This window comes from Odontesthes bonariensis, chromosome 4 (assembly GCF_027942865.1).
Source record: "Odontesthes bonariensis isolate fOdoBon6 chromosome 4, fOdoBon6.hap1, whole genome shotgun sequence".
Classification (NCBI taxonomy): domain Eukaryota; kingdom Metazoa; phylum Chordata; class Actinopteri; order Atheriniformes; family Atherinopsidae; genus Odontesthes; species Odontesthes bonariensis.
The window spans coordinates 35223776-35348118 of record NC_134509.1 but is presented as its reverse complement, the minus strand read 5'-3'; the positions used below and the strand labels follow the sequence as shown (position 1 = coordinate 35348118).

At 40.4% G+C, this 124343-nt stretch overlaps 1 protein-coding gene across 1 annotated transcript; it reads right to left on the bottom strand.

The window, feature by feature from the left end:
- Positions 1 to 54971: 54971 nt before the first annotated feature.
- On the bottom strand, positions 54972 to 123235 carry LOC142379032 (voltage-gated delayed rectifier potassium channel KCNH1-like). The gene is made up of 11 exons (XM_075464102.1): positions 123006 to 123235; positions 117933 to 118056; positions 117718 to 117824; positions 117395 to 117523; positions 116243 to 116361; positions 112470 to 112862; positions 98652 to 99081; positions 83187 to 83386; positions 81115 to 81367; positions 76421 to 76617; positions 54972 to 60176 (listed from the first exon to the last, which is right to left on the bottom strand). The coding sequence occupies exons 1-11, from the start codon at positions 123076 to 123078 to the stop codon at positions 59331 to 59333; spliced, it is 2871 nt and encodes a 956-aa protein (XP_075320217.1). The 5' UTR covers positions 123079 to 123235; the 3' UTR covers positions 54972 to 59330.
- Between the last annotated feature and the right edge of the window lie 1108 nt (positions 123236 to 124343).

Sequence of the window (124343 nt, the reverse complement as noted above, 5' to 3'; positions counted from 1 at the left end):
ATTATCAGAGCATTTAAGCACGCATTAAAGAGCTATATTATGGAAAATAATCCTTTTTTTCCCTGTTTCCCGGAGCACATATTTGGGCATCTGAAATCACCAGCTCTGGCATTTTCTATGGTGTACCTTGGTTTGAAAGTTCCTCATTTAACTAGCCATTCAAATTTTCTTTCAAAGTTGCATCACTTGTCAAGTTCACTCCACCTCCTCTGCTAAGCCTTGATCCCTGAACCATACCTGCTGGCACCCAACCTGCAAACGGATAAAGCCAGCTTCGTTTGGAAATAGTCAGTTGTCAGCGATACTGAGGTGAATGCACAGAGCTCTCAAGTCTGACACACTCAGCATGAGGCACATGCATTTCAACGGGTTCACTTGGTCACAGGCCATACATAAAATTTGTCATGCTGAAAAATAATAAAGCTCACTGCCCAGCTTCTGGCCAAATCTGTCCTCACATTCATTAAGATTTCATCGTTTTTATCAAATACATTTAGTAAATGCAACATGAAAGCACAATCACACAGAAAATAGACACATCTCTGAAGTTAATAAAACGCCCTGCTTGGGGAAATAGCAACAGGAATAAAAAAGGATTTTATTCTTTTCTCCTCAGAACAATGAGCCTTTCTATAAAGGCGGAGCAGCTTTCTACTGGTTTGAACAGGAATTTACAGTCTGAACTGTCACATCCAGCTGAAGCCTGAAGCCTACAGGTGTCCTAATTGGTTAGTTGTTGCTCGCTGCGCTCTGATTGCCTTGTAGAGAAGCAAGTTTAATGTTACATTGTGTAGTGTTTGAAGAGAATATTTCTTACAGATGTGCATGGTGTCTGCAATTCTGTGGCACAGTTTAAGTTATTTTCCAAAATAATTAATGATGTCACCTAGAAACACAACATACCTTGGGCAAATTGTGTCAGTCAACTGACAATGCCCCTGTTGCCTCTCAGATTTGAATGAAAATCTCAACGTCTATGCCCATGGGTCTCCCTGCCACATATAGATTGTTATGAAGTAGTGTAATGAATCTGTGAATGAAACGTAGTGTGATTATGAAACACCATGTATTGCAGCTGACTGGATATAACATGCAGAAGACTTTCATTACATTTAATCTTATTACAAAAGATTTTGTCCATCCATCCATCCATTTTCATCTGATTATCTGAGGTCGAGTCGCGGAGGCAACAGGTCCAGGAGAGAAACTCAGACAACTCTTTTCCCAGTCCAGCTCCTCTTGGGGAATCCCTGGGTCTGCCCGAGGCGTCCTCCCAGTAGGACATGCCCGGAAAACCTCCAAAGGGAGGCGACCAGGAGGCATCCTGACCAGATGCCCGAACCACCTCAGCCGACTCCTTTCAATGCAGATAAGTAGCGGCTCAGCTCCGAGCTCCCTCCGGATGGCTGAGCTCCTCACTCAATCTCTAAGGCTGAGGCCACCCTCCAAATTAAACCCATTTCAGTAACTTTAATTCTCGATCTCAATCTTTCGTTCACTATCCAGATCTCATGTTGAGAATTGGTGCTAAGATGCACCAGTAAATTGAAAGCTTTGCCTTCCAGTGCAGCTCCTTCTTCACCACAACAGAACGGAGGAGCGCCCTTATTACCACTGACTAAGCCCCAATCCATCTGTCCATATCTCGCTCCAACCTGCCACTGGGTGGCAACACTACTTAAACTCCTCTGCCAGAGGCAAGGAGTCATACCCAACCCGGAGAGAGAGAATTACACCTTTTTCCGGTTGAGAACCATTGCCTTGGATTTGGAAGAGCTGACCTTCATCCTGGCCGCTTCAGAGTCAGTAAGAGCGGGGGGAGAGGGGGAAGAGGGGGAGACAAGAGGTGTGACATATGCTTGCGCTGGTTGAATAACAGTTAAGCCTGATTCATGGTCGGTGACGCAAGACGCAACGCAAGACGCAACGCAAGACACAACGCAAGACGCAACGCAAGACGCAACGCAAGCCTTTGTGCGGTTGAAAGCCCCCCCTTGCGTGCTTGCGTGTGTCACCTCAATTTTCTAAACTTCACGCAAGACGCAAGACCTGTCCACAACGCCCTACAGACTTCATTCACGATACCAGACACCGTGCAGGACGCGAGTTTGTAGCTCGCCGCCAGGCCCGCCGCTCCGCATACGCAGAGTACGCAGAGCGCGTAGGGCCCCAAGTACCTGGCGGGGGCCCCCAAAATTAAGGTTGTTAAAAAAATTTCATGATAGTTATTATATTAATACATTAAAGAAATTATATAAATTAGTCATGAACAGGCCCAGCGTTGTTTTTCTTAATTGTGTGCCCTATTACTCGATTCGGGCTAATTAGATGTGTTTACCTAGCCTGGGTGCCAGCCGAACTTAGCCCCGCCCATAAAAGTTTTGGTCGGGAAGTTCGGTCTGGCTCTGCTCAGTTGGGAAATCATTATGCCCGACCAAGAATTGGTCGGACCAATCAGATTGCCAGGGCGGGCTTTATACGATGATGGACAGATGATCAACAGGGACATTATCGACTACGTCACTAAAGAGCTGAACACGGCTGCCGCTGGAGATTCTGCCATCGAGTCTGTTCTACAGGATCTCCACATTGCATTCATTTTGAAAGACGAACAGAGGAACGCGATAAAGGCTTTTATCGATAGAAAAGATGTTTTTGCCGTCGTTCCAACAACAAGTGTGTGTTGCTTAATCTACGTCACATACTACGTTGCTCTGATTGGTTATAGGTCTATCCAATTGAGCGAAGAGGCATTTTTTCTCCTGGTTCGGTTGAAACACGCCCCATACTCAAATCTCTATTGAGCGGTATCAGACTCACATTCTGACTAGAATCGTGAGTATGACGTAGTCAGGCTAGTGTTTACCTTATCTATACCCCCCCTTCCTGAAATGGTACACTCTTCAAAGTTACCGCATCGGAGGTGGTGGAGCATCCTCCTACCTGACGTTTTCCGAGTTATGCCCATTAACAGTGAAGAAGATTTAGAATGTCAAGTAAAAGATTTTACTTTAGGCTCATTACCACATGATTCTGGCGCTGACAAAAGAAAGAAAAGAAAACGGAGAGATGATGCTCGTGCATCCCTTGCTGGTAAGTTTGTGTTTTTGGTGTAATTGTTTTGCTAACTTAACGTTCAGTGATATTGCTGCCAGCTAACGTCAGCAACCTAGGCTTGGTTAGCGATTGGATTTGACGAAAAGTTTGGAGTTACAAACAAAATCTACGAATGCTGGCGACCGTGTGTAGAGTTTGTGTAAAGTACAGCACTGTCACACGTTGAGTGGCGTAGCAGGCCGCCAACCGGTGTGACGGGAATGATTGACATCTACCCTTCATTCCCCTAAAAAGCGAGAAAAGTTAACAAGACAAACGCCGTAATGGCATCAAAAAGAAGTTATATTAGTGGCGCGGAAAAATGGAGGAAGAAAAAAGGCCTGAGGACAAAGGTAAGGCATGTGTTGGGTGATGTGGGCTGGATAGCTGGAGGTGGGACGTTTTTTTGTGTTTATTTGTCCTGCTAGCTAGTCTCGGATAAATGTTATGTAGCTGGCTGGGATTTGTTCGTCATAAACTCGGCTTCAGTGTTTGCCTCATGAAAGTTTGCTTATATAAGATGAGTATGTCACACGTGAATGAACAGTCAGTCCTGCCACGGGAATTACACTGGCTCCCTGTAGCTGCTCGCATCCAGTTTAAGACTCTGGTGCTGGCCTACAGGGCAGTGGAAGGAACAGCTCCTTCATACCTCCAGGCTATGGTCAAGCCCTACACCCCCGCCCGACCACTTCGCTCTGCGGCCACCAGGCGCCTCGCTGCCCCCTCACTCAGCGGTCCCTGCGCACGATCGACACGGTCACGGCTTTTCTCTGTTCTGGCACCCGGATGGTGGAACGATCTCCCGACTGATATCAGGACAGCTGAGTCGCTGCCCATCTTTCGCCGCAGGCTGAAAACCCATCTCTTCAGGAAACACTACCCTGATCCGCCCTCTTAGGACATCACCTGCTCCGTCCTAGTTCCTTACGCACTTATTGTTTCCTCCACCACTGGCACCCTCTATATTTTCATTACCCCCTACCCGAACCAGGGTTTGAATCCCATTCCTGCTTTTCTTACCTCTTTTATTTCTCCCCCTACCCAAACCAGGGTTTGCATCCCCACCCCGCTGTGACTCGTGTGTAGTTGGTGAGAGGCTGAGGTACCTGACTTATCGCACTTACTCTAGCACCAGTTTTGCTCTTAGCTGTTTGGTTTTGGAAGGAAATGCACTTATGATTTCTTGTGACCTGAAGTTCTTTTGCCTACCGATGTTGAACGCACTTATTGTAAGTCGCTTTGGTTAAAAGCGTCTGCAAAATGACCGTAATGTAATGTAATGTAATGAATGACTGACTGACTCCAGACCCGTTTATTAAGATTCTAGCAGGGAGGGAGGCATGTTGTTGTCCTGCTCTGTCATTGTTCAGTGGAAGTTGTCTCTCAGGTATTTGACACGATTTTGGCATTACTTAGGATTCATTTACTAAGTTTGGTGTGTTATTTATAGGCCTAATTAGAAGTGTTCTACTGTTAGTTTTTTAAGTGATATACAAATATTAGGCATCCTGTTGATTATTTTAGAATATTGTGGCAGTGGATCATTTTTCTTAGTTTTATTACTTTAACTAGTACAATGTGTAGATAAATGCAGAAACTTCTTAAAAGTGACAACTTCAAAAACTCTTTTGTTCCTCTGGCCATCAGGATGTACAACAGCTTTAAGTGATGGCGCTTCTGTATTTCACTGGTCACTTTATATTTCACTTTGGTCTTATTTCACTGGTCACTTTAGATTTTTGAATAGGTTTTTTAAATTCTTAGATTGTTTTTAAAGTGTTTATAATTGTTTAAACATTTTTTATTGCTTTATGTCTTGCTACTGGATGCTTGAATTTCCTTCTACTTTGTAATTGGGTGCAATCTTTAAAGGGACGCAGTACATTACAGTTTAATATTTAAAAAAAACTCAAAATCTTTTATTTATTGTTTTCTTTGTATTATATATTCTTATTAGTTTAACTTGCCTGAGTGGTTCAACTTAAGATGTTTAATTTAAACTCTAGCCTGTTTTGCTCATAAAGTGTAATAGATCTTAGTGTTCCATCTAAATGGTTAGGAATCTCATAATTGTAGTTTGACAAACTAGGGGCCCCCAAACGGTATCTTGCTTAGGGCCCCCATTCTCTGTGCGACATTGATAGGCATTCTGTGTGTGCCCCGATGCTGCATGTGTGGCTGAAGACGACGAACCAGGTCATCGAATCTGCCAGCCGACATTCTGAAGTATCTGAAGTGCATGTCTTCATCCATCTGCCTCAGAGAGAGATGCATATTCGTCCGTGCTCGGCCTTGATTGATACAGTGGACGTACAGACCACCTCCGTCTTTTATCTTGTTCTTGCCGTCTTCGTATTCTCCTTCGCAATACTATAATCTCCTCTTCAATTAGCAACATCTGCATCAGCCTCAAACGTTTGTCTCTTGCGCTTGGCATGGTTCACAATGTGTGTGTACAGAACAAGACTGGGTAAATAAACAAGCAAACTGCCACGCCCACAGATGTCAATGTAGTAGGCCGTCATTGAAAAAAAACATTGGTCCACCTACTGTCCTGGCGGAGAATTTCCTTTCATCGTAGTATGCTTCTCTAAAAAAAAAACGCTGCTCCACCTACTGTCCTGGCAGTGAATCGCCACGCAGCACACGCAATCGCAGACAAAGCAAAATTAAGCATAAACGTCTCTAGCCATTAACGCAAGCGCAAGACGCAAGACGCAAGACGCAAGCGCAAGGGCAGTTAAAAGAGGTATAAATCAGCCTTTAGCTTCGTGCATAGACCGCGGAAGCGGCCGGGCCAGGGGGGCCGTGGCCCGGGTAACTTTTTGAAATGATTATTAAAAAAATAAATAAATGTTGTCCTGCAAGTTTTTTTTCAACTCAGAACCTGTCGAAGATCACACTTAAACACAACCCATGCGGTAATAATTTAATCAAGCGTTTTCCTTAACCAATATTTTTCACGTCACACGTCAATGTTGCAAAATGTAAGCCTATAACAGCGCAGCACTGAAAATCGCGCGGCAGAAGTAGTGATTGTGGTAGACTGCAGAGATTGTTCGTGGCGTGGAATATACAACCAAAATGAAAAGGCACAAACCCATTTTTGAATATTTCAAAGCAAAACAAGTAAAACGCACAGCATCATCTGATGGGACAGCTGTGCCCCAACCTTCAACTGTGGACCAACCAAGCAACAGAGACGAATGTTCTTCAACTACTACGCTAACCGAACCAAACCTCGCTGAGGCTAGCCATGGGCACTTTTCAAGTGAGTGCTGCAGGGATCTTACAACGCCTCATCAACCAAGCAATCCCGATGTGCTAAAAAGAACCAAGAGGGTGCAAGGGACAGGTTCTTCACAACGAACCCGATCCGTGCAATACCAGTGGTTCAAGGATTTTGCTTGGCTGACTCTATGTGAGACCAGAGGGAAACCCTTCTGCATGCAATGTCGCTGCTGTGCTAAGAAAAACCTAGCGGTGAGTAAGAACGAGCCTGCTTTTGCCGTGAACGGTTTCTACAATTAGAAAAATGCTGTAGATACATTCAGGGAGCATACAAACAGCAAGCATCACAAAGACAGTGTTGCTCAATGCAATGAATGCTGTTCCTGTCGCAAAAGACCTGCTGCCCGAAGTACACAAATTTCTGAAACTTTTTTTCACCATCCCAGTCAGTACGGCATCAGCAGAGCGTTCGTTTTCCACACTTCGTCGACTGAAATCATACCTCCGATCCACAATGACACAAAAAAGACTGAATGACTTGATGAACTGCCATATTCACCGTGACATTCTGGAGGACATTGACATAACAGCCATCGCTAAGGAGCTCGTGCAGGCCAATGAGAGACGCAGGCAGGCCTTTGGGAAGTTTTAAGGGTAAGTCAATGGTTTTATTAGCACCGCCGTGTGCACTCTTCTTTCTTCAATGTTTTTATACTGAATTGTACTGATACAAGCGAGATTAAGTTGAGTTAACATCTTACTGAGGTGCTTTTGTTGTGTATTGTTGGCTGATTGAGCATTTTATTCTGCACAGTTATGTGCTGGCATGTTGTGGGCTTAAGTCATGACCATTGATTCATCTATGTAGAATAGCCTTCTGTGCTGTGTTGACTGTTTTGGCATATTTTGGACTTGGGTTATTAGTGTTGTTGGCTGTTTGGACATTTAAAATCATCCTGGCAAAGTGATGTGCATCCGCATTCTCTCTCTCTCTCTCATATACACACGCGCGCGCGCCCAGCTCTGATTAAACTGCAAGCATATTCCCATACATTCCTCTGACCAGTGGTGTAGTTTACGTTGAACGCAGGTATACGGCGTATACCCACCTCTTTTTTTGGGGGATTTCCGTATACCCACCTAAAATGCTCCGTATACCCACTTAAAATTCGTTTTTCAATATTTAGAATAGCCCAGCCACGTTTCATCAACTATATATATATATATCTATGGTTTCCATTGCGACCAACCAATCAGACGCGGTTTTTATGTCTCGCTGTCAGCCAAAACAAAAATCTAGCATGGGGTGCGTACGTAGGTGCTTAGTGGCTAAGGAAAGGACTTTGTAAAGTCGAGGCTTCTACGAAAAGTCATTGTACATCTGGAATGGGCTGATACGATATGTTCTCCATGTTCTCACCATTCTGATCGGATTATGGAATTATCATCTCAACCCGAGAGTTTGCATTTCCAGGGCACACTTTTCCATGGCTGTTGACAGGTATGGTAGTGATTTATTAACACGTTGTCTAACTTTCGTGAACATATATTATTATGATGATGATCATTATTATTTGAAAAGCCTCAATGCGTGATGAAAACATGCCAGTGAATTTCGCTAGGTGGCGGACCGCGAGCTGCCAGGTTAAACAAAGCCTAATGCATACGCTGCATGCAGACCATCCCTTGCAGTACTGCTGAATGTGAACGGGGCTTCAGCCTCATGAACAACATATGTACAGATAAGAGATCTACACTGTTGCTGTCAAATGTTAGTAACTTGATGATGATCAGCGTCAATGGGCTTCCTTTCACACTTTTTGAACCAAGGCAGTATGTCACAACATGGCTAACAAGCCACCACTCTGCTGCACATCCAAGGAGACGATGCACACCTCAAACACCAGAGTATAAGAACATCTGGAAAGCTCTGTAGGGCTGGAGGGCTGGAGGATTAACAAACTGACTGTTGAGGCTTTTCCTCCTTTCTTTAAAGCAATAAGTCTGTTTAGTTTAAGTTTACATTTTAAGTGTTCTGCATAATTGTTAATCATTTTACTTTTTCATTTATGAAATAAATTGACATGTCGAAGACACACAACCTGTCTCAAGATGTGATGGTGTTCTGCTGCTTTAAAACAATCACTCTGTAAAGCCTGATTTATGCTTCAGACGCAAAGCCTCTGACGCTCGGACGCAGAGCCTCTGCGAGCGTCAAAATCTTGACCACTCCCCCACGCAGAGGTTCTGCGCGCGTTGTCGTGCACCTCAGAAAAATCCTGACTACGCGACAGACGCACGCAGACCACCAAGGGAAGTGCGCAGACAAAAGCGGCTGTGATTGGTCCTCGGTGTGCCTTTCTGGTTGTCTGTGTGGCTTCCTCCTTTGCATTTTCGCCAACTGCAATAAAAGAAGCTGTTCTTCTTCGATGTCGAGCAACTCCAGATCCATATCTTGCATACACTTTTTTTTTTTTTTTTGAAAAATAAACACTTCCGCCGGCGCCGCCGAAGTTCTCGTCACCGCCCACCGAAATTCTCGCGAGGGGAAACTGCTGTGCGTCCCGAGAAATTCCACACCGAGGTTGCAGAACCATAACATGAAAAGTGGTTCGCGACCAGAGCAAAGCAACACGTCAAGACGATAGACGCAGAACTATAATCCGCCCTTTAGGCCTCGCTCTATGAGGGATGAGTACAAAGATTAAGTGCCACAGGGAGTCCCATTGCCACTGAGATACATAGCACACAGTCCACACAATCAAAGTGAGTTTATGCTGTCCCTCATGCATGCAATTCAATTCATTTTTATTTATATAGCGCCAAATACAACAAATGTCATCTCAAGGCACTTAGATAATAAAGTCCAATTCAAGCCAATTGGAATTCAATTAATTGTAATCATAATTAATCATAAAACAATCCAATTCGTTCATATAGAGCCAATTCAAAAACAATTTCCTAGCTAAGGAAACCAACAGATTGCACTGAAAACTATTTCTTTTTCGGTCCAATCTCCCGTCCTGAGCGTGCCTGAGGCGACTGTGGAGAGAAACGACTCCCTTTTAACAGGAAGAAACCTCTGGCAGAACCATACTCAGGAAGGGTGGCCATCCGCCTCGACCAGCTGGGGTTTGAGAAGACAGAAAGGGGGGAGGGGGCCGCGGCGGCACTGTAACACCATTCAAAGGATATCTGTTGGAACAGGGAAACACGAGTTAATGACCACAATAATGTCACATATACATAAAGAGAGTAAAGTGAGGAAAGGTGTGACAGATGAGGCCCCCCAGCAGTCTAGGCCTATAGCAGCTTAACTATGGGATGTTTCAGGCTCACCTGAGCCATCCCTAACTATAAGCTTTATAAAAAAGGAAAGTTTTAAGCCTGGTCTTAAAAGTGGAAAGGTTGTCTGTTTCCCGGACATTTACTGGCAGCTTATTCCACAAGAGAGGGGCCTGATAACTGAAGGCTCTGCCTCCCATTCTACTTTTAGAAACTCTGGGAACCTCAAGTAAACCTGCAGTTTGGGAACGAAGTGCTCTGTTAGGAAAATATCTTATAATGAGATCTTTAAGATATGATGGAGCTCGGTCATTAAGAGCTTTATATGTTAGGAGAAGAATCTTAAATTCTATTCTGAATTTAACAGGGAGCCAATGAAGAGAAGCTAAAACTGGAGAAATATGATCTCTCCTGTTAGTTCTCATCAAAACTCTGGCTGCAGCATTTTGGATCAACTGAAGGCTTTTCAGAGAATATGTGGGACAGCCCATAAATAAAGAATTACAGTAGTCCAATCTTGAAGTAACAAATGCATGGACTAGTTTTTCTGCATCACTCTGAGACAAGATGTTCCTGATTTTAACAATATTACGAAGATGAAAGAAGGCAGTCCTAGAAACCTGTTTTATATGCGAGTCAAATGATAAATTCTGGTCAAATATAACTCCAAGGTTCCTCACTGTAGAACTAGAAGCCAAGGAAATACCATCTAGAGTAACTATATAACTAGACAATTTCTCCCTGAAACGCTCAGGTCCAAAGATAACGACTTCAGTTTTGTCTGAATTTAGAAGCAGACAGTTCTGAGTCATCCAGGTCTTTATGTCTTTAAGACATGCTTGTAGTACGACCAACCTATTGGGTTCATCTGGTTTTATAGATAAGTACAGCTGAGTATCATCAGCATAGCAATGGAAATTTATGCCATGCTGTCTAATAATGTTACCTAATGCGAGCATGTACAAAGTGAAAAGAATCGGTCCAAGCACAGAACCCTGGGGAACTCCATGACTTACTCTGGTGTGTGAGGAAGATTCTTCATTTACAAGAACAAACTGAAATCTATCAGATAAATATGACTTAAACCAGCCTGCAAGGGGCAGGTAAGTGCAAAGCTGCGACCCCACAAACATGTTTGTCCCTTAACACGTTAAGACAGCATTATAAATGTGCTGTTACCAGAATGGCAATGACCAAGTCGTAGTGCATTATTAAAAAGCCCTGTGTTATCTCATAGTATTGTAGTACTATGGTACTTAACTTTTCAATGACTATTACAGCGCGCCACTGGAGGTACGGCGTGCATTAAAGCAATACTATGTAACATTTCTACCTTAAAATAACAGCTTGAAAAAAAATGTGCGGCTAGAATGAGTTTTAATATTACGATTGACCTGTCTCCTATGCCCTTCGGGGGTCTGAGTTGGAAAAACTGCGCTATGTAACTTTGCTGGACCGGCCCGGGAGCGGCCCGGTAGCTGAGCGGAAGTACTTCGACTTGCTTTCTGGCACACCTACCGCAAAAACAAATAGACCCCTCTCACGCTCCCAGGTACATTTGATTACTCTTACCTTCTCGGTCGACATAGCTTGCACCTTCTGACTCCTCGCCGGTTCGTCAACAAACGTGAAACGTGAAAGCGAAAGGGTGTTGTATTTGCGACAGTGTAACCGTACATTACCTCCAAGCCTGTAGGGGGAGCTCCATAGTGGGCTTTTTGAGAAGTTACATTGTATCGCTTTAAGGGGCTACTATTGGTCCCGAGTCCCGACCCCTAGTTTGGTACCACGGGCCTATGACTGGCCAACTATACAGTATACCCACCTCAAAAAGGTAGACTACACCACTGCCTCTGACCAAACACCACAGAACGTGCACTTCTCTGTGTTCAGTGTTTCTCATAGTGCTTTAATACTGGTACAAGCAAGCAGCTTCAGTTGCGTTACCACCGACCACCGAGGTACCTTTCTTGTGCATTTTATTCTGCGCTGTTCTGTGCTGGCTGACATGACTGCTATGCATCATGTCCGACCAAAAATTTTGGTGACCCTCTCTTGCGATTGTGGCCCCCCCTTGTTCAAACACGTTCCACGGTCTATGGCTTCGTGCCTACGATGTCAAAAAGACAACAAACTTTACTTAACTTTTTCAAAGTCAGTGACCAGTTGTTGATGTATATTGTGGAGGGGGCGTGGTGCATCAGCTGCAGGAGAGAGGTGTGGAAGGGGCTCAGGGAAGCAGCATCAGGTAAGTGATTAGTACACCAGAAACCAATTGTCTAATCACTCTCCCCTTTTAAAAACAGTAGCGAGCTGGACCTGGGAGGAGAGGAAGGAGACACTAGGAACGCATGTGGAGTCGGACACAGGAGCTGGGAGACTCCACATGAGAAGTGTAATCGTGTAAAAATAATAATACTTGAAACTGCCAAGAAGGGCTCACTGGATTTACTGGCTGAACGAACCCACAGTGGCACAGAACTGCCACATATATATATTTATATACATATATATATATTTTTTTACATTCCGTACTTATGCGGTGCAGTGTTACATCATTCTGTAATACAAATAAAAATTGACCCGATGTAGAAACATCGTCTGTAGGCAGTGTATCTTTTTTTTGTTCCCTTACCTATAACACCCATACTGAGCCGCCGGATCCACCCCCCCCCCCTGCGGCCCGGGACCTCCCACTTTACAAATTAAGCACTGGGGACCGGATAGCTCGTAAAAGCGACTCCGGTACCCCATACTCTCTCAGCACCCCCCACAGAATCCCTCGGGGAACACAGTCATAAGCCTTTCCAAGTGTACAAAACACACGCAGACTGGATGGTCAAACTCCCATGATCCCCTCAGTAACTCTGCAAGGGTAAAGATTAAGTTTTTTTTTTTCATTTATATAGCGCCAAATCACAACTAATGTCATCTCTAGGCAATTCAATTATACAGTCCAATTCACGACAATTAGAGTGTAATTTATTGTAATAATAATCCAATCAATTAATTCAATTCAAAATTAGTCCAATTTATACATACAGAGCCAATTCAAAAACAATTGCCTTGCTAAGGAAACCAACATATTGCCTCAAAACTTCTCTTCCTGACTCAGAACCAGATCCAACAGGACAAGCACAGACACAAGTCTGCTATCAGAGGCTAAGAGGAGATCATTGGTAACTTTCACCAGTGCTGTTTCTGTGCAATGATGTACTCTGAATCCTGACTGAAACTGTTCAAACATATTATTTCTGTGTAAATGATCACAAAGTTGAGCTGCAATAATTTTGTCAAGAAATTTAGACGACAAAAGGGAGATTGGATATAGTTCGATAATTAGCCAACACTTCTGAATCTAGAGTAGGTTTTTTTTAAGTAAATGTGTGAATACAGCAACCTTAAAAGTTTGAGGTACATATCCTATCAACAAAGACAGATCAAATCCAATATGGAGGTGTCAATTAAGGGGAAAACCTCCTTGAACAGTCTGGTTGGGATTGGGTCTAAAATACAAGTTGATGTTTTAGAAGAGACTACTGCTGTTGTTAGCTCAGAGATCGACTGGCCAGAAGAAACAGAAAGCTGGTGTATTTGATGATACATTAGTGATAATATTGGGAAGGACTCCATTAATCTTCTCTCTGATAGAAACAATTTTACTGGTAAAGAAGCTATGGTGTATGAGGGATGGTCGCCTTCAAATGTGTAGATAGTAAAGGAAGAACTCAGACTTGGTCGAACACTGAGGTATTTTATTGCCAACTAGGTCCGTCTCAGAATTACAGAATGATGCATCAAATCTGAAGAGAGTCTTTCTTAACTGAGGGAGTTACGCATAGGGTGTTAAGGGGTGTTTCTCCAGATGTTTATCTTTACCATTATTCATCTCCTGTCTGGACACACTGAACCTGATGCCCTTCTGAACCTCTAAGTGTCAGACACTACAAAGATCAAGAAATCATAACTACTGAGAGTTAAAGGAATACATGGCTCAACAGAGCTCAGATTCCTCGTCAGTCTGGCTACAGTGCTGAAAACAACTCTCTTCAATTAATGATGAATAATAACCAGTTCTAGCTTTATGAAGGGCTTTCTTATAAGTTATTAAACTATCTTTCCAGACTAATTGAGACTTTTCTTAGCTTAAGGTTAAAGGAGCGTCATTGTTTCCAGCTTTCTTGCAGTTTGCATTAAAGCACGCAGCTGTGAATTATACCAAGGAGCCAACCAATTCTGACTGATAGCCTTCATTTTCAGAGGGGCAACATTGTCCAGTGTTGCATGCATTGATATTGCAGTGCTATCAACAAAAGAGTCAAGTTTAGCCCGAGTAAAATGATGGAATTAATTATTAAAATTTCTACATTTCTTTTCAGATGCTGTGTAGTCGAGAGATAACCTCTTATTATCCACTTCCTTTTTTTAAAATATTTTTTTGGCGCTTTTTATGCCTTTAATCATAGGACAGTTGGAGAGAGACAGGAAGCAGAGAAGGGGGGAAGACATGCAGCAAAGGGCCGTCCTTTGCGGGACTCGAACCGGGGCCCGCTGCAGCGAGGACTGTAGCCTCTGTACATGGGGCGGCTGCTTAACCCACTAAGCCACCCATTATCCACTTCCTTTTAAATACATTTTTGATAGTGGTTTAGTCAGGAGGCAGTTCTTCTACATGCTGATATCTCATCTGGAAACCTAAACTAAAAAGGCTTTAATAGGCTATTTCATAGGCTATTAAAGGAATTGTCGGAATGGCCATTTGGAATGGTGGGAAGTCGGAATTGCGACATTATTAAAATGTTCATGCACGATTTTGCTAGTATGGGCACGGATGCCTACCAGTGGGCTGTTGCTGGATGGGTGAAGGAATCACGGATATGGCACCTGGAGCCAAATAAATTATGTCATCACAGCACATGTAAGTCATTCAAAAACAGTTTTTAAACTTGTGGTTTTGGTAGTAGTTTACCGTTAACGTTACCCTGATTGTGTTAGCTAGCGAGTTATTAGCTCCGGCGCTAAACAACTCATCAGTTTGTTTACATTCCCACTTTAGCTCGCTGCCAGCTGACATCCATGCTTTACAACATATTCCTAGCATCTTTCAAATAATGTCAATGTCTGATTTTCCTCCTACTCTACTTGTTCTGGTAAAGTGACAACGTTATAACCTGTGACCTGAGTGCTGCAGGCGCGAAAAAACTGTGACGTCATGTGGTTTGATTGTCTAGGAAGATCGTGTGTGCATCTGATTAAATAAAACCTCCTCGTGAGTTTGAAGGTTGGGGTCAGGACATATCCTCAATCTACAAATAAAACAAATCACTAAAAGATATTTACCATGTATATGAGCCATGTGTCACCAGCTGCTCCTTGTTCGAGGCGCATTACATTACATTACGGTCATTTTGCAGACGCTTTTATCCAAAGCGACTTACAATAAGTGTGTTCAACATCGGTAGGCAAAAGAACTTCAGGTCACAAGAAATCATAAGTGCATTTCCTTCCAAAACCAAACAGCTAAGAGCATAACTAGTGCTAGAGTAAGTGTGATAAGTTAGGTACCTAGACAAATGGGAAGACAATTTTGAAAACAAAGACAATTTAGGAAACAAATAAGTGCGTAAGGAACTAGGACGAAGCAGGTGGTGTCCGAAGAGGGCGGATCAGGGTAGTGTTTCCTGAAGAGATGGGTTTTCAGCCTGGGGCGAAAGATGGGCAGCGACTCAGCTGTCCTGACATCAGTCGGGAGATTGTTCCACCATCGGGGTGCCAGAACAGAGAAAAGCCGTGACCGTGTCGATCGTGCGCAGGGACCACTGAGTGACGGGGCAGCCAGGCGCCTGGAGGCCGCAGAGCGAAGTGGTCGGGCGGGGGTGTAGGTCTTGACCATTGCCTGGAGGTATGAAGGAGCTGTTCCAGCAAGGAGCGAGTTGCAGTAGTCCAGGCAGGAGATGACAAGAGCCTGGATGAGCACCTGTGCTGCCTTGTCGGTGAGGAAGGGGCTAATCCTCCAGATGTTGTAGAGGAGGAATGTTTGGCGAGAACTACAGTTGGTTGTCCAGGGTCACACCCAGATTCCTCGCAGTCCGAGTTGACGTCACCACGGAGTCATCCATGGTGATGGCCAGGACTCTGAATGGGCAGCCCTTCCCCGGGAGAAACACCAGCTCAGTCTTGTCCAGGTTGAGCTTAAGGTGGTGTATCGACATCCACCCCGAGATGTCTGCCAGGCACGCAGCAATGCGTGCCTCCACTTGGGTGTCAGAAGGGGAAGAAGACAGAATCAGCTGGGTGTCATCTGCATAGCAGTGGTAGGAAAAGTTATGGGAGTGGATGACAGAACCAAGAGATGATGTGTAGAGGGAGTAAAGAAGAGGACCCAAGACCGAACCTTGCGGAACCCCAGTGGTGAGCCTACATGGCTTCGACACAGACCCTCTCAGTGTTACCTGGTAGGATGAGAACATGGAGAGTGCAGAGCCAGAAACACCCATTCCCTCCAGGGTAGAGAGAAGGATGTGGTGGTTCGCTGTGTCAAATGCTGCAGACAGGTCCAGGAGAATCAAGAGAGAGTTAGCTCTAGCAGTTTGGAGTGACTCAGTTACTGCTAGGACGTCTCAGTTGAGTGGCCCACCTTGAACCCGGACTGGTGGGGATCCAAGAGGTTGTTCTGGTGGAGGTAAGAGGACAGTTGTTTAAAGACAGCATGTTCAAGAGTTTTGGACAGCAAAGGTGGAAGGGATACCGGTCTGTAATTCTTGATCTCTGAAGGGTCAAGAGCTGGTTTCTTTAGAAGAGGAGTGACTCTGGCTGTCTTGAAAGCAGAAGGAAAAGAGCCTGATGCCAAAGATGTGTTAATGAGGTGGGTCAGGTAAGGAAGAAGATTAGGTGCAGCAGAATGAAGGAGAGGGGAAGGGACTGGGTCAAGGGAACATGTGGTGGGGCGGCTAGATGTTACAAGGTGAAGGACCTCATTTGCAGAGAGGGGAGAGAAGTGGGACAGAGAGGGAGGTGAGGGAGAAGGTGGTAGAGAGGGAGGAGTGGGAGAGCAACAAGTGCGGGTGGTGTGGACAGATGGGGGGGTGAGGGAAGGAAGATCGGATATATCCCTAACCTTCTTGTCAAAGAAGTCGGCGAAATCGTCAGGGAGGAGGAGGAGAGAGGGGGTGGGGGTTGGAGGAGGGACGAGAAAGTTTGGAAGAGTTTTTTGGGGTTGGAAGCAGAAGTTTGAATTTTGTTACAGAAGAAGGCAGTTTTTCCAGCAGAGAGAGAAGAGGAAAAAGTGGAAAGCAAAGACTGGAAGGCAAGAAGGTCTTCAGGGAGTTTACTTTTCCTCCATTTGCACAGCCACCCTCAAGCTCCGCCTCTCAGTACGCACTGAGTCCGACAGCCAAGGAGCAGGTGGAGCTGAGCGTGCAGGCCTGGAGGGGAGGGGACAGAGTTTGTCCAGAGAGAAGGACAGGGTGGAGAGAAGAAGATCAGTAGAAGTGTCAGGGGATAGAAGAGAAAAAGATTCAGGGGCAGGGAGAGCAGAGAGAACAGAAGAGGAGAAGTCAGTGGGGGAGAGAGAGCGTAGATTGGGACAAGAAGATACCATGTGGGTGGGGGGAGGTCGGGAGGGAGGAGAGGGAGAGGGAGAGGGAGAGGGAGAGGGAGAAGGAGAGGGTGTAGGACATGAAGTAGTGGTCAGAGAGATGAAGAGGAGTGACAGAGAGGTTGGCGCTAGAACAGTGCCTGGTGAAGATAAGGTCCAGTATGTTGCCAGCCCTGTGGGTAGGAGGAGATGGGGAGAAAGCAAGAAACAAGAGGGTGAAGCGCATGCCCACCGTCTTGTTTTGTAAGATTAAGGAGTCATGTGCTCCTCCTGGGAAGTGGGAGACCACATTCATTAGGTGATTCGGGGAGTCTCAAATGATCTGGACACTTATAGAGTGATATTGATCGCAGCTGAATTATGGGAATGGATCTGGTGAGAGTGCTTTAACACACGTGTGTGCAGTCTATTTTGCCAAAGGTGTTAGGAAGACCAGCAATACAATTAAATTCCCTCTTGACTACGACTTGTTCTTCAGCTGTATATGAAAACTTTATGTATCGTGTGGCCAGTTGATTTATTGCATCCACGACCTGTAGGAACATGCAGCCGATGGATGGCTGCAATATGCCCACCCTGTCTGCAGCTCCCACTGAAATGTTTCATTGACCAAAAAGCTCATGGTCGAGAGAACCTGCACATGTGGTGGAACAGTGTTGGACTGTTGTGTATGGCTCTGCAGTGCTGGTTCCAAACAATTACAAAGGTCCATGAGAACAGCTCGTGGTCACCTAAAACGTCCAAATAGGTACTCGTTACTCTCCGCAAATAAATTTGCATGGCCATCAAAGATTTCTTCCCTATGTAAGGCAAAGTCTGCAATATCTTGCAGCAACAGTACGCCACAATATGCCATTTTGTGAGCCGGCATGGGATGAAGAAAGGCCACGTTTGGGTATGAAAAAAGGGTAGAACTACGAATTGATGTTAAGGTTTACAATTGACTTAAGGTAAATGAAAGTGTTGGTGTACATTTTGAAATAACAAAATGCTTATTAAATGACCAAAAGTTATTAAAAAAATGAACAAAAAATATAACTGTGATTTTAATATTGTAATTTAATGAACTGCACATCAGAAGACAACACAAACGCTTATTTTGTTCAAACATGTTAGCACTCAAATGGTAAGAGTACTACTGAGTGTTTACAGATGAGAAAACACTGGTAAATATCCCAATCTTCTTAAAAAATGTGTAAGTAGGACTTAATAACCAATTTTGTTCTTCAGAAGTGAATGATTTTTGATTGTTCAGAGCTACTTTTGCTCGTTTTCCAGATATGTTAATTACACACATGAACAACCAAAACAATTTTTTTTTTAATCTGAATATTTCTTTAAACAGATCATAAAAGACATATTCTATATTAATTTCTATGTTAAAACCTACAATAGCCATTTTTTCCTAATCTCTATAGTTCTGTAGCACTTGAGCAGAAGATGGTGGAGGCTTCCTTACAGTTCAACATAGGCCATTTTTTGTAGTAACGTAACAGTTCCACTGAACCACAGCCCTGACAGGGAGTCTGTTTACAGAGATCCGTCACACTGTGTCACGCAGGTTATTAATTTCATCGTTGATGTCCTTTATGATCTTTGGGCGAGCTTCTGTATTTACAAATTCATATTTTAATATGCCCCTATATATTTACTGTGTCTCTTTCTCTCTGTATATATGGTGGCGTTCTCCCCCGTGTATGTGTGGGTTCTCTCCGGGGGACTCCGGCTTTCTCCCACCGTTCAAAAGCATGCATGTTAGGTTAATTGGTGTCTCTAAAATTGTCCCTAGGAGTGAGTGTGATAGGAGTGTGGTCGTTTGTCTGGTTTTTCTCTGTGTGGCCCTGTGATGGACTGGTGACCTGTCCAGGGTGTACCCTGCCTCTTGCCCAATGACAGCTGGGATAGGCTCCAGCCCCACCGCGACCCTACAGTTGGATTAAGCGGGTATAGAAAATGGATGTGTGTGTGTGTGTGTGTGTGTGTGTGTGTGTGTGTATATATATATATATATATAGGAGCAGCTAATTGAGCTTCCCAAATGTCAATTAAATCTTGAAAAAAAAACCCTCAATGATTTAAAGAGGCAATGCCATGGATGTTGGGCAAGCGCAAGATGGAGGAACAGGTGGAGGAAGTTCAGGCCAGGTCTGGCCTTGATAATGATGAGGAATGCCAGATCAATCGCACATAAAATGGATGAGATTGGAGCACTCTTCCTCAAATAGAATATTGAGAATGCAGTATCGTGTTTAACTGAAACATGGCGGCAGGAGCATACACAGGACTTCAATGCTTCTCTACAGAGTTTGCCAGTGTTCTTCTGGTAGCCAAGCTACGGACACAAATCCCAACGTTTTCATGGCAATTTCTGGAGATTTAAACAAGTGTCCTTCTTAGCTACAGCAAGAGAGAAAATAAAAAGTTGGTTTTATTTTTTGCAAATGCAAACTATGCATTCATCTCCTCTGCCTGTCCTGCATTAGAAAAAACAGACAATCTGGTTGTCCTCCTTATGTGGTTACCTGTCGCTTTATGGGCTTGAAAAAATAGGTCACAAGGCTGAAGAAGAGTTGCAGGGATGCTTTGAGTCCACAGACTGGAATATACTCTGTGAGCAACATGGAGATTATATTAATGTCAGGACTGAGTGTGTGACAATTACATTAACTTCTGTGTGTAGAGTATTATTTAACAAAGTGATAAAGAAGGCTGGTTCTGTGGCCCTGGACCTGATTTTAAAAAGAAGAATGCTGTACACGCTAATGAACAGCACTGACTACCCTCTACAATTTAACTACAATGCAACACCAAGAGATACAGGAGGTCGTTCATGATAACAATACATATCAAATATGTATTGTAGAAATATGTATATGTGTGTGTGTATGTATGTATGAATGAGCTATGTACATGTACATATAAGCTACTAATGATTAAGAAAAAAAGAGCATCAATATAATTTCTCTTTGGGTATTTTTTTATTTAAAGGAGAAGTTTGGTTTTTTAAACCTGGACCTTATTTCTGGCATAAAACTCACCGATAACAGTTTGGTGAAAGTCAGCGTTGACGATATTTAGATCCGCATATATCCATATGACGGGCGTAAATGGGGCCCCAGTATTTTATGCCAGAAATAAGGTCCAAATATACCTAACTTTTCCTTTAATTTTATTCAAATTATATTCTACACATGGAAAAATCTGAATTTTTCAAATTTATTTCACAGGGTTACAAAGCTTTATTTACAACTCAAACTCTACAATCATTTGGGATTATTTATTTACAGGCTCACAATATTCTTGAATTTAAAAAAATTTAAGGTTTAGTATGATAAACTTTCACAAACTTAATGTTTGATCACATTGTGTTATGTATTTCCTTTGTTTGTTTTATGTAAAGAGGATTTAATGTGGTAAATTTAAAATGAAGACTGTAAGTAAAGCTTGTAAGGCTAAAGTCAATCCCAAGTCATGCCACAAGGTGGCCTCGGCTCCTTGGTGAGAAGGTAGTGGGTCAGCTGCTCGCTCTCTCCTCCACAGACTGGCAAGAGAAAGAAAAACTATGTGTTGTCCACCTTATTCCTGTTCTTTATAGATTAGTAAATGTATAAACCACAAATATATATATAGTTGTATATATGCATTATTATTATTATTATATAGATTATAATTTCGATGTTGTGTAAGGGTTCATTTGGCTTATTTCTAATTCCACAAAATTATTATGTTTTTAACCTGACATTTATAAGACTACTCAGGTGGAATATTTCTTTTCTGTTTCTGTTTCTGTACATTCTTTTATTGGGGAGCAACATGCGCTATAAAAGACACTGTCCCGCCTAAACTTTCCCTCTTTTTTTTGTGATGTTCGGCGAGGAAAGGTGCGCTCCCAATTTTTCCTTTTTATTTAGCATTTTATTTCGGCAGGTATGTTCCATGTTTTACTGATTTGTGTTAATGTTTGCGTCATTGTACGGTGAGGAAAGTGAGGAAAATAAAGACCTTCAAGAGCAGCGGTGTGGTCTCCATCCTTCGAAGCCTAAAACACAATGCAGAGATTTGGTCCCGGTTACAGTTGTATATGGGCAAATATCGACTCCCTAACGTGCTAAGACTATTTCTGCTGTGACAGTACATGCTGGTGTATACGTGCTGTAGGCACATTGCTCTTGAGACTCGGCTTTGTTATAATTGGCTTTGTTCTTAGACATTATGTATTCATATTCTGTATTTTTTTTTTTAAATCTATGTTCCTATTTTGTACTTGTCCACTCTGCTCATACTACACAATGTATGTCCTTAAATGGTCCAGACTTTAAGATAGTATAACTGGACTAAATAACTGGGTCAGATGAAGCTTCTCTATCTTGTCAGATAGGTCTGTTACATTAGATACACGCCTAAAACAACACTCTCTCACACACACACACACACACACACGTTGTTTAGCACATCCAAACAACATGACGTGTACGGTGGTTGGCCTGGTCATGTCACTGATAACTGGCCAATTATACTCGATTGCGTGTAAGCACAACCTCTGTGAGATAAATGTGAAGAAGATAAATATGAACTACTTCTGGAAATAGGGGGTTGGGCTGACGGATTTCCTGTGAGAGCTCTGTCACTCAAGTCCAGGGCTGCCATAATTTACCTGTGACCAATAATAAATACTTTGTTTGCTTTAAGATTTCTCTGGTTTGTTCTTGGGCTTCCAATGAAAGAATCGGGCTAACAGTTTGACATGCCCTCATCTAAAGCTTCCATGTGAAAATATTAGGTGCATTAGGTAATTTGTTTAATTTTGTTTGTATATCAAGTTAAGTGATAAAGTAATGTTAACCTGTAACTTTGAAAGTTACCCTGGAAACCTGTGTACAGATAATAACTGCATAGATTAAGCTATAAGCAGTAGACCGGATTCGTCTGGAGGGAAATGTAACTTGGACATAATTGTTGGACAAAATGGAATACAACTGAAATATGACACTATAAGCTTCAGATCGGCAAGAGAAAAAGAACTACCTATTGTCCATCACATGACTCCCTGTTCGCTGATTATCAAATAAATTCATGATCTTATAATTACGTCTTAATAAAAAAAAAAACATGCCATCAAGCATTGGTCTTCAGTTGAAGTGGGTGGCTCATAAAATAACCTTTGCCCTCGGACGAGACGCCTCAGCAGCGATGGGCTCGAAGATGTCGTTCACAAAGGAATTCATGATGCTCAGGGCCTTGAAGGAGAGGCCGGTGTCGGGGTGGACCTGATTCAGCACCTTGTACACGTAGATGGCGTAGCTCTCGTTCCTGGTCTTTCTCTTCTTCTTCTTGCCTCCTTTGCGTGCAGTATAGTCACTGCCATCTTGGAGGCCTTCTTGGGCGCAGACTTTGCGGGTTCAAATATTTTAGGTTTTCAATTGGTTTTGAGATTACACTGAATGTTTGAAGAGGGGAAGTCGTTTTATACACAGTGCAGGCAAATTAGACTGTGCTTTTCATGGTCTGTGATTTGTGAAGCTTAAAAAAACTATCTGTTGTCCACCTTATTCCTGTTCTTTACAGATTAGTAAATGTATAAACCACAAATATATATATACAGTAGTTGTATATATGCATTATTATTATTATTGATATGGATCATAATTTTGATGTTGTGTAACAAGGGTTAATTTGGCTTGTTTCTAATTCCAAAAAATTATTATGTTTTTAACCTGACATTTATAAGACTAGGCTACTCGGGTGAAATTTTTCTTTTCTTTTCTGTTTCTTTACATTCTTTTATTGGGGAGCAACACACGGGCGGATCTAGAGGCGGGGCCAGGGGGGCCGAGGCCCCGCCTCTAATTTGATTGGCCCCTGAAGTGCCCCTGTCCTGTCAATCACCTGGCGAGAAAAACAAGTGGAGAATTAAATGATCTCTGCTGCAGTTCCACCCCCAAACTGTGGGTGGCAGTGCGCTGGTTGTGTCAATACAACTGAATAGAAGAAGAAAAGTACTAAATCTCAAATGGTGCACTTTACTTCAGTGTTCGTGTTGTAGTGTGCATGGCGTATTAATTACTTGAATTCGAGCTGGAAGCTTAAGAAGGTGACTTTGTTATTTTGTGAGTCAAATCTTCTTGTTTGTTGTTAAGTTTAGGTTTATATTAAACTAAACTGTGACTACATAAAACGGTTGGCTTCTAAACTTGTTATCCACTGCACTTGTGTCATAAGTTGCTATTTTGTTGGTAGGATAGCAATAGCTTTGACCTGCTTGTTCAACGCTTAACATTAAGATATGTGATTTTGTGTTTTGTGTAATATTAAGATTTAGGCAGAGATAGCAGCAGACAGCATGAAACGAAAGTCAAAGGGAATTGAGCAGTTGTATACATGGTTTTTGCTACCTTGTTAGGACTAGCGACTATAAACAAACCTAAGAAGGAAAAGCTGCTATAAATATGTTTGTTGTTGATGAAAGTACTAAAAGTGCAAAAACATTTGTTTACTGACAGGTTAGGGTTAGGGATTGTTTTGGTCAGGGCACAGTTCAGCATTCACTAATTTTGAATGCTAATATGTTGTTGTATATACAGTTAAAAGCTGTTATGTTTTATGTGTTTTATGTACCCTTAATGCACACTGAATTAAAGCAATACTATGTAACATTTCTACCTTAAAATAACAGCTTGAAAAAAATTGTGCGGCCAGAATGAGTTTTAATATTACGATTGGCCTGTCTCCTATGCCCTTCGGGAGTACTTCGACTTGCTTTCTGGCACACCTACCGCAAAAACAAATAGACTCCTCTCACGCTCCCAGGTACATTTGATTACTCTTACCTTTTCGGTCGACATAGCTTGCACCTTCTGACTCCTCGCCGGTTCGTCAACAAACGTGAAACGTGAAAGCGAAAGGGTGTTGTATTTATGACAGTGTAACCGTACATTACCTCCAAGCCTGTAGGGGGAGCTCCATAATGGGCTTTTTGAGAAGTTACATTGTATTACTTTAAAAAAAAGAATTATTACAAACGTTACTGATTCATGATTTTTTTATTTCAGTTTCAAAAGGGATACTGAATTATTCCTTTTTGTTTTTGGATAGTAGACTAGAAGTAGATGTTCTTTACTGTCAGTATACTGTAGAAGAGTAAGTTTAAAAAAAAATTGCAATATGTAGGTATGATGTATTACAGTATGCAATACACTAAACAAAATATCCAAATCAGGTTGGTAGCCTATTTACCATGAGGCTATGATTGGTAAATTAATTGAGTAAGACTATGATGTTTTCTCACCACCTGCTGGATAATGTATGTATTGCCTTGTCGCCAATTGATGTTTATTTAAGCAGCGTCATCACTGGATATCAGATGGTGGTGACACTGTTGGCCCCTGAAGGTTACATTTGGCCCCATTGTGGCCCCTGTTTCAGAAAAATCCTAGAACCGCCACTGGAACAACATGCGCTATAAAAGACACTGTCCTGCCTAAACTTTCTCTCTTTTTTTTGTGATGTTTGGTGAGGAAAGGTGCGCTCCCAATTTTTCCTTTTTATTTAGCATTTTATTTCGTCAGGTATGTTCCATGTTTTACTTATTACCTCCGCCAAGGAGGTTATGTGATCGCCCGAGTCTGTTGGTTTGTCTGGATGTTTGTTTGTCTGGATGTTTGTCTGTTCGTGCTGCAATCTTGCGACCTGCCACAAGGTGGCGGGGCTTGGTTGTTTCGTTGTCGTTGAGGGAGGGGTAGGAGGGGGTGCGCAGGGGGAAAGCTTACACTAACTGCGCAGGGGGGGAAGGTAAACACAAATGGAAGCCGTCTTTGCCGTTTCTGAGAAGTCGCATCTGAAAGATAGCATCTTAACTTTGTAAACCTTTTCAATCGGAACACGAGCCAGCTGAATCTATGCACAAGTTTAAGCAGACGCATCGCTTTCTCTCGGACGTGGTGGATTACGACGTTAATCGTTTCAGACCATTCACTACAATATATGGGTGGATAAAAAAAAATGCGCTTATAAAACAAAGCTTACTTGGCGGAGGTCTGCACTCTCTGAGTGCATTTCTAGTTTGTATTAATGTTTGCGTCATTGTACGGTGAGGAAAGTGAGGAAAATAAAGACCTTCAAGAGCAGTGGCGTGGTCTCCATCCTTCCAAGCCTTAAACACAATGCAGAGATTTGGTCCCAGTTAAAGTTGTATATGGGCAAATATCGACTCCTGGTTTTGTTGTGAGAGCGTGGCTTTTGTTTTGGTGCTTTGTATCATAACGTGCTAAGACTATTTCTGCTGTGACAGTACATGCTGGTGTATACGTGCTGTAGGCACATTGCTCTTGAGACTCGGCTTTGTTATAATTGGCTTTGTTCTTAGACATTATGTATTCATATTCTGTATTTTTTTTTTTAAATCTATGTTCCTATTTTGTACTTGTCCACTCTGCTCATACTACACAATGTATGTCCTTAAATGGTCCAGACTTTAAGATAGTATAACTGGACTAAATAACTGGGTCAGATGAAGCTTCTCTATCTTGTCAGATAGGTCTGTTACATTAGATACACGCCTAAAACAACACTCACACACAGTGAGTACACAGTGCTTTTCATGGTCTGTGATTTGTGAAGCTGCGTGATTAAAGGCAAAATGATGCGTTTCTATAGAAATCTGCTTTTGTTCACGTTGATGTAGTATCCAACAGACGAGGCACAAAGAAAAGCAGAAACAGACCCCTTCTCCTTCAATGTAAAATGTTGCGGTTTGGCTGATGAGGATGTTTGAAAAAAATAGCACACGAGTATTTGTGCACTGAATACTTTAGAAGAGGCAACATTGTGGATACATATGCTGTCAGAATTTACACATGTAAATAAAATGGCGGACAATAGGCTTGCGCTCCATGTGGAAAAAAAGGGAGGGGAGATCAGAAAACGTCACTTGACTGACCAGGACGAATAAGAAGTGATGTGTGGCTCAGAATCTGAATCTGGTCTTTAACAGTGCAGTAGCATCACAACACATGCACGCTATTATGACTACTCATGTGGCGGTATTTGTTTCAGTACTTTTGAATCACCTTTGCTTGATTTAGACAACCACCGCACACATACATTCAGGAATACACTGTTTTATTTGGTTACCCTCTAAAGTAGAAACTCCTTATACAATCACCATCAAGCACAAGGAAAACCCATCCATCCATCCATTTTCTATACCGCTGAATCCGTCGGTCGGGTCGCGGACAAGGAAAACCATTCGTCAAAAACTAAAATCAGCTCTTAATGTTAGAAAATAGGTGGCCCTAAAAAGGGCCGTTGGTTTTTGAAGCCAATGTTAAGCTGAACCGCCGAAGCCGTACAGAGTGCGGCCTTGCCTCTTCAGAGTGGTTACATGCCGCCATTCCGACATCCCACCATTCCGACATGTGCCTCCAATTGTCGAAATGGCGACACTTAATTTTCTATCAAACGTCCCGCCATTCCGACACTTTTTCCTCCCATTGTCGGAATGGCGGGATGTTTTATTTTTTATAAACATCCCGCCATTCGGGCGAGTCTGAAACATCTTAGATTAAGCAGAAATACAGTGTCAGTGACCTGTCACAGCAGCCAGCTGGAGCGGAGCTCTCCACAGAGCCCATGTATCTTTTGCACGCTGGCATCATATGCAACATTAATAATTGCAATTACGGGACTACTGGTCTGGACAACTGAACCGTGAACTAGTGTCTGATTACAACATTACTATAACTACGACTGACAAGTGATCTCCTTCCCTGTCCTCCTCTAAAACAGTTATGATCAGACATCAATGACAGCTCACCTGTGTCGGACGTCCCAGTGCTGCAAATAAAACTAATTTCACATATTACGCTACCCAAAACTTATTATTATTATTATTATTTTTATTAGTTTAAAATCAACAAGTGAACAGTGTTTGTCTATGTTTGTTGCTCCTTTTTGTGTAAGAAATTATTTGAATATCATTAATTTGCTTTTGGAGTGCATTTTGAAAATGACCACATTCTCATGACATTGTCAGGATCTGACAGTATCCGACACGCCTACATGACAGCTGTTACACGCCCACACCAGATTTATAGTGAATAGTAACAACACAGCCCTTATGGATGGATCCTGAGTGGCATCATCTTTTATTTTTATTTTTAAAATCCGAAATAAGCCCACATCCACCTGATCCTCCACTCTGACAATAGATTTGACCCTTAAATCATCACTCTGTATCAATTTAATATCATTCAAACATCACAAGCTTTGAAGAATAACAGGCAGAGAGAGAGGGGGAGAGGCTTTAATTACGCTTTTATCAACTGTATCACATCTGTACACATGTCTTAAAACATGTAAAATGCATGAACAGAAAGAAGGGACTCACCTGTTGAGTAAACGCACATTTCCTTATATGGAAAGCCTTGTCGGAATGGTGGGATGTTTGCATGTCAGAATGGCGGGATGTTGGAATGGTGGGATGTCGGAATGGGTGGTGCAACCCCTTACGAGCATACACCACGTCCAGGTGGTCACCCTGGATGTTATCACGGAGAACCTTACGGTGACGCTTGGCGCCCCCTTTCCTCCTTTGCCTCTTCCACTCATTATTTTTCAACAGATATCACCCGGTTGATGCCGGAGTTCGAGTCAGGGCTTTGTTATCTCCTGTCTGGGTACGTGTTAAGCTGGATTTACAGTTGACGCGTAGCTTACGGCGCAGCCGACCCGTGACCTCAAAATGCCATTTCAGGCCTGGCGCTTGCCTTGAAAAGACGGCGCAGCGCGTTGTCGTGCACCAGTCGATTTTTTTATACTTGGCTGCGCCGAGAACGACAATCGGGATGGACCAATTTGAGACCAGGCTCAGTCAGGAGGTGCGTTTGTACAGGCACCTGTACGAAACTGCAGTAAAACAGCACAGGGACCACGTAAACTCACAAAACTCGTGGACAGAGATTGGCAGAATTTTGGGGAAAGAGGGAGAGTTCTGTAAGAATGTGTGGAAGAAGCTACGGGACAGATGTGTGAAGGCAAAGAAGAGGGGAGAGACTCGAAGTGGTGATGCCGGGGGCTTCAGACCTTCACCTCTATTGACTGAATTGTCTTGGCTCACGAACTTCGTGAAACACAGAAACACACTAAGCATTTCATCTTCCAGATACTGCAGGACTATCATTGATGACAGTGTTCCTGTCAAGAGACAGTGGCATTGTTTTCTTCTCGACTTTCGTGGTTGTAGAGTAGCGGTAACCTTCACGTAGCAGCGACACCTCTGTGACGGAGAAGATTGCAACTACTGGCGCATCGACTCGCCCCACTATAAATGGCCGGCACGAAACCGTGACGTCATCAACACCGCTCGCGCTAGCAGACGCAGCAACCATTCTAGAGCCTTTAGAAGACAGAGGCGAGCCTATTCTTCTTCGCTGTAATAGCGAGCTGTGCTGCAGCGGCGCGCGTCGATGAAGTCATCCCACTAGACTCGTGTGTAGAAAGCTCCCATAAGCCCCCTGATAGCCCCGGATAAGCTGGATTTATAGTTGACGCATCACTCACAGCGTAGCTGGCGCGTGATGACAAAATGACGTTTCTGGCCTGGTGCGCACCATGAATAGGCAGCGCAGCGCATTGTCATGCACCAGTCAAAATTTGTCACTTTGCACGTGCGGAGAAGGACAAACCAGATGGACCAACTCGAAAACAGGCTCACGGCTGTGACACGGTTGTGTCATGTAAAATACTTTCTGCAATTATTTGTAAATAAATGATGTCGTTAGGAATTTGCTGTTGTTTCATTCACTGGTATTCACTGGAAGCGGTATTGAGTATTAGCACTATATAAAACCAAGTACTATATCAGACTATAATGGTGAGAACACACCTATTGAAATTTCAACTTCTGCAGGTTCATCAGCTAAGTAATGGGTGAGAATGCTCAGGAATTTGGAAGTGAGATGGGCACCATCATGCCTATTGAAATGTCAACTTCTGCTGGCTCATCAGCTATTATGTAAGTAATCTTTCTCTTTTGTCGCCTTTTTGCTGGCAAGGTTCTAAGCAGCAGTATCATTGATGACAGTGCTACAGTGGCATTGTTTTCTTCTCCACTTTCGTCGTTGTAGAGTAGTTAGTGGTAAATTTCACGTAGCAGCGACACCTCTGTGACGGAGAAAATTGCAACTACTGGCGCATCGACTCGCCCCACTATAAATGGCCGGCACGAAACCGTGACGTCATCAACACCGCTCGTGCGAGCAGCAACCATGCTAGAGCCTTAACAACAACACGGCAGCTATGAGCTAACGTTTCATTCATTCATTCGTCTTAAAGTATTCGTGAAATAAATACAGATATTACCTTATTTATTGGCTGTATTGTCAATGCCCTGTTCTCTCCCGATATACGCAGATCTCCAGTGATCTAAATATCTTCCAAAGGACGCTGACTTTCAGCAAGCTGTTATCGGTGAGTAGATTAACGTAATTTATGCCAGAAATAAGGTCCAGGTTTAAAAAAAATCGAACTTCCCCTTTAAGAACTTATCCGATTTTTTTTTTCTTTTCTCTCCCTGATGATGGTTAACATTTACCATGCATACAATCTGAAACCATCAGAAATTATGCATTACAATAGAAAATATATATTTTTTTAAATTTAAAAATTACTTATTGGAGAATCTCTATATGCCTATTATTTCAAAGGGCATACGGTTCAGCAACATTTTATTTCCTTATCGTTCTGCTTTTACCCACTGAATTGAGCCAGAATTAAGCTGTTCATTACAAAGACTTGTTTTCACCTTGTGACCATAAGCAAGTGATGGATTTAATTTGGATCTGCTGGATTGTCAGTACGTGATTAATACTCTTAAAATATTAATAATGTCCTGAGAACTTGACACGAAATGCAGACTCTCTGCCCATTTATCAAAACATGTTTTATTATCTTATTTGTTTGTTATAAGTAAGGGTGATTCCCAAAGCACACTTGCTATTCAATGCAAAATTGAGACTAGATTGACTATAACTGGTCTAGTAATCCTGGTTTTGAATCCATGAAATGACGGTACTCGGGTCATCATGTCCAGACCCGTGTCACATTTGTTCCAGCTGTAGCAGTTATGAGTGTTCCAATTAGTAGTGATAGGCACGTATATGATAGAACGTACTGATGATGATAAATATTTGGTGACACCTTATATTAAGTAAGTTCTTTATTTGAATTATCACAGCAAATAGGTATGATTACCAAAAATCAGATATCCTTGATTTATGTACACCATGAAATAGATTATTTAGTTATCCATTGATTTTTATCCATTTCTAAGCAATGACTAATATGTGACAGAAGAAATTAAACATTTGATATAAAGTAATCCCACTGGAGATTCAAATGTCAACTCAAAGGGATAGTCTTTTATTTGTTTATGTATTTGGTAGATGCTATTATCCAAAGCAACTCACACTCATATCCCAGGTGGACGGGTAGGGGTAAGGGGGTTTTGCCGAGGGACCCCTACTGGAGGTAATACCTTTCATGCAGGGTTGTCAGGATTTGAACCCAGACCACCCACATGAAAGGTGGCAATTGTACCACTACACTATCCAGACCCTGTTTTATCCAGTTTTATTTGTTCTGAAGTGCAGCACAGCAAAGTGGCTCCCAGGCTGCCATATAGCACCATAAAAAGATGTGCACCAATATCACATAATCGCAGATTAAATTGTTACTCTGCTGAGAGAAATTGAGAGACTCCTTTTGTATGGAACTGCAACAGCAGAGCATGTTTACAGCTTGATAACTTGCAAAGGTAAAGGGATTCTGATTTGGCAATCTACTGGGAAAGTTATTTAGCTAATAGAATTCAACTCCACATGATCACAAGAAAAAGATGAAAACAATTGAAAAAAACAATAAGTTTCCTTTATACTGTATAATGTATATAGTATGATACTAACAGTATGTTAGTGTGTGTCTCATGCTTTAATGAATCAAAGTACTTCATCAGTACATCATTAGGTCATAATTTATTAAGTTTGATTGAGTATGTGTGAAGTCGGGATATTTCTGACAGGGGGGCTACTCGAATAACAAAATGCAACATTTTTATTTGTATATATTTTGTAGTGTAGCTGATATTATAACAAGAGCTGGTAATTACTATTACCCAGTTGGAAAGCATATCACTAAAATTCGTTATTTGAGCATGAGCGGATGGAATATTATCAGGTCCAGTGATCAAACGTGAAGCACATTTGTCCAGACATTCCATCATTTGAGCTATTGTTGCAACTATGATTATCTATGGACAAACACAACGGAAATTAATTACTTTGTTCCAAAACCTTTTTTATGAAAAGAAAATTAAAAAAGGTGATAAAAAAAAGTTTGTTGTATTGTTAAGTGCTTGTAACAGCAAACATAATTAAGTTGAATTTGTTTCTATTAAAAACATTGCCTTGGCTGGCAACTTTATTTTTAATTTTATATTTATACTTTGACATTACAAGTTATCATAAAATTTAGGCTTGGATATCCTAAGGTTCACATTTTCTTAGTGTGTGTCATGTAAAACCTTTCATTAAAGTGAGCAACTTGAGACATTTCAATCTGACAGAAGAATGTGAGACTGGAAAGGCAGAGAGTTTAATCAGCAGCTGGTTTGAGCTCATCTGAGACTCAAACCGCAGAGTTTAGAACTATTGAACAAGGGTACAGCTAGGTTTGTTTGACCAACACTTTGTGTTTGGATAGGAATGATGTTCAAGCCACAGTCATTACGGTCTATTAAGTCAAAACATATGTGTATTTGAAGAAAAGCATCTAGGACAGAGTATAATCTGATTAGTCTGGAGGTCTTAATCTCTGTGGTTCATTTTCCAGCTTCAATCTGTTCTGTGGTTCTTGGATTTTAGTTCTTTTATGGAGTAAAGATGCTACACACAGGTCCTCACTTTCTTTGTCTTCCATATCTAACAAGCAGGTCATCTCTGTTAAGGACTCAGGTGAAGTGGGGCATTCGGCTGCAGGTTCTGGAGGAAAAGGAGGAACATTTGATGGACCACATCAAACTTTTGTCTTCTCATACAGTCAAGAAGTCTTCAGTTTAACATTATACAGAAGATAAGGAAGAAGACAGGCAAAATCTTATGCAGAAAAACATTCTTTTTAAGCTGTTCTGTTCACTTGGACATTTTTCTCATCAACAACCATACACTGAACACAAAACCCCATTAATACCAATGAAAGAACAAAACTAGTTGAACTATTTGGGTACGGTTGGAAAACAGTCATCGATAGGGCTAAAAAAAATGATTGATTTAGATTTACAATATTTACAACACAACTCCACTGTCACGGATACTATTTCATCCTTCACATGCAGATGCTCCCATAACCACTTTTTTCTTTGCATTTTCTTTGCATGTAAATGTATGAAACAAAGTCACATAGGTCAGATTTTGGGGAGATGTGCGGTCTCCCATGACATAAATCATGGAAAAGCTGATTGTAGTTATAAGACACATGGATCAAATTGCATAAAAATTATGTAATAAACATAGAATGAATTGAATGGTCCACATATTTGGTCAGTTTAATCCATTAAACCATAATAAGATAATGCTGACATGAGAAGTTATTAAGCAGGCTTTGAAAATAAGAGGGACATGGCACTCATTATTCAGATAAATCTGGAAATAATTTGGTACTAGTTCCGAGAGATGACCATATTAGGAAAACATCATTTTTGTTCAGTTTAGTTTTTGGCATTATCCCAAACACACTGGACTCATATTTGAGTCAGCCTTTGTGTTTAACCTCAGTAACATTGTTTTTCAGCCCTTTCTTTTTACTAATTGACTCTATCTTTTAACTAATTAACTATTAGGCCTGAAAAAAGGGTAAAAAAAACCAACAACAAAAAAATAACTGCTGATGTTTTAGATTTTTTAGATGATTTAGCATTTATCAACAGTTAGATCACATCCCTTCACATCCAAAATTATGCTTTAGGAATACCTTGTGTGTTGAAAACCATAGTGAATTGTGATATATATATATATATATATATATATTATATGTATAAATATAGGTGAAGGTTTTCTTGCTGGACCTTTGTTTCCATTAATAGTGGGGTTTAGCATTCTTCCATGCAACATAAGCCATATTTACCGCTTACGTGGCCTTTGCTACTTTTGTGCGCTTCATCCTTTTCCTCCTCATGAGGGTCACCTGAGGCCTCTTCAACCCTGCGATCAGCAGCAGCAACCTGGGCCGCGACTTGGTGAGCCAGCTTCTCAGTAGCGTCCCCTTGGGAAACCTGCAGGAACAGATATCCGTTATAGTCATGGCAACCACATAGCTGGCAAGGTTTTATACTGTCTTGTTATTGTTTACTTATGTTGTATGTTATCATAATTCATAGGACAAGAAACATACAGAAAGCTTTAAGACACTTAATGATCTAAACTCTTTGGCACCATTTTAGATACAGCAAAGAGGTTATTTGAATTACACTTACAGTCATTTTGTTTACTAAAATTAGAAATCTAACCAAATGTTAATTTGTTTTCTTAGACATATTAATATCTACTTAATTTTTGTTAAAAAAAATTAATGTTCCCCAAGAATAAATTAAAATTTTTCCAAAAGATTGATTTAAGAACAGAAATGTCAACTGTTTAGTTTTATTAATCAAGATAGTGAACATGCTTAAGAAGTACATCTAGGTCTCATCACTTTACATACTTGCATCCTATTAAAGTGCTTATAACGGGACAGCACAGAAAGCAATGTCTAGGCTGTATAACTAATGTCATGTTAGGGCAACATTACCAGTTTTCACAGTTTCATGATAATGCAAAGCTTTTTTTCCATCTTACACTTCTGACCAAGCTTAACCTTTCCAGGTCAAAGCTATTATTCAAATAACTAAGATCTGTGTCATTCGGTTTCCAGACACAAGCAAAGTGAATGTAAAGCAAATTTTTCGAAAGCTGTAAAAAAAAAAAAAAAAAAAAGTGAATCAGACCCATTTCCACTGACTGGTTTGAAGCAAAAAAGTTAAGATGTATACTCTCCCCACAGAATGGAAATATAAGATGGTTTGCTCGTGTTTGTGATCCAGTAAAGTAGTAGTTGTCCTAGCCAGTAACAACTCTTCGAGATGGGAAAAAGATAACACCTTTAGTATACATCTACAAGGCAAAAACGTAGAAAGCTTCAGGAATATCTGGTATATTTGAATCATAATCATGTCTGGGAAGACACTGCTTGGTAACATGGTTTTACTGTGTGTTGAACCAAAAACAGCTGGTAAAACACATAATGTTAATCTCTATTCCCAGATCAGACACCTCTCATAAAAATGTGTTTATTCCCCCTAATGTCATCAAGTTGTTTTTCTAAACAGGCTGAAACCATAGTTTTTTTCAGATTTTCATTCCATTTCACATTCATTCCATTCACTTTTTCTTATTCAGATCTTCTAAAGGCAAATCAAACTCAGCAATGGAAACCCAGCTAGCGTCTGTCACACCTCAGTGTGACTGACCAAAGAAAAAAATGCATCCAGCAGCTCACATTTGTAAACAACAACAGACAGAAAAAAAACCTGCACAATTCAGCTTTACACTTAAGTAAAGAGGGGAAAAGAGTTTTGCCCCCCCCCCAAAATGATTATTTTGATTATAGATAGTTTTTTCAAATAAATCATTGACATCACGTTTGGTCATAACACTGAAGTCTGTAAACTTGTTCAGACTCTGCTTAACTGGTCAAGAAGCTAGAAGACATGTTGAGAAAAAAAACCCTGTAGCTTACATAAACAGGAATGAACTTGGAACAAAGGCGAACAGTGAAATTATGACTCATGCTTTTTAAAACATAAACATTCCACTCAGGCGATGATAAATCTAAGTTATTCTTTAATCAGCAAGACAGTTCTAATCTTGACCAAACCTAACTACTGGAGCTGAAATTTGCTTTCGTTTTGAGATGTAGTTAAACAATCCATGATCATCATCAACAATCATTATGATTTATGAATCCCTCAGATGTTTTCTTTATTTAAGACCTTGGTCTGTGAAATGTCAGAAAACAGGCATTACAGAGTGCAGGACTCTGTCATCTAATTACTAGTGTAATTCTGCGAGATGATAAAATTGAAATATAAACTTATAAATATGAAATGAGTCATGACAACCAAAAGCTTTCTATTTCCGAGACAGATTTCCTTCTTTGTCATGTTCAACTACAAATAGCAAGTCTTTACATATGAGAGGGTGGAATAAACAAATATTTGACAGAATATTTGCTTAAAAACTAAATGATCAGTTAACAGTCCAGCATATAATCTCATTGTTATCTTCCAAAATTTGATTAAAAATTAAAAATTGTTTGACTACAGAACCAAACAACCAATCACATTCACACCATACAATTTATCACTCCTCACAACTGCAGCAGCATTAATTTCCCCTCACTTTGTAAACTCTTGATGAGCGAGCAGGACAGTACCTCAACCAGTAACACTCCTCACCGAAGCACCATCATAGCACAAGTTTTTAGCCTCCTTCAGATGTAAGCTTCACATTCTCAACAAAAACGCAGCAGCTTTTTAATGGCAGCTTTGTGTAGCACCACAGCTGCTGTAACCTTTGTGTCTTTATAGAAGTTGTGACCTGCTGAGCACAATGAAAAACAGAAAAACCTCTCAATTGTTTGGACTTTGTGCTGTTCGAGCACACTGAAATCAGCCAGAGAGAAATCTAGCAACGTTTACACATGGAAGGCCCTTGCTGACGCCATTGTTGTCGCCTGCAGGGCTTGATGTTAAATGTACCGAGAATAACATTTTTTGTCTCGCTGACCTTGCTCCCCCTGCTACCTCACTCTCTTTAGTTGATATCTCTTTCATTGTCCTTATCTGAGTAGGTTCACTAAAGCCTCTTCCTTACTTCAAATGGTCCTGGAGGTTTCAGGGATAGAAGAAAGGAAGCTGCTTTGTGACTTCTGATTCAATGTAACAATCAGAGGCAAAAAAATAAATTAAATTCTCTTAAATCCTCTTATGTTTCTTTGACCTTTTGCTGACCTTGTCTGAACCAAACACACTGGTCTATTTCAATTTTGCGTCCTTTTATTTCATCTGCATTTTATTAATTATTTTTTTCATTTAGCTTTGTCTGAGTCTTTTTTTTTCATTCCTTTTCACTTGGCCATTTTCGTTTGTCTCCCTCTTCTGAAGACTCATGTCATAAAAACAGGCTGAGTACCTTACCTTCTTGCAGCTCATCAATCCAGAACTCCTCGTCATCAACTATACCTTCCTGCTTTTGCAGCTGTTTTCCTATCACCTGTCATTTGTCTAATCGATTGCCTTTGTCATCTAAGTTCTTCCTCTGCCCAAGTCTACCACCTGCTACCACAGCAGTTATTTTTTTACTGACCGATGTTCTTAGAGTCAGAACAACAAGTAACTTTGACATTCTCTTCTTCAGCCCAGCCTGTAGCAGCGAGCAAGAGGAGCTCACTCTTAATATCTGAGTCACCTAACAAACAACCTGGCAGAAGCATCATCATCAACGTCACATTCGCTCCCCTTCTGTTTCAGCTTGAAAAAAAAATCATTCATCCCAAAACTTAGTAATCCATGAGAGTTTATTTTTACAAACACTCACACAGATCAGAGAATAGAGGTACTACTAAGTTGTTTTAAACTTGTAAAAGTAAATCTACAACAACTAACAAACCAAAACACTTGCCTCAAATTCATCAGGAGTCCAAGTTCTCACTGTGAGGCTCTGAAACACTTCAGCTTTAAGAGTTAGTAGTTTAAAGTAGGAACGTATAGTCCCAGTCAATGTTTTCCAAATCCAAGCTCTCCATCACCTCCATTCCTCACCTCGGCACACAACTTAGCAGTACTCCCTATACCTCTGCACAAGGAACACAACAGAAAGCAGTCCTTACCAATTGACCCCACACATTTGTTAGGTTATGCCCCCGGCGTCCCAGCAGAGGCACATATATGATCCCCCACTTCAGTTTTTTCCTCACAAACTAGAAGGTTCAGCCAGGACGCAAAAACAAATCTGCTAAATAATAGGAGGCCATGAACCAGCCGGGTGGGATATGAAGGGCAGGGCTGGGGCCTTTTAAAAAAAAGAGGGTCCACTCAGCACTTCTGACAGCAGCAGAGTTCTCACAGATATAAACAGCCAATCAGGGAGCTAACTTAATCTGTTGCCATGAAGCCCGGCACCTGACCTGTATATATAGGTTCATGGTTGGGCTGGGGGTGGGATGTGGTTTGGAGAAATAAGGTAAAGGCCGCAGACAAAACTGCCACCTCATGCACGCAATGCACATGTTTAACACATTCCATCCGTTTGACGTCACCACGTATCATATACTGAATCTCTCTAGATAAATTTGAATTTTTTTTAAAAATATGGTAATAAAATCTGTTTTATTATTTTACCTCTAAATATACTTTCCATCCAGCATTTCAGTAAAAAACAACTAAAGTCTGTCTGAGTTCATATGCCACAAGCAGTGGAGACATCTTTAAGTGTGAAGCATCCCCCAGTGCCAACAAGGCAGAGGATGGAGAAATAACAATTGTGAGTAAGATTTCAACAGCATCCTATAAATGATTTTAATTAGTTTGATCTGGGCCAGTCTGGATAACAAGTTTTTGAAAAAATCTTCTAATATCTTTTTGGGGTTTAATGCTGATATGGTTTTCTGTGCCAGTTTTTGCCTGGTTCTAATTCTCGGGTTCTGGTGTGTTAAACAAATCTAAATTCTTCGGCTTTGACCAAAATCTTGACTTCAAAGTAGCCTATATGTGAACTGAAATATCGTCAGAACTAATTCTGAATGAAAACATACATATTAACCTCCCTCACAATATCAAAGGATTTACGTGTAAATCCTTTACAAACAAGTCTTTTGCACAAAGATTTTCCAACTTCTATGACATACGTTTGCTTTTACTTACTTAAGGATAGGTCCCACCTGAAGAACAGCATCTCCTGGTTACGATATAATTCAGTATTCTAACAACACAAGTCATATCAACAGTCACACATTAATATCCAAGATGTGAAGAGATACTGACATAGCTGAATTGAAATCTAACTGACAAACAAAAGAGGATAAACTGCAAAAATGTTGAATGTACCATCAATGCAGCATTATATCCTTTTAATATCAGACTCATGATGGGCAGTTTTAATGCAGATGTATCTGTCTTAACCCCCTATACATTCTACCAACATTACATATGGTGCAGTTTGATCAGCATCTAAATGTGTGATTCAGGCACAGCTAGGTGAAAGGAAAATCTCAACCTCTTTCAATTCTAAGGTTTTTACCCATTATGACATATCATAAAAATCGTCCGGTCCTTATCAGGCCATCAAATAAGTTAAAAACACAGGTGGAAATACGTCATTTTGACGTCGCGCACCATGAGCAACGCGTCAACTATAAATCTAGCTTTAGGCTTCAGCCCCCCCCCCGTGACCCTGAATTGGGTTAAGAGGGTATAGAAGATGAATGGATGGACATTTTTTAAAAAATAACATGAAACTGTGTTTGTATAGACCTAACTTCACCTGCTGGAACAAATATTTTTTTGTCAAATTGTCTATCAACCTATGACTGAACAAATTATCCACAGGATTATGATGTTTTGAAACATACTGATGTTGTAGCCATATTCTGGCTTTTTGAAAAGTGTTCCTGGAAATCAAACTTAATATTCCGATTTGTTTCTAAATTATCTTTGTCTCTAAATATTCTTCCGTGTTTCAGTGTGATTTTAGGTAGTTTAAGGATTTTAAATTGCTCCCATTTTGGAATAATGCGCTCTGTCGCAGTTCACAAACAGACGTATCTTGATCTTACAGTCTAACTCAAGTCTTACTATTTTTTTCTTTGATCTTTCCTTTCTTTCCTCTTTCCTAACACCTGTAGAGACCTTATGAGGCAGCTGAATGTAATATCAGCTGTCTGCTCTGTAGAGGGCGCAGTGGTATCACAATACAACTGGGGTGCAAAAGATGCAGAGCTGGGGAGAGAGGAGGAAGGCATGAGCAGGCGGGAAGAGGGTGTATAGGCATGCTAAGTTGCGGACTGAGAGGATAGCCTTCCTATTTGTTCAATGCTGCAAAGATCAAAAGAGGAGAAGAAGAGGAGGGGGAGGGGGGAAGCCTAACACTGCAATGCAGATTGTCAAATGAGAAGGCAGAAGGAGGAAGAGAGGGAGGGAACTGCCAGCACTGCAGAAAGCCAAGAGCAAGGTTTCAGGGATTCCCTGATGGTTTGGAAAAGATCCAGAAGGAGAAGGAGTTCAGTTGATTTAAAACAGAGACATGTGTTATAGCAGATTACACCAAAAAAAAAATCCAAATTTTAAGTTAATAATAATTAAAAAAAAGAGATTTTATCACAACAACCATGAGGTCAGTTGTCAAACCAGAAGCCCTAACAGTCAGGTACGACACAAGCTGTGTGCTCAATCTGTTGTATTTAACTCAGGCCGCAGGATGGAGTACAAAGCTGCCAAGTACGGACGGAGGAAAGCATCACAGAGGCAAAAAAGCAGAACAGGGAGAAATTTGACAGCTTTTTCTACAGAGCTGCCCCCAGGCAGTTGCGGCAAAACCTACAGCACATTACAGACTACAGGACCTCCACAAGCACCATCAGCTCTGTAGACAGTCTGCCAGATGACCTCAACATCTTCTACACTTGGTTTAAGATCAGCAGCTACAGCACAAAGAGGAGTCACACACACAATCAACAGTTTCAACGAGCCAAGTACACAAAGCACTGAGGAAGATCTACCCCTGCAAGGCAGCAGGACCAAACAACATTTCAGGACGGGCCCTTAGAGCATGTGCCTCCACAAACTATTTGCACTCGGCCTGCATCCCACCCTTTGTGATTGGCTCCTGGACTTCTTGACAGGTAGATACCAGTCTGTCAGGACTGGTACCAAGACCTCAGCCAGTGCAACTACACACACTGGCATCCCACAGGGACGTGTCCTCAGCCCCATCCTCCACACCCTGTTCACCCATGACTGCGTAGCTCGCAGTTCGCTGACGACATTGCAGTGATTTTCAATTTTTTTATTTCTAACAGGACAGTGCATATTAATAACAGTACATCTGTAACATGCCAGAGTTAGCCAAAGGCTAGTATTCATCTGTAGTCCTGATCGGCCGCTTTACTGAGGAGGAAGAAGCAGCCTACAGGAGGGAGGTGGACAGTCTGGTGACGTGGTGTGACGAGAATAATCTCACCCTCAACACAGACAAGATAAAGGAGATGATAATGGACATGAGGAATTGGCCACTGTTCATCCAAGAGTTTGAAGTGGAGAGGGTGAGCAGCTTCAAGCACCTGGGCGTCCTCACCTGGTGCATCAGGGTGGACCTCACCTGGATACTAAACACCACACAGCTGGTCAAGAGGGCTCAACAGCAGCTGTACTTCCTCAGGAGGCTGACGAAGTTTGGTTTGTTCACTAAAATCCTCTGCAACTTTTACAGCTGCGTGGTCAAGAGCCCCCTGACCAACTGCATTACTGCAGCACAACAGCCGTGGACCATAAACACCTGCAGAGAGTGGTGAAGACAGCCGAAAAGATCACCAGGACACCATTGCTCACCAATGCTCTGCAGAGCATCTATCACTGCAGAGTCCACAGGAGAGCTGTCTCCATCCTTAGGGACCACACTCACCTCCAACACAGGCTGTTCACACTCCTACCCTCAGCCCGGAGGTACAGGAGTTTGAAATGTACGACGTCATGACTGAAAAACTCTTTCTTTCCAACTGCCATCAGACTCCTAAACATCACATAGCAGCCTACTATAGACAATATTTCAATATTTCACTACCTCTATCTCAGGAACTGCACACATTGGACTTGATCTTAATATTGCACCATGAAAATTGCTATTGCACTCTGTTGACTTTCTGCACACATGCTCACAACTTACAGAAGTGTTACTTTTATGGTCAATATAGTCCACTACTTCTCTATCTCAGGGAACTGCACACTCTGGACTTGTATCATTACAGCACCTAGTATATTTAAGCTATTATTGCATTATTCAACTTCTGTTGAGCTGTGCTGAACTTCTGCACACATGTACAGCTACAGTTGTGTTATTTCCTATTGTATATACTTAAAGGAGAACTGCGGTATTTTCAACATTAAGCCTCTTTTCTGAGTCGTCTGCAATGTTTTAGAACACCCCTCACCACATTTTTGATGTTTACTGCTGTCTCCAGTATTTGCCTAATTTTGATTCTTCTCAACCTGCTTCAGAATGGCAAGTCATGCGCATGTCCAAAAAGGTCCGTAAAAGCACAATAAACGTCCGTTTTCAAAATAATCAACTCACCGGAGTGGTTACTGGTGTGCACTGGTAATCCATGTCAAATTTCGTTGCGAAAAGTTGCTTCTGTCGTTATTCTGTCCTCAGTGTGTGTGTCTGTACACAAATTGACAGATAGCGAACAAGATCCAAGAGAACTCAGAGGCTGGAGTAAAGTTGAATGGCCTTTACTGTTGTCTTCATTCTCATGAACAATATTTTATCTTGTAAAACTGAAATGATACAAAGATAATTACCAATTACTGGGTAAATTCTGTGTGCTTCTTTACATATGAAGTCTGTGAAGAAAGCAAATGGAGGAAAAGATACATTGTGCTGCTCTTTGTACAGAGAACCATGAGCTAGCCACCTCTCTTGCAGACCGTATGGTAACTTTCCCACGATAGGGTTGACTCCCCTGGCGGTATCCAGGTATGAGAGACCAGGTAAGTAGCCCTCAGACTTAGCAGACTAACTCCCTTAATAGGTCTCCCAGCTCCCTGAGCTTCAAAGCGTCCTTGGGACCGATTCTAGGAAAGCTCTCTATCCTTTCAAAAAGAGCTCTTTTGATTATTTCAGGGGAGCCGTAACACTCCTCTAAGCGATCCCAGGCCATCCTCAAGCCTACAGCGGGGTTAGCGACGTGCACAGAACGGATCCTTCTGATGTACTCTGAAGACTGATTTCCCAACCACTTTGTTAAGAGGTCAAGTTCCTCGCTTGTGCTTAAAGGCATGGTAGGTAATCCTGTTCAGAAACACATTTTGTAATACTGGGTGAAATGGTCCGTCTATCCTGAGAGAAATCTACACAAGATGTATTTAGAAAAAGGGACGAAAATAATCAGACCTCTGTGGCAGCTGCAGGACTGAGAAAAAGCTGACCAATCCGAGATCAGCGTCCCGCTGATCTCGGATTGGTCGCCTACAAAAAACCAATCAGATGCCTCTGCTTTCTGCCTATGCCCCCCTCTGCCGGCTCCCTGCTCCATGTGCGCATGCGGTTCCACCGGCTTTGGATGAAGCACTGACGGAATGGGGAGGGGGGGGTGGAGCTTAGAGGAGTGGACACTTTCGAATCTTGCTAGCTCTCTTGCTAGCTCTCTAGGATTACCTACCATAGCTTTAAGTTAAGTCCATCTATGGCATTGTGAAATGAAGATTTCCACACCCAGTAACTTTCTGGGCGATCACTGAACTTGACTAGACCAGAGTTCACAAGCTCGCGACGCACTAAGTACCTTGTGATATCACTCATACCTGTCCTATCATCAGTATGCGGCTAAAATGAAACTTTGTTGAAAGTGAAAGCATCTGGCTCTGCGAAGGGAGGGCTGGCAGGGGGCTGGTGATGAATTGCTGACGTTTGCCTTTTGGGTTGCTGTGCCTTGTGGTTGTCGTTGTTCGTCGTGGTGCGTTGGCGAACCACCGGCGTTGCCCTCTCAGGCTGATTTGCTGCAGGAACATCACTCTTAAGTAAGACGTGAGAAGCACCGCTGTCAATGTTAGGGATGCGCTCTTTTTTATCTGTTAGGACATCAGATTTGATAAGTGGCAACAAGGATGGTGTATATGGTTGAAGTTCTGGAGGCCCTGCATCACTGAGATGTAGCTTGGAGTGCTGTTCGACATAGTCGCGGGTGCGCTGCATGGCGACGTGAACTGAATTGCGGTGACTCGCACTGCCCTCTCTCTCACCTGCCTCTGCTGCTGCTTCGAGGACTTCAGCTTCTGCCAAGGCTACAGCTACCTCCTTCTCATGTTTTAACCCATTGACGCCGGATGTTGCGTAGCGCAACATTGCCCCTAACGCCGGTTGTTGCGTAGCGCAACATTGTCCCTAACGCCGGTTGTTGCGTAGCGCAACATTGTTCATTTATCATTATTTTCAAGACGCATGTAGCATGTAATGCACAATAATTGGTTCAAATACACATGAGGTGGGTGTTTTCGATTAGCCTGTTCTGCAATTGTGCGTTTGTAGCTAATTTGACAGCTCGGCTACAATGGCTGCGGTTAACGAGACATACTGTGACAGCGATGGAAGTGATGTGGAGTTGGAAGGGAATGATCAACAGAATTTATTAGAGGAAGAGAGGCAGTCCGCTGGATTTCGCACCCAACGTCAACAAAAGTTTACTCGTACACCGGGGCTGAAGGTGCCAATATCTGAAGATGCAAGTCCTTTAGTGCTCTCGCATATTTTCACTGATGAAGTTTGGGATATGTTGGTGACACAGACAAACTTATATGCGGATCAGGCGCGCGGCCACACACCATCCAACTCGAAGTGGAGCCCCGTGTCAAAGCAGGAGATGAAATCTTTCATCGGTCTCTGCCTAACTTTTGGAATAATCAAACTACCAACTCGCCGGGATTACTGGAGGCAGAGCAAGTGGCTGTATCAGACAAATGTCGCCCGAGTGATGGCACGAGATCGTTTCGACATGATCTGGAGATAATTATTTATTCTTGCGCTGCATTCTGACGACTTCTCATTCTTATTTGAGTGGCGTTGGCCTTATGTCAAAAAAAAGAGAGCCCGGTGCGAATTACTGCCAGTATGACAACTATGATGTTTTAGAAGTCGTGTCACTGAAGTATACAGTATAACTGCACAATGCAAGATATATTGCAGGGTTTTTTATCATTCATTATTATTGCTGATATTATGATTATGATTTAGTTATAGTATAGTAACAGTATAGTAATAGTAGTATAATAAATAGCAGCATTGGATATTATCCTGAATCAAATCAAACTTTATTTATATAGCACCTTTCATACTAAAGAAAAAAGCAACACAAAGTGCTTTACATAATAAAATCAGTAATAAAATCAATTCAATTCATAAACTCACACACAACATCACACCGACAACCACACTGCACACATACTACCCCCCCACCACCCCCAACATGAGCAACATCAACAACAATCAACAACAATCAACATTAAAATCAACATTAAAATCTACATTAAAATCTGGCTTGACGCTGAAGCGAGGAAACGGTATCTTGGGGATCTGTCCACACCGGGAGCCAGCCCACCAATGACCACAGAGGCCACCACCACGGGGAACCGCCCGGATCAGGGCAGGCCGGCATCCACACCACAGCAAGGGCTGCAGTGCAGGATCCCCCAGCCACCCCGAGCCAGGGCGGTCCCCACAGTAATGACCCCACAGACCGAGCGGGCATAGTCTCCGGTGTGGAAGATCCCCATGAGGAAAAACACTGGATAAATAAGTATATAGTAAAATAATTTAACAAAAAAATAATAATATATAAAAATAATAAATAAATAAATAAATAAATGAAATAAAATTCAGCTGTAAGCTAAACTAAAAAGGTAGGTCTTGAGCCTCTTTTTAAAAACTTCAACAGTCTCTGCAGCCCTGAGGTTCTCTGGCAGGCTGTTCCACAAATGAGGTCCATAATAGTGGAACGACGTCTCACCATAAGTTTTTGTTCGAACCTTAGGAACAACTAAAAGGCCGGCACCAGAGGACCTCAGGGTCCGCGAGGGCTCATAATTTAAAAGCAGATCAGATAGATAAGAAGGCCCAAGACCATTAAGACATTTATAAACAACTAAAAGAACCTTAAAATCAACCCTGAAATGCACGGGGAGCCAATGCAACGATTTTAAAATTGGTGTAATGTGTTCCCGCCCTCTGGTCTTGGTCAGCACACGTGCAGCTGAATTCTGTATTAATTGTAGGTAATGAATACTTTTTTTGGGAAGACCAGAGAGCAGGGCATTACAATAATCTATTCTACTAGAAATAAAAGCATGCATCAGCACCTCCGTGCTGGCAAGAGAGAGAAATGGGCGGACTCTGGCAATATTTTTAAGATGATAAAATCCTGTCTTTGTTACATTTCTAATATGTTGGATAAAATCCAGCTCAGAGTCAAAAAGAACACCCAGATTTTTTACATGTTGAGAAGATTTAAAATTTTGTAGTTTGGGTAAAATTATCTCTCTCTTGTCTTCAGGACCAATAATTAAAACTTCAGTCTTGCCCTGGTTGAGCTGTAACAAATTCTCTGCCATCCATGACTTTATATCTAAAATACAGTTTAAAAGAATGTTAACTGGTTCTAGGTCATCAGGAGACACGGCAATGTAAAGCTGTGTATCATCAGCATAGCTGTGAAAACTAATGCCATGTCTCCTGACGACATACCCAAGTGGCAACATGTACAGATTAAAAAGCAATGGGCCTAAAATTGATCCTTGGGGAACCCCACACTTGATTTTATGGATTCTTGAGGAGCATGTATCCATACTTATAAAAAACCGTCGATCCGTGAGATAGGAATAAAACCATTTAAGAACAGTGCCAGAGACACCAACCAGGCTTCTAAGTCTGTTTAATAAAATGTGGTGATCTACTGTATCAAAAGCTGCACTAAGATCCAGCAGCACCAGGACTGAAAGCTTCTGTGAGTCCATGTTACACCTGAGATCATTTACAATCTTTAAAAGGGCTGTCTCTGTACTGTGGTTCTTCCTAAAACCAGACTGATGTTTCTCAAAAATATTGTGTTTGTTTAAAAACTCATTTAATTGGATAAAAACAACTTTTTCTATAATTTTACTTAAAAACGGTAAGTTGGATACAGGTCGGTAATTATCAAGAATCTTGTGATCTAAATTGCTCTTCTTCAGAAGGGGCCTCACCACTGCAGTTTTACAGGCAGATGGGAAAACACCCGTCTGAAGAGAGGAATTTACAATATTTAAAAGCTCACACTCGAAGAAACCATAAAATGTCTTTAAAAGAGATGTGGGAATGGGACCTAAAAGGCAGGTTTTTGGGTTTAGTTGGGAGAAAACTCGACCAAGCATCTTGGCATCAACCAGGACAAAACTATCCAGTGTTTCCTCCGGTAAAAACAATGCTTCAGAAATGTTAAAATCAACATTTTGTTGAGATAAAAGGCTGGATCTAATAGCATTGATCTTACTTCTGAAGTGGTCTGCAAAGTCCTCACATGCAGCATCTGATGCTGGGATGGAGGACTTGTTAAAATCTGTGTTTATTAAAAGATCGAATGTTTTGAAAAGGAATTTAGGATTATTTTTGTTCTGTGTAATAAGATTTGAAAAATGGAGGGTTCTTGCCTGTTTTACTGCACTATTGTAATTTTTTTGTTGTTCCTGAAAAATCTGTAAGTGAATGGTTAATTTTGTTTTCCTCCATTTTCTTTCTGCTCTCCTGCAGTTCCTTTTCATTTGTTTGATTCTCTCATTTCTCCACGGTGGTATGGTTTTAACTTTTACGGATTTTGTTTTAAGTGGAGCTGCAGCATCAATGGCTGACTTCAGTTTGCTGTTAAAATAATCAACAATAAAATCACACGATGCAGGTAAAAACTGTGCAGGGGTATGATGTAAAATGTTAATAAAATCTGCAGCCACTTCAGAAGTAATATACTGCTTCCTCACGGTTCTCACCGGGGCCTCCTGTTGGATAAAACTGGTGACATTAAAAAACATACAGTAGTGGTCTGACACAGCCAGGTCAACAACAGAGGACACACCAGTGGACAGGCCATAGGTTATGACCAAATCTAGGGTGTGTCCTCTGTTGTGAGTAGGCTGTGTGAGGTGTTGTTTAAAATCCATGCTGTTCAATAGGTTTAAAAACTAATTTGCATAAAAATCACAACTGTTGTCAATATGCAAGTTAAAATCACCAGTTATTAAAATTTTGCTGTATTTTGAGTGTATGAATGTTAAAAAGTCAGAAAACTCGTGAATAAAACAGGAAGGAGGCTTAGGTGGTCTGTAGACTGTGACACATAATACAGGTGGGTTGCTGAAAACAAAGGAATGATGCTCAAAAGAAGAATAATTATTTAAAAGAACTGTCTTTGTTAAAACTGAGCTTCGAGCAATAGATGCAGTTCCACCGCCTTTTTTGCCACCCCTGATAGAAAATAAAAAATTAAAATTTGGTGGGGAAGCCTCGGTGAGAGTAACTGGTGCGTCAGCGCCAAGCCAGGTTTCAGTTAAAAAGAGACAATCGATATTATGGTCTAAAATCAGATCATTTATGATAAAAGATTTATTTAAAAGAGATCGAACATTTAAAATAGCCATGTTAAGAGTTGAGGAAAACTTCTGTTGTGGGGTTGTTTTTCTCAGAGGTACTTGGTGTATGGGGCGGAGACATCTGGAACTAGTGTATGGATGTGACTGGAGGTGTTTGTAACATCTGCTGGTGATGTGAACTGGTATATGGTGTACTGTAGATGAGGGTTTGGCTGGAGAAGATTGGAGTTTGACTGAGTTGTGGCTGTTGTACCGTCAATCTGAAAATGGTTTATTTGATTGAAGAGTCAGTTTAATGTTCATGGATAAAAGATGAGATCCTGTATGATTTGGATGTAAGCCGTCGTGTTTGAAAAGGTATGGTCTATTATAAAAGGTTGTAAAATTGTCCACATATGGAATATTGTTGGAGTTGCAGTGTCCTTTGAGCCAAATGGGAAGTTGTTGCAGGCGGCTGAATTTGATGTCCCCAAACCGAGGTGAGGGAAGTGGGCCGGAGATGATGCATTGTTTCTTTAACTGTTTAATGCTGTGGATGAGGGTGATAAAGTCTTGCTTAAGGGTCTCTGATTGCTGCAGCTTGAGATCGTTTATGCCTGTGTGAACTACTATTTTGGACACGGATGATTTGTTCTGTGAAAGCTCATGGGCGGAGTTGGTGATGTCATTGACCAACGCACCTGGGTAACAGAATGTGCGGCACCTGGTTACCTGGACATGCCTGACCATGGATGTTCCCACGATGATTGCAACTGGGCCACGTCCGTGGGAGCCAGACCCAGCCGGCGAAGCACTCCGGGTCGTCGGTCCAGCAGCGACAGAAGATGAGGCAGAGGTTCCAGCAACAGCGGCCGCGGGTTGGGAGACGACAGCAGCAGCGACCGCAGGCATACATCCCATGGTCCGAGCCCCCACGGGACCATGCTCCCGGTCCAAACGGTGATGAGTATCGGTGTGTCCACTAACCGCATCCCTGAGGAGCTGCCGACGTTTTCCTGAGGCAGCTACAGGGCCATAGCTGGGTGGTGGATCGACCAGGGCCCCGTCCGACCTGAGTGGAGAGGACTAGGTCATCACGATTCGACGCTTTCTTCTTGCGGCATACCACTTCAGACCAAAGTGTGTGCCTTGGTGTTGAGCTCGAGGAAGGCCGGGGTGAGGTGTCAGGATCCCAGAGAACTGTGTCCTGTAGAGCTGTTTTCAGTGAGGCAATATGCATGGACTGCTGGTGGGCCAGGTCCAGAAGTGAGTTCAACATTTCATTCTTGGATTTCAGTTCATCGGAAAGCTTCCGGATGTCTTCCTTAAGGTTAGTAATATCCTTGTTGGTGTATGTATGCACCAAGTTGTCATCGGTAGGCGCTAGGGCAGCCATGTCCTCAAAGTAACAGGGCCCCAAGGACCGCAGGCCGCAGCAGCTCTTCCTCCAAACAAATTTGCTGGTGGTAAATACTCAATTCTGGAGTACTCTGAAAGTGTTGATCAATGTTGTTTTAGATAGATCAGTGACTGGAGTAAGGTAACAGACGAGGTTGCATTTCCTCTGTCCTCTCAGAGCTTAATTTGCGATGCCAGACACTCGAATGCTCTGCTCTCTGTTCACTCTGTTCACTCTGCTCTCATAAAGCAAAACTACATGAACCAAATGTCCAACATTGATTAAAAAAAAAAAGTAATACAATCCAGCCAGGGAAAAAATATTGAATTTTTCTTAGGTGTTTTCAATAAATTGTTTTTAGTTCAAAAAACCCTCAGGCATTGGGGACCTTTTCTAAAAACTGGCTTAGGCATTGAGCAGCCTTTTTTGCAGGTGCTTTAGGCGCCAATGGGTTAAAGTGGATAACTCAGCCATTATGCGTGCCTCTTTGACTTTCACATATGCAGTTAGACGGGCCTCTTCCACCTTCAACTCAGCGGCTAGACGAGCCTCTGCTAACTTTAATTCAGCTTCGCGTTGAACGAAAGGGGCACTTGCACGTGCGGCTTCAGCTTTAGCACGGCTCTGATTGCTGCCCTGCTTGCAGAGAAAGAATTAGATGAGGTGGAGGAGATAGAACTCTGTGATTTTGCTTTGGGTGCTGCGTTCTTCTCTGTAACACCATGATTTTTGTCGGGTGATTGACCCTGTCCAACTTCACTAGCATGTGACATCATAAATTGAGCTTCTCCAACGATGTATGAGAAGAGGAGATATGGAGACTTTTGAGAGAAAGGCGTTGAGCTTGCACAGTACCTTGCTTTCCAAGCTGTCGTGCCTGTTGTGACAACGCTTTTTTACTATTCTGTCCTCAGTGTGTGTGTCTGTACACAAATTGACAGATAGCGAACAAGATCCAAGAGAACTCAGAGGCTGGAGTAAAGTTTAATGGCCTTTACTGTTGTCTTCATTCTCATGAACAATATTTTGTCTTGTAAAACTGAAATGATACAAAGATAATTACCAATTACTGGATTGTTACTAAAATAACAATATAGTCACAAAAGATGACAATACAAACTGTTAATAACTGTTAATTTCGCAGTAGCAGAATTTACATATAAATAAACCAAACATTTATGTAACAATACACTCCAGGAATCTGTGTAACAACAAGATTAACTGAAAATGTAAACTCAACTCACAAGCGATAATTTTCCAAGGCACAAAAGTAGGAGGAAAGGAGACAATAGCAAGAGCTGCAAGCAGGCCGCATGGCATGTAGACACTAAGCTCTTCCTGATCAGACTAAACATGTGACTAAATCTACCTTTTCCAAATAAAAGCGTAAATAAACAAAGTAATGAACTACTCTTAAACGCCAATAGGGGGAGAAAGGGCAACACAAATACAGGCAAAGTTCACATAGAACATGACAGTCGTGTTTTATTTGGCAGCTCGTTCATGCTCGCACTATTTTCTTAGCGGTGGCGGAGTAATATCAACGAACATCCAGTACAAAATGTCAAATAAAACACGACAGAAGCAACTTTTCGCCACAAATTTGACATGGATTACCAGTGCACACCAGTAACCACTCCGGTGAGTTGATTATTTTGAAAATGGACGTTTATGGTGCTTTTACGGACCTTTCTAGACATGTGCATGACTTGCCATTTTGAAGCAGGTTGAGAAGAATCAAAATTAGGCAAATACCGGAGACAGCAGTAAACATCAAAAAAGCGGTGAGGGGGTTCTAAAACATTGCAGACGTAGTTGAGCCGGCATCATTTATCCTAATACATGTGACATTATTGTGGTCATTAACTCGTGTTTCTCTGTTCCAACAGGTATCCTTTGAATAGTGTTACAGTGTTTTTTTTCCCCCTCTTTTCTGTCTTCTCAAACCCCAGCTGGTCGAGGCAGATGGCCACCCTTCCTGAGTCTGGTTCTGCCAGAGGTTTCTTCCTGTTAAAAGGGAGTCGTTCCTTTCCACAGTCGCCTCAGGCACGCTCAGACAAGTTTCGGTGCAATCTGTTGGTTTCCTTAGCTAGGAAATTGGTTTGGAATTGGCTCTATATGAATGAATTGAACTCCAATTGGCTTGAATTGGACCATATTATTTAAGTGCCTTGAGATGACATTTGTTGTAATTTGGCGCAATATAAATAAAACTGAATTGAATTGAATTGAATGCCACTTCCCAACTAATCTGTCATTACTCAAGTTGGTATCGTCTGAAGCGTGATATTGCACGTGTGATGAGAAGCGGAGTAAAGAATGAAAATTTAGAGCCAACAACGCCACCTGGGGACTTGCACCCCAGGATATGACAACTGAAACCCAATTGCTGTGAGGACACAGGGTCGTGACTGAGGAGGCAGAGGCAGTACATTAAAGAAAGCAAATATATTTATTGAAAATAATATTTATGAATAAAACTTAAGTAAAGCTGCTGCTGCGAAGAAATAAGAAAAAAGGGTTAAACACAAGAGGAATTTAGTAAATTATTTTTATTAATAGAAGGCTAAAAGGCCAGCTATAACAATACTAAGAGCCAAATGACTAACAGAGAATTAAAATCAGTGGGCTGAGGCTTCAGGGGAAGGCATACTACTGGATATATGTCCCTCTTTCTTAAAGGTGGAGTAGGGGATCTTTTTCTGGAACATTTTTTTACATATTGCTTGAAATACTCTTCACATCCCCATTGCAACCAATTAATTAAAAGTTTTGACACAATTATGAAAAGTTTTAGTGGCCTCTAGAACGTACTATCTAGGAAAAACACCATCCAATCATACTGAACGGACCGTTAACAATGATTGGATTCTGATGCTGTCTATCAAACTGCAATCTGCTCCTCCCTCCCCCTCCTTCCCCCTGTGCGCGTACCCTGCTCCGTGAACGAATTACGCGTCCAGAAGCTTGACAGGAAGCTAAACTAGAGCCAGCTTGGCTAGCACCTAGCATTATTAAATGTATAGTTATCATATACTAAATACGGCAACGATCATTGCTTGCTGTCAGAACAGCGCTCGTGCACCTTCGTGCGCGTTCATGTACTCTAGAGGCGTGGCTTCGGTGGGAAAGTGAAGAAAAGGGTTGGGACTTTTTACCGGTGTATTTTCAAAATGCAGCTTCGCTGGACTCAAAATCCAGGATCTCCTACCCTACATTTAAGCTGGGGTGCAACACTACAAATGAAAAGCCACTAAAAACACACTAAAAGTGCCCCAATGTACTTGCATGCCAAAACAGGAAGTGAGGTCCTCACCACAGTGCCTAGCCTCCCACCTGATGACACCCAGGCCACACTGAGACTCAAAAAGGAATGACAAAAGAAAAGGTTAACAAAATCTACCACTTAAAGCAATACTATGTAACATTTCTACCTTAAAATAACAGCTTGAAAAAAATTGTGCGGCTAGAATGAGTTTTAATATTACGATTGGCCTGTCTCCTATGCTCTTCGAGGGTCTGAGTTGGAAAAACTGCGCTATGTAACTTTGCTGGACCGGCCCGGGAGTTGAGGGGAAGTACTTCGACTTGCTTTCTGACACACCTACCGCAAAAACAAATAGACCCCTCTCACGCTCCCTGGTATATTTGATTACTCTTACTTTCTCGGTCGACATGGCTTGCACCTTCAGACTCCTTGCCGGTTCGTCAACAAACGTGAAACGTGAAAGCGAAAGGGTGTTGTATTTACGACAGTGTAAAGCCTGATTCTTACTCGGCGCAACCTCGCTTTGACCCATTCTTACTAGCTGGTCGCAAATGGCGCAAACAGTCACGTGACCCAAAATTCCGCCACGCCCCCCGTCGCAAGCTAAAAAATCCTCGCGCGTCGCAAGGGCGTGCACACAACTTTTTTTCTGACTTCGCGCGAGCTCAACCGGAAACAGCTGACCAAGAGAAAGGACACATGAACACTGCAGAGCCCGCGGTGACCGAGAGGGTGCGCCTCTACAAACATCTGTATGACACGTCTATGAAGTTACACTGGGACAACGTTGTCCCAAAGGACAACGTTTGACAAAGTTCGTCTTGTTGCAAAGGACGAACATTCCACCTTCTCTTATGTTTTTGCCACAGCCGCTTAGCTCTGAGATACATTTACAGTTCTACACCCAGAGTAAATTTATTCCGCATCAGATGTGCCAGCCTCTGCTAACATGACACCACAGGTGGCATTGTGTATGCTTTCTTCGTATGCTTTTCTTCGTCCGGTTCTTCAGCTTGTTTCCTCAACAGTGACGCCCGCTGGTCTGGAGAGAACTGCAAATGTGACGCATATTCGGCGCAAACTGCGCTCATGAGCTGAAGGAACTGTGAAGGGGCTGGCGCTTTCGATGACGTCATTAATGGTTCTCGAGCCAGAACAGTTGCGCGGTTGCGCCGAGTAAGAATCAGGCTTAACCGTACATTACCTCCAAGCCTGTAGGGGGAGCTCCATAATGGGCTTTTTGAGAAGTTACATTGTATTGCTTTAATCAATAATCAAACTAAATAGACAAAGAACTACACAAGCAAAACAAAAGTAGAGCGAAACAAACAAAACTGCATAACAGAACTGTACAAACAAACTAACTAGCAGCAAGTAAACTTAAAAAGACAAAAAAAAACACATATTAGTAGGAACCAAAGATTGCATCACAAACAGGATGAAACAGGGACCCTACTCATCACCTGGATTAGGTAACCACACCATTTTGGGGCTTTATATACACACAGCATGGGGAGGAGCTAAGGGAGGTGCTAAAGAGTTGACTACCTGGGTTACGTTCAAGACCCTTAGGTCTTGAACCACTACACCTGCTTCCTTAAAGTGAGACATATGTTGAAACTCCTTGGTCAAAAGAGAAAGAACTTGAAAACATCTCTCAAAGCAATAAAGCTCAATGAAGAAAGCCAAAGGTTGGAGCTTGAGAAACAAATGAGAGACTTCAAGGCTGTCTTCCCTTTCTATCCTTCTCCGTTAGTAATATTGCGGAGGCAGAATTGGAGGTTGTCCGTTTCAGTCAAGAAGAAAGATTCCTCAAGGAAATCACCATGCTTCAGCAAAGAAAGTTGGTGCCAAAGTGTAGCACTCTCCATCAGCTGTTGCCTGTCGTGCAAAATTGATTAAGCAGGATGCGGAGAAACAGTTCACTGACCGTGTTTGTGACCATAATTGCAATTTTTAGTGGCATGACGATCGTTTATTTTTGTAATTTTCGACCTTTGTGGAATAAATATTCAAATGTAATTTTTGCACCAGTCTCATCGTTTTTATTGGATTTTATAACGAGTCAGAAACTGCCAAGAGTGGCAAAGAAAGTTTTGTTTTTTGGGTTATGTTGCCATTACAAGTGTAATTACCAAAAAACAAAATAACTCATGCAAATTTAGTCTCCAGTTAAAACTTACACAAAAAGCTTACTAGTTCTTTTTTTGCTACTCCTGGTGCAGCTTCTGGTGTCATTAGTGAGGATTTTGCTGAATTAGTTCGACAAAAGTGTCATGGCTGCTGAAAAAGAGTCACTCACTTGTAGAACTTTTTGTTCAACAAGTTGGACAGCATTCTATAATTAGTGTGACCACATATCCAACTAGTGCTGACACAGTGCGAACTTGTGAAGAAAAGGAATGCCTGATATCAAGGACATGGAATAAATGCTCAAACGGCTTTCACACCACAGACCACGGCAGACACATCCACCTTTGTGCATGTACGCCGGCAGCAGCAGACCAGGCCGACGAGCCCGCCCCCACTACCGGATCATCCTTCCAACACAAAATAAAAGAACCAGGACGATATATTTACAAAGTACAAAATTGTTTATTGTTGATATTTGATTTATTTTTTTACAATAATATTTTGCTGATAATTTGATTGTGTTGTGATAAGCGATAATAAAACAAACCATTTTAACATCGAGGTGCTCTTCATGCACAGACTTAAGCCATACAAGGGACCGACAGCGGAGGGAAAGATAAGACCTCTGAGATTTTTAAGTAGCAAGGCAGTCAACTCGGTTACAACCTTTCTCTTAGAAAAACAGTTTTCAAACACCAGCATCATGCAGCAACGTCATAACCAAAGTGCATCAGAGTTCATGGAACAGCCCGACAAACACAAAGTACCACAGACAACAACCTGTCAAATTCATGGCATTAATTGCATATTATTACAGTAAAATATCACACCTACACTGAATACATGTGTTACCAAAGTCAAGACAAATGTGTATTTGTGGTAATGATTTAGACATGTCAGATGAATATATTTAAATTTTTTTTTTTCAAGCAACACTGCCAGGAACCTGGTCACAAATCAGCCGTATTTCCAGGCTGTCTTTGTCCCGCCCCATGAAAACACACTCATTCTGTGACAGAGTTCAAAAAGTCTGTGGGGGAGCTTGCTTTTTCCCAGGGAGGCAGCTGTCCCGGGTAGTCCGTCTCTCTTCCATGTGTAGCTGTATTAATAAAAATGAGCTGAGTGCAAGTGGTTGCTGCATCATATATGCAAGCGCATGGTTCTGGTGCTCAGTAAGTGAGAGTTAGCGGCCCTGATTATTATCTTATTGCTGTTTGTTCATTACAATATGAGTGTAGGAAAAAGAGTATTGCAGGGTGGGAGGAGAGTTTGAGGAAGTGCTGAGAGATGGAGATGTAGGTGGAGTTCACTGAATGAGGAAAAAGTTCGGAGTTATGGTTAATGGACTATTAAAGCCTTAATTTTTTTTTTTTTGCACAAGGCAAAATTTTAAAACCATACAGTTAAACAACAGATGAGTTGGAGTGGACTTTAAGGTTTAATTTGCTAGAAAGTATTTGAACTTTGATGTAGACAAACAAAAAAGCTAAAGCCAAAGAAAGAGCAGATGAACCATATAAAAGCCAATATCTCCAATGAGCGAGTCTTGGGAGAGCTTTGGTTGCTGTGACTTCTAACTAAACAGAATATTAAGTATTTTCCATTATAGTGTCATTTCAACAAGCATGCCAGATTATGGCATGAAAAAATGTAATTGTTGGTACATTTGACAGAGGGAAAATGATGGCAACTTGAACAAAATAATCTCCTGTTACAGTTGTGAGGATAACATCTGCTCAGTGATGACAACTTTCGTGTTTCGAAAGTTTAGTTTAGTGATTTAAACTTTGTGGATTCCTCACCAACAGCAACACACCAGTGAACACAGACAAAGGAGGCTAATACAATCAAAACAAGTAGACAAAAGATGGATCTCAGAAAATTATATCTCATTAAGGAGACACTAACACACCTCAAACACAGAAACATCTTACCAAGAGGGTTCACTGACTGTGCTGACATGCTTTCAAGACAAAAATGCCAATTTTTGGAATCAACATGTAGCATAATATTGGGTTAATCGAAAATTTGAGGGCCACTTCTGGACGTCAGGTCCAGAGACTCATTTCATAAAATTAACCCTCCGTGTTGCACTGTCAATAGAACACCAAAGAATACAAATGAATCAAAGTTTTATGAATTAACTGAGACTTCATCCTCACACAGATGCAATAAGTATGTACTGCAGTAATGAGGGCCAAAAAAAAAGCATCATTACTTTTTACAGTATAATATATCCATCCATCCATTTTCTAAGCCCACTTAATCCGTTGGTCGGGTCGCAGGGGGGCTGGAGCAGTATAATATAGTTCCCATAATTTCATTTTAATTAAAACAGATCAGTAAGATCATAAATGCAAATCTGCACAGTAGACAGAAATCAGCTCCTCTGGGACTCTTATTGTTACAGTAAATAAAACAAACAAAAACAGGCAGAATGCGGGCCAAAATATAAAACTAATCCAGAAGTTACAGAAATGACTGTGTTTAAGATCCACCTGGTTTCTGGGTCTGGGCAAACTCATTTAAATCAGATGTAGCAGTCATTCTATAAAAAAGGTAATCCACCTGGAAAAAACATGATCAACCTCTTCCTTCCATGTTAAACAGTCATTCCAAAAACAGGCTTTTTCTCTTTCTCAGTAAGAAAAAAAAAAGTAGTACAACAAAATTTAACCTGATCAGCTTCTAAGCTATAGTCCACATCAATTGTTTGACCTTTACCTTACACATAGCAATGCTCTTGCCAATAAATGCGCCATGTTTATTAAACGCTCCACTGATCCTGTCTGTATAATCGTGATAAAGATGAGAATTTTCCATATTGCAAAGGGTGAACTTAAAGTTGGGTTATGCAGAAAAAAAAATCTGATGTTTGTGCAAGTAAGGAATGGGTCTTATTAGACATTGTTAAGCTGTCAGGCCTAAAGCAGGCAAGCAAATGTGTGCCAGGCCCAATAACGTCTCCACTGTCAATTCTGGGGTTGCAGGGAGGTTTGATCCGGGACAAGGGACATACATTTAGTAACTTGTACGATTGTACTGTAAGTATTTTAGCGAGCAATACAAATCAACGTATCTGAAAGTATGGATGAAATCTGCTTTTAGACGTTAAATTGTCATTTGTCTTTTAGACAAATGTCATCTCAACGCACTTAGATAATAAAGTCCAATTCAAGCCAATTGGAATTCAATTAATTGTAATCATAATTATTCATAAAATAATCCAATTCGTTCATATAGAGCCAATTCAAAAACAATTTCCTAGTCAAGGAAACCAACAGATTGCACTGAAACTTTTTTTTTTTTCGGTCCAATCTCCCGTCCTGAGCGTGCCTGAGGCGACTGTGGAGAGAAACCACATCAATTCTACATGTCTGAAAATTCATGTAAATTCTGAGAGTACTGTCATTGCACAGGTTTTCCTGCCTTTAACACAACTAACTGAATACCCAAAGGAGATGCTTAGCTTTACTCACCAGTCAGATTTGTCTACATGCTAATCAATAACCAATTTGTGTAAAAAGTTGTGCAAATTTTGCTGCCTGCTTGTTGTCACTTAATCATATCAATAACAGTGACTTGTACTTAGAATCTTATAGATTTGCAGATTTAATCTGTACACGCAAGCACATATGTTTTTTTTGTTTCATTTCATACATCCAATATGGTCATACAAGTTACAAAACGTGTAAAAATTACCCAGGTAGTACTGATGGGCCAGGCAAGGATAACAGTGGATTACACAGTGTGAAATGCAGGGTTTACCTATAGGAGACAAGAGTGTTTAAAAACAAGGCAGCTCCGTAGATCACTAACTTGCTATTACTTTTAGCCCTTGAGTGTAACTGCGCCTATTGTGACCTGCCGAGAGTTGATTCAACAAATCCTCTGCTGAGTACATGTACTGGAAATCATGACCAATACATATTCCACTTGAATTCAGACTACCAGTGATATCAGAGGTATCATCCAATGTGACTGATCTTTCAAAAACAAGGTGACAAAATAACCATTTGAAAATGGTTTTAAAGAAATTCTAAAGCAACCTCAAATGTCAAACTCAGTGCAGGATGGATACTTTAGTATCAGAGACAGTTAGGGCCTCATTTTCCCTCTTTCACATTCATTCAGAACATAACAACATTACTGATTTCAAACATGAATGACTTCACAATGAAGTCAGCACAATGTGTTTAGTTTGCATGACAATGAGGACATTCTTCTGTGATAAATCCTAACAACTCTAAAATGGTTCTAATATAAAATCTGGTCCGTCAGCTGATCTCTAAAAATCACAGACTGTCATCTAAAAGCCTGTTCCACAATGATCTACTCATTCAGAATGTCAGACTTTTAATTGACTCTATTAAGAACCAGTCAATGATAGAATATGATGTGATATAATGTTCTACAAAGGCTCAGCAATGCAACCAGAACTGTACCCTGACCTATGTTAACACAGTGGTAAAAGCCTTGATCAATCCATTCATTTGCATCAGTAGAAGAAGGTTATGAGCAGATTAACAGACTTTTCGGATTAGCTGACACCAATACCCTTCATCACAGTGCCAAAGTCCTGTTTAAAGAACAATGTTAAAGCCATCAGTTATTGCCAACAATTTGTGGAGGTCTGAAGGTATCAAAACCTCCTAAAAAGCAAAGGTGCCATCATGATTGTAATGACTCTTAGAGCAAAGAATTGCTTTATATTAGCTTTGTTCTCATTCCAGTTCCAGTCTGTAATATTTCAAGGACCAAAGCCCAACAAATGTCCAAAAGTGACTGTTATCATCAGCTGTCAGATGTTCTTCTCTGCTATGGCATGATAGTTCAAGTGTGATTACCTCAAACTTATTCCAAGTCTAATTTAAGATATGCTGTCCTTATCGGAATCAGGGGAGGGTGGCTGAGAGAGTCCAAAAGTGGAGCCAGATGACTTTCTGGATTTCAGAAGTTGAAGCAGTTCTGCAAGTTGAGTCTCCAGTGCTGCCATGCGATTATTAAGAGATCCAATGTCACTTCTTAATTCTTGTTTCAGCTCAAGGAAAGAGGCTTGCATGCTCTGCTCTGGTATAGGACAAAATGGACTCTTTTCACCAGGATGGACTGGACTCCTCTCCTGTGGTGTTTTGGCATCACCAACGTTATCTAAGCGGAGGTCGCTCTTTGTGATGCCGCTGTCACAGGAGTCCGTTTTCTTGAGAGACTTTTCGTTGTGAGACTTAGTTCTATCGGGCAGCGTTTCCATGGATTCGGCTTTGGAGACACTGCTCCATGATTCAGCTTTCACCACGGAGTCCTTGAATCGTCCCCAGCCTTTAGCCTTTGTAGGCTCTGCAGATTTGCAGCCAGTAATATTGCCATTTTGAGTGACAGTATTGTTAAGCGCGACTCGGCTGGAGGTCCTGGATGAACAGGATGCTGTGGATGTTGAGGAGGTGGTGGGTGTGGCTGGGCTCTCAGCCACCATATCAATACTAGTAGATGCCAGTATTTGCAGACCTCTGGGGTCCATGTGACTGGCACCTTTCTCCACATCATCTGCTCCCTGGCAGACCTGCTCAGCTGCAAGCCGGGCTTCCTTCTGCTGCCGAAAACGCTGAAAGAGTCGTCGGACTGGATGGTCTGGAGGAAGATTCAGAGGAGCTTCATCCTTCCTCTTCAGCTTCTCCTCTTCCTCACGTTTCACATCACTTATCTTCCGGAAGACAATCTGGTAAAAATCAGATAATCAACATTGTCAAATTTACACAGGAAAAGAAGTGACATCACAGTGGTATAACTTTTCCTGTAAAAAACTTTGTTGTAATTTTAGCAACCAGACCAGCTCAAGATTGTCAAATAGTCCTGCAAGATGTTACTATACAACTAACATTACCTAGTTTTGGTATTAAAGTACGTGAAGTAGATTGTTTGCATATGTTACAGGCAACTTTAACAGTGGGGTTCTAAATTCTGGCTAATTTAGCATTTTTGTACTGGAATCCATGGAAGACTTTGCATCAAACTTAGATCCATGTCAATGACGAATATAAAATGTAGCTGTGGAATTTAGCTAAGGGGTCACTGGTACTCACAGGGTCCTTACAGGTCTTACATTTTCTGTCCCTTCATGGAATGAAAAGAAAAAACACTTTATTTATCCCAAAGGGAAATTATACTGCTACAGTGATTTAAAAAAAAAAAAAAAAAAAAAAAAAAAAGATTGTAAGCAATCATTACAAGCTTTCATCATAAACATTTATTGATATTGGCAGGAAGGACCTCCTGTATCTTTCTTTATTGCAGCAGAGCTGAAGAAGCCTAACACTGATCACACTCTGTTGTTTCAACATGATGTTATGAATGTTATGCCTTATACTTTGAGTTGTTATTCATGTACAGCACTTTGTTTCAGCCACGGCTGTTTTAAAGAGCTTTATGAATAAAGTTGAGTTGAGAAGAGAAGAGGCTGGTCAGTGGTATTTATATTAACCAACTTGTGCAACATTCTTTTTTAACAATCAGCTCCAGTAGCTCAAGGGTAGTCCCTAACACAGAGCCTCTTTATCAGTTTGTTCAGTTTCTTGTACAGACTTGTACAAGATATGCTACATTTTGGTGCAGACATTAAAGAACCCTAACTTCAGGCAGAGGAGGGGGAGTGGCCGGTAGATCAGGGTTACTAATCAGTCCCAGACCCAGGATTAGTTTGAGCTCTTTTGAATCTCTGATTCTCAGTGGAAATCACAGAAACCTCTTGTGTTTGTTGTTGTGTATCGTCCACCTGGCCCTTATTCTGAGTTTCTGTCTGAATTCTCAGAGTTAGTGCTGAGTACAGAGAAACGTCATTGTAGTGGGTGACTTTAATATTGATGTAGATGTTGAAAATGACAGCCTAAATATGAACTTTAATTCTATATTAGACTCAATTGGATTTTATCAAAGTGTTCACAGAGCTACTCACTGCCTACCTACTCACTGCCTTAAACACACCGTTGATCTTGTGCTGACTTATGATATTAAGAGTGAACAATTAACAGTGTTCCCTCATAACCCTGTCTTATCTGACCATTTTCTGATAACCTTTGAGTTTACATTACTTGACTATACAGTTTCTGAGAAGAAATTTACGTATAGAAGGTGTCTATCAGAGGATGCTGTAACCAGATTCAAGAATTAATTCCATCAACCTTTTCTTCACTGCCATGTGCAGATATGACAGAGGACGACTACCTAAATTTTACTCCAGCAACACTTGACTCTCTTGTTGACAGCACTATATTTCAATGCGTACAGCACTGGACAATGTTGCTCCTCTGAAAAGGAAGGTAATCAGTCAGAAGAGGTTGGCTCCTTGATATAATTCACAGCTGCGTGCTTTAAAGCAGACTGCAAGAAAGCTGGAGAGACAGTGGCATTCCTCTAATTTAGAAGAGTCTCAGTTAGTCTGGAAAGATAGTTTAATAACGTATAAGAAAGCCCTTCGTAAAGCTAGAACTGCTTATTATTCATCATTGATAGAAGAGAATAAGAACAATCCCAGGTTTCTTTTCAGCACTGTAGCCAGTATGACAAAGAGTCCGAGCTCTGTTGAGCCAGTTATTCCTTTAACTCCCAGCAGTGATGATTTCATGAGCTTCTTTATTAATAAAATTGTTTCTATCAGAGAGAAGATTGATGGAGTCCTTCCCACTATTATCAGTGATGTATCATCAAGTACAGCAGCTTTAGAAGTATCTTTAGAACCTGATTTATATTTAGACAGCTTCTGCCCAGTTGATCTCTCTGAACTAACAACAGCAATAGTCTCTTCTAAACCATCAACTTGTGTTTTAGACCCAATCCAAACCAGACTGTTCAAGGAGGTTTTCCCCTTAATTGACACTTCCATATTGGATTTGATCAATCTGTCTTTGTTGACAGGATATGTACCTCAGACTTTTAATGTTGCTGTAATTAAAACTTTACTTAAAAAACCTACTCTAGATTCACAAGTGTTAGCTAATTATAGACCTACTGTATATCCAATCTCCCTTTTATGTCTTAAGTTCTTGAAAAAATAGTTGCAGCTCAACTTTGTGATCATTTACATTGAAACTCTTCAAACAGATTATTTCTGTCAGGATTCAGTTACCAATGATCTCCTCTTATCAGTATCACAGTATCTTATTAAAGAGACTTAAACATGACATTGGGATTAAAGGAACTGCATTAGGCTGGTTTAAGTCATATTTATCTGATAGATTTCAGTTTGTTCTTGTAAATGAAGAATCTTCCTCACACACCAGAGTAAGTCATGGAGTTCCCCAGGGTTCTGTCCTTGGACTAATTATTTTCACTTTATACATGCTTCCATTAGGTAACATTATTATGGCGCATTTCCACTAGCTCGGCACGGCTCGGTTTGGTTGTGTTTCCATTACAACCGAGTATCACTTCGTGCCTCCTCGACGTGGGCGGGGTCGTTGTAACACGGCTGCGCGACCAGAACAACAACAACAACATATGAGGAGGATAGCATGGAGGACATCGAGGCGCTCGTGTTGCTGCTCACCCTGTGGCTTTTTGTTGCACAGAAGGCAAGAGAAGAGAGCCAGAGAAGACTCCTGGCCGCCAGACAAAACAGTATTGAAAAGTGACGACACTCATCAGCCAATCAGTGGAAGGCAGTCGGCTGACGTCACGTTTTAGTAACGCTTCGGCCCGCTTGGAACCAGGGCTGAGGTGATACGGAAAATCTACCCGGTTGCAGGTACTGCGTGCTAGTGGAAACACGCAATAGCGCGCCGAGCCGAAGCGAGCTAGTGGAAACGCGCCAATAGACAGCATAGGATAAATTTCCATTGTTATGCCGATGATACTCAGCTGTACTTATTTATAAAACCAGATGAACCCAATAGGTTGGTCAGACTACAAGCATGAATTAAAGACATAAAGACCTGGATGGCTCAGAACTGTCTGTTTCCCCTCACTTCCATGTTCAGTTCATTAGCTTCACTCATGTCACCTGTTCATTCCCCACCAGCTGCACCCAATCACTAATCACCCTCCACAGTATTTAGTTTCCAGGTTCCCTCAATGTTTTGCGAGATCCTACCCGTCAACATCTCTCAAGCCATGCCACAACCCCACGTCCAAGTTAAGTGTTTTTTTTTTTTTTCCAATGCTATGTCAAGTGTTTTGTCGTGGCTTGAATTGGACTATACTATTTAAGTGCCTTGAGATGAAATTTGTTGTATTTGGCGCTATACAAATAAAACTGAATTGAATTTATTCCTTTAACTCTGAGCAGTGATGATTTCATGAGCTTTTTTATTAATAAAATTGTTTCTATCAGAGAGAAGATTGATGGAGTCCTTCCCACTATTATCAGTGATGTATCATCAAGTACAGCAGCTTTAAAAGTATCTTTAGAACCTGATTTGTATTTAGACGGCTTCTGCCCAGTTGATCTCTCTGAACTAACAACAGCAATAGTCTCTTCTAAACCATCAACTTGTCTTTTAGACCCAATCCCAACCAGACTGTTCAAGGAGGTTTTCCCATTAATTGACACTTCCATATTGGATTTGATCAATCTGTCTTTGTTGACAGGATATGTACCTCAGACTTTTAAGGTTGCTGCAATTAAACCTTTACTTAAAAAACCTACTCTTGATTCAGAAGTGTTGGCTCATTATAGACCTATATCCAATCTCCCTTTTATGTCTAAAGTTCTTGAAAAAATAGTTGCAGCTCAGCTTTGTGATCACTTACACAGAAATAATCTGTTTGAAGAGTTTCAGTCAGGATTCAGAGTGCATCATAGCACAGAAACAGCACTGGTGAAAGTTACCAATGATCTCCTCTTAGCCTCTGAAAGCGGACTTGTGTCTGTGCTTGTCCTGTTGGATCTCAGTGCTGCATTTGATACGGTCGATCACAGTATCTTATTACACAGACTTGAAAATGTTATTGGGATTAAAGGAAGTGCATTAGGCTGGTTTAAGTCATATTTATCTGATAGATTTCAGTTTGTTCTTTTAAATGAAGAATCTTCCTCACACACCAGAGTAAGTCATGGAGTTCCTCAGGGTTCTGTGCTTGGACCGATTCTTTTCACTTTATACATGCTTCCATTAGGTAACATTATTAGACAGCATGGCATAAATTTCCATTGCTATGCTGATGATACTCAGCTGTATCTATAAAACCAGATGAACCCAATAGGTTGGTCAGACTACAAGCATGTCTTAAAGACATAAAGACCTGGATGACTCTGAACTGTCTGCTTCTAAATTCAGACAAAACTGAAGTCGTTATCTTTGGACCTGAGCGTTTCAGGGAGAAATTGTCTAGCTATATAGTTACTCTAGATGGTATTTCCTTGGCTTTTAGTTCTACAGTGAGGAACCTTGGAGTTATTTTTGACCAGAAATTTGACTCGCATATAAAACAAGTTTCTAGGACTGCCTTCTTTCACCTTCGTAATATTGTTAAAATCAGGAACATCTTGTCTCAGAGTGATGCAGAAAAACTAATTCATGCATTTGTTACTTCAAGATTGGACTACTGTAATTCTTTATTTTTGGGCTGTCCCACATATTCTCTGAAAAGCCTTCAGTTGATCCAAAATGCTGCAGCCAGAGTTTTGACGAGAACTAACAGGAGAGATCATATTTCTCCAGTTTTAGATTCTCTTCATTGGCTCCCTGTTAAATTCAGAATAGAATTTAAGATTTTTCTCCTTACATATAAAGCTCTTAATGACCGAGCTCCATCATATCTTAAAGATCTCATTGTAAGATATTTTCCTAACAGAGCACTTCGTTCCCAAACTGCAGGTTTACTTGAGGTTCCCAGAGTTTCTAAAAGTAGAATGGGAGGCAGAGCCTTCAGTTATCAGGCCCCTCCATTGTGGAATAAGCTGCCAGTAAATGTCCGGGAAGCAGACACCCTTTCCACTTTTAAGACCAGGCTTAAAACTTTCCTTTTTTATAAAGCTTATAGTTGGTCTGTTGAATCTGATAGTGTATCTGCTAGTGTGTCTTGTTCTGCCTCCACCTCTGGCACCCTCTATACTTTCATTACCCCCTACCCGAACCAGGGTTTGAATCCCATTCCCGCTTATCTTACCTCTTTTATTTCTCCCCCTACCCGAACCAGGGTTTGCATCCCCACCCCGCCGTGACTGGTGTGCAGTTGGTGAGAGGCTGAGGTAGCTTGTGGCTGTAAAAAGATGGTTGTTGTGGTGTGAGGCAGATCCATATAGGGAGTATATGGAATTACTCACTGAGTCTGGTCCTTTATTTTATTATTTATTTTTTCGTTAGCACAAGTTTCTTGTGTTTACCTTGAATAGGGATGGCTCAGGTAATCCTGAAACATCCCATAGTTAAGCTGCTATAGGCCTAGACTGCTGGGGGGCCTCATCTGTCACACCTTTCCTCACTTTACTCTCTTTATGTATATGTGATATTATTGTGGTCATTAACTCGTGTTTCCCTGTTCCAACAGATATCCTTTGAATGGTGTTACAGTGCCGCCGCCGCTGCGGCCCTCCCCCCCTTTCTGTCTTCTCAAACCCCAGCTGGTCGAGGCGGATGGCCACCCTTCCTGAGTCTGGTTCTGCCAGAGGTTTCTTCCTGTTAAAAGGGAGTCGTTTCTCTCCACAGTCGCCTCAGACACGCTCAGGCCGGGAGATTGGACCGAAAAAACAAAAAGTTTTCAGTGCAATCTGTTGGTTTTCTTAGCTAGGAAATTGTTTTTGAATTGGCTCTATATGAACGAATTGGGGGCTGCACGGTGGTGTGGTGGTTAGCACCGTCGCCTCACAGCAAGAAGGTTCCAGGTTCAACACCCAGCTGGGGCCTTTCTGTGTGGAGTTTGCATGTTCTCCCCGTGTATGCGTGGGTTCTCTCCGGGTACTCCGGCTTCCTCCCACTGTCCAAAAAATCATGCATGTTAGGTTGATTGGCATCTCTAAATTGTCCTTAGGAGTGAGTGTGAGCGTGCATGGTTGTTTGTCTCGTTTGTCTCTATGTGGCCCTGCGATGGACTGGCGGCCTGTCCAGGGTGTACCCCGCCTCTCGCCCATTGACTGCTGGGATAGGCTCCAGCCCACCCGCGGCCCGATCGACGGATTCAGCGGTATAGATAATGGATGGATGGATGGATGGATGGATGGATGAACGAATTGGATTATTTTATGAATTATGATTATTATTAATTAATTGAATTCCAATTGGCTTGAATTGGACTTACTATCTAAGTGCCTTGAGATGACATTTGTTGTATTTGGCGCTATATAAATAAAAATGAATTGAATTGAACTTCATCAAGAAGTAGTCTGTTGTGTCCTTTTTGTAAACAGCCTCAACGTTGTATTTCCTGTCCAGTCTGCTGTCCAGAGGTCCGTTTCACGTAGCAGGTTTAGTGAAAACTCTGAGTTGGTTAACCCTGAAATGAGGGAAACCCTGAGTTTTCCGTTTCACAAAGGGAGGTAACTCAACCCCGAGAAAGAGGGGTAACTCTAGCCTGTTTCACAAAGAGAGGTAACTTAACCTCTCGGTCAGTTACCGGAGTAACAGACTCTCTGAACCTAACCTGGTCGGGACCAGGTTTTATACAAGAAACCTCAAGTTTCTTTCTGTCTCCGCCCTCTTTCAGCCACACATGCCATTTGATTTCCTCATTCATTCAGTCAGCAGAGCGAGTTCTTCTACTTCTAGAAGTCCATTAGGCACAGTAGGAGGCAACTTTTTTCACGAACATGTCCTTTTGACAACGATCCCGTGGATGAAGGTGCAGCATTATTGCGCAGAGAAATAAATATTCATCGGAGATGGTTATCAGACCGCGCATAGATTTTTGCATTTACAGACAATTATCTTTTTGAGCGGCACCATCAGAATGTGTTGGGACAAAAGAAAAAAAAGACATAAAAGACAAATAAATATTTGTATGAATAGGCTTAAAAAAAGACATATATAGGCCTATTATATTTTATAAAGGCACTCGTGTCTTGGGGGTGGATTCCCTCCGGGATTCCCTCAGCCACTGCCCTCCCGTTAGAGGTGGTGGTGCTGGGCAGCACCCGTTTTACAGGCATCTGCCTTCTTTCTGTTGGCTCAGAAGTCTGTGTTAGTTTAAATAGGCTTAATTATTTAACAGAACATGATATAGATGATGACTCTAAATTGTCCTTAGGCGTGACTGTGAGTGTGCATGGTTGTTTGTCTTGTTTGTCTCTATGTGGCCCTGTGATGGACTGGCGGCCTGTCCAGGGTGTACCCCGCCTCTTGCCCATTGACCGCTGGGATAGGCTCCAGCCCCCCCGCGACCCGACTGACGGATTCAGCGGTGTATATAAATGGATGGTATAGATGAGAAGACATAGTTTATGTGTGTGAAAACAGCATTATGTTGGGAATAAAATAACTGCACAGTCAAATAGCCACTTAATATTTACTTTACAGTGTAAACCATGATCAAAATGAGGTACCTCCATGCCGAGGTCTCACCTGTTTGAACAATGTTTTTATATTTCATCTTAAGCTGTTGCCAAGAGCGCTTCTCCCCTGCGGGATTGCACCTAAATGAAATAAATGAATGGGCTACCATTCAAGCAGTTTCCCTGTAATATTATTGTGATTGCAAAGGACTACATTTAAACTTACACTTTTGCTGCTGTAAAAAAACGTATTGAAACTCGCCGTATGAGCGCATTAAGATTTCCAATTTGAGGTTGGTGAAAAACGTAGCCCCTCCTCTTCCCCGTTGCCAAGGTGACTCGTCGAATCAGGGCTCCATTGATGCTGGCTTTTTAAAGTTGTGGTGCACGCGCTAAACTCAAGGTGAACTTACTCAGAGTTGATTAACCTCACTCAAATCAGCGTTTCTGGAACCGAAAACTCAGGGTTGTCTATCTCAGAGTAGATCAACTCAGAGATCAGGAATAGACTCAGAGTTGGTTGAACCTGCTACGTGAAACGGACCCCAGGTGAACTCCCAGGTGTTTATATTCCTCAACCACCTCCACTTCTTCACCGAGGATGGAGACTGTTTGGCTTGCTCCTCGTCTTCCTGAAATCCACAATCGCCTCTTTTCTTTGTTTGTGTTTAAGATGAGGTGATTGTTCTCACACTGTGCCACAAAGCGATTGACCAATTCCCTGTCTCTTGTTCATCACTGATACACTCAATAACTGCAGAGCCATCAGAGCTGTTCTGGAGATGACGGGACTGAGTTGTACTGGAAGTCTGAGGTGTACAGAGTAAAAAGAAACTGTGAAAGTAGTCCCCTGTGGCGCTCTTGTGCTGCTGATCACCTTCTCAGACACAAAACCCGTCAGTCAAACTGTGGTCTGTTTGTCAGGTAGTCAATAATCCAGGTGATTGTGGGGGTATCCACCTGTATATGTATTCTGCAGCTTTTTACATAACAGTATAGGCTGAATTGTATCAAAAGCACTGGAGAAATCAACTGTAAAAACTTTTAGTTGACATAATGTGATTGCCCCAACGCAAGCTTTACTAACTCCTGAGGTAAATAAAAGATAATACATGCCGTAATATTTTATATTGGTACAGAGAAAGATCTGAGATTCCTACCTACACATTCAGGATGCCAATAAAAAGTGCATGATCAACAGTGCCAGTGCTGGGAAACTCACATCTAAAAGTGTGCAGTTTGAGGATCTGTTAAAAAAAAAAACCAAAGCTTTCTCCAAAGCTTTAATCTAAATCTAAAAAAGTGTGTAAGTAGTGTCTTTATTTCTATTTCATTGTTTTGTACATTTTTAATCTAAAAATGTGTTGAATCTAAAAGGTCTGCAAAAGTCAGTCCAAAGTCCACAACAAACACCTAAAAAACTGCTTCTGAACCGACCGAAATGCTTGAAAGCATAATGCCTTCCTAGTGTCTGGTTTGATTTGACCTAAAACAAAGATAGTTAGAATTAGCACATCACAGCAGCTGAAGTTACCAGCTCCTGAAGTTTGTAATTTTTATTTCCTTCCTTGAATTGCTTCTGGCAACTCAAAAATATCCCAAGCAAACCATTTGATGGCTCACATCATCATTTGCTTTGTTTGTATGCTCAAAGGTCAGAGCTATGTTAAAACTGTAATACCAACAATTGTGGAAAGAAATGCAATAATATTCAGAACTCCGGTATGTTTAATTAGTGTAGAATTACATGAAGATAAGGATTCTGTTTGCACTATTTTAGAATGACCAATCTATATTAAAATGTCACTGGTACACCACCAGTTGTCAACAGAGGCCCAGATAAGATAAGCCACATACTGTCTCTAAAGTGGATCTTCAATATTTTTCATGTTCAGATCAGTCACTGAAGTTTTTCCTGAATAGAGGGGTAAGATGAGGCTAATTCACTTTGTGGAAAGCTGCACATTATGCTGTTATATGTCATGCTAGACACACTGGACATTTCTAACTGTTTTGTAATCAAGAAGAGCAGTGTGAGACTGCATTCAACAAGCATGGATGGCATCTCTAAGTTGGGCAATGTGTCACATCTTCATCTTTTCTGTTGGTGTTGGTTTCTGTGTTTTGAAGTTGCCTGTTATGCAGTAAAAATGATTACAGTACCAGAAGGATCACAAGCAAACTGAATATGTTAATAATGGCGTTATTACTTATGGACAAATTTTATTGTCTTGCAACTTAACAAGGACTTTCTATGGAAATCTAGAGGGACCAGAGGTTTGTTTCTATGAATTAGTACCATGGTGTCCGTCGGGCTGTTGCCCTTTAGGGCACTTCTACATCAGATCCATTTTTTCATTTTTGAGGTCTAGCCTTTCTGACTGTAAACAATGGCTACCTGGAGGGAACTGGTGAATCAGTAGGACTGTAAACTGAACTAGACTTAAACAGGTTCCAAAATGTGTTCCCTTCAATTTGTCGCAGATGATGCAGGAGCTGATGGTTACGCTGTTGACTTCACTGCACCCCTGTGTTTTGTGCATCAGTTAATTACTTTAATGAACATTAAAGGTATCGTGGAACTATTGGCTACAATGTGACCTCATGACTTCTGCTTAGCCTGATAGCGCAGAATGGTGGCGGCCACGTTTTTCCCTCAGCAAAGTCATCAAGAGTTTGAAGCCAGAACCAATTATAGAGCTACTGACCTGATGAAATTGGATCATGAGAACAGAGCAGCAGCTGCTGGATAACTCTATTAGAGAGCTATCTAAGGTAAACAAGACATCCATTAGGAGAAACCAAACAAAAGTCCATAAATCTGCTGATAAATCTGAAAATAATATAAATTTTCAACTTTGCTTTCATAAGTTTGGTAAAAAATAAACATGGATGGGTTTCTACACATTTAGAGAAATATTTATATATTTTAAAGCATTTATTCTAATAATTGTAAGTTTGTAAAATAATCAGCAGGAATGTTTTAAGTCTTAAACCTAAATATTAACGTTTAAATTTTGGATGTTATAAGGACAGATGTTGGTTTCAATGTTTCAATGCGGTTGTTAAGTTGTGAAAGCTGTGTGACTCGTCTCTGCAGAGATAACAGTCTGTTAGTTGGAGGTGAGAACTGTTCTGGCAGGTTATTTCACTTCACCAGCACCATTATTGCACAGCAGGCAGAACAGGACACGATGGCTCTCATATCGATTTACAGTAGACAGAGAAGTCTAGGGGGGTCTTGGGAGGGACAGAGAGAGAGGCAGCTGATACTGTGTCTTGTCTCTTTTTTTGGCAGATTTTTCTTCAACTACAGTTACTTTTACCAACTTGTAATATAATAATTTTGTGGTTATATTAAAATGTGCTTTCTCAACTTCCAAAAATTTCGATTTTTTATTTTTGGCGCCAAGACATTAATTTGAGGGGGCAATACCCCTTCTTGCCCCTGCGGCCTCGGTTGTGGGTTTCATTTTACATCATGTTGTTTCTTCATAAACCTTTGCAAACATCTGTCTGAACAATCATTTATTGTTAGCCTAGTTTCATTAACGTTGGTGATGAAAATATTCAGATGATACGTTTCAGAAATTTCAGACATTTTGTAGAAATAAACATCAGCACATGAAAGCAGGCAGGTATCCCTGCAAGTTCACATGGTAAAATTATTTTTTAACAATCAGCTCCAGTAGCTCAAGGGTAGTCCCCAACACAGAGCTCGCCTTCTTTATCAGTTTGTGTCTCTCTCCACAACAGACTTGTACAAGATATGCTACATTTTGGTGCAGACCCCCAACTTCAGAGGAGGGGGAGTGGCAGCTATCTTCAGGGTTACTAATCAGTCCCAGACCCAAGATTAGTTTGAGCTCGTTTGAATCTCTGATTCTCAGTTTTTCCCACGCAAAGTGGAAATCCCAGAAACCTCTTGTGTTTGTTGTTGTGTATCGTCCACCTGGCCCTTATTCTGAGTTTCTGTCTGAATTCTCAGAATTTTTATCCCAGATAGTGCTGAGTACAGATAAAGTCATTGTAGTGGGTGACTTTAACATTTATGTAGATTAACTTTAATTCTATATTAGACTCTATTGGATTTGATCAAAGTGTTCACAGACCGACTCACTGCCTTAAATCACACCGTTGATCTTGTGCTGACTTATGGCATTGAGAGTGAACAGTTAACAGTGTTCCCTCATAACCCTGTCTTATCTGACCATTTTCTGATAACCTTTGAGTTTACATTACCTGGCTATACATATAAAATATGTATATAGAATACATATAGAAGGTGTCTATCAGAGGATGCTGTAACCAGATTTAAAGAATCTCACGATACATGGCCCCATTGATTCTTTCCTTTACACGGATCAGTCATCCTGGTCGCTTTGCAGTAAAACAGCCCCAAAGCATGATATTTCCACCTCCATGCTTCACAGTAGGTATGGTGTTCTTTGGATGCAACTCAGCATTCTTTCTCCTCCAAACATGACAAGTTGAGTTTTTACCAAAAAGTTCTATTTTGGTTTCATCTGACATTCTCCCAGTGCTCTTCTGGATCATCCAAATGCTCTCTATAGCAAACTTCAGACGGGCATAGACATGTACTGGCTTAAGCAGGGGGACACATCTGGCACTAGAGGATTTGAGTCCCTGGCGGCGTAGTGCGTTACTGATGGTAGCCTTTGTTACTTTGGTCCCAGCTCTCTGCAGGTCATTCACTAAGTCCCCCCGTGTGGTTCTGGGATTTTTGCTCACCGTTTTTGTGATAATTTTGACCCCACGGGGTGAGATCTTGCGTGGAGCCCCAGATCGAGGGATATTATCAGTGGTCTTGTATGTCTTCCATTTTCTAATAATTGCTCCTACAGTTAATTTCTTCATACGAAGCTGCTTACCTATTGCAGATTCAGTCTTCCCAGCCTGGTCCAGGTCTACAATTTGTTTCTGGTGTCCTTTGACAGCTCTTTGGTCTTGGTCATAGTGGAGTTTGGAGTGTGACTATGAGGTTGTGGACAGGTGTCTTTTATACTGGTAACGAGTTCAAACAAGTGCCATTAATACAGGTAACGAGTGGATGACAGAGGAGCCTCTTAAAGAAAAAGTTACACTTCTGTGAGAGCCAGAAATCTTGCTGTTTGTAGGTGACCAAATACTTATTTTACTGAGGAATTTGCCAATTAATTCATTAAAAATCCTACAATGTGATTTCCTGGATTCTTTCCCCCCATTCTGTCTCTCATAGTTAAAGTGTACCTATGATTAATATTACAGGCCTCTCATCTTTTTAAGTGTATGGAGAGTTATATGGCTGTTATATGTGCAATGTTGTGTATAGTGCCTTGTGTATATGTTTATATGTGTTTGTGTTTATATGTTTATATGCTACTGGACACCTTAATTTCCTTCGGGATTAATAAATGGTACTCCACTCTACTCTACTCTACTCTCTACTCAAACTTGCACAATTGGTGGCTGACTAAATACTTTTTTGCCCCACTGTATTCGAGTATAAATTTGTGAATACAGAAGATCACCTGAAGATAGTACAAAAAAACATTAAAGATAAAATCATTTCTGAAAGCCTGTGTGACACACTCTCTGTGTTATTATTGAACAATCAATGATTATATAGTCTTCAAAAATATTGTTACTTATCTCAGTAGAAGAAAAACTATTTACTTAGAGACCAACAACTCATTACCCTGCAAAGTTTTGAGAAAATTTAGATTGAATTTAATATTCTCTGTGCATTTATTTGTATCATATGTATAATTACATGGCTTATATGCATGTTTGATATCTTTCAGATGATAATTTCAGATAATTTTTTATAGTGGGTGAATGACTGCAATAGATGTTCTGTAAAACTTGAAAAAAGTATTTTTTTCCCTTTTAAAAGTGAGACTGTTCATGCCATTTCCTCTGCATATATCCTATATCTCACTAGGATTGCTGCAATAGTACAGTTCCAACAATGTGAGATTCTCTACTCTATTCCATCAATGTCTTGTTCCAGTAGGCTGCTTGCCATCAGTATGTCAGACAAATTCATATTTGAACAAAGGGTTTGATATGTGCTCTGTTCTAATTTTAAAATTTTCCATAACATGCATTCTTTCTTTGTGACATCTGAAATAGCATGAGCGTGACAAAGTGAGTTCTGAAAGAAGATGTGAGTGCTTTGACCTTCCATTTCCAACCAGGTATTACTTTTTGGGTGTTTTCACTTCACAAAAAAAAAGGAAATAACTTCAGTTTCTCTAGTTTTAAAGCAACTGCTAGTTTCATATCAGTTTTTAATCTCAATTAAAGCAAATTAGTCCCATAAAAACACTCATGGTACTTGTTACAGCATCAGAAATATTACATAATACTTAAGGATAGAGGACAGTCACAATACTTTAATTTCCAGGTTAACAGGAATTTATTGATTCTCTGACTGTTTAATATTGGATCTCAGGGTTACTACATTAGATCTTCTGCTTAACAAGGTTCAGAATATATGTCAACTTCTGTGCTGTTTTTACAAACTATGGCCAGATTTTGTTGAAGTTCTCAAAAGTTTCCATGCATTTGAAGGGGAATGGGCAAAATTGTACGGACAGATTTAGTAAAGATGACATGCTCAGAGCTCCCCGTTTCCCATACCTCGTTTCCTTCATGTGTGACTTTCTCGTTCCATTGTATGTGGCTCTGACTGTGTGCATGTGTGTGTGTCGTGGGCATGGTTTTTGGCTCTCTGTCATCAGTTCATTATCCTGCAGCATATCAACCCTGGTTTTTCTTCCATTACTTACCAGATAATTCTATGTTCCAGTATGGATTCCTGCTCTATCAAATATATAAATCCCACCTGCCTATCAGTTAATCAACCTGCAAATTACAATAGTAAAACCTTGTATCGTTTAAAATATTGTAACAAATCCACATTAAGTTACCTACTGAACCCGTGTTCTGCATTTGAGCTTATTTTACTCAATGTCGTAGCAAAAGACATATCTAAAAAGGAACAGGATGGAGAAATACATAACATGACATTAACAGGTGGATTGGATATGAGCACAACCTGGTCTGAAATATGTATAGATCAGTGATCCAAAAAGCTTCAAATCATCATCAGCTAACTGACAGTCTCATCTACATTTTAGGGTGAACTGTCCTGAAGGAAACCTGAAAAATTGGCTGATTTTGTTGAAGGTCTATTCATCTATTCATTTTTCACTATGTACAATGTGAATTCATTTTTATTTGTTATTTTCTTTAAAAAGCTCTTCACACAAAAGTTTTATTAAAGTTTTGAATAAAATTTTCCTTTATGCTGCCAACTTGATCATAGTTCCCCCAGAAGAACAGATCTTACATCCATACGGGACCTTATTGGTTAAATAAAGGGCGAATAAAAAGTGTACACAGAAATAAAATAGTTGTGATCCATAGCATATTAAATTGGCCAGTCATAGTCAGTCACTGATAACATAGAAGAAAAAGTGAGAACTAGAGCGGCATAAAGACACAAACATTACAGCAGGTGCCTATTTTGCAGAAGTAGCTCCTGGATTGTAAATTGTTTTTGTGATTTAACAAATTGAGGCTAAGACTTCATTTTAAAAAGCTTTCTAAAACCTGTGATTTCTCAAACAGTTAAAACTGTACATTTAACCATTTATTTCTGAGCTTCTGAAAAACTATAAAACATCTTTTTAAATTTTTTTACTGCAACCCCATAAGACATTATTACACAACAATAAGCTGATCTCGTCCAGCTTATTGTCCAGGAACTGGACGTTTGCCAGCAGGTTGACGATGTGCACTCTCGCAGTCTGTTGCAGATTCCGGCCTTTTTTCCCCGGTGTTTTTTCCTGCTTTTTCGCAGTGCTGTAGATCCACATTTACGGTTCGTGTCTCGGAGGATCTCAGTGTCACTCTTGTGTCACTCTTGCTTGCATTCAAAACTTGAGAGCCCTGATGTATGTATGCATCAATAATTCAGCTCTGGATAAATGTATGTTTTCTCTTTCATGTAACTTATTTTAAGGTTTAAACTGAGCAGAGTATGTTTGAACTGTAGCAGCAGTTGAGGTGTGAACACAGCAGTCTGTCATCATCCACCTCCGCACTGTCAGCTTCACCGACACAGTCGCACCCTCTCTGTGGAGGAGTACGAACTGAGAACAAAGCCGCTTATGTAAAGTCCTCAGGCGACAACAGAGCCATCTCAGCACCAAGCTGTAACACAGTCCCAGGTCACGTGACTATAACACACTGAGATTCACACACAGGCACAAATTTGTGCTTTTCCCATTTTGTTTTTTTTGTCTCTTTGATATGATTTTAGAAGCATTTTGGTGTTTTATTTCATCATTGGACATGTAAAGTTTCTTGTGCAATGAAATATGTTTCACCCTCAAGTATGACCAAATAAAGAAGCAGAGTATGCTGAAGCAGGTTCTTAAACAGGACACACAAATAGTAAAAACAACTGCCAGTTTCAAAAAGAAAAAAGGGAAAAAACTGTACTGAAGAATATTATAGGAAAGATAACTTACCCTCTTCCTCAGGTTGTAGGTGAGTACCAAGTTTCTAGCAAAGTGGTTTGCAAAGTTGGAGTAAAACTCCAGAACTTTCTGCAGGGCGTCACGTTTTATGACATGGAGGTCGCAGTAAGTTAGCGCTCTGACATTAGCACACGACTGAGCCAATGTCATCTCCTTCCAGAACACATCCCCAAACACATCACCTTTACCTGCAGACACAAACACAACAATTGTGTTTAAATATAATTGTCAAATTAAACTTTTTTTAATTGTTGCTACCCAGGAAAACTAACAAAAATCAAACACTGGACACATTTCCATTGACAGGTCTGGACCTAGTTGAACTGACGGGTCCTGAGTGTGAAAAAATAAAAATAATAATAACTATATATATATATATATATATATATATATATATATATATACACATACACACAAATATATATATATTGTTACTACTTGTGTCTTTTTCATTAACTTTATGCAAATTATGGTGTGCAGGTGCCAAGCTCCAATTGGCAAGCACTTAAAGAGCCCATAGAAGATTGGCTACCTGGGAGTGGACTTCGTAATAAAGACCTGGGATGACAACAGCAAGGGGACTCATCTCCCTCTCCTCCCAACCAGCCACACCATTGCCACAAGTCTTTTTTTTTATGTGTAAACAAACTTGTATCTTAGAGTTTGTAGCGGTGGGCTGCCATATTATTTTCTTGAGTTTTCCCCTGTTTTATTAGTAGAGGAATGTAAGTGGTTGTCTTTTGTTTTGAAGTTGCTTTGTTTAAGTCAGTTTCCCTCTTGAACATAGTTCTGTTTGTTTGTCGTTTTGGTCTTCGCCCATCCTGAAGCCTATTAGACCTATCTCCAAGTTGACATTATATATATTATAAATAAACTGTTAAATTCTAAATAATGTTTCCGTGGTTGCTTGAGGGTTGAGGAAAATGGGTCACATTTATGTTGCGCCTTGGTTACCCCTAGACGGGGCATAACAATACACACACACACACATATATATATATATATATACACACACACACACACACAACTCACATTTCTAGACATTTTATACAACTCGTACCAGAGAACATAATAGAAATGTATGCAAAGCTGTTTTGAATTATGTCTAACCAAGTAATAGTTTACGGAAGGCTAATTCAGTCACCTCTATTAATATCACAGTAACAGGGGCTCATTGCTGTAAATGCCCAGTTTGAAAATAGACAAAGTTACATCATAGAAACTCAAGTTATTGATCATTTAAAAGAAAAAAAAAATAGAATGCTATTCACTATTAGCCGATTCATTAGAAAGGCATCCTGCTAGGATTCTGCATGCAATGACTACAGTGACTCAGAGCAAATCCATCAAATAGGATTCACACAGGCAGCCAGAATTTCATCTGAACCTAAATGCATTCAAAGCGGTTTCATACTTTTGCTATCATCTTCCACATCACAGTTGATTTGTGAAAACAGGATGCTGAAAATAGTTATGCCGTTTTGTGACTGTGAAGTGAATGTAGTCCAAAGATCTTTGATCTGTTGTCAGAGGATCTCTGCCAAGTTGTGTCAACACATTCATCCAATTCATCCCTGAGGACAAATTTTCTCAGAAGAAAAAAAAAAAAAAAAAAAAAAAGATTCTTGCAGCATGGGGTGATCATTTTTGCTTAGTGACAAGCATATAAGTATCATTAGTTCCGTTACAGTAGTGTTATTGGCAAGCTGTACACACCCTACAACGGAGAAAGATTTAATCGGCTTGTTTTAACATGTGAAAAGAAGTTAAAAATCTTTGTAAACATGAAATGTTTGGTGTAAATTAGTATAGGGAACACTGGGATTATTTCTTCAAACTTTCCTTTTTGTAAGAGAAGAATGACTTTTTCCATTTCAAACAAATTTATATCAGGTACAGGAAAGCATTTAAATCTGTTTTGAGAACTGCATCCACAGGAGTCGAGTTGGAACCCACTAGTAAAAATAGTCAAGCCAAATGACAGGTGCTTGAAACACTCCTTGAAACACAGATGAAAGTGTAGCTAATTCCTATTTTCATAATTATGATTCTCATCTTTGGTTCTTCTATGAACCAACCTTCAGGTGAAAACAAATAAATGACAATTAATCAGAGTGAAACTGATGAACACCATCGTATGAAGCAACAGTATGCTTCTGTAAAAACACACATTAAAGTGATAAATGGTGTTCATCGAGACAGCTGCTCTAACAAAACATTTGTCTAAATGCAAAAAAGAGGAAGTGAAGTGAATACATAGACTATAAATAGCGTCTACTAAAAGATGAGACTACAGAGATGGTGAGTAAAATCTAAATATTTATGCAGAGAGGAACTGCAGCCAATGGCAGTCTGCAAATAACTTCACCACTCCAGAGATTGTGTGGAAGTATAATCTCAAAACAGAAGCAGATTGCTAAAGTCAATTCAACATATTTCCTTTCAACATCTCAGTCACAATAAAGTTTTGAAAACAGATTCCTGGACCCATGCAAAGATGGCAGATGGGTCCTTAAGCAGCAAGGATTAAAAAACTGTAAGGTGTAAGGATAGAGAAACCTTGACAAGTTTCCCAGATCTTAGCACAAATAGAATAATTACATGTTGCAAGCTATTGGGAAAATGTTAACATGAGCCTCACAGTATTACTTCTGAGTCAGAGATGCAACTATTTGATTTAACAATGATCTGCTGCCTGTGTTGGGTAAATTTTCAGTTAGAGGCTTCATCAGATACACGAGAACACAGAATGATACAGGAGGTAATTTCTACCAACAACAATGAACATGCATAATGAAAGCTTGTAATGATAGTTGCAATTTTTTTAATGAATCCATTCACTTTTCAAATTAACTTTGATTTAGTTTAATTTCATTAAAATATTGCAAGACTCTGTACTGCTGTTGTGATTTTTTATTTCTATAGCTAGAGAGCTATCACACAACAAAACATTAGTTGAGAAAAGGTCTTTTGTCTTTTTAACTGGTGTGGCTACTATTTCTTTTGTATAATTTTTTATTTCTATTAATATTTTTGTAATTCACTCAAATAAATAGCAATTTTCACAATAAGTGTTTCTTAAGTGGAATCAAAATAACATTTGTTGTGAAGAACTGAAACAAATGAATAGAATTTGTTTTTATTTCTAAAATTCTAATGGAGATCTGGACTCATCCTGAGAATCTATCATCTCTGTCCACATGTCAAGAGTGTAGAGGTAAATAAGGAAGTGAATGTTCTAAAAATCAATACAGTCTCCATCCTGGGCCATCAAGGACCACAACTGCCTGCAGCTGGGCTGTCTAATAATACACTTTAGGTTTGGTTGATCCATTCCTTTTGCTGTCATTGGTACTTACAATCTCATTCTTGGTCCCTGTATCAGTTTAGTTTTCTTTTCTAATCTAAGCATTGTTTAACACCAAATGTTACATAAAAGTGTTAAAAAGTCATTTTTTCAAAGAAAACAGATGATAAATTACTTTGTTTCCACCTGCACACTGACAGTGGAATATTGTTGAACATCATTAAGCTTGATAAAAAGCAAAGGAAGTGTTGTGAACATCCAGAGTGAGTTGCATAATAATGCCTGACAGCTGTTCATTCAGCCACGCTCTGCTTTGACAGCATCCACCATCACCTTTCACTCTGCTCGCTTCTGATTCAATGAATGATCTCCAACTTTTAGGCTAAAACCATGCAGCATTAAAGTGATTATTTGCCAATGATGGCCCTGGAGTATATATCCTGCACATGCAGATGACAATAGCAAACACATTAAGTTTCTAGTTTTTATTTGCAGAGGAAGTATAGCTGTTTTTTGTGGCAGGTGACTCTTCAGGGCTAAAAGGTTTTGAGGAAATTAGTGTCAGCTGCAAGCAGTAAAAAGGCATTTTCAGTTCCCCATTTTACTCCCAGAGTAAAATAGTTTGACATTTCCTTTCTGTTCCAACTGAGTTTTTATAAATCTCAAAGGTGTGTTGATGACCAAAAAAAAAAGAACTGAGCTGTTTCAAAAAGGAAATCTCCCTGACTTTAAAAAAAACATCTCTTGTTTGACCATCAAAAACAGGTGACTGAAAAGCCTGAAACTACATTATTTTTGTTCAGTTGTGCGTCCTTTAAAAGTCCTTGTTAAAAACAACATAACATGGAACAGAAGTGCATGGCATAGGTGGCAGGTTGCGAACTAATCTTAAAGTTGGTGGTTCAATCCCTGTCAATCTAAGTTATCTTTGTCAAAACGCTGTCCCAAGTTGCTCTTAGTGGTGGGTAAGCTCCATGTAGCTCTGCCAAAATTTTGTAAATGAAAATCCCAAAGTGTAGTACTGTATAGGTCTGTAGAAGGTATGTGAATGCTGAATACTTAAACTATAAATTATTCCATCTGACTCTGTGTGACTGAACTTTTTGGATTTGTTATATTAAAACATTTCATACTTTCACACAACAACATCACAAAGTTTGGGTGGCAGATTCAGCTTCATTCAGATGTTAAATATAAATTCTCTTAGTCTTATCAGGTGTGAGCATTTTCTTTTTTCTGTTGTATATGTTTGTAAAACAGTTGCAAGATTCAAACAAGTGCTAATAGTGCAAATGGAATTTTTATTACAGCAGAACAAAAAGCTACACCTATTCTCTAAAACTTTCAGCCGTTTAATTTCAGTTTTAAAACCTCTTACCTAAAATGGCCACCACCTCCTCATCCTGGATGACCTCAAGTGATCCCGACACCACAAAGCAGAGGCTGTCCACACTCTCTCCAGCATGGTAAATGAGGTCACCTGGCGCACTGTGGATGGTCTGGAACTCCATGGCGAGGGCCCGCAAGCAGCCGTCACTGGCCAGCCGAAAGGCTGGGTGTTCTTTAAAAACCTTCCTGTTGAGGTGGACGCAGATGTCTGCCCGCATGTCCTTGGGACAAATCTGCAGCACCTGCAGACAGTCAGGTCAAATTGAAGTGACACTAAGCCAGACCCAAACAGCTCATCACAACTACGTCAGAATTAGCTGTGTGGTAGCTGACAGAGAAAAAAGAAATGCAGCACAGGACTAATTGCTAATTAGTTCTGTGCTGCATTTGTGATGATATGTAATCATAAAGTTGAATAAATTATAAACTATCCATTTATTTCCACCTGATGTAGCTGTAAGGGTTCAAACTTCAATATTTGAAGGTTAGCGCTCTGTGTCAGAATAAATTTGTGTGGGACACAACATGCTGAGACCTCTCTCAATCATAGGCCTATGGTCCTTAATCACCTTGGCCCCATCCCCATTTCTACCCCCTCCCCTCTTCTTTCCTCTATTCCCTAGCCCCATCTCCTTTTTGTAAAGCGACCTTGGGTTACTTGAAAGGCGCTATATAAAACCAAGTCATTATTTTTATTATTATTATTATCATAATTTTTCAGATGAACTAGCTTAGAATGCAGTTCAAATTTGGCTTTGGTCACTATAGATGGAAGGATCCACAAGGCTAAATAAGATGTTGAACTGGAGTTCAAAGGATCATTAAAAACCGAACACAGCTGCAAGTTGTTCACTTCAAGTTCATGTAACTGTGAAAATCCTGTTCCTAGTTCGATATGTACCCTTGTTATGTATCATTATTCCTCTCCTTCCAAAAAAATTGCTCAATGTATGCCATTCATAAAGGCAGAATTTAAGTTAAAGCAGAGAACAATTTTCCAATCACAATTAAATCACTCTGTACAACATTTTCTGGGTCAATCACCTGAATTAAAGAGGCCCTTTTTACATCTCATCACAATTGAATAGTGCCGAGTACAGGTGAAAACATGTGCAGGATGTACAGACAACTTAATTAAATCTGACTACTCAGTCCACAATTGGAAGTTAGTGAGAAACAAAAATGTATCCTGGACCTCACTGAAGGACTACTTACCTGATGAGCCTCCATGGAAGTGGTAGCATTTATGGATTAATTATTATGCGTAGTTCAAGCACAGAGGAATTGTTATTCAGAGATCATTTCCTGCTCCTTTTTTTATACTGCATCATATTTTTTTTATCCTTTTTCACTTTCAAGTTAATCTTGAGGGGGAAAAAGCAGCTGCGAGCTGCACCAAAACTTCAGGTCCACCGAGGATTTGACTTTTACGACTTGAAACATCAGCAGACCTATTAGCAATTAACTGTTTATTGCCTACCATAGATGACAGGATGTGACGTAGGCCACGTGTTTATTTGCAGAGTAGGGAAGTGCAATTTGATCATAAACAGCCACTAGGAACGCATATGGAGACACATTGTAGTACCAGGTGCAAACTGACACAATTAGGCCCTATTCACATTTGGTACTGGCATGCGTCCTGGCGTCCAATCACAAGTAGGTAGTTCAAAATACGTGTGTTCATACCTGGTGTTAAAATGCATCCCCACAGGTGTCTTGAGTGACCACTTGTGATCAGTTACCAGCAATTAAACATACACTGTAGCCCATGTAACACAGTCAGCTGTCAGTTGAACATCGAACAGGACATCTAATGTTTCTGTAAAATCACAAAAACACTATGTGACTTTTACGCCCTAATTTATAAATTTTCAGATTTCCCCGAGTCACGTTTATTGTCAAATTATTTACAAACATTCCAACGAGCTCAGTTATGTATCAAACGCAATGTGAAAGAAGTCAAGGAGCACAAGAAGAATAATTTGTGATCTTACAAAGCTTAGTGTCACTGTGCCTGTGCTGAGAAAGACACACACTGAAACTGTGCAGAGGATTTACCTTGTCAGTGTCAATGCCTCTGGTCATGGACCAGGTGGATACAATGTAATCCATCACTCGTTCACTGAGGCCTTTGGGGACCTGATAGAGTTCGAGAAAGTCTCGCACACTGTTGAGCATCTCATGGTAGCGGTTGGTGTTGGCATACATCTGCTGGAATATGGTGGTGACATTACCGAAGATGGTGGCATATAGCAGCGCTGTAAACAGCAGGGAAAGTATATGTAGTGTAAGTTTTTATACTTCCATCACCAAAATCGTACCTTTTCTAAAGTTTCAGGTGAAGTTTCCGAATGTCATATTACTATATGATCTTTATTAATCACAGAGGAGAACATTAAGTGTTGCAGCAGCAACTTCAAGGTAACTGACATGCTATAGATAAGGAACACTTCAATAAAAAAGCTAAAGGCTCAAGAAAATAAACCTCCAAATTAGAAAATTACCTTTTAAATCTTTTCAGAACCTGAAAATGAAACAGACTAGCAACAAGTATTGACTTAAAATAATTTTTTTACCGAGCTTTGACTGCAGTCTGATCATGCCATAAACATTTCTGGCACTTCAGACAGACACATTGACGAGGTCAAAAGACTTAATCCGTTTGCTCCTGAGCTGAAAATCTTTCACTAATGTCATGATCTATGGGTTTTTGTGTTCCATTGTTCTTGTCTTTTGAGTTTCTGTTTTTCGTAGTTCATGTATTCTTCTGATTCCATATTCACCCTTTTCCTGCTTTTAGTTTTGTATCTAGACCCTGATCATTAGTCCTTAGTTTCCACGGTCCCCCCCTGTTCTGGTTATTAGCTCCACTCTGCCACACTTATCCATCATCCTCAGCTACCATCACTCATCAATCAGCCCTCTACAAAATTTAAGCACCCTGTTTTATTCAGTCCTTGCCAGATTCTCGATGTAACCACTTAAGTTTCATGGTGTTTCCGGCTCAGCCGCACTTTCTGCTATAGTTTCCAAATAAATTAGGTTGAGTTTTTCTCTACCTCCTGTTGGCTTCGTGTCGGCATTTTGGGTCCTTCTCTTCCACCTGTGACAACTAATCTTTCTGTATCATTAGAGGCACGTTAGTAGCTCAAATTGTGGATTTGAAGCTGCATAAAGTGTGTTGTTTGACATGGCATTTCAAATATTATGAAAGTTTGTTTTGTTAAAATTGTTCATCTTCATAACTCAAACAAACATTCTAAAAAAAAAAAAAAAAAAATCAACTGAAGAGCTTCAGTTAGTCTGTAAGCAATTTAGAGTTTTATTTTTGAAGACATAGCAAGAATAGTTCCAGTTTCTCCTCTAATACAACACAAACAAGTTGGTCCATTTTTTAAAAGATGATAGGTTATCAATTCAATCATCAGTTTAAGACATTAAAATATGTAAATGGAATAAATTTTCATCTCAGAAAATCCCATTAACTTGGCTACATTCAGGGGTCCCTCTGTTAAGCTAAAAATGATCAACATTACTGTTACTTTTCTTTCTACGGTGTAAATAACTTTTGTTTTTGTCTGATTTATGTGCTATAACAAAAAGGTAATAACTGAATTACTCCTTACATTTTTAAACTGGGTTCAAAGCAGCTAAACCTATGTTGGGCAGTGTAATCCCTTACTTATCCCTTACCCTTACTAGTATAAAAACGCAGTTAAGTATGGCAACTTGGTTGAAGTAAGTATTTTACCCTGTTCAAACAGTATGTATGTGTATATGAATATATATATATATATATATATATATATATGCCTAAACTAAAAAATATACTCATATGTGTGTATGTGTTTGTTTGTTTATTTGTTTGTTTTCATTTAAAGCCAGTTAAGCAGCTGTGGCTATTTCATGGCTAATACAGGTAATACATTGCACTTGACACTAAATACCAACAATGAAATTAATAAAGAAATACATTAAATAAGTTTGTTCACATCAATGCACTTTAAAAAGTTTAAAACCTTTAAAGGTGGGACCTTATTAAAAATACCTACTATAGTACCTTCTTTAAAAAACTGCTGCCTTTTAATTCTAAGGGCAGAGCAAGATAGAATATGCTTAATTGATAAGGGATTACCACAAAGATCACATAGGGGAGGTTCACCTCCAGTTAACAAAAAACCATGAGTGAGTCTAGAACGTCCAATTCTACACCTTGTATAGACAACTTGATCATGTCTACATGAAAATGACGGAGTTGTGATTTGTTTCACAGTATTACATATTTCATGCAGCTTATTTCTAGCACAGTTGTCCCATTCGGCTTGCCATTTATCCATTATGTAGGAAGAAAGTACAGCTTTGATATCAGAGACAGGGATTTGGCATTCAGTAATATCTTCATCCAGGGCTCCTTTAGCAGCACTGTCAGCCTTTTCATTACCGCTCAGGCCCATGTGACCAGGGACCCAACAAAAAACAATGTCCAGGTTGAGTTTAGTTAGGTGATCCACTTTTCCAAGTATTTTGGTGATCAACGGGTGGTCAGTCTTTAAAAATTCCAAAGCCTGAAGGCATGACCTAGAGTCTGGGCAAATCAAGGATTTTTGTTGGTTGTACTGTTCAATGTATTCAAGACTTAAGAGCAAGGCTTGGGCTTCAGCTGTAAAAAAAAAAAAAAAAAAAAAAAAAAAAAAAAAAAAAAAAAATCGAGCATAGGTTTGGGATGCGTATTCCACACTGATTAGAAGAGACTACCATTGCTGAGGACACACAGGTATCAGTCTTTGAGCCATCAGTATAGATTGGAGTGTGCAAAGGGAAGCGATGTCTAACATCAAGGAAGCAACTTTGGTACTTGTTTGGGTGTGTGCTTGATTTCTTTCTGTGACTCAGGTCCTGCACAATTACTGGTTGTCTCAGGGTCCAAGGGGGAATGGAACAAAGGTGAGAAGATGTTAGTCCACCAAGGTCAACATTCAAATCTTCAAGTAAAGGTTTAATCCTTTATCCAAAAGGTCTGATAGACCTTGGTGTAGCCTCATAAAAGTTCAAATACTGTGGTTGAAAAACAGTGGAGTAGGCAGGGTTATCTCTGTTCCCTTTGATTTTGACTGCATATTGAAGAGCAAGTTTCAAGCGTCGCAGTTGAAGGGATGGTTCTCTGGCTTCTACATAAAGACTCTGCACTGGTGAGGTTCTAAAAGCCCCTAGGGCCAGTCTTAAACCTTGGTGATGAACAGTATCCAACATCTGAATGTAAGATTTTCTTGCTGATCCATAGACAATACATCCATAGTCCAAACGGGATCTCACAAGTGCTCTATACAGGCGTAGCAGTACAGTCCACTCTGCCCCCCACTTTGTCTTTGCCAGGACCTTCAAAATATCCAGAGTTTTAAAACATCTCTTCTTAAGATTCTTCATGTGTGGAATAAAAGATCATTTATTATCAAGTGTAAGACCAAGGAATTTAAACTCTTTCACAACTTGGATTGCTGCACCATCCATATACAGCAGTGGCTCATGATGCAAAGTTCGCAGTTGGCAAAAATGAGTGCAAACAGTTTTGGATTTAGAAAACTTGAAACCATTTTGGACAGAGCAAGTGCTGATCTTATTTATGCATAGCTGAAGTTGTCTTTCGATTGTACTCATATATGTGCCTCTATAACAAATACAGAGGTCGTCAACATACAGTCTGCAGAAAAGATTTGGATTGATTTCCTTTGCAATGCTATTGATTTTGACACTGAAGAGGGTGACAGAGAGGATACTTCCTTGAGGGACTCATTGTTCTTGCAGGTGCTGTGTTGAAAAAGTTGTACCTAACTGAACTTGAAAAACTCTATTGGATAAAAAATTGGAGATAAAAATGGGCAGATGTCCTCTGAACCCCATGTAGTGCAAGTCCTTTAAAATACCATATTTCCAAGTGGTATCATACGCCTTTTCAAGGTAAAAAAATACTGTTATTATATGTTCTTTCCTGATAAATCCATCTCGTATATAGGCCTCCAGTCTAATAAGATGGTCCATTGTGCTCATTCCTTGCCTGAAGCCACATTGATATTTACTCAAATGTCTATCTGATTCAAGCATCCACACAAGTCTTTTATTCACCATTCTTTCCATAGTCTTACACAGGCAGTTGGTTAAGGCTATTGGACGATAGTTGGTGGGATCTGTATGGACTTTACCAGGTTTTGGAATGGGAATGATAAAGGCTTTCTTCCAGGAGATAGGTACTTTTCCTGATTAACAGATCACATCAAATATTGTCAGGAGATGAGATAGCACACTGGATGGTAGGTGTTTTAAAAATTGATAATGGATCATGTCAGGTCCCACTGCAGTATCATGAGAGTTTCTAATAGGGCAGAGGAGCTCATCCATTGAAAATGGCTGGTTGTATGGTTCCAAGTTGTCTGATAAGAAATTCAGGGCCTTTGCTTCCTCTTTTGTGCGCAAGGCTTGAAACTCAAGATGACCATTTTCCACAGAGGAATTCTTTTCAAATGTTTCCGCAAGTTTATCAACTATATCTTGCTTAGACGTCAAAAGACCTTGAGGGCATTTTAAGTGCTGGACTCTTACAGTTCCTCCTTTAGTCTTCATCTTTCTAATGAAATTCCAGACCTTTTTTGAGGATGCATCCCTTGTAAGGCTCGAAACATACTCTCTCCAACTTTGTGCTTTGGCACCATTAATGGTCCTGCATGCTTGGGCTCTTGAAATTTTCAATCTTGTAAGGTTTGCAGTTGTTGGATGCTTGTTGAACATCCTATCTGCCTTTCTCCTGGCATCAATGGCCTTTTTACAGTCATTGTTGAACCATGGGTTAGACCTGTGGTGGGGCTTTCCTGAGGTTTTTGGGACAGCTTCCTCTGCAATGGATATCAACGTCTTGGTGAAATTATCAACATGATTGTCAATATCTTGGGGTATGTGACCCAGTTGGATATCACAAAGGTACTGAAAGAGATTCCAGTTGGCTTTTTGAAGTTGCCACCTTGGAAGTCTTAACTGTGTGTCTGCTGCTGTAGATGACATTACCAGGGGGAAATGATCACTCCCACATAGGTCATTTAGCGGTTGCCAAGAAAAATCGAGTAAAAGGTTAGGATCACATATGGATAAATCAATCGATGAGTATGTTCCATGGCCCGGATGCAAATAGGTAAAAGATCCATCATTCCACAGGCATAGGTCAGTTTTAGTGATAAAGTCCTCAATAACCTTGCCTTTAGCATTAGAGTAGTTTCCTCCCCATGCAGGATTATGAGCATTAAAATCTCCTAAAAACATATATGGGGGAGGAAATTGCGCCATTACATTATCCAGGTCCTGTAGAGTTACTGTGACATCAGGTGGAATGTAGACAGAACACAAGGTAACAACTTTATGGAGAGTTAGTCGGACTGCTACCACTTGTAGATGGGTAGTGACTGGAAGATGACTATGAATTATGTCATTTCGTATTAATACAGCCGCTCCACCAGAAGGGCACTGAACATTTGGGCCATAGGCATTAAAAATTAAGTAATTCTTTAAGGACATAGTATTATTTGGAGATTGGTAAGTCTCTTGAAGGCAAAAGGCAAGAGGATTAAAAAGAGCAGCTAGTTGCTGCAGCTCAGAAAAATTATTAGAATAATATGGCTAGCTACGGTCATGTGGGTAGGACTGGAACAGGGCCTTTGCTCCTGCTTTTGGGGGAGGAGCTTCGGCTACGATGGGCTGAGGGTTCCTTCATTTCCACATTCACAGAATTTCCATTCTTATTTCCTTGACTCGATTTAGATTGAGGAGAATTATTAGTCAATTTCTTTTTCTCTTTTAATGGTTGGGACGGTTCGATCATAACTGAAGTTTGACTGGCAGAAAACTGGGAGCTCATTTTGGATTTACTGGAAGTTGATGAGGTTTCATTTCCATTGATCAGTTGTGGTTTTTCTTTGTTCATCCAGGTGAAATCCGTTTGACAATCAATTGTCTTCATTGGGGGTTTAACAATAGAGGCAAAAGATTGCTGGAAGTTATATGCAGGAAACCCTTCCACCTGTTTTCTTGCTTCTGGATAACTTATTTTCTTTGTGACCCTAATTCTTTGAATTTCTTTTTCTTTAATCCAGGGCAATCCTTCGATGAGGCTGTATGGTTCCCTTTGCAGTTGCAGCATTTGGGTGGTCTCGTACAAGGAAGTTGATGCCAATTTTCTCCACAGGTACAGCAAACTGGTTTATTTACAACTTGCTGAGCCATGGCCAAATTTCTGGCAACTAAAACGTCTCAAAGGGTGAGGGATGTATTTATCCACTCTTACACTTAAATATCCAATTGAGATTCTCTCCGGTTGGTCATGTAAGTTGAAAGTCAGGATATAAGTACCTGTTTTAACAATTTTGTCATCTCTTTTCAGGGTTATTCTCTTCACCTGAGTCACTCCTTGATCTTTTAGTTCTGTGGCTATATCAGCTTCATCCATATCATGGAGATCTCTCGTGCGGATTACGCCTTTGCAACTGTTCAGATGCGGATGAGGGAGGGTTCGTATTGGTATTCCTCCTAAACTGCTACAGCGCAGTAAATTATCAGCATGGGACTTTTTAGAGCATACAATCAAAATCTGACCAGATTTAATTTTTTTAACATCTTTGACTGTCCCCGCTATTCCTGAAATTCCTTTCTGGATTGCAAAAGGGGACAATTTAGTGAGGGGCACGTCTGATGTCACAAGCCCCTTTCACACTGAGGAATAACCGCGTTTAATCCGCGAATTTAGCGTGTCCGCTGTTGCGTTCACACCGACGACCCGGGCTGGCGCGTCAACTCGACTTGTCTTTCGACCCGCGTCGGACCCTAGTCTTTTTGCCGATCCGAGTTTGATGTGAAAGCAATTGACGCGGGTCGCACGTGGGCGTGGCGTGATGTGAGGAGTTTAAAAGACAGAATGGACAGCTGATTCAGAACAAAAGCGACAGGTGAGGACAAGTTTTACTCTGTTTTACTTCAAGTTCGAGACATTTTTGAAGATGGCCAACTGGGGAGACAAGGAGGTCCGCGAGCTCCTCAGCCTCCGAGCAAAGGACGTTATTTACCGCCACATGTCGGGGATGGTGAAATATGGACCTCTGCTGGAAGGGCTGGCGAGAAAGATGGGAGAGCGCGGTTTCCCACGCAGCAAGACGCAGGTGACCAACAAATTAAAAGCCATGAGGAAAAAGTTCCAGGAGTGGCAGAGGGCGATTGGACTGGCCATATTTTGACATGTGCCACGCCATCTGGGGAGGAAGCTACTCTGTATTTAACCCTACCTCCGACGCATGGCTTGTGCCTACGTCATTGTACACGCCCAGCATTTTATGTGTTTCATGTGACGCTCTGCCACTAGGCAACGCCCCCTGAACTCGGCTTCAGGCGACACGGGTCACCTAACACGCCAAGCGTTCACACTGCTCGACGCGGGTCGAAGGTGCAATTTGGACCCGCAAAGGTAGCGGGTCTCAGTGTGAAAGGGGCTACAGATTCCATAACTATAAACTTAGGCCAGTTATTTCCTTTGAGGGGGTAAATCAATGCCATTTCGTCAGCGTCGTCCGAGTCTTGATCCATAAATATTTTCTTGTGGGGTTGATTAGTAGCCATATTTGTATTGAAAGCATTCATCATCTCTGCTCCCCACCCTCCTCGGAGCCCAACTAGGGGATGCACAGCGCTGCGGTTCTCCTCCAGATATGCATCAGAGATACAGGGATGGTATACTGGAGCAATCTAAACAAAAATGTTAATTTCACTCGATTGACCCTCAGCCAAAGTCTTCAGGGAAAGATAAAAGCATGGTACCAAAAAAAATAAAATCTAGAGCGCTTTGACTAGCCGATTGGTTGGATCGGGCCCGTCCAACCTCCCGTCTAAGTGAAGTCGGAGCCAAAGCACTGTGTTGGACGTGTGGAAGTCGCAACAAACCACATTCCTCAAGTGCCAGGCATTCTTCCTCCACTGACACGGGTCGCAACTTACGGCAAACAAGTCGCCCCATTTGTCGCCTCTTACGATCAGCAAGGGGGTGCTAGGAACCTATTCTACCCCGGGTCCCCACGGGGGGTGTGTATGTGTAAACTATGAATTAGAAAATAGTTAAATTAATTATTCCAGTAGATTAGAAGATTAGCAATTGTACACAATGTACTGTCAGAAATCAAGCAGCTTGTGTACTGATCGACCAATCCCACTTGATGAAAGAAAGGTGTCTGAATTCTCATACTTTTATAATTAAGAGCTCTTTGTTTAATAGAGTTTAATAAATATGTGCTCCGTTGTTTTGTCTTTATTTACAGATCAACCGTTTCTCCTTACACACACAGCTCAGTCCATCGATACAGAATGGTGCAGTCCAGCCTGACAAGGCTCTCCCCCATCACAGCATGTCAGCAGAGTGGGTCCAGGGTCAGTGGATCAATACCTGCTCCATCCACCAGTGCTAGCAGAAATATGCTGTCATGCACAGAGACTCAGACTGTGGCACTGATTATAGTTGTCACAATCATTAGGGGGTACTTGCTGTGACCTTCAGAGTGTTTACTGTACAGCCTTGGGACAACGGTGGAGCTGAGCTGGTGCTGAACTAGCAATAGCAGGTGCAGAACCAGACCCAGGTATGGAGGTCCACAACTTTTTACAATACAGTAGAAAGAAAAAAAATAATGAAAAAAAATCCTTCTTTTAGTAGCAATAGCAGAAATTCCAATAAATTATTTTAACTATCTTAGTCTTATCCTCATGGCTAATCCTCTTATCATCAAACTATGTTTGTATGTATATATATATATATATATATATACACATACATATAGTAGACTTACTCTGGGTATGTATAACGTAACCTTTGAGTATGAAAATAAGCTACGTTTGTTAACAAGTTCCCCATAAAACAACATGATTTTAATTGCTGATGATTTGCCAATGCTGGAGTCACAGCTTCGAACTGTCACCGCCAAGGGCAATTTAATTCCATTATTGCAGGTTTATTGTATCCTTCACAATAAAGTTACCAAGTCCCTCAGACCCTAGAAAGATGTTGGCTTTTCTCATAGGTAATTCTGAGAATGCTTTACAGCTACTGTTTTCCTGTTTCCCTTTATTTTTGTGAGAATGCTGATTAAGCATTCTCACTATTGTTTTTCTGTTTCTTTTTATTTTTCTTCTTTATTCTTCTGTAAATTTTTTTGTCCTTTAACCACTCCTACATACTTTCTCCTATTTCAACAATTTTGGTCTCAAAACGTTCAGCTCGTTCATGAGATTTATGCTCCATCTTTTGGTATTTCTGACTTTTGCACTTTTTAAAATATTGAACTTTTATTTTTGCTCATTTTTGTTCTTTATGAATGAAGAGCCAGCAGAGTGACACACTGATCATTTTCAGCTTTTTCTGATATTAAAAAATATTCCTTTAACTTTCATACTTTCATTACTCACTTGATTTCTGCTAACATTTTTTAGCATGGTCACCTAACCCCATTCAGCTCATAAGCATTCTCACTGCTGTTTCGCAGGAAAAGCTTTTTCTAGTCGGACTATTAATCTTACTTCTGTAGAGAATCTTTAAATACGACATCACATACCCTTTATGTATCGTCACAAAATCATTACCATGAAAGGCAGAACAAAATCTCCTGGTGTCATTACATTTATGATCAGCAGGTGTTTGGTCTATCTGAAAGCAGAAAATGGATAGAAAATGGACCAGCTACTTCTGTTCTTCCCCTCAGATCTCATCCTAATTTAATGGTAAGCATTACAACACTTACACTTGCTATGCTAATAACCCAAACCCCCATCCAGCAGCTTTCAACCACTCTGTGAGCCAGGAAGCTGAGGGTGTGTATGACTCCAAACTCAGTTGTCTTCAACTGTTTCTCATGAATCTAAATAGGAACAGCAGCTTCAATTTAGTCTTAATACAGTGCCTTTACAGGAGCTCTGGAGAAACAAACAGTCAAAGTTAGATGAATCCCTATACTGTGGAGTCGAACAGTGATGAATAGGAACTGAAAATGGGATAGAATTTTACTTCCAATGGACACTCTGTGCCCCCTTGATCTACTTGTAGAAGCTTCTCACTGCAACTATGTACTAATGTACTAAAAATATGTATGTCAAGAAAGTAAGAAAGAGAAAGAAAGGTAGGTAGGCAGACAGGTAGGGAAAAAGGAGTTTAAGCCTCCTGACTGATGTCTGATGGTTTTCTCTGCATGGTTGGATGCGTGAGTGTGATTCAAAGTAGCAGACTGTAGAGTGTGATGTGACACAAGGTGACGGAGGTTTCCGATCAAGGACACAAATTGTACATAACTCTTCAGCACACTCTCTCTGCTCTGGAAGATCTCCACAAACTGTCTGCTTTCACTGCTTCACTGTCAGCAGTTATGTAATATCAGGGTGGCGCAAGAGGAAAGGTTATGAGGACATTATTATCATAAAGGACTTAATCTATGGTGAGTAGAAATAGAATCAGGACTTTTTCTGGCACTGTACTGACTAAATGCTTCAAACAGAGTTTGTGGTGTTAAACTATGACTGTGCAGACTTGCATGATCAGTGCAGTCACCTAGCTTTCAGGCTCAATAAGGTGTCCTGCTGAGCAGCTAGATGTGTGCATACTATAAAAAACAGCAGGGAGGATTCACATATGACAGCAAAGTTAATATTTCAGTGAGGCATTCCACGATATGACTTATCTGACAGGTTTGAAAAAGAAAGGGAAAAAAAAAAATTGTAAATAACATGAATGGAAAAAAAAGAAAAAGCATCCTAAAGACCACTTAGGAAATAGGTTTCTTATCATGCTTATACTAAAATTTGAATGTATGGGAGATTATACCCCAATAATCTTTTTTTGTAAGTTTCTTTACAAATTAATGATCAATTTCAGAAAAAAAAAAGGCATGACAACTCTCTGTAGAGCCTGATTTGTATTTGGATGGTTTTTGTCCCGTCGGACAACGAAAATGGCTTTATTCAAATCATTGACTTGTCTTTTAAACCCTGTCTCAACCCAATTTTTCATGAAGATTTTTACCAAGTTAACGCTCATATTGGATTTAATCCATTTTTCTTGATCGGCTACAGTATGGCGTTTAAGGTTGTTGTAATTAAACCTTTACTTAAAAAGCCTACTCTTGATCCAAGAGTCCAGAAGTCTGCACAAAAATTTCAGTCAGGATTTAAAGTACATTAAAGCACAGTAAAATGCACTGGAGAAAATTACAAAGGATCTCCTCATGGCCTTAAACAATGGAATTCATATAAACTTGTTCAGTTTGGTCTCAGCGCTCCATCAGATCTGCCAACCCTGAAGAAAATAAGGGTACCAACTCTGGCCAAAAATATTTTCAACTTTTGACTAAAATAAAAAATGTTTAAACATCTATAATAGACAGTCACAGATCGTTGTTTTTTTTTTTTTATTTTGTCAGCTTAAATATGTCCAACAACTGAGCTATTGTAGCTCACACAATATAAATTCAGAGTTTCCGTTTACTTTTTTGCAGTTCAAAGAATCATCATGAGCCAACCAGCCTGTACCAGGAAGGGTAAGGAAGGAAATTTCAAGTTGAGAGAGTTGTGCATTATTTCCAAATTTAGAGTTGCTCTGCCTTTCTGTTTTTATGTTTCTTTTAGACTGTGTTTTGAGAATAAAAAGCACATTTTCTGTGGAGTCAGAGTAAAGAGGGTAAGATTTTTGTATCTGGTTAATCCCTGAAAAATTATGCAACAAATACTAGAACTCGCTACGCATGATTTCTTTAACACTCCAAGATCTGCGTTTGACATGATACTCTCTAATGCATTTAAGTACCCTCATTATTTTTTTGTTGTCAGTGGTAACAGTGAGTTAAATAAGCAATCTGTTACTGTTGACATCTTACTATATTTGTGGAAGAAAGAAAATCCACAATGCATTCCGTCTTTAGTTTCTCAGCAAGTGAAAAGTTCAATTCCACAATGAAATTCATTTTGTGACAGTGATTATAAATATGTCAGAAGCTAACAACTGTTCTTCAAATACAAGAAGCACCTACAGAGTAAGTACAATTCTACAACAACTGTGACGCTACAGCCCAACAACAAACTTTTAATTAAAAAAACGATGGATGAGATACTACCACTATTAATTGCAGAGTTGCCATCTTTCTCCCGACAACTTGTCTGGCTATGTGCATTGAGATATACATGTTTGATTTGATCTTTATCAGTGGACATGATCATTATTAAAAGGTGTAGTAAAGGGAATATTGCAGCTGTAATTCATGTTATTGCCAGCAGAGTTTCAGATTATACACGATAGAGCAGACTAACAACAAACTGCAGGTCATGGGGGTCGACACATCCATCATCTCTTGGATTGCCAACTACCTGACAGACAGACCACAGTATGTCCGGCTGGGCGGTGTTCTGTCTGATGTGGTGGTTGGCAGTACAGGAGCTCCTCAGGGGACTGTGCTGTCTCCTTTCCTGTTTACCTTGTACACCGCAGACTTTAAATACAACTCAGAGTCATGCCACTTGCAGAAGTATTCAGATGACTCTGCGGTTGTTGGGTGTATAAGGGATGGACAGGAGGGGGGGTACAGAGCGCTGGAAGAGGATTTTGTGGATTGGTCTGGCAGAAATCACCTGCTTCTGAATGTGGCAAAGACCAGAGAGATGGTCATTGACTTCAGAAGGAGGAGGACGGCTCCAAAGCCTCTGTGCGTTCTGGGAGAGGACGTTGCAGTGGTGGAGGACTACAAGTACCTGGGAGTGCACCTGGACAACGGACTGAACTGGAGGACCAACACCGATGCTGTCTACAAGAAGGGGATGAGCCGACTCTATTTTCTGAGGAAGCTGAGATCCTTCAACGTGTGCAGCAAGATGTTGGAGATGTTCTACCAGTCTGTTGTTGCCAGTGCACTCTTCTTCGCTGTGGTCTGCTGGGGGAACAGCATCAGAGCCGGTGACGCCAGCAGGCTTAATAAACTTATTAAGAAGGCTGGTTCTGTCATCGGCTGCAAACTGGACTCATTTGAATCGGTGGTGGAGAGGAGGACACTGAACAAACTGTTATCCATCATGGATAACCCCACCCATCCTCTCCACCAGCTGCTGGTTGGACAGCGGAGCTCCTTTTCCAACAGGCTCATCCAGCTCCGCTGTCACAAGGACCGTTTCAGGAAATCCTTCCTACCAGCAGCCATCACCATATACAACACCTCCCCTCTGGCTGGAAGAGAACTTCAACCTCAATAGGCTTGAAGTCTCTCCTAAAAAACAATAACAAAAAAAACAAACAAAAAAAAAAAAAATACTGTAGATTTGTACATAGCGAATGTTTATTCACTATTTTTATTTATTTTATATTTATTTTATTCTATTCTATTTGCTTGTTTTGTTACTACTTTAATTGTTTTCATATCTTCACTGTATGCTGCTGCAACAAAACAATTTCCCAAATTGGGATTAATAAAGTATTTATCTGTCTATCTATCTATCTATCTATGAAATGAGGTTGAACCGGTACATTTAAAGGTCTCTCCCCTCTAGCATGTTTCTTAACTCCCTCTTTCAGCTCCACTGTTGTGCATGACCACTCCAAGTCTCTCAGCTGAGGATTGTAATTTGGGTTGCTGTAAGGCAAGGCAAGGAAATTTTATTTATAGAGTACAATTCGTACACAAGGTAATTCAAAGTGCTTGCTGTAGAGGTTGCATGTCCTGCTGAGTCACGACTTAGCTCTACAAGTACCTATTTTCAATTATTTTTACTCTGCACAAAGGACTAGTAAAAATGAGTGTTATTGCGCTTTTGGATTGAACAGTTGGTTCTATGGACCATAGGCAGTGCTTTAAGGTAACCTCAGTAGCAAGTCTGGTTTATATTCAGCAGTTGTTTATGAAACCTCATAATTAACTTTATTAGTATCAAAATAAGATCTCCTGCAAAAAAACAACAAAAACATCAGAAGGAACAGAGAAATCAAGACATCAGTCAACTATTCCATTATACTGTGTGTTTTTTTCTAGGGATGCACAGCCTAGGATCTGCATCAGCCTATCGGCAAAAACCTAAAAATGTTTTTTTTTTAACCGATTTTTTTTACAAAGAATTTTTCTCATGAGAAAGGTTATCATAAGGGTTGGTTTACACATTTTTATGAAAGAATTCATCAAACTAACCAACTTATTTTTAAAATACATATTTCACACATATCAAAAGAAGAAAAAAAGGAAGAAAAAAAAAATGGCAAAAACAATTGGTATCAGCTACTTGCCCAAATAATTTACTTTAACATTGTTATTGGCCCACAGTTTCCCAGTTGGTACATCCCTAGTTTGTTTCTCTTATTTATGACTTGTGTTTAGCACTTTAGCGGATATTGGCCTTCAAACTTTCGAGATATTATTCTGACGGGTTCTGATGGCATTTGTGTGAAGCAAGCTCAATATACCAAGACATTCTCATTCCTAAGCCATCACCGACTTGCTTGGTAAAGATACCCCTGCATCATCACATGGAGGGCCCCTTTATCATCACTGTATGATCTATGGGGAGCTGCTGTGCAATTGCATTTAGCCAGTAATCCTTTCGGGGTGTTAATCTATTGACAGGAAAAAATAAAATATATTGTGCTGGCCTACCAACAACAAGGTGGGTTATAGACATGTGACTTTTTTTTTTTTGACTATCTTTACTCTTCTTCAAAACCTCATATTTTAATTTTGAAAGTGTTTCATTAAGGTTAGACATTAAAAGTTTTTGTTTAAAGTTTAAAAAAACAAAAACAACTTTGCATTAAACTAGACTTGACAAATAGCTCAGAAAGCTTTATAAATATTTAAGTGTTACCACACTAAATTATTCTAAAATAATGCTTTGGTTGTACCATGCATGTTGAAAACCAGCGCAACGAGTTGAAGCAAAAGGATTGCACATTCTTCAGACCCATAGGATCAAAGGATCAAGTGCACTCCAGGAAACCTTCAAATGTTCTTTTTTCACACTCTGCCTGGTCAGAGCTCTTTTGGTGACACGAATGAATGAATAGATTAATGAATTAAATAATGAATGAATTGATAAAACTGGTAAAAAGAGGTCAAAATGCCACTTTTTAAAAACCTTTATATATTCTTTCGAATCAAGTCAAATCATATCAATAAAGCGTATTACTCTACTAGTTAAATCATATTGACTTTTAATGAGACTGAGATGTGTATTGTATTAGCTGTATCAGGGAAGATTAATATCCATCATCAGCCAAAATATGTAAAGAGCCCTGATCTCAAAATCATGGATTGAGTCTGAAACTACATGAAGAGAAAGAAGACACAGATGAGCCAACATCCACAGAGAAACTGTGCAAGATGCTTCAAAATCTACCTGCCTTATAATAAACATTAAAAAAAAAAAAAACTAAACAACTAAAGACTGATATTTTGATATGAAATCAATAACCAATTAAATTAAATGGCATCGACTTACATCCGATCATCATCATGGCAACAGCAAAGATCTTCTCTCCATCCGTGTTTGGCGCAATGTTTCCAAAGCCAATGCTGGTCAGGCTGGTCATGGTGAAATATAGCGAGGTGATGTAGACCGAGTCTTTGCTTGGTCCTCCCTCCCAGCGGCCCGTGCCCGAGGCATTGAATCGATATGGTGTCCCCACTGTCTCTCCTAGCAGGTACAACCAGCTGTCCAACCTCACGCTGTTGGTGTCCTCATCGATCACCTCATAGTCTCCAATACTGTACCAGATACAAGCAAGCCAGTGGGCCGCCAGGCCAAACACACAGACCAGTAAAACCAGTACAGCAGCACCATACTCAATGTAGTGGTCCAGTTTTCTGGCAACCCGACCCAAACGCAGCAGGCGGACCACTTTGAGTGAGCTGAAGAGACTGCTGATTCCCTGGATAGGAGGACAGAAGAAAATATATCATAAATACAAGGGAAGCTATTAAAGAGTCAAATTTGAAGTAGACTGGAAGATGTTTTCTTTTATTCTTCAACCAGCCAAGAGCATCAATATTTATTCCACTTTTTTTAAGAATTGAAAAGCTCCGACAGCTTCACATAATTATAACACAGACTCAGAGGTTCTATTCAAACTCATGTTCAATTCAATTCAATTCAGTTTGTTTATATATATATATATATATATATATATATATATAAATAAACAAAAACAAATGTCATCTTAAGGCACTTCAATACTATTGTCGAAATTCAAGCTAATTAGAGTCCAATCCATTGTAATTATAATCCAATCAATTCCAATTAATTCAATTCTAAATCAGTCCAATTCATAGATACAAAGCCAATTCAAAAACAATTTCCTAGCTAAGGAAGCCAACAGATTGCACCGAAACTTCTCTTCGGTCCAATCCCCCGTCCTGAGCATGCATGTGGCGACTGTGAAGAGAAACGGCTCCCTTTTAACAGGAAGAAACCTCTGGCAGAACCAGACTTAGAGTGGGTGGCCATCCTCCTCGACCAGCTGGGGTTTGAGAGGACAGAAAAGAAGTTGAAGTTCCAACAAACTCAACCAACCTGCTTGGGACAAAATAACTGGACCAAGAACATTTAGAAAGGAGCACCTAGATATTTAATCTGTTTTAGTATTGATCAACAGCCATCTTTTTTTATTTAAATCCTTGGCCCAACGCCTGAAACAATAGCATGTCTTTAATAATTATTCATACTGCAGCAATATAATTTCTCTTTGTGGGTTTAATAATGTATGATTCAATTGAATTTAATTCAACTGAATTGTCAGCTATTTGACATGAGATGAGATTGGTGATTCATCACAGACTTTCTTTTTCATCCAATCTGCATTGGACAAGGAGATAATGACATAACTTTTGTTATATATTTTCCAACTTTTATCAAGTGGTTACTGGTTCTTGACTTAAGTTGTCAGGGTTAGGGGAGGAAGTGGACCCAAAGGCAGGATGGAGCAGAACAAGGCATAGCCGGCAGATGGTCATAAAAGATTTATTAATTAACAACTGAAAAATCTACATGGAAACAAACTGAGAATCAACTCAGGGACATGAAAAGAAACAACATGAAATGATCCGATCCGACAAACACAATTGAAAACCAGGAGTCTATATACAGAGGGAATTAATAACAAAATAAGTATCAGTTGAGCTAATCAACAAAGCAACCCAGGTGTGACATGAAAAAGAAAGTAAAACTCAAACCAAAACCTATGGTCATGAAAGGGATCAGTTATTGAACTTTTCAGTTGCTCTTAAATCTTCTGTTCTACATTAGCACTCTTAAAATCTAGATGAATTTAGTCTGTGCAAAAGATGCACAAACATGTTTGAAACATGTATAAAGAGATACAAAACATTTCTGCAGCTGCCACCTAAAGAAGTATGTTTGGTTCATCTGTCATTTCACGGTTTATGCTCATAAAACCGCTCAGCTGCATCTCCAGCTCCTCTCATCAACAACATGGTTTCCTCAAAAGGGAAGCGGCCAGAATGCACAGCTGCTCCATCAACAGCACACTTTTTTTTTTAATGCCCAGTGACAGATGCACAGACTTAATATGATACAAGTGGGGTTTTTCTAAATCAGGGGGTTATTTCTGCATACCATTATCTAGGGTGGTGAATGACTGAACAGAGATGGGACTTCTGACAAGGCTATTTTGTGTCAGCAGTTTCAAGACAGTTTGTGAAACAATCTAAAAACACAATCTATTTTTCTGTGTTTTGTAACTCAACTTTTTCTCATTTTTGGTACACATGGACAGGAGAAAGAAAAGATTACAGTCTCATAGCATTTTGTGACAATAGCACAAAAATGTAACTTAACTGTTTGCTGGGATACAGGTTGGGTAGAAATGACAGTTTCTACTTTACTTTGCCACTGAACAAATTAAAAAAGACAGCTGTCTCTTTGCAGGGAGCTGATCTGGAGCTAAACATCCCCCACAGGAACAAGCTGTTGAACATAATGGACAACACCACATATCCCCTTGTAGCAAGCTCCAGTGTGGAATTAATATACCTTAAAACTTTGGAAGATACAAACATTCCTGTGGGGGATGTTTTTCTGGGTAAGGACCAGATGTGGGAAGTCTACACAAAGGAAAAGACTGATTGCCTAATTTACAATCGACCTATACCATAAACCTTTGTGAGATGCATTAACAACTTAAGATGAACAAACAAAGAACCCGCTTAGGAGAAAATCGAAGAAAAACCAGACTAACTCACTCTCTACCTTATCAGGAACTAAATCATATGTGACAGCTCCTTTCATCAGCCAGATGGGAGGCAGACTGGAACTGGAAATTACTTTACTTAGATTTACTCTCAGCCGAATCTTAAAATTGTATTAAAATGTGATTTATATCTTTCTGCAAGTTCTTTCAGTTTCTTAGCAAAATCACGAGCTGCATTTAAAGACTGTTTTCACGACCGTACATGAAAGTATGACGAAGAAATAATCCTGTTGGAAAAATGACTAACCCGCCTATGGAACCACATTGCCCCCTAGTGGTCTGTAGTATTGAATAGTTAAATCCAAACGGAGTCAGGAAACTGGACAAGTTATATGCAGTAATGCAACTGTTAAACAATGTCCCTTCTGTATCTTTTTGTACTCCATTGTTAACACAGGAAAATAAGATTGTTTGGCGAGCTGATCGAGACGCTGTGACGCTTTGCTTTGCGGTAAGACGTATTGCATCACTTCCTGTTACCTTGCTTGTGTACTGTGGAATTTCTTACTCCGCTTGAACTACTGATAATCACTTTATTTCTATCTATAACTTACACAATTTTGCATAGTTAACTCTATAGCTTACCGTTCTGTTCTAACACACTCCTACAGATCTTTATTTTCACTTTTTAGCGGTGTGTCTGGTTCTCTAGCTTAGCATGGCTACCAGTTCTCTCCTTACATCTCCTGCTTTCACCTGCTCCGTGTGTCAGATGTTTAGTTACTCCTCTGCCTCCTTTAGTGATAATGGTACATGTAACAAATGTAGTCTTTTTGTAGTTTTGGAGGCGAGGTTATCTGAATTGGAAGCTCGGCTCTGCACTGTTGAAAATCAACCGATAGCGAGCCACGTCCCTTTAGCCAGTGTGGAGCCACTTAGCGTAGCTAGCTTCATTAGCCGCCCCCAAGCAGAACCTGAGCAGCCAGGATTACAACGTGGCTGGGTGACTGTCAGGAAGAGGCATAGCTCTAAAGTCAAGCCCGTTGTTCACCATCGACCTGTCCACGCTTCAAACAGATTTTCCCCACTCAGCGACACACCTGCTGAGGACAAAACCCTGGTAATTGGCAGCTGTATAGTCAGAGACGTGGCATTAGAGACACCAGCGGCCATATTCAAATGCATTCCAGGGGCCAGAGCGGGCGACGTAGAATCCTATTTAAAACTGCTGGCTAAGGATAAACGTAAATACGGTAAAATAGTTATTCACGTCGGCGTTAATGACACCCGGTTACGCCAATCGGAGGTCACTAAAATTAATGTTGCATCGGTGTGTAATTTTGCCAAAACAATGTCGGACTCCTTGGTTTTCTCTGGACCCCTGCCAAATCTGACCAGTGATGACATGTTTAGTCGCATGTCGTCCTACAATAGCTGGTTGTCTAGATGGTGTCCAGCAAACAACGTGGGCTACACAGATAATTGGCAATCTTTCTGGAGAAAACCTGGTCTTATGAGGAGAGACGGCATCCATCCCACTTTGGAAGGAGCGGCTCTCATTTCTAGAAATATGGACGAATTTATTAGTCACCCTAAAACATGACAACCCAGGGCTCAGACCAGGATGCAAAGTTGTAGTTTTACACACTTCTCTGCAGCTTCCCACCTGCTGCTACCCACCCAATCAATTAACAGATCTCTCCTTTCGAAGTCTCTGTTAGTGAATGAGTTGATTTGTGATCATCATATTGATATATTTAGTCTTACAGAAACCTGGCTGCAGCTGGAGGATCATGTTAGCATTAATGAATCAACTCCCTCTGACTGTTTAAATGTTCACGTTCCTCGAACCACAGGCAGAGGAGGAGGAGTGGCAGCTATCTTTAGATCAGGGTTACTAATCAGTCCCAGACCCAAGATTAGTTTGAGCTCGTTTGAATCTCTGATTCTCAGTTTTTCCCATGCAAAGTGGAAATCACAGAAACCTCTTGTGTTTGTTGTTGTGTATCGTCCACCTGGCCCTTATTCTGAGTTTCTGTCTGAATTCTCAGAGTTTTTATCCCAGTTAGTGCTGAGTACAGATAAAGTCATTGTAGTGGGTGACTTTAATATTCATGTAGATTTTGAAAATGATGGCCTGAATATGAACTTTAATTCTATATTAGACTCTATTGGATTTTCTCAGAGTGTTCACAGACCGACTCACTGCCTTAATCACACCCTTGATCTTGTGCTGACTTATGGCATTGAGAGTGAACAGTTAACAGTGTTCCCTCATAACTGTCTTATCTGACCATTTTTTGATAACCTTTGAGTTTACATTACTTGACTATACAGTTTCTGAGAAGAACTTTACATATAGAAGGTGTCTATCAGAGGAGGCTGTAACCAGATTTAAAGAATTAATTCCATCATCCTTTTCTTCACTGCTATGTGCAGATATGACAGAGGACGACTACCTAAACTTTCCTCCAGCAACACTTGACTCTCTTGTTGACAGCACTATAGTTTCAATGCGTACAGCACTGGACAATGTTGCTCCTCTGAAAAGGAAGGTAATCAGTCAGAAGAGGTTGGCTCCTTGGTATAATTCACAGCTGCGTGCTTTAAAGCAGACTGCAAGAAAGCTGGAGAAACAGTGGCGTTCCTCTAATTTAGAAGAGTCTCAATTAGTCTGGAAAGATAGATTAATAACGTATAAGAAAGCCCTTCGTAAAGCTAGAACTGCTTATTATTCATCATTGATAGAAGAGAATAAGAACAATCCCAGGTTTCTTTTCAGCACTGTAGCCAGTCTGACAAAGAGTCCGAGCTCTGTTGAGCCAGGTATTCCTTTAACTCCCAGCAGTGATGATTTCATGAGCTTCTTTATCAATAAAATTGTTTCTATTAGAGAGAAGATTGATGGAGTCCTTCCCACTATTATCAGTGATGTACTATCAAGTACAGCAGCTTTAGAAGTATCTTTAGAACCTGATTTGTATTTAGACTGCTTCTGTCCAGTTGATCTTTCTGAACTAACAACAGCAATAGTCTCTTCTAAACCATCAACTTGTGTTTTAGACCCAATCTCAACCAGACTGTTCAAGGAGGTTTCCCCATTAATTGACACTTCCATATTGGATTTGATCAATCTGTCTTTGTTGACAGGATATGTACCTCAGCCTTTTAAGGTTGCTGTAATTAAACCTTTACTTAAAAAACCTACTCTTGACTCAGAAGTGTTAGCTCATTATAGACCTATATCCAATCTCCCTTTTATGTCTAAAGTTCTTGAAAAAATAGTTGCAGCTCAGCTTTGTGATCATTTACACAGAAATAATCTGTTTGAAGAGTTTCAGTCAGGATTCAGAGTGCATCATAGCACAGAAACTGCACTGCTGAAAGTTACCAATGATCTCCTCTTAGCCTCTGATAGCGGACTTGTGTCTGTGCTTGTCCTGTTGGATCTCAGTGCTGCATTTGATACGGTCGATCACAGTATCTTATTACAGAGACTTAAACATGTTATTGGGATTAAAGGAAGTGCATTAGGCTGGTTTAAGTCATATTTATCTGATAGATTTCAGTTTGTTCTTGTAAATGAAGAATCTTCCTCACACACCAGAGTAAGTCATGGAGTTCCTCAGGGTTCTGTGCTTGGACCGATTCTTTTCACTTTATACATTCTTCCATTAGGCAACATTATTAGACAGCATGGCATAAATTTCCATTGCTATGCTGATGATACCCAGTTGTACTTATCTATAAAACCAGATGAACCCAATAGGTTGGTCAGACTACAAGCATGTCTTAAAGACATAAAGACCTGGATGACTCAGAACTGTCTGCTTCTAAATTCAGACAAAACTGAAGTCGTTATCTTTGGACATGAGCGCTTCAGGGAGAAATTGTCTAGCTATATAGTTACTCTAGATGGTATTTCCTTGGCTTCTAGTTCTACAGTGAGGAACCTTGGAGTTATTTTTGACCAGAATTTATCATTTGACTCGCATATAAAACAGGTTTCTAGGACTGCCTTCTTTCATCTTCGTAATATTGTTAAAATCAGGAACATCTTGTCTCAGAGTGATGCAGAAAAACCAGTCCATGCATTTGTTACTTCAAGATTGGACTACTGTAATTCTTTATTATTGGGCTGTCCCACATATTCTCTGAAAAGCCTTCAGTTGATCCAAAATGCTGCAGCCAGAGTTCTGATGAGAACTAACAGCAGAGATCATATTTCTCCAGTTTTAGCTTCTCTTCATTGGCTCCCTGTTAAATTCAGAATAGAATTTAAGATTCTTCTCCTTACATATAAAGCTCTTAACGACCGAGCTCCATCATATCTTAAAGATCTCATTATAAGATATTTTCCTAACAGAGCACTTCGTTCCCAAACTGCAGGTTTACTTGAGGTTCCCAGAGTTTCTAAAAGTAGAATAGGAGGCAGAGCCTTCAGTTATCAGGCCCCTCTCTTGTGGAATAAGCTGCCAGTAAATGTCCGGGAAGCAGACACCCTTTCCACTTTTAAGACCAGGCTTAAAACTTTCCTTTTTGATAAAGCTTATAGTTAGGGATGGCTCAGGTGATCCTGAAACATCCCATAGTTAAGCTGCTATAGGCCTAGACTGCTGGGGGTCCTCATCTGTCACACCTTTCCTCACTTTACTCTCTTTATGTATATGTGACATTATTGTGGTCATTAACTCGTGTTTCCCTGTTCCAACAGATATCCTCTGAATGGTGTTACAGTGCCACGCCCCCCTCTTTTCTGTCTTCTCAAACCCCAGCTGGTCGAGGCGGATGGCCACCCTTCCTGAGTATGGTTCTATGAGATGAAGAAATAGTGTCTCTTTGTTTTATCCCAAATCCCTAAACGTTGAATCAGATCGCTTTACAAACACACACTCAGGCAGACGTCACAACAGTTTCGGGCATATCATTGGCTGAAAGTGTAGCGTAAGCCTACGTCACGCCCCGCCTCCGCGAGTCAAACCACGGAACCCGGGATCCTAAATCGAAAACGCTTCCTTTTGAGATGAGAGAGCAGAAAGAGAAAACTTGAAATGAAATGAAGAAGAAGAAGTCTTTAGAATGATGCAGAGAGGACTGTTATGCCCCTGGAAAATGCGTTGTTCGTTTGCTAGAAACATAGTTCAGTGTAATTTGTTTATTTTGGTTACCATAGCAACGTGGGGGTGGTACTTAGGACATGTTGGGACATGTAGAAAACTCTCAGTGCAGTGGTCAGCTACGGTCGTGCAAACACACGCAGTCTTCAGCTCTTCTGTTAATCCGCCAGTTGTTCTCCCTCTTCGCTAAAGCAACGTCTGTGAGTATTGTTTATCAGCTGACATTAACATTAAAGGATAAGACCGGTTTTTTGACATTGGGCCCTTGATTTCACATTATAACATGATGTTCTACTCACCCCTGCTTGTTGTTGGTCATTTGGAGCTGTTCCGAAGATATTCGCGAGGCGTCTGGCTGCTCTCTTGAGATATTCGGCCATGAAACGGTTTCCTATGGGCAAGCTTATACAGGCACAAACTATGCTGTTTATAATTTATTAATTACTCTACACTAGCACTGATAACGTGGAGGTGCGTCGCTTACTTAAAAAAATCCGGGTTACTAATTTTGAATTTTAGCCGAATGAATAAATAGGCAGCAGGTCTGTGGGCTGTCTGTGGCAGTAGCACGACGATGACGTCAGTAACACCCACTTTACGACAAAAAAATCAAAATTACCGTAACCCGGATTTTTTTAAGTAAGCGACGCACCTCCATGTTATCAGTGCTAATGTACAGTAATTAATAAATTATAAACAGCATAGTTTGTGCCTGTATAAGCTTGCCCATAGGAAACCGTTTCATGGCCGAATATCTCAAGAGAGCAGCCAGACGCCTCGCGAATATCTTCGGAACAGCTCCAAATGTTCAACAACAAGCAGGGGTGAGTAGAACATCATGTTATAATGTGAAATCAAGGGCCCAATGTCAAAAAACCGATCTTATCCTTTAATCTGGCAATTGTGAGTTTGTATGTATTAAGACTGCTAAGATTTAAATTGTGTAGCTAAGCTAAATTAGCTCTATGTGTTAAGACTGTTTCGTGTTTAGATCAGATCGTATCTTTATAATATTAATGCAGATGGTTTTGCTGTATTTTCAGTTTCACAAGATTCTCAGTAAACTTTATGGAATCAATCACATGCATCCTGGATATTATTGAGAAGTGTTTAAGCTGATTGGGAACGTAGCCCATGACAAGGACGAACGATGCAGAAGAAGATGAAAAGACTAAGACAGGATAGAAAGGTGAGGAAGAAGAAGAAAATCCAAACAAAGATAGAAACAGAATGAAGTAGTCTAAAGATACACGCTTTCTGTGTATTTGTTCGTCCATCGTCATCCATGTCTTTTTACGTCGCACGTTTTAACCTCCGCTGTTGCACGTCATCACAGTTTTCCTACCGAGAAAGCCAGCGTCAAGCAACTTTTTTTTAACACTCTGAACTTCAGTTCACCTCATCAGAGTGGTCAGCAACCACCCAACTCTGACACTTGGACGATTTTGTCATCCTTGATACCAGCCATCCTTGATTTCCCGGTGGAAAAGAAGCGACCAGACAAATGCAAAGTCCGCTGAAGTCATCCACAACCAAAGGAAGGCTGTGAGAGCAGAACCGAGAGAAATCCACTTGTACCCCACGTGGCTATCACCTGCTGACTAAACAGGACTTCAGTAAAGTAAGGTCGACCCGTTTTTCATCTTAAAGACGGTTAGATGGGTGTCTCGAGACTTTCACTATTAGAATGATAAATGAATCCAAGATGTCAGTCTTTAGCTTCAAATAGTAAGGAAACCTAAACTATTTGAGTAAATCCGGTATCTCTCCATTCCCCATATTGTTTTCAATTCACTAAGTGTTTTATATAATCACCCATATTCAACGCATCTCCTTTTTGTTTTAAGGTTCATGTCTTTGGTCATATCGTTTTAATAAATAGTTCATATATCTATATATATGTATAATCACAGGTTGTGTTGCATGCTTTCTTTACGTAATGTCTGTCAAACCAAACGAGAATTCACGAAAGTAGCGAGATATGAGACTGATCATTAATTGAAATATTCACTTAACATACCTGAATCATAAGATGTGTGTTTTTCCTTCGTTGAAGGTGGTGCCCCACATCCGAGGTTAAATAAGGTTTATTGAGACAGTGAGAACTTCTTGTAAATCCTTATATTTTATCAAGTAACGCTACACCCTCAACAACATAGTCTTCAAACAGATTTGTTTTACAGGAGCTTAAATTAAACTGAATTATTTCGCTCAGAGAAGATTCCACCAATGCCTTTCTATTTAAAATATAAACACTAAAGTGATGTGGCAGGCTGGAGGAATATCACAAACGCACGCACACACACACACATATATATATATATATTTTTTTTTTCCCCATGCAACAGCGGGTTTGCATTTTTAACTGGTCAGCACTTTTGTGGCATTCAGCCATGACCTTTTCCTCTGCATTTGTTATTACATGCTGTTAAGTCAGTGGATGGATGTAAAATAGTCCACTCCTTCTTCTAGATCAGACTCACAGCAGTCAAATCATGCAGCCACACAGCATTGTCTTTAATTTCACACCTCAGTTTAAGTGATTACTTTTTCCACCGATACCGATAACCGATAATTTTCAGCTTCTTAGGGCCGATACCGATACAGATAACCGATTTATCCATATTTTTATATTAAATATAATCTGCAGTTTGTTTAAGATGGAAAACTGATGTTTTACTTGCTCTAGCCTATCTATAACAGCAAAAAAGTTTTTGGCTCTTCAAATGTTTATTTTTTTTCATGTCATTACAAAAATATGTTGCCATTTGCTATAAATAACAATAACAGAGCAAAAGTCACAACTCCACTTTAAGACAAAGTGCATGTAAGGTAAAGTGCAGCCCTTGAAATATTTAACAGAACAATGGGGTTTATCTAGCCTGGGAATTCCCATGCTGCTTTGCGCTCGATTTCATTCTCACTGCAAAGTCAGCCTGGAAACCACCGCCCTTATTTTTGCTAGAGTTTGGGAACCAATCACAGAACAGGGGGGGGGGGGCAGCAAGACGATGACGACGTCTATGCGCTACACCGAAGCTTGTAGAGCGGACACAACGTTACCGTTCAATGCAGCCTTAGAAAGTGTTTCGGAGTAGATTCACCCTAGGGTCATTTGAACCGTGACATCCAGCCAAGTAGCCCACCCGAAGTTTTTCCGATATTGGCTGAACATCAGCTGAGTTACTGAGTAATAGCTTAGTACAAGCGCTAACGGACCCTGGCAGTATCTCCAAAATTACCACACTAAAATCACATGTCATGACACCAAACTTCTACAGTTGTACAAATATGGTCTGTACTCACAAAACGATGCATTTGGAAGTTTGTACATAGTCCAGGAGTTTATTATTATCATCAACACAAGCCTGATAGCTTTTCTGCTGCTAAAGCTTCGTTGACGTCACTTCTGGGAGCTGGGAGCTTCAAAGTAAGATGAGGGTTGATCTACTACTGTAGACAACAAAGCAAGGCTGCTCAATTTCTCCATTATTAAAATAAATTCACAACTCTACAACATAAAAATTCATGTAGAATATAGCATATAGGCCTACTTTGTTGTCAGTTTAAGTAGCTTAGAGCGCAAGTTTACTTTTATTTTCCATTTTTTTCTTCTTCCTCGTCGAATTTCTGTCGTCATCTGGTATAAGTGATACAATTGGCTATGAATCGCGAGCAAAGCAGCATGGGAAGAACCTGACGTCATTTGATAGACATTCGTAGCGCCCAATAAACGGCTCTAGGCATTCGTAAACCACGCCTCAATTACGAGAAAATGCACACCTAGTTCCCAGACCACCATCTCATCGAGATTGTGGACGCGTCAGCCAGGCTAGGGTTTATCTGTAAAGGCATTTGTGGAGGTAGGTCAAGTATTTTTCAAAAATAAAATATATGCATTGAAATTTGTCAACCTCAGTTACAAAAATGTTATCTAATAAATAAAAGTGCAACCTCAAAAATAAGGTTGATTACCCACTGAAGGTTGACATAATCATTTCTGATTTGACAGCATAAAAGCATCTTTGGTTCAAAATAAAAACTGTGATTTCTTCTTTCTTCTCAACATATCTTTCTTAACCTCCCCCGAAAAAAATATGAGACTGATGTCCATATGTCCGTTGTAAAACTTACGTGTTTTCCGTTCTTGTCGATCAGGTTGTGGATGTGCGTGGCAACAATATCATAGAGTGCAGGGAGGGACACATCCGAGGAGAAGCGGCGGCTTGGAAGTGTGTAACGTGGCTCCAAATGTGCAATTAACGCACGAAAACCCGGGTTTTCAACAACACAAAAAGGCTGATCATCAAGCGCTATAAACTCCATAACTTTATCATTGATGTCTTTCGCCTTTTCACTGTCTCTTGGAAAGAGTTTACTTTTTTCAAATGCCTGTTGAATTGGGACATCGACCCTCCGGGTTGTTGTTGTCGCGCTTGCCTTGAGTTTAGCACTGCTAGCGGCTGCAGTCTCATACTCACTCAATACTGCTTCGCCACGGTGACGGCTTTTCAGGTGAGCTATGAGGTTCGTTGTGTTAAAACTTGACGCTTTCTTTCCTCCTCTCAGAATCCTTGCTGAGCAAGTTTTACAAACTGCAAGGGTTTTGTCATCTTCTGCCACCGAGAAAAACGACCATGCTGGTGATGACATGTTGTATTAGCTTGGGTCCTGGCAGCGGCGCAGTAAATGACGTAACCAGTGCGCCATGGCCAGTGTTTCGACTACTCGACCTGAATAAAACAGCCGGCATCTCCGCGTGCAAACTTTTATTTATCGGATTATTTTATCTGAAAAATGTTCCTATTGGATCGATAAAAATGACGTCATTTTCCCCCAAATCGGCCGATATTTTATCGGCCCGATATATATCGTACATCCCTAGTAAAAACTTTAAACTGACCGACTCTGCTGGATGGATATGAAACCAGAAAAAGATTAAATTAACTGACTTTGCATGATATAAAAACACAACTATGTTATTTAACATCTAAGGAAAAAAATCATTAATGACCCAATAATGAGGCCTGTACAAAGTTGTTTTTTTGTTTTTTTAACTGAACATAAACATGATGATGATAAATGGACTATATTTACATTGCACTTTTCTGATCTAGTTGACCAATGAAAGTGCTTTTTATACTAAAAGCCACATCACACACACATACTCATACAGCACATCTTAATCTATACACTGTTAGAGGATAGACATTGCTTTTTTTCCTCTGTCACACACATTCACACAGTGATGAATGCCTTGGAGATAATATGGGCTTCAGTGCCTTGGCAAAGGACACTTCAACATGTAATCAAGGGAAGCTGAGGATCAAACATTCTGTCTTAAACTAAACTTAATTTAACCAAAGACAATTGCGATTATTTCAAAATACATACAAAGATGGAAAAATTCTTGTGCAAACACAAACGGCTTGCTCATTGAAAAACAAATAATGGAGTGTGCAAGCTGGGTTTGCCAGTTTAACTTTATTCAAACTTACTGTCCTCAAAACGTTTCATCTCTCTACAATTGATTGACACTGTTGGTGCTTTTCTGTCCCCTCTCTGTTCAGTTCAACAGTGATAGAAACCTACTGGCTTGGTCCTTCCTCATGAGGCATTAAGGTTTGTTTGGGAAGTCACTTTGCTATCAAATCGCATGGCTCTGAAAAAGGCTGTAGTTGCTCTGTTTGTTCAGGGAGGCCAAGACCATCACATTTAGGGACCAGCTTAACGGTAGGAAACTCACTGCTGTTGTGTTTTTTCATTTTTTTGCTGTCTGTATTGAAGGTTTCTCACTTTGATACAGACAAAGGGGGTTGTTAGTACTGCTGACTGTTTCCTCTGTTTACATAAGAATTGTGTACTGTAAGCATACGCTGACTGATATCTAAAAACTTAGCAGCATAGTCGATATGTATTGCACATAAATTTACTTCTTCACATAGTTTTAAGCGGCAGATCTTCTGTGACATAAAGCAAATTAAGTCTACTAACCTCGTCAACATTCTCAAAGGCATTGATGACATCATAGGGCAGGCAGGACAGCAGGTCAATGACAAACCAAGTCTTGACGTAGTTCATGCGGATGAGTTTTGGGTCGGAGATGACCTCTCCAGCCGGACCAACAAAGGTGGTGTGAAAGTTGAGGACAATGTCCACGAGGAAGATGACATCCACGATGCTGTCCACCACCAGCCAGGTGACATTGTTTTGCTTGGTTTTGAAGGAGACGTTGTAGGGCACCATGATGGCTGTGTAGAAGGTGAGGATGAGGATAACCCAGTCCCAGGTAGTCTTAAAGAGGCAGTAGTGGAGAATGATGTGGGGTGGTGTCTTTGGGGTTTCCTGTTTATACTGAGGTAAGATGTCAGAACCCAACTGGAGAACCTGAGACACAAAACAAATAGCTTATTATTTTGTCTGCTTTTAAAAACAGGAAACAAACTTTGCATTTAGACAATGTGAAAGCACATTTTGATTTTACAAATACCTGAATTTCTGTCTTTCAAAGCTTTATAAAATTAAAAAAAAAAAGAATGTTTCTGCAACTCGATAAATGTTCAGAAAGCCCTATGAAAAGCAAAAGAGCAAAAATGTAGAGAAGAAGCAGCAACATCCCGTTGAACCACCTTAAGTGGAATGATACATTAGTCCAAACAGCAACTGCAGTTAATGGAAAGGTTAGTCGTAGCTAATTTCAGTTGAGAAATGGAAGCTTACCCGGAGGATGCTTATATTTCAGAACATTTTCAATATCTGAATCATTCATTTTAAAAAGAGAAAAAGCAGTGCATGTCAAATACAAAAACATGCGCAGGTTTAATTTATTTGATTTTATAGAACTACAAATCTTTTTAGAGTACACAAACTAAGAAATAAGGAAAAAGGCATTACAAGCACTACCATTTGCATAAAATAAATAAATAAATATATATTTAAAAAAAATAGAAATATATTTCTCTTAAATCTCTGCCTATTTTAAGTTAATGGAAAATTGTATAATATGACTGTTTTGTTCCTCTGTGACCACTAAGTTATGTGAAAGTCAATGGTTCTATTTTCAACTAATAAAAAACTTTTACCAACTTATAACTTATAGTACCTTGAGTATGAGACTGACATTCAGAAAGTGTTGATATTTTCAAAAACACCTGTTTTATTTGGCTTTTAACTAATGTTGTGTATATTCATAATTCATTCATTCATTTAATTATTTTAGTCAATTTATATTTTAGCCCTTTTTAAAAAATTTTTTTTGATTCTTTTTACTTTTTACGACAGAGTTCATTTTAGCTATTTCCTATTGTTATTTTATTTGATGTTCTTAGCCTTTGTAGTTTTATGTTCTTATTCCATATCCCCAGTGTTTCCTCGGTGGGGGCTGTCTGCGCTGGAGGCTGTGACCGGCTCTGGCTGGGATGTCTCTGACTCGTGGTGCACATCGGCTTGGCCAGGTGGGGGGTTTGTGGCAGTGCTCCACTGCTATAGGCCCTTCGCTGGCCTATAGCTTGGTCTGCGCCCGGGTGGAGGTGTCCTGGTCGTGGGTCGTGAGCAGCACCCAGTGCAGATGGCCTCCTATGATGGTGTTTTCCGACCTGGCTCCTCTGTATTCAGCTACACTTTTCTAAGTTTAATTGATTTGTGTGTGTGCATGTGTCTGTCTGTATGTGCTGGGGTGGAGATGGGGACTACTGTTAAACATATAAAGCACTTTGTGCTACGTTTTTAATGTATGAAAAGTGCTTTATGAGTAAAGTTTGATTGATTGATTCAGCCTTTGTAGTAAAATCAAATATACTGTATCTTATTAAACTGATAATACAATATATGTTATAAAGGTTATAGCTATAGGAAGAGCAGTCATCTGCCAGTTGGAAGGTCATGGTTTGACTCCTGGCTTCCACAGACCACATGTCAAAGTGTCCTTGGGCAAGACACTGGACCCCCAATTCTCTATCGATGTGTCCATTGGTTTATGAATGTGTGCGATAGAGGGGAAAATCACTTTGAAGCTTGTAAAATTGATGTGTTGTATGAGTGTGTGTGAATGTGGCTTGTAATATAAAAGCGCTTTGAATAGTCTTGTAGACTAGAAAGTATGTGAGATAATTGATATCATATCCACACCACACACTGTATGTCCTGACTGAGGTCAGTGTGTTCTTTGGTAACATCAGCAACAGAAGATGTGTGCACAGAATGTTATCAGAATGTATAAGAGAATACCACAATCTATTGTCTTTGGGAATTCCTTGTATGCCGTGTTACGTGTATGTATTTTCTGTTATGTTTCCAGGCCAAAAATTCAAAACAATCCTGTACCATTACTGAGTATGACTGTTGTATGAGAGCACGATCAAGCATTAAATACTGATATTTTTCTATTTACAAAAAAAAAACATCAGACACTTTGGAGGTATATAGACAAAACATATTATTTTATATTAACAGAAGATTAACAGAACATGATGACTCTTAGCATGTTGAAATAAAATCACAGATTCACAGAGTGTTCACTCAGCACTCACCATGTTAGCAGATTAGAATGGCGGAGAAAGTTCACCAAGCTTTGTGACTCTCTTTTAAACTGACATATAACCTTCTTCCCGCACATAATAAAAATTTACATTTCTAGTGTAGTGGTTGTTAGACTTGGGGCTGCACAATGGTGTGGTTGTTAGCACCGAGAGGGATCCAGGTTCAACACCCGGCTGGGGCCTTTCTGCGTGGAGTTTGCATGTTCTCCCCGTGTATGTGTGGGTTCTCTCCGGGCTTCCTCGGAGAGAATCCTCCCACCGTCCAAAAACATGCATGTTAGGTGTCTCTAAATTGTCCCTAGGAGTGAGTGTGAGTGTGTGTGTGGTTGTTCGTCTCGTTTGTCTCTGTGTGGCCCTGTGATGGACTGGCGACCTGTCCAGGGTGTACCCCGCCTCTCGCCCGATGACTGCTGGGATAGGCTCCACCCCACCCCACCCCCACCCCCTTGTATACTGTATTTAATGCCCCTGATTTTACCAGTGAGTTGGTTTTCCTGGTATTCTTATGAGATGTGCCGTCATTCATAATTCATAACCTACTGAATTCAAATACATGATTCATATCACAAAAGAGCAGGAGGGCATACCAGCATTTAGAAACATCTAGCTGCTTCTTTAGCTTTCAGCACCAGCCTCAAAATGTTTTCTGCATACATGGACCAATCCGGACTTTAAACAGCAGACACACACAATACAATTCATACTAAAAAGGGCATCATATGTCTGCCAATACAAAAGGTTGCATGAAAGCTGGAAAGGAAAATAACAACTTATGTTACTCCAAAGAAAACAATGTAATCTGTGGGTCCTTATAGTTCTGCTCTTTTAATGATAGATTCATACGCACACACCATTCACACAGCTTCCCTTACTCTATACATCCAGCACTGTTTTCTCTGCATCATACACATAAGGACATAAAGGGCAATGGATGGTAGAGCCTTTTGCCCAAATCAACATTGGGCTGGAGATTAAACTGCTGACCTTCTGACCGGACAACCACCTGATGTTCTCCACCATCTATCTATAATGTCTTCATCATATGAAGACAGATAATTGCTTTTACATGCATCTAAATATTCAACTCTTTACACAACTTAAGGGCACAGTACAGATACAGAAGAAATAGCTACGGACATAAATTCTGTCATCTTTGCCTCACAAAAGCATTCAATGATTTTACGGACGTTATATACATACCATTATTCTTAAAATAATAAATGGTCTTACCTCAGCCAGCCGTGAATGCTTGTGAACATTCTCTCCTTTCTGAACAGCTGGGGCAAGCTGCTGAAGAACTCCACGGCTGCTTGTCAACGCACGAGTCAGACGGGCAAATTTACCCCACCCTGCAAATGAAATTAGAAGAAAGAATCAAGGAATTAAAAACTTAGCAAACATTACATATGGGTGAATAAATAATGGAGGAAGCTTGAATAATAATCTCATAACCTCCTTCATACTATAAGGAGTTAGCTGAGTTAATTTAGTCATTTTTTTTTAGTTAGAACTAGAAAGTAATGATGGGGAAAGAGTCCTGAGCACCCTGCTTTGCCCGATAATACCACAAACCAGTCCTTGATAAATAAAAGACAATTGATGGATGAAATGACTAAACCAGTTTACCATTTATTCTGATTCAAATTAAACTTTCCTAGCTACTGCCTAAACATTAAGACAGCCAAACCAAAATAAACATGATCCACAGTGCTTGGTAGACTTTCAGAGAAAGCAAGTTCTACTATTTCATGTAAGTGATTATGTGTCCTCACCTTGTTTGATTTGAGAACTACATTTAACACAAGTTTTACTCTGGTTTTTCTCACACTTGTCAGGAAGAAGACATAGTTTGTGCACATGCAAGTCTATATTTAGGTTAAATGAAGCACGAAGGCAGTGTCCACACTGAATTACAGTTCCCAATAATGTGACCCTGTCGGATGGCCTCTATTTTTGTCACTCCTTTGGGATTGAAGAGTGGATGTCACCTTAAAACATCTGTGGTAACAGCTTAATGTTTTATGAAAATCCTAAAATCTAAAGATATTTTGTGACAAAAAAATCTAATCCTCACATAATTACATATCTCAGTATATCTGTACATATCATGTATATCTCAGAATACGAGGAAGACATTCACTGCACACTCAACAACTGATATTTTCTGATTGCGATTGCGTACTTAATAAAAATGTGTTTTTCAGACGTGTGTGCTGACATTGCAAACAGATTAAACAGTCCAGCCTTGGGAGATTGAACATCTAAATTAGTTGTATAGAACTCTCTATCCTAAACCAAATCCTTACAGTTCCTCTCAGAAATGAACACAGTCTGTAACTGGGTAATAGAATGCACTACTCTGTATTCATGGTAATGACTCACCTTTTGATGAGTCATCTTCTATTGGTTGTTTGAAGGCTGTGATATCACTGAAAGTGCAGAGAAACAGGACGACTTTGTCCTGCTCGTTCCTGATTGGAGCAATCTTTAAAAAAAACCAAACTGGCATCCCTGCAGCATAAAAAAGACGGAAATCAGTTCCCACAGACTCTCTCAGTTGCAGAATTGAACGGGTTCAAACAGATGACAGGCTGCTAACAGTCAGCCCGACGTCTTCCAGGTAAGGACAAAAAAACTGGTTGTTTGGGTTTTAAATGAGTCAGGTCAAAGAAACACTTTTGATGCAGACAAGACGCAGTACTCACTGTTTTTCTTGTACATCAGAATCTCAAACGAGTTCATCTCATAGTTGTCAAAGGTCTGTCGAACCTTCTCACTCGTCTCCTTGTCTGTCAGCTCTCCGTACATAAAGCTGCAGAAGAAAAAAAGTCCTTGCAGCATTGATACAGTACACACATATTCAGGAGAATCGTTAGCTCTCACAAATTCAACAATGATGTGTTTGGGTGTGCAGTTGCACCTGCAGGTGCTGCTCTTTTGCATGACCTCAGCTCGATGGTAACCAGACAGTTTGCAGAAGCCATCATTGCTGTATACGATTGGCCAGTCCACAATCTGTGCATTTCCTAGCACAAAATTGGTGTCTGACCACAGAAAAAAAAAAAAAAAAAAAAAGAGTTAGAATCTGCTCATGTTTTGCTCAAAGTAAAGTATACTGTAAAATGATCTTCACAGCTTTCAAAAGCCCACAATGCCCTTTTAAAATATTTTTGTTTGTTTTTTTGTCCAACCAACATACCAAAACCGTGCATATTGCACTTCAATGACATAAAAAGGAATAACGAAGCAAGTAAACATTCACATCTCAGACAGTGAAATCACTCATTTTTGTTTCCATTTTTGCTTAAAAATGACTTAAACTTATTTTGAAATTGATTAATCCCCTAATCGTTGGAGTTTCTAAATCCATGATGTAATATCATGATCTGATTTTCATTATCAACCCATAATGCATGGATAGAATCAAAAAGGAGCATTGAATTGTATTTAAAGTCAACAAAAGGGCTGAATCAAGAAAACCCATGATGTCTTTGAGGGTTTGTGGTTCAAATCAGTCTTCATTTTAATCAATTTCAAAATTGCCGAGATCTGATACACTTAGACCACTTAGATATATTAACTGCCAACCAAATTCATAAATCTTTTGAATTAATTTACTATTTAGAATGGTAAAATCTCATTGTTTACTGTAGAAATGCATGCAGCACTTTGATTAACACTGTTTTTTGTCAAAGACGCTGACATCAGCCACCTCTCTTTCTACACACTCAATTAAAGCATGATCAGGAGCTGAATTTGTTGCCAACTTTTGGACTTGGAAGCTGGATTGTGCATTTTCTCACAACCACATACTGAGAAATGAATCACTGATTTGTGCAATTTAAACTGAACTTTTACTCAGACAGTCAATAGTTGCTCCTTTCCTTCAGCCATTCCCTGATTGTACCTTCAGAACTCTTCAGCACAGGTGGCGAAAAAACCTCAGCATCCTCCATTTGTTCCCATTCTTATTTTTCTTTGTGTACTGTGAGGTGAGGAGAAGCTCAGACTTTTTCCTGCTCTTTAATCAGAGATCTGAGGTAGACACAAGATATGCTCTTACATAAGCAACAAAGTACACCTGCCTGAGAAGCTTCAGTATCCAAGTTTACATCTAACTAAGCATCTAATTAAACAAGTTTCAGAACCTGTAACCACACACAGAGACTACCAGCTGACTTGATAAACAACAGACCAAGACAAATTTCCCCAAGGGGAAAATAATAAATCTTGAGACCAAAAAAAACAAGTTAGCCCTACTGTTACAAACAGCAAAGGAGAAACAGGTTTCCTACAAAGTGCACAGTAAAAAATTGAATTTGTTATCTGAACCATGGCGCCTCCAAGCCAATATCACCAACAATCCGACTATCCTAACGGCCAGATAAGAGAACAGCCCATCACTCTGTCAGAGACTGTGGCCAGGCACACACACCTGTGCTTACCATAGTCACAACGTTCACAGATAAGCATCAAACTACTCAACTCAAAGTGATTTACATGTATTGATTTGATTTGTTGGGTTTTGTTGCTGTGATCGTAATTTTATGATTACGTTATTAAGCCATGAGATCGAATGGATTTTTATCAAACCAACCACATTATTTAATGCTCTGCCATTAAATACAAATCACAGGGACACAAGAACGGTTGATTCTTTGAGACAGATTTTAATAGCCTGGGTAGAGTATTCTGGTAAATTATAACACCCGAAATGTCCGATAATGCGTGTGCTTTACATTCAAGGCCTTAGGTAGGTTTATTTTGACCTCTTTACCATGCTGGATATGACACTTCATCGTGTTTGCTGCTGACTGATAGATGTCCAAAAACTGAGCATTACAAACTGCTCTAAAAAGTTGTTCAGGCGGTTCCTGAAAAACTTTTAATATTAATTTTAAAGAGGAGGTTGTTCAGTCCATTTTAATGCCTACACAGTTAAGTAAATTGAATCCCATCCCATTTCATGTTTGCAATATATCAGGCCAGTTTTGCTGACAGTGCAACAGTATTTTACAGCTAGGCACATCAGTAAGATTTGAAATATGCTAGGCTAATATTTTTATATCATCATTTATCTTATTGTAAATCAGGAAATTGTAAGAATTTATAGCCCCTTTCATACTGCCGAATAACCCGCGTTTAATTCGCGAATTTAGCGTGTCCGCTGTTGCGTTCACACTGCCGACCCGGGCTGCCGCGTCAACTCGACTCGCCTTTCGACCCGCGTCGGACCCTAGTCTTTTTGCCGAGCCGAGTTTGATGTGAACACAATCGACGCGGGTCGGACGTGGGCGTGACGTGAGGAGTTTAAAAGACAGAATGGACAGCTGATTCAGAACAACAGCGACAGGTGAGGACAAGTTTTACTCTGTTTTAGCCTACATCAAGTTGGAGACATTTTTTAATATGGCCAACTGGGGAGACAAGGAGGTCCGCGAGCTCCTCAGCCCCCGAACAGAGGACGTTATTTTCTGCCACATTTCGGGGACGGTGAAAGATGGACCTCTGCTGGAAGGGCTGGCGAGAAAGATGGGGGAGCGCGGTTTCCCACGCAGCAAGACGCACCGTAAAGTAACATCTCCATGAACTGCATTGCAAAAATGAGTTCTCAAGGTGTCCCGCCATCGTTTGTTTGAAAAATTTGATGCAGACAGGTGTATTTCACCCTACCTCCGACGCATGGCTTGTGCCTACGTCATTGTACACGCCCAGCATTTTATGTGTTTCGTGTGACGCTCTGCCACTAGGCAACTCCCCCTGAACTCGGCTTCAGGCGACACGGGTCACCCCTGACACGCCAAGCGTTCACATTGCTCGACGCGGGTCGAAGGTGCAATTTGGACCCGCTAAGATAGCGGGTCGCAGTGTGAAAGGGGCTTAAGTTTTGTTTCAGCAAAGAAAGAATGTAAAGGTTTTTTTCAACTTATCTTCAAGTTATCAGAAAAGCAGCCCCTTGGAACAATTACGACTGTGAGGGTCATCTTTTACCGGTGTTCGTCCAGTAAGCACCAGATTCACCGTCACTCTTAGCAGTTAACTCCCAGGCTCACATCACAGTGCAGGCTACTAAAAAACCACTATCAGCTATGATCTCGATAGCCTTTTTCCCTCAAAAATAATTAAAAAAAAAACTAAACATTAGAAAGATAATGTCCCTGATACACAGGAAATTTCATTGTTTAATGTTATATCAGTACTGTTCTGTTTCCATCACGTCCATTTTTCAAACTCAAGCCGGAGCCGAACGGCTGCTCAAGAAAGCGCTGAAGGACTTTAATTGCAAGACTGCTCCTATTCAAAATACATGACAGAATGTAATGCAAGGTCCCTTCAGGAGATTTGTCCTCAAAATGAGAAACCCAAATACATAACACAGTTACAACAAACAAACCAAACTGAAACAAAGAAGCAAAGTTAGATTTACTGTTCCAGCTTCTGCTTTTTATCTGTCACATATTTAAACATTGCCTCTTATACTATGTGCTTGTTTCTCTAATGTCATCATGGATATTATCAATAACATAGTTTTGATGAGAACTTACACCACCGATATTCCCTGAGGTAGAAAATAAATTACAATGTACAGTCGATTATTTAAAAGAACTTTAAAAATACTGACAAATTTTTACTGAGGATGAAATCTAATCATTTTTGAGGAATCTGCGACCCTCCTCCTCACTCCACCATCAAAATAAATGTTCATATTGATGGTATAACAAGAAGGCAGCCCTGGGCCTCCAGCAGCTCTACCTCATAATCAACTGGTATTAATTAAACTCAGCAGCAGTGTCATGTTCATGTTTCAGCAGTCAATGACACCACAGCCAGACTACAACTAATCTAGTTCCTCATAATGTCTAAAATGTACAACATGCTTATAACTGACAAAATAATGTTTGGAAGAAATACATATGTGTAAGGAGGTAATAATCTGTCTGCCTTAAAAATCCATCCTCAGGGGAACAGAACTATCTGTCCGTTGTTAAGATATGTCAGTCTGAACCACAGTGGACTGACTAACAACATGTTGAAAATATAAAATACATAATCAAGTCTGAGAAACAGATCATTTACGTGCTTTATCGCACTGTTTAGACTGCATGGAGTTTTATGATACACTTCTTTAAATATACTAATTTTTAAAACTAATGTTAAATAACTAACTAGCTCCTGTTTTAATTGAATGTAAAGAAAAAAAAATTTTCACTGAGATGGTGAAAAGAATGTCTTTTGTCATTAATTTTTGTCTTAGGTTTTCAATGCAGTATTTCTGTAGTCCATGTGTGGGACTTATGTGAATCACCTGCTTGGATTTTGCAGTGTAGTTGCAGTTCCTTTCTGTCATAAATTTGAACAAACTCCTTGCATATATCTGTATATAGACAAACTTCTTTACCATTTGAATATGACAATCGTAAAGGAACGCTGTTCCAATAGAAATCTGGGAAATCTTGTGTTTACCTGTCAAAAATTCTTGTAGAAGTATGGTCATTATAGAGCAGAATAACTGACAAAGTCAGTGTCTTGATTTAAAGAATAAATATTTTCAAATAAAATGTTTTGAAAAATTGAAAGATTGATGTCAAAATTTCCAACAGCTGACAACTGCTAGGCTATGCCATTGTAAAAAGAGTTGCCATTTATTTTTCTATGGATATGAGTGGAGACAACTTTGTCCCGTTTCCCTATTAACGTGTCAATAATACTAATTATTAATACTATCAATAAAGATAATAATTGTAACAATAATACAATACTGCAATAATTGTGTTAAGTTTACGGTCTTCTCATCTCCTTTTCCTCCACAGCCTTTAAGCTAACACACAAAATGACACTGCTAGTTTCCCGTAATGAGCAGCACCTGTGCAGGTTTCTCTGAAAAGAGCACAGTGGAAATGTCGCGTGGCAAAACACCCCACCAGGACAACGTCACATTTCACACGATCAACCAACTGAAACTGCCGTCTGACCAGACAGGACCGCATCTTACCGTTCGACCGGCGGACGATGTTCTCCAGGAATGTGTTCTGAGGGGCCACAAGACCCCGCCGTCCTCCCGCCATCCTGCGGTTGTCCTGGTGTGAGTGCCAGAGACGTTGCACACCCTTCACATATTTGAGGATGCGCGAGCCCCCGTGAGCAGATAAGTGCTCGTGCTCTCGCGCTCTCTCTCAGCAGGTTCACTTTCGGCAGATCGTTGCAGCACGAGCTCTGAGATGAGCCATATAGAGACTGGCTGTGACAGAGCGACGTTCACCGACACTGAGTGGAAAGAGAGAGTGAGAGCTGGAGAGACAACTGGTACATAAAGTGATGACATCACTAGACTGACTGTTAATGGGTGGGTCCACCCAAGAATCGAATTTAATTCAACTTATTTCAATTCAATTCAGTTCAATAATACTTTATTAATCCCCGAAAGAACAATATGTTTCTGCATATATTATTATCAAAACACAGACTATGGGTTTAAACTGTACATTTTAAAGTCAAATGTAAATTGCGGATTTTTTTTTTCATGCTTGAAGAATATTGAAACAGCAGGCACCTGAGCGTGAATATGTAAAACAAACCCCCCTCAGAGGAGCAGGACTGAGAATTAAAGATACACAAGCAGACCATAAACTATTTGCAGTCGTGCTTTGCCTCCAGTTTTGTATGTTGCAGACGTTTCTGTAGCTGACTTGCTTCTTTTTATGGTTGTTTTGTGTCTCTTCTGTGATACTGACAATCAATTAAATAAAATAGTGAAAATAAAACCAAACTGTGTCAGTTTCATGAGTGTTACAGTTCCGTTTCCTATAATATTTTCCTTTTTTTTTTAGACAGAACTGTATAAATGACCTTTTCCATGGACCAGTCATAATTAACATAGTCCTGGGGAAAGGTGTGCCGTGCTGAAGCTAGTATTTTGTGAAGTGTGATAACTTCATTATCGTAGTGTATCAGCAGCATGCTGTTGGAACAGACTGCAAAAGAGTCCAAAATAGAGCAAGCAGTGAAGCAAAAACACATTTTAACTAAAATGAGTTGTCTGTGTTTCTTTAGTCACTATGCCAAGTCAATAAAGACAGAGCTTTATTTGTAACTATTCATTAAATATGATGTAGGCCTACCTTTCTGATGAAACAGGGGATAACTCAGCAGCAAGATTCTAGGTTAAAACTTTTGGCTTGTTGGGCCCGTTTGGGAGTTTGCATCTTCTTCCTGTGTCTGTTTGTTGTGTTCAGGTGCTCCGTTGTCCTTGTACAATCCTTAGATATAGATGTAGATTAAATAATGATTGTAAATTGACTGTGTGTGTGAATAACATGGTTGTCTAAACAGA

Bases quoted from the DNA above. Each gene is read 5' to 3' on its own strand.
- LOC142379032 (XM_075464102.1), bottom strand. From the start codon at position 123,078: ATGGCGGGAGGACGGCGGGGTCTTGTGGCCCCTCAGAACACATTCCTG. The intron at 117,524-117,717 runs GTGAGTACTGCG...TTTATGCTGCAG, and splicing joins TCTGATGTACAAGAAAAACA to GGATGCCAGTTTGGTTTTTT. The intron at 60,177-76,420 runs GTAAGTTATCTT...GATTTTTACCAG, and splicing joins CCTACAACCTGAGGAAGAGG to ATTGTCTTCCGGAAGATAAG.